The sequence below is a fragment of the Lepidochelys kempii genome, chromosome 3, assembly GCF_965140265.1.
Source record: "Lepidochelys kempii isolate rLepKem1 chromosome 3, rLepKem1.hap2, whole genome shotgun sequence".
NCBI classification, from domain to species: Eukaryota; Metazoa; Chordata; order Testudines; family Cheloniidae; genus Lepidochelys; species Lepidochelys kempii.
The window spans coordinates 97,358,987-97,503,165 of record NC_133258.1 but is presented as its reverse complement, the minus strand read 5'-3'; the positions used below and the strand labels follow the sequence as shown (position 1 = coordinate 97,503,165).

At 42.3% G+C, this 144,179-nt stretch overlaps 2 protein-coding genes across 10 annotated transcripts in view; both read left to right on the top strand.

Annotated features, from left to right (window-relative positions):
- The window catches only part of PTPRK (protein tyrosine phosphatase receptor type K), a 583,649-nt gene extending 580,292 nt beyond the window's left edge, over positions 1–3,357 (top strand). For all 9 annotated transcript variants that reach the window (XM_073337267.1, XM_073337266.1, XM_073337264.1 and 6 more), the window contains one exon: positions 1,962–3,357. In XM_073337267.1, coding sequence (XP_073193368.1) covers positions 1,962–2,015 — 54 coding nt within the window. In that variant the 3' untranslated portion in view covers positions 2,016–3,357. The remainder of the gene's footprint in view (positions 1–1,961) is intronic.
- A 27,141-nt stretch (positions 3,358–30,498) lies between these two features.
- On the top strand, positions 30,499–143,316 carry THEMIS (thymocyte selection associated). Its single transcript, XM_073335191.1, has 7 exons — positions 30,499–30,589; positions 52,448–52,606; positions 61,175–61,633; positions 62,224–63,269; positions 118,626–118,779; positions 136,264–136,425; positions 142,958–143,316. The coding sequence occupies exons 1-7, from the start codon at positions 30,499–30,501 to the stop codon at positions 142,975–142,977; spliced, it is 2,091 nt and encodes a 696-aa protein (XP_073191292.1). The 3' UTR covers positions 142,978–143,316.
- The last annotated feature ends 863 nt before the right edge of the window (positions 143,317–144,179 follow it).

Below are 144,179 nucleotides of genomic sequence, written 5' to 3'. Positions count from 1 at the left end.
GACCAGTAACTTGCCCCAGATCATTGGGTACTCCAGATCTTACACCAAAGACAACGCTGGCTGCCAAATCTATAGTAAGCTAACTAAAGATTTATTAGCTGAGAAAAAAGAATGAGAGTTATTGAGAGGTTAAAGCAGGTAAAATATATGTACAGGTGAATCACAGTTTGTAACCCCAATTGGTGGCAGTGATGTAATAAACTACCAGTTCCAAAAGTCTTTCAGGGCTACCCAGAATAACTCTGGGGATCTCCACTATGCATCTGGTACACTTCCCTGAAGAGTCCAAATGCTTCAGAGATGAAGGATCTTTCTTTGCATTCATTCTTATACCTTCTCCTCACAGAACACAAGGTAACAGAGTCTCTACCCATGTGGGCCTTTCCTTTGATGGTGCTGAGTGAGGAATGCACTTTGAGTCTCTGACCTCAGGTCATCACACACAGTGGCCATTTGCTTTGGAACTAGCTCCTTTTCTCATAAAGTCTTTCATTAGCAGTCCACAAGGCTTCTTTGATGTCTGATGAGTTATTGAGTTACAGGCGTATTTACAATGCAAACGTTTGCTATTATGACAGGACACAGATAAGTAAAAACAATTCATGTAACATCCCATTAGTTTTATGAAGTTTAAACACCAAATACACTCTTCTACAGGTAACAGTGTACTTTGATCTATACTAATACACACGTGAATCGAGCTGAGTACACTCTAGCATGACCTGGTCTGCCAGCATCATAGTTGCTTCTGTCTGCCAGTACCAAGTGGATTAAAAGATAGCTAAAATGTTAACAGCTGTAAGAGGGATATTATTGAACATATCTGGCTTACCTGTGGCCATTTTGCTAAAAGTACTATATAGACTATGTAGCGCACAAAACTGGTGCACAGATTCCAGTTCATTGTTGAGAGTGAAAGCAGGTCAGATCACATGGAAAATTACTTGTGGTACTTAAGTGCTGCTATAAAGAGAGTCCAATGTATATTCTGGTAAATTATCTGAAAACTTCTCTCTATTTTTTTAAAAGCCCCAAATCCATTGTAGTTTTAATCTGCAGTTACTGAATTTCTGTAAATGTGTTTCTCTGTGGTGTGTGTTGTGTGGGCTTTTATTCAGAACTCTTGAACGACAGCAGCAGCAGCTGTTGAGTCGTTAGTAGAAAACAAACCAGGAAAACCAATGTAGCATTGTCATCTGCCCTACATTCAACAAGATCATCAGATAACAAAAGTAAGCAGCACAATAAAACCTTTTAGATATCCTACCACTTCCTGCTAGTGGATTGTGCAACCTAAAGTAAATCATGAGACCAGGCTTGTTTCATTTAGTTTTAAAAGGTGGTAGAATATAATTAACTTCTCTTTTTTCTTTTTCTTTTTTTTTCAAATATTGACATTGAACAGCAACCTCGTTAAAAATAAATATCCGTTTTCCTAGCTGTATTTCCTGATCGCCTCCCTTAAATGCACCTTCCGATCTATTTGACTTTACATTATCTATCACAATTTCTAATGCTGTCTTGAGGCCTAATGCAGTTCACTATCACAGCTTAGTATTCCCTTGCAGTGATATTAAGATGCTATTGCTAGTTTACTGCTAAATACCATTTGACATAGAAGAAGCAGCTGTCAGTTGTACAGAGACTGAAGTTATTCACTAGAGAAACACTTTGTTAGAAAATGAAAACTACAAGTTTTATAACCAACTCAGAAGCAGAACAAATCACAGGGAAGCAAATAGCTTATTGCCATGTGTGGCCATTTCTTCCCTTCCACTGTGTCTATTAGGCTGAGATTTAAAATCAGAGCTGACATCAGACATCTAATAATTTAAAAGAAAACTCATGTGAGACTAGTATGGACTAAAATGGCACAGCAGTAGGCAGAGAATATAGGTGCTCATAGAGATCCCTGCCCTTTAATATATTAGACTGTTTCTTTAATTCTCATTTTTTTTCAGGAGCAATATCGTTTCTGCTATGATGTCGCTTTGGAGTACCTTGAATCATCTTAGTTGGAATGGATGTGACAAAGCACACCAAGTATATGAAGCTCAGTAAACTGTTTTGACAACAGTTGTTCAACCTGTGAAGAGAGATTTTAGTGAGGGGGACTTTTAAAATTTAAATGCAAAAGTATTTTTCTTATGAAGTTGTGGATCTAAATAAAAGAACTCAATCTGTTTCTATGCCTGTATACAGTATCAGCATTTAGTGTCACAAAAATAAATTTAATGAAATCCAGAGTCAGAAGAGATTTGCTCAAATTAGGACTTTTCAGTGTTTGTATATACAGCCATCTTTCAATTACAGTAGAGCCACCATCTGTTGCATGTACCAATATTTCCTAAATGGTATTATTTTTCCTTCTGACAAATCGTTGAAGTAAAACAAAACTGTGCCGATTGATCATAAAATTCATTCTTTATACATTTCAAGTGTTGCAACTCTATATAACTGGCTTATTTTGTTTTAATGTGCAATGATGGCTGGATCACAAAGTTCTTTATAGAGAAACTTCAACATAAGCCAAAGACTCAAGTGTAAATATGTCGATACGGAGAAAGCACATTGTATTTATTATTTACTTGCATTCCTTTTTTGATGGCTGAAAAAACAATCATTTTTCTTGAAGAAAGCTTTTTTTGCTGAAATCAAGTGTAAACGATTTTTGTAGTTTATTTTTTGTATGTTTTAGTGTAAGTAGAAGACACTTTTTATGCGTAGATGAAGAAACATTGGTATAGTGATTTTGTTGTGTACATGCTTGTGAATTAAATCCATGTAAACAACTCAGTTATAGAAGGTCTTTAACTACAGGACCAAAATCAAATCATTTTGTTGACGATGTATAGTTTTTCACAGTTGCATTAGTTAAATATTGATCAAAGGAATATATAAGGAAACTGCACACATTAAAATGGCCTTGCTTATGACTTGCACAATGTTGGAAGTAGTTTCTAAGCACCATTTAGTTTTAGGGGAACAAATTATTCAACAATGCTTGAAGCACAGGTCAAGAGAGGAGGACAACATATATCCTTTCAGGGTAAGAAATGTTTGTTTAGCAAATTGTAAAATTAAGTGATGTTTATTTTGATGTTTACAGACATGTAAGCTTTGGCCTCTGACAAAGCAAAATTTGAATAAATCAATGCCAGATTCTGGTTATGGTCTTGGTGTACAAAACAGCCATGAGTTTTTACTTAGTTCTTCATCCACAGTTAATAAGTCTTGACATTTTGCTAGCTAATATCGTTCCAGTCTCCAGTTGTTTTTGGAATTGACAGAAAATGGCAAGGTGCTTATAAATACTAATGTAAAGTAAGAGTGAATTAAACAACTTTTTTAAAAATACATTGATTCCATATTATTGCTCATTTTGACAACATTTCATTTATTATCATTACTAAGAAATCGTCATGTTGCTGGAGTAGTGCAATGTCAGTGGATTCCAACAGATGTCCATATTTGCTTAAAGGAAGAAAGTCACAGGGCATGCTCCCTCACCCTGAATTTATCTTAGCAAGCAGTCCCCACACACTCTTATGTAAGCCCATCACAGTGTACTTTATTTACAAGGTTGTATGCAGCTTCAGGTCCTGTCACCATATGGCTTTTCCCAAGTTTCATTGTACCCCCTAAGCAAAGGGTGAGAAGGTGGGAAGAGAGTTCTCACGTCTTAGATCTGGGGCTGCTTTGTCCTTCCAGCCCCTCCCCCTTCCTGTGTCTCCCACTTAACCATCCCCAGTTAGTGAGCTGAATCGCCTTGTTAACTGGTTAATCACCCAGCCCTAATCAATTATCGCCCAATTTGTCCCATGCCTGGGGACGCTTACAAAGAGCACAGAGTGGTGATCCAGCTCTAGGCTACTCCCACTCTCATGCTCCGGCTACTGTGTTTTTGTTTGTTTCTTACCAGGGTCTTTCCTCTCCTCCCCAGGCTCTGCCTTTCCTCTGGGGGCTGCCATCCCATCCCACAAGCAGTTCCTTTAAGCTGACTTTCTAAAATCACTGTCGGAGACTTCTCTATCTTCCACCCACAAAAGGTACCTTCCAAGAGATGGGGTATCCACCACATCTCAGTTTCTGCACTTCTGTCTTCACATCATGGGCAGTCTTTTGCAGCATCAGACTTCTCCCTTGCATTTGAAGTCTCCCCCTCTACTATATTGTCCAGAAAGAAAAGGAGTACTTGTGGCACCTTAGAGACTAACCAATTTATTTGAGCATAAGCTTTCGTGAACGACAGCTCACTTAGTCGGATGCATACTGTGGAAAATACAGAAGATGCTTTTATACACAACACCCATTTTTTTCATGGTTTGTTATCACTACAAAAGGTTCTCCCCCCCCCCCCAACTTTCCTTACAATGTGTATGATAATCAAGGTGGGCCAACCACACGATCCATTGTCTACAGCCAGGCTTTGCGATACAGCCGCATTTGCTCCAACCCCTCAGACAGAGACAAACACCTACAAGATCTCTATCAAGCATTCTTACAACTACGATACCCACCTGCGGAAGTGAAGAAACAGATTGATAGAGCCAGAAGAGTTCCCAGAAGTCACCTACTACAGGACAGGCCTAACAAAGAAAATAACAGAACGCCACTAGCCGTCACCTTCAGCCCCCAACTAAAACCCCTCCAACGCATTATCAAGGATGGACGACCCAACACGCTCACAAATCTTGGGAGACAGGCCAGTCCTTGCTTACAGACAGCCCCCCAACCTGAAACGAATACTCACCAGCAACCACATGCCACACAACAGAACCACTAACCCAGGAACCTATCCTTGCAACAAAGCCCGTTGCCAACTGTGCCCACATATCTATTCAGGGGACACCATCACAGAGCCTAATAACATCAGCTACACTATCAGAGGCTCGTTCACCTGCACATCTACCAATGTGATATATGCCATCATGTGCCAGCAATGCCCCTCTGCCATGTACATTGGTCAAACTGGACAGTCTCTATGTAAAAGAATAAATGGACACAAGTCAGATGTCAAGAATTATAACATTCATAAACCAGTCGGAGAACACTTCAATCTCTCTGGTCACGTGATTACAGACATGAAAGTTGCGATATTACAACAGAAAAACTTCAAAACCAGACTCCAGCGAGAGACTGCTGAATTGGAATTCATTTGCAAATTGGATACAATTAACTTAGGTTACCTTGCATAATGACTTAGCCACTCCCAGTTTCTATTCAAGCCTATTTCCCCTTGTTTTTTCCTACCCTCCCTCCCCCGTTCCTCAGACATTCTTGTTAAACCCTGGATTTGTGCTGGAAATGGCCCACCTTGATTATCATACACATTGTAAGGAGAGTGATCACTTTAGATAAGCTATTACCAGCAGGAGAGTGGGGTGGGGGGAGAGAAAACCTTCTGTAGTGGTAAACGCCCATTTTTTAATGGTTTGTGTGTATAAAAACATCTTCTGTATTTTCCACAGTATGCATCCGATGAAGTGAGCTGTAGTTCACGAAAGCTTATGCTCAAATAAATTGGTTAGTCTCTAAGGTGCCACAAGTACCTTTTCTTTTTGCGAATACAGACTAACACGGCTGTTACTCTGAAACCTATATTGTCCAGGTTACCCTGGATTGCAATACACTGTTGCTCTTGCTCTGGGTCTTTCAAGCCCTCAGCCTTTTTGCCTTTCTCCCCCTTCTTTGTCCTTCCTTCCAGCCCTCTCTTTTCTGTCTCCTCTTTAGCCATCCCCAGGTGATGAGCTGAATCCCCTGGTTAACTTGCTAATCACCCAGTCCTACTCAATCATCTCCCAATTTGGCCCATGTGAGGGTGCTTACAAACCGCTTAATAGATTTTTAAAATTTTTTAAAGACTTCCCACCACATCAGTACATCCCATCCCATCCATCTGCTGTAGATCTCTCAACATTCAAGCACCTGCCCATAAAAATCCTGGAAAAACAGCAAGCTTTGCAGAAGATCACCAAATCTGAACTCTTGATGACCAATGGGGAGGTCATATAATGTTTGGTGGGGCAAAAGCGATACCTAACTGAGAACCACATTTGTCACTTGCTCAACTGGAAAGCAAAATCTAATTTCCATAGAGAGGATCAGATTGCAACGGCCCTCGTCTGCAGGGGTGGCCCACATACTACAGAATGCAAGTTCTAAAGCTCTGTGTTGATGTGCACAACATCCAGTTCCATCTTCTTTCCCAACCAAAAATGCACTGGACAGTCATGCGGTAGTGTAGTTACCATGAACAAGCAATTAGTTAGCAGTGACATTTCCCATTGAAATTTAAATCTTTTGACATGGGCATGTAGTTTCTGTACACTCTTGCTGACTGGGTGACCTTGTATATAACTGATGGGTGATAAAAACTCCTCAGAAATTGTTCTCTACCAGGCCAAGGAAGAGTCACTGTTGGGGTGGCATTATCAGATGGGTGTTCCTCACCCATCAGAAATTTCTTCCTGTACTGAAGATACAAATGTAATGGAGTCCTTACGCCTGCATATTCTGAATGAGGACCATAAAACGATGTGTAATGTCGTGTCAGAACTGGCTACTGGAAGCAAATTCTGAGGGATGAATTTTCCATCATTGCACCAGCTCTTTTCCCTCCTTCCTTTTCTTACTTAGTGGCAGCAACTGCCAACTTCACTTACCAGCAGCACCAGCTCCTTCCTCCAAGGCAGAAGCTGCTACATGATCCCTTCCTTATCCCTGGACAAGACACAAGAAGAGAAGTGTGGGAGTGTGCAGCAGCTTCCCCACAGGGAGCAGAACAAGCACCTCAAGTAAATGAAGTCCTGTGGCTGAGGGAGAGGATTCTCCTCTGCCCAGAGCACGTGGGAGGAGAAAATGTTTTTGTTTTTTTTTTTTCTTGTGGCTGTGGAAGAGCTACCAGGAGCAGCAGCACAATCTGTCAGCTCATGCCCACTAGCCATCCATGGAAGTCAGGGCTCTCTCTCAGTACTGTTCTATCTGCTCCCACCTCTTGCCTCAGCATTTGTAGCTGTGAACTCTCTGGGTACTGCTCTGCTCCAGATATCCAAGCACAGCCCTCCCAGCCTACCTCTGTCAGGAAGTGAAGGCAGGATTGAGTTAAACTGCTAGTAGAGATGTAAAGTAAGAGAGAACCAGGGTGTGGCAATAAAGGATAATCAGTGGGTTGGTGTGCTATCCGTCAGAGTTAAAATGGGTGCAGTTTCTGAGCTGGCTTAATATTGCACAATGAAAACAGACCAAAGAACAACAAAAGTTATTCTTTGGTCTAACATTTAAAAAGTGATTGACCTCAATATCCTGGTCTCTAAACGATTACAGAACAAGATTTGGCTGTTCCTTTGAAGGCTTCAGTAGATCTTCCATAAAGCAGTACCAAGGTCACTCACTATCTCCCAGTTTTGGTCTGAAACCCTTATCCTGAGCTTGTGTGACCAGTCACCAGCATTTGTTACATTGGAGAGAAAGCACTCACAATAACAGTGCTCCTGAGCTAATGATGTTTGCCCACAATATTAACAAACATGAAAATAAAAGCTACTGCAGGACTTCACTTAGCTGCTGTTACAAATGGCTTACTGATTTCCAAGATAGAAGTCCTAACACGACAAAGTGAGGGGCGCAATGCTAGGTAAGTACTGTTAGAATGTCGCTAAACTCCACCATAGTGAATTGAAATGTTAAATTAAAAGAAGGAGGCAGCTTGAGAGAAATTTTTGTTACAAAATTATTACAAGACTAGGCCACCTGGACTGACAAATGACTATACAAAGGCCTTTTAAAGCCTGATTCTGCTGCTGTTTCAGAAGAAACTCTGAGATCCTGAAGTAAACATAAAAGCTACTCTCATTCTCTACTGTACTTTCCAGTGGCATACAGAAAGGTCTGCACTGAGTTAAATGATCCCAATCTCAGAAAGAAACTTGTATGGTGGTTTATTGCTCATACTTTCCTTTTGTTAAATAGACAGAACTCTAACCTTTGCAGATCTACGATAGTCAAGTATACCTGTGAAGATTTACTGATGTTTTTACTGTCTCAGATTGAATGATCTGTTAATAACTGCTTCTGTACAGTGGGATTGAAATTTTCAAAGGCAGCTAAAGGATTTAGCCAGCAACTTCCATTAATTTCAATAGGATTTTGTGTGGCAAAATCAACTAGTCTGCTTTGAAGATCTCAAACTGTAGGGCCCTATTACTGGGACAAATTTTAACCAATTTAAATGAATAATATAAAATAAAAAAAAGTTTGATCTTTTAAAATTTGCTGGATATTGATCTTATGGGTATGACCTGAGCGTGAGGGTGTGTATATTTTGAAATAATCAGTCATTGCAGTTGTCTGACAAAAATGTTACTTTCATTGCAGCAGGCTGTTTTCTCTGAGATTAATTATGTTCCCAGTACTGAGTTCTGATACCCAGAGTGTGCCGGGATTGGCTTGTGCAGTGCAAAGCACGTAAGATGTTACCTAATAATAATACACACTGACCTTGTCTTGGCCAGCCAAGAATGCATGATTTGCTGCCTTGTTGGGACAGGAAACTCAGTTTCAAAAGGCGTTTTGTAAGCCTCTGTAACTTCTATCTTCCATCTGGGTCAGACAATAGTTTATCATTTGTGAAATCAGGACTACATTTGAAACTCTATATGCTAAGAGATTTTTACCATTCCACCAAGTAAGCATAAAAAATGAAAACTATATAAAAATACTCTCCTGAATATAACAATACTGAGAACCAAAAAAGAAATAATAATTTTTGCAAGCTTTGGAATACCTTACAATTTTTCAGTTGCATGCACAAAACAGCATCTGGCAAAACACAGCACCTCCAGATTGTGATAATACATGCACATTTTTATGCCAGGTGCAAAACAGTGTGAGCTCTTTCCAGTCCATGACGGGTAGCTTGACTCTTTCTCCCGTGAATCTCATCATATAAAAAGCGGTAACTAGAACAAGATTCAATTTGATTGAACTTCTTGCCATGTTCCTAGCATTTTAAAGGAGTCTTCAACTGAAGGAAGAAATTGTTTATTCAGTCGGCAAACTTTAAAATTTCCTCCCAGTTCTACAGAGATTACTGATTCCAGCAGTATTCCCCATTTTAAGTATAGGCAACATGTCTGAAACCTTTGCTGTCTGTCTTGAGAACATAGAATATCAGGGTTGGAAGGGACCTCAGGAGGTCATCTAGTCCAACCCCCTGCTCAAAGCAGGACCAATCCCCAATTTTTTTTTTTTTGCCCCAGATCCCTAAATGGCCCCCTCAGGGATTGAATTCACCAGGCCAATGCTCAAACCACTGAGCTATCCCTCTCCCCCCTCGAAAGTAAGTTACTTTGTTATAAGTGTAGAATTAAGAGCTGCAGAAAAATTCTGAAAGAAAAGTTCTTCGTGTTAGAGATTGCAACTGTGCATATCAAGAACAATGGGTTAAATCCTGGCCCACTGACTTCAAGGGCAACAGTCCCTTTCAGTAAGATCAGGATTTCACCCAGTATCTTTGAATTGGTTGCTAATCTACATATAAATACAATATATAAATAGATAAATCCATGGGCCCAGATGAGATGTACTTGGTGTAGGCCCCAGGGTTAGGAAGATGGCTCATAGGCACCTTTCTGCTCCCCCAAGCCTGCAGTCAACCAGTTGCCAAAATGGTCCATGCTGCAAATTAGAAGCCCAAAGGCCACTTCTATATTTTCTGAAAATGTAATTCATTCTATAAATATGTATGAGTCTGTGGTGAATGTGGAGCATATAGAAAACATAAGAGATTTAGGAAGATGTTGTGCCATTGGTATCAAAGTCTTGTTTTGGGACATCACAATAACTCTGTTGCACCGAGTCACATCACTAAAGCCAAGACTGGTGCAGTTCAAACTATAAACACTGGGTTGCTATTTAGTTTCACCTTTGAAAAGACTGAAGCTTCCATCTTAGCTTGTATTTTTTAAAAAGGCAGTATTTGAACAGTAGTTCTCACAGGTCACTTCACTGACCAGCAGAAATAAATGGAGGACAGAAGTACTAGGTACAGTGTAAGTTCATTGAAGGTTTCTCCTTCAGGGAAAAAGCCTTGTTCATTTAGTGAGATGATCCTCTGTAATTGTGACTGTGAGAAAATAACTTTGCGGTTTTTGTCTGTGGCAGAGGTTTTTTATTTCTTTTCAACTTTCTCAAAACCTTTGCAGGCTTTGTTTCTACCCTAGTGAGCTGCAGAGTGCCTTCCTTTCACAAACCCCTTGAAGCACCAGCTAAGCTTGATAAAGGCCTTTTTTGATAAGACATTCCTTTAAAAAAAAAATCACATTCACAGCCTAATACAATATGTGCATTCAAATACAAGTAAACTACTGGCACGTAGATGACATAGCATGTGTAGATATGGTAAAGAACAGGTGCTTTGGGCAAGTTTCAGGGAGAGTGACTGAGCATTTCTGGAGTGGAAAGAGGTGTAGGATTTGGTTGTGCTTTTGGAGCAGTGATTTAAGAGCTTTGAGTCACAAAAAGAGAATTAAATTTGGAAATAGCAAGTCACCTGGGATGAGTAGCACCATGGGGAAAGGATCTAGCATCCAGAGTGAGGAGACCCGGGAAAGTCCTGATGTTCTGGAGATCTTAGAAGACAAGCTGGAGATCAGGAAAAGATCTGGTCAAAGACGGGTGTATGTGCGGGGGGTACTGTGGTGTATCTGAAAGATGTAAATATAAAAGCTCTTGTGCTGGATTCCCCAAGGAATGAAGAGCCAGTTATGGTTTCCAAGAATGGGTGTGATGTGCTTATATCTAGCTAAGGCTGAAGAGATGGTTTAGAGAGTTGCTGCTTTGGGAAAGGAAGAAAAGGAGAGCTTACATGAGTAATAGTAGCAACAAAGAAACAGTCTAAATGGTGTCTTGTGATGTCAGTGGTGGGGACAGGCTAATTTACAGATGAGTTTGAGATCAATTCATGACGGGGATGAATGCCACCTAATTCTGCTACATGGTAAGCGAAATTAATTGATGTCCAGGAGGTGCTCTGATAAAACAGTGGTGGGGACCATATATATAGATTTGTGATTCTTGATCAAGGAGTGGGGAGGAAGAGAGCATCAAGCTGAGGTTGAAGATGATAACTAGGATATTCATTTTCTGAGCTAGCAGTTGAGCATCTTAAAAGCAAAAAATGAAAATTTACAGGTGAGTTTCTGACACCAGATCAGAATTCAACTCCCTAATCTTGATTTGGCCCCCTATGCTCAATTCTATCCTATTCTTATTCCAGATCCAAACACTGCCTCCTAGGCTAGTCTTTAATAGACTAAGAGAAGGAAAAATAAGATTGGGAATGACTATTAAGGTAGTTGGTTTTTTTAATGGGAAGAAAGAATTTTTCCATTTTGAATGTTTTGAAATTAAAAGCAAGTTCAGTGTTTTTTAAAAAAAAAAAAAGAAAAAGAAAAAGGGGAAAAAAAGACACACCCACCTACAACTTGGAGTATTTTGGAGAATCTGACATGGATTTATGTTTTTCCCCAAGTTGGTATCTGTGCTTCACAGTCCAATATAAGCCAAACAAACTGAAAACTATAGGCAGGCAGCACTGGGAAGAGGGAATAAAAACTGACAATTATGTTGAAGATGTATACTCTCAAATATATCTTTTCCGGATTTTCAGTCAGGTAACACATTTATTTGATCATGGAAAGGCTCATGTCTGGGCACTGTGTCTTGATCTAGTTCTCTTGTTGATTAAGCTGAGTTTTGTGACAAAGCTCTGTCCTTGCCTCTGTGGGTCCCGCATTTCCTGGTGGATTTCGCTTGGCTCAGAGGCTCACTGTGACCCTCCACATAACCCTTCTTTCTCTAGAGACAAGGGTCACAGTCTACTGAGCCATTTTCATCATAAGCCAGCAAGGGAGGTGAGAAGAAGTTATCCTTCCTTGAACAGCCACTATTGTCTCCCAATCTCAATGATTAATCAGGGGGCAAAGGTGGGGGGGGAGCCTAGGCCCACCCTCTACTCCGGGCTCCAGCCTAGGGACCCTAATAGTATCAGCTATGGTAGCTTTTAGAAACATGACATACAATTCTCTGGGCTATTTCCCCCACAGCAGCCCTCACTTCCTCAAGCTCCACTTCACCCTTACCTCAGGGCCTCCTTCCTTGTGCCTGATATGGTGTGTACTACTCAGCCTCTCCCACAGCTCCTGACATGCACGCCCACCTGACTGGCTGGGAGGCCTTTAACTAGTTTCAGCCACCCCCTGATTGGCTTCAGGTGTCCCAATCAACCTAGCCTTCTCCCTGCCTTCTGGAAAGTTCTTAATTGGCCCCAGGTGTCTTAATTGACCTGGAGCAGCTGCCATTTCACTTAACCTGGTACCAGGGATTTGTTTAGCCTGGAGCTAATATATCTGTCTCCCACTACTTTTCTATAGCCATCTGGCCTTGCCCCGTCACAGTTTCTAAATCAGCCATCATTATTAGAGTTGGTAGAGGCCACAAGTGTTTAAGAAGGACAGATCCATTTAAAAACTGTGTTCAGGCTTGAATGCTTTTCAGAATAAGCCTTTTATAGGGCTGATCTGTGCAATGGCTGCCGTTGTTAGAGTTGCTTTTGTATGTGGGAGCAAGCTGAGAGCTGCAAGTACCCTTGTGGGTGTCCTTTCTGAAACAAGAGTCTCACCTTGATTGCCCCAGTAAATTCTACCCTGTTCTGGCAGTCATTTGCTATAAAGTAGTTGGGTCAAAGTTGAGCAGGTAGGCACAGGGCTGCTGTGTAGTGTGTATGTTCTGTTTCAGAATAACAGCCGTGTTAGTCTGTATTCGCAAAAAGAAAAGGAGTACTTGTGGCACCTTAGAGACTAACCAATTTATTTGAGCATAAGCTTTCATGAGCTACAGCTCACTGCATCCGATGAAGTGAGCTGTAGCTCACGAAAGTTTATGCTCAAATAAATTGGTTAGTCCCTAAGGTGCCACAAGTACTCCTTTTCTTTTTGTGTATGTTCTGTAACTTCTTTGGGAAGAAAGAATTTCATATGGCTGGCTCAAATTTAGGCTGGATTTTGGCAGGAGATGCGGTTAAAACTCCCTGTTCGCCAATCTTAAATTGGTGCCCAAACTTTTCCTTTCTGCCCCCTCCCCTACCTGTAATGGAATGTGTCTACACTCCCGTCCCCACATCTAGGAGCAGAGCCTTACCCCTGCAGCACAACTGACCAGACTTTTAACAGGCCAGTCGGTGGTGCTGACCAGAGCCGCCAGTCGAAAACCGGATACCAGGTCACCCTAGGCTGGGGCTGGGAGCAGAGACGGGGGCCGGGAGCAGGGTCGTGGCTGGGAGTGGGACGGGGCTGGGAGCAGAGCTGGAGGCAGAGCAAGACTGGGTGGTGCTCACTCCCAGGGGCTGGCTCAGGCCCCCCACGTCTCCTCTCCCTGTTGTTCCTCCACTCCCCCCACAGTTTGGGGACCACTGCATTATGCAAGATCATAATGGCATGTGTCAAGAGTAGCTTCCCTGGTGTCTGTAACTTAAAAGTTAGGATGAAGGCATCTGTGATGGGCTGTTCTCCCCACAATAGCCCTGGAGGGGTTAATGTAGGCAAGACAGGCCAATTAGTCATAGGCTGCAACTGGAGGGGAGCTAGGATGCAATGAGGCTTAATTGGACAAGAAGCTCAGCTGGGTGGAAATAGGTGGGGCTTCTATAAAGCCAAGCTGGTTGCAACAGAGGGCCTGCAGTGAGGAAGCCTGCAGTCTCACCCCCTGTTACAAGAGGGGAGAGTAGGAGTCTCTGGTAGGAGTGTAAGAAGCAATCCAGGGAAGGAGCAGTAAGGGATGGGAGAGTAAAGACTTGAGCTGCTTGTTCAAAGGTCCCTGGTTTGGAACCTGGTGAAGAGAGTGGGCCCGGATTCCCTTACCAGCCACGGCTAGAGTGGCACACTAGGGTCAGCCCATTTGGAGACTGCCACGTACACTTTAGAAGGAAACTTTGATAATGCCCCGGCCATGTGGGGGACTTCAGTGTGACTTGCCCAGAAGACTATGCCATGAAGAGGAAAGCGCTGCAGCTCCGCAAGCTTGCAAGAGGCCATGGAGCAAGTGAGTGGGACGACGGGCGGAGCAACCACAGGAAGGGGCATAAAACCATCTGGCAAGCTAATCCCCAGATGGGCCACTAGGAGGCTCCAGAGTGGTAAGACTGCAGTCCTGTCATGGCATCAAGCAAAACAACAACAGAACAAAACTGTAGAGGAGGACTGGTTTCCAGCAGATGCTCCTATGTCCACTGATTGTATCTCCGGAGGGGAAAGATGTGGGGCAGGAAGGAAGCCGGTTTCCTTCCAGCTACTTAAGCGTGTCAATAGGCTTCACAGGCAGTACATAAACAAATGTTGCTTTACTGAAGATGTGGGCGCTCTTACTGGGCATAACTACTGTGAACCATCACTATCTCAAACAGTCTGAATGGGAGTACCCAGCTTACAGCATTCTGTCTAAGGCATAGGGCAAGAAGACGCCTATCTCCAAAGAGTGCTACGAAGCATTGGCTGCAGTCAGGGCAGGATTACGGAAGAGCACTGTGCTGTGCGCCCCATGATGAGATTGGTGTGTCAGCTTTCATTTAAGAAAAAATAAATGCCCTCATGGTTGTGACGAACCCCTTGAAAATGTGACCCTATATAAATGATGCAGGAACGGTTGCCCAAGTTTGTGGGGAAAAATATGAAACAATAGCTGTGAGAACTGTGCCATTCATCCTAGACATGTTGCTGTGTCTCAACCCTGTTGCTCTGGTCACCCTCCCTATAAAACCACCGCAGTCAAAGAGAGTCAGTGGGGGATGCATCAAGGTTTCCTTCTCATGGCCCTGTTATCAGTAGGGTCCAAACATAGTCATCTGCTTGGGTGGGCAGAGGTCAAGTCTTCCCTCTGCTGGGGCAGAACGCAGCTCTCCTGAAGTGGTCCAGGAAGGTCCCAGCTGTCCAAATAGGAATGGTGGTAGGTGTCTCAGCAGACAACACTTGCATGAATCACCCCCATTACTGTGAGGGATCTCGGTACTCGAACCAGAGCCACAGGCAGTGCTCAGACTATGGCCGCCACTCAGCAGCTCACCCAAACCCGTGGAGAAGGCAGCTAGGGAAGCATTAGCTCAGAGGGTCCCGCCCACAAAGCTCCTGATTCGGGGAGACGTGCAGCCCAATTGATTGGCTGGGAAGCACTACTTAAGCCAGAAAGAGGCACAGGAAGTTGTCTGAGCAACTAGGTGAATCTCTGGCTGGCTGCTACTACAGCCCCTGCTTATTTGCCTGACTCCTGAGCCGTGCCTCCCAGCTGGTTCTTGCCCTCTTTATCCCAGACCCCCATCTGTTTGTGATTCCTGCTGTTCTGCCTCGCTCCACATCCCTGCTCCTATGCACTACCCTGGCTCTCACCCCTCCTCCCCCAGTTCCTGATTCTAACTGTTAGGCCTGACCACCCACATCCCCAACTTTCCACTTCCATCTAAGCAGGGGCATAGAATGGACCTTGGTATAAGCGACCATATGCTGGACTCAAAGTGTCACCCTCCGGCAGTGAGACATCTGGATTATTTGTTGACATAATTCTCCTGTATACAATCATGTGTATAAATATTCCTTATAGAGATGTGAAGAGTGCTGCAGACTATCATTTTTCAGACTGTAACTAGCTATTCATATAGGGCCAGATCACATGGGGTGCTCACTAGCCATGCTGAAGGTGATTGAACAGCACACAAAAGGCACTCAGCACCTTGAAGAATTGGTTGAGGGCAGGGAGAAGTGTCCAAATGCTATGCTGTATATATGAGGACATGTGCTAGGAACACATGTGGGAGTTGCCTAAGGGTCACAAATGTTCTCAGATGTCAAAGAAATGTAGATGCAACAAACTGAAAATGAGCTGAAGGGCTGGCAGAAGGACTGAACTATGAGGTTAGAGCCCCAGGATATTTCCTTACAAACCTTTTAAAACGTCAGATTTTTTAAATGTAGTTTGTGAAAAATGATGAACTGAAAGGGCTTGGGCTGGGTTCTAACATACATCTCATATTTGTGTGCTGTTCCCAACAAGAAATGGACACAATGCTTGTATGCTCATATTGTTAATCACAATACCTGAGTGAATGAGATAGTTAGCCTCTGAAAAGCTGGTTCCAGGAAGGGCAACAAACAGTGAAGCATCTTCCCTGTATTTTAAACAGGAAGTTACCAAAACATGTACTAGGGAAGTTGAAGCACATAACACAAATGGTTTGCACAAGAAAAGATCATTTTAGCCTGCCAAAGGACAAAGTATCTGCATTGTCTCACCAAACGAACCCTAAATCTGTCCCTCAGATAAAAGTTCCATCAGCCAATAAAATTGGAGAAAGTATGTGCCTTCTAGTGGTCTCCTTCTTCAAGCTCCCCAGTTTGAATCTTCAAAGGCCAAAAGTTCCTTCTGCCCCACTAGGAAACAGGCTGCATGCTAGTAGGCCATGTCTCCCTAATTGTCCATCTGGCTGTTGAGCTCTACCACAGAGCTAGCTGTGGTTCAGTAGTTTTGTGAAAGGTACTGTTTAAACGTAGAATCACCAGAAAAAAATTCATTCTTTGTCAACTATAACCCATGGAGGAACATCTAAGGCATCGCCGTATTTCTCTACACTGAATAGGAAATAACTGGTATATACGGTATTTGATATCCCTGGCCAATGTTAACTGTGACTCCTGCTATTAGCAAAAATTCTGTGCACAGTGAAGGAGAGAATAAGGTCTTCTATAGCGAGGGGGTAATTCTCTGCCTGATTTGGAGACTCCATAGTAGTCCCCAGGGCAAAAAGCCATATATATAACAAGACCAAATGTTTGACTATGGGTCTGATTCAGAATCCCTTGTGCATCTAAAACTTCCTGTTTAATTTCAGTAGAAGTCTGATCCCAAACCAGATAACTAACAGTGTGATAAATAAAGGGGGTGGAGGTAGCTCCCTTTGATGGACAGCCAGCCAGTTAGCTGTAAAATCCCACTTGGTAGCTGTTCTTTACTTGCTTTACCTGTAAAGGGTTAAAAAGTCCCCCAGGTAAAGAAAAAAAGTGGGCACCTGACCAAAAGAGCCAATGGGAAGGCTAGAACTTTTTAAAATGGGGAAAGAAACTTTCCCTTTGTCTGTTGTTCTCTGGGCTGCGGGAACACGGAGCAGAAATGCTATAAGCAAAAATGCTGTGTAAGGTTTGAACCAGGTATGAAAAAGTATTTCATACTTCCATACCTAGAAGGAATAATTTGGATAGGGAATGTTTAGTTAGACGCTATCAGGTTTATTTCTTATTTTGGCTTGTGGATCCTCTCTGTGCTAACCCTCTGATGCTTTTGTTTGCTTGTAACCTTTAAGCTGAACCCCCAAGAAAGCTAGATTGGGTACTTAAGGGAATTGCTCGTTCAAAATCTAGCAAATGCCTAAATTTCAGATGTATTTTCTTTCTTTTTGTTTTAATGAAATTTTCTTTTTTTAAGAACAGGATTGGATTTTTGGTGTTCTAAGAGGATTGTGCATGTTGTTTGATTAGCTGATAGCCACAGCTAATCTCCTTTGTTTTCTTTCTCAGCTCTTCCCCGGAGGGGGGCGTGAAAGGGCTTGAGGGTACCCCAGAGGGAAGAATTCCCAAGTGCGCCTTCCTGGGTGCAAAGGGGTTTTTTTGCGTTTGGGTGGTGGCAGCATTTACCAAGCCAAGGTCAGAGAGTAGCTGTAACCTTGGGAGTTTAATACAAGCCTGGAGTGGCAAGTATTAATTTTTAAAATCCTTGCTGGCCCCCACTTCCTGCACTCGGAGTGACAGAGTGGGGATTCAGCCTTACAAACAGTAAGTAGGCAAAAATAAACAGTGCTCATGACATACACAGCAGACCCAGAGTAAAACCTACACGTCAGTCACTGTGATAGAGTTTAGGTAGTCCCACTCAGAACCCCTCAACCTCCAATATCATGTGGAATAAAGGATTTAGAATCACCCTTCTACCTCTATTCCTCCCCATCACTAGACATTTTGGTGGTTACCAGCCATTGTCTCACACCATCTCTTCCCATAAAATGAGCTTTGCACTGTCATTTATTGCCAATCTCAGTTTTCAGCAACTTTTTTAGACTTTTTCAAAGACCTTCATCCATGTTCAACTCTCCCCCACTCTACTGCAAATACATGATAATGAATTCCACCCGTTATTTAAACCTTTGTGCTGCACCTTTCTATGAAAGAGTGGGGAAAATCTGCCCTGCAGCAGTGCAATATCTATGTCTTGCAGAAGATAGGAAATTACTACGATCAATTTAACCAACGTGTTGAAATTGTCAACAGCATTTTGTGTGGACCTTGATTCTTTAGATGAATGCCCATTTTAAGTGTTGAAATGAAACGGTATAAAGCTGCTTTTAGATTGAACTTCCTACACACACTGGAAGAAATTGCAATTAAAAGCATTCTCCAGCTTTCAAAAGCCACTTCCTAACTCAGCTAATAAGATTTTGTATGTGATGTACTGTATGTTTGGAGGAGTAACTTTTATTTATTTATTTTTGGGATGCCCGCTGATGCTAAAGAGTTGCTTGTTTTTGTAGGAATAGTTAAATGATAGGTTAGAGTTCAGTTTAAATAAGATGGACAAATGTAACAGAGTGCTACTGCTTTACACTTTATTTGCAATTCTGATTGTTTTCAGCTAACACATTGGACGTTTACAATAAATCAGTGGAGTAGATTACAAAAATAAAATCAAGGCAAATGTTATCAAAATAGATGCATTTGTTGAAATGTGCTTTTCTGTTTAGTGTAAATATTCCTGGCAATGGTGCTTGCTTAAGAATGGGTTGTTGTTTTCTCACTGTAACTTAGACATGAGCGAAGATAAGGAAAGTGACATGCAGTTTTCATTCTACTTTCGTTAAAGCTCTTTGCTGTCAAGAAAAGTCAAGCTGTTTTTCTTCCCTTCTGTAGAAAATTGTCAGTTGATAGGCAAAACTTCAAGAATAATTAGAGAAAGTACATGTGTAAATCCCATTGGGAAAATCAATCTTTCACAAGTATATTTAAATGAATTCAGTGTCCTTTCCTTTTAAGATTTTGTTGATGGCACCCAAGATCCTATGTTGCCTCTTTAAAAATAAATTACAGAGTGCAACATTCAGGAAACCACAGAGGGGGAAGTGATATTTAAAATTAATTTTTAAAAAACCCTCCAACATGTCCCCAGCTGCACTGAAGATATGACACTTATTTCAAAACACTTTTTGTAATTTGAAGACAACTTAAATTATATTTGAGCCCTAAGTAAACCTTTAATGGACCTATACTCCTCTCTCAAACTTAGTAATGTCCTTCTTTTAGACAATTGTCTTTCCATAAGAGTGGCATATATAATTTATTCTACATTTGTGACTATTTACAAAGGGCAGAAGTGTAATCTGATGGTTAAGACACTTGTCTGGGACTCAGGAAATCTGGATTTAGTTTTTGGATCTCTAACAGACTTCCTGTGTGAATATGGGCAAGTTATAATTTCTCCTTGCTTCAGTTCCCAGTATGTAAAATGGGGATAATACTTCCTTACTTCAAAGTGGTGTTGAGGATAAAATCCATTAATAATTGTGAGGTGTTCAGATACTGCAATGATGGAGGCTGTATAAATATCTAGATCGATTTTACAATATGGTGTAATTTGAACTTGGTGAAATTTTTAGATCAAAAAATGCAGATTCAGATCAATCAAAACACTTTTGCATTGGTCGATTTCAGCAAATGGTTTCAGTTGGAAATTTAAAAAAAAAAATTAGGAAATGGTTCATTTTGTTGAAATTTTCAAAACACACAAAATGCCGTAGGAGGTGGTAGTCCTTCTTATTCCCAACAGCCAAATGGAACAGCTTCAACAGGAGAGATTGCGAGACAGACCCGACCCCTCCCAGAATAGCCAATGGCCTGGTGATTAGGGCACTCACTTGTTGGTGGGGACAGGAAATTTGGATTCAAGGTTCTGCCCCAAAGCTGGGACCTGGGTATGGGTCTCCATTCATCACCTCCTGCAGTTAGTGAATGGCACCTAAGGGTACATATACACTGCAATAAAAGACCAGTGGCATGTCCGCGGCTGGCCCACTCTGCTGACTGGGGCTTGTGGGGCTCAAGCTATCACATCGCAATGTAGATGGTTGAGCTCGGACTGGAGCCTAGGATCTGATAGCTTGCGAGGAGGGAGGGTCTCGGAGCCCAAACATCTACAGTGCCACATTTAGCCCTGCAAGCCCAAGTCAGCTGTCCCAAGCTCCGAGATTTGATGCCAGGGGTGTTTTATGTCAGTGTAGTGGTACCTTAAGTCCTGTTGGAAATCTAGCTCTTTGTTTCCAAATTTTTTACTTTTTATTTTAAAAACATAAAAGGTTTAAAATGAATTTTGCTTGACCTGAAATGAATTTTTTTTAATGTTCAATTCACCCAAAATTCCAAAAAAATTTGGGTTGAGGTTGACCTGACATTTTTTTTAATTGCCAGTGACCCAAACAGTCAGTTAGTCACACAGCTCTAGATGCAGTAAGAGTAGGTATTAATACTCTGATCTGACACAGATGGAGGTCTGGGGGTTCAAATTATGAATTAGTTTATCAGGTGGTGATAATATTTGATGGGCTTATCTAATGCCTATTCTGTATAACTACTACTCCTTGGCGGGATTATCTTTGTGCTAGAAAGGCCCAGAACTACAATAATTAATAATATTTGGCATCTGCATAACTTTATCTTCAAAGTACTGCAAACATTAATCAATCCTCACAATATGCTTTTGAAGGTAGGTAAGTATCAATCCCCTTTTACAAATGGGGGGAAATTTAGGTGGGGAATTTAAGTGAGTTACCCAGGATTACACAGACTCAGTGCAATAACAGGGATTAGAAATCAGGAATTTTTGGCTCATAGCCTACTTTTCAGATCACCCCACTTTCTGCAGCATGTGGGTTTAGGTTTGCATTGTGAGAACTGCCTGCACTCTAGCCTTTCAGTTTCATTCATGTCAAATTCATACACAATTCTAAAACTATATATAATCCCAGATCATATGTTATGAATTAGTGCACTAGAGATACACTTCATAGAAATTTCTGGTTCATTTGAAGCAATCAACACGCATTAAAGAAACTGAAAAAGAGAGATTAATATTCTTCACTAGATTAAAGTAAATTAAAATAGCAATATCAGACTCCGTGTATGGTGTTTCTTAGGAACCAATGACCAGCAGGAACTATTAGCCCTCCCTTGTTAAGGACCCAGTCCAACTCCCATTAAAATCAGTGGACAGCCACTTGTTAATTTCAGCAGGAGATAGATCAGTCCCTAAAACATAGGAAATGTTCTATATCTAGGTTGTTATTGTTCAGTCAAAAATAGTTTACCAAAAAAGTTTTAAAGTATAATATATAAAAATATGCTTTGGGGGAGAACACTTCTTTCTTGACTGTCCATTAGAGTCCAACATTGGCAACCAGTGCTCTGGACTCAAGAACCATAGCTTGCAGACTTTCACCACATCCTGCTAAGCCACTTAGGTTTATTATTAAGCTAGTCTAAGCTCTCTGCTGGACCATAAGAAAATGTCAGACAACTTCAAAATGAGCTACTAAGAACATAACTGAAAATTCACATTATGGTCATGCTGCATCACAATTTTAATAGATTTAAAGGCCAAGAGGAAACATTATAATCATCTAGTGTGACCTCCAGCATAAAACAGGCCATAACATTGCACCCAGCGACTTCTGCCTCAAGCCCAGCAACTTGTGGTAGAGTTAGAGTATCTGTCTTAGAAGGACATTCATTCTTGATCTAAAGACTTCAAGTGATGGGGAATCCACCACATTCCTCGGTAAGTTCCAGTGGCTAGTTACCCTCACTTTAAAACACATGTATATTATTTTAGTATGAATTTGTCTAGCTTTAGCTCCCACTGGATTTCACTGTGCCTTTGTCTGCTAGATTAAAAAGGCCTTTACCGAACATGAAGGTGTTGAGGTCAGTGTCAGCAGAAGTTTGATGTGGAAATTGGAAGGAATATTAAAAACCATTTTTCTTTCACATACTGAAACACGGCACATAATAACTTTCCCTAATATTTAAACTACATATTATTAAAATAACATTAGAAGCAATTTACTTGTCTTGAAGCTGTTTGAGGAAAAGACGTGTTGATGACAAGTTAACTGAGCTAGTCTTGTATTTTACTGAAGTGATTTCAGTGCTTGTGAAAGGCGAGATGATAATACTGCAGAATTAATTCCCTTTATCTACAGAACAGGTGCAGCAATGAAACTAGCTTTCTCCCACTGCCTCTCTAGCATGCCTTAGCCCTGGGCTGACAGCTCAGTCTTTGTACTCTTTGTCCTTGCCCTTTCGGGCACTACCAGCAAGGCAAGGGTGCCAACTGTGAAGATGATTTTTTGTGATGTGGACATATGTCCACTAAGTACTGGATTGAGACCATCAACTTTTTTTCACAAAGGACACTGAAAAGTCATTGTTAATTGATGATGGTGACTCACTTCTGACCGAGGCTGCAAAGATCACTTTGGGGTCTGAATGAGTACTGATCCAGAGGAGAGCATCCCAACCACTGAGTCACCTACACCACTTCCTTGAAGTATGCTGGGTCCTTCTCTGGGGGTGTCTCATCAAAAACTATAAAGTTCTGCTTCAGCGACTGAGATAATAGAATCATTGAGATTAGAAATATATCTATTAGGTCACCTATTCCATCTCCCACGTTCTCTTGTACAGAATTGATACCTGTGGTGCCTTATAGTGCTTTATTTAGTCTTGGTTTAAATGTCCCAAATTGTTCAGCTGTTCCCTGGGGAGATTATTTCATAGCCCAATACATTTGTGTCAGGAAGAACTTCCTAACATTGTCTAGATTTATTCTTTCTGACAGGTGGAGTTCCCAACTTCCTCTGAAAAGAATCTATATACACACACGCTACATTTAGTCCTAACTTACTGCTTTCATGAGGACTGATTTGATTGGTAACTCAAACATAAAAAACTAAAATCATCAGCCTAAATTTCATCCCCAATCTTGGCTGTTCCTGGGCTATCCCTGCAGAGACCACTGTATCATGGATTATGGTTCTCTCTGCCCAAACACTTCATCTATATCCTTTATAACTAGAGCTAATAAACTCCTTCAGCCCTTTCGCAGTGAGCATCTCCCTTCAGAATTCCAGTGCCTGCTAAGAGCATGGGGAGGGAAGACTTCTGACACCTGGTTATGCACCTCATGCATATAACTCCTCTTCATCTTTGGTGCTGGAGAAGTATAAACAATTGTACATGTTTATCGTTATCGCTGATTGGAGAATTTGTTGGAATTTTGGAATTGTTGAAAAATTCAAACCACTGTATGAGCTACTGGAAAAATGTTTACAGACCAATTAAATAGAAATTTTGAAAATTCCAGTTTTTTTGACTAGCTGTAGTTACCATGTCTCTACTGTCTCCTTAATCATTGCTCAGCTAATTGCGACATATTTAGATCTCTCAATCTTATGCTATAAGCCACTAGTTCCCAACTGTTTCCTGGAGTAGCCTGTCTTGTGATGGGTTGATAAATGGGTGTATGACAGGGTCCACTCACTGCTAGGGGTGCCTCCTCCTGGCTGCTCTGGGGATTAGCTGCTTCCAAATCAGAGGCCCCCTTCTGCTGCTTGCTGCACATCCTGCTGCCGCTCTCTGTCTCTGCAATTCCAGGTGCTCCTTCGCAACTTGGCCCTCCGGTCAGGTCACTATACATGTTTCCTCCTTCCAGCATATCAAAGTCTTTCCTCACCAGTGGTCTCAGGCAGTCTTCCTATTCACCGCCCCATGGTGCCACTTCCTCTGTGGCTGGCAGGGGAAGCTGGGCCCACCCTCTGTGCCGGGTTCCAGCTCAGGGACCCTCTAGTCAACAGCCAAGGTCTGCTCTCTCCTGAACCTTGCTGCCTTTCTCTGAGCCTCTTCCGAACCGTCTGGCTCTCCCCACTTCTCTGGGTTTGCTAGCCTCACAACTCCCTCCTCCCAGGGAGTAACCATGGCTACTTGTTTCTATAGCCCCCAAACACACCTCCCTTCTCCCAGGGAGTAACAGCAGACTCCTTCCCTTAAGCCCCCATCTGCTATCAGCTTCCTGCCTTTAAAAAGCCAGCCCAGCTTGTTCCTGTTCAGTTTGGCTCCCTCATTCAGTCAGGGGATTACTTAAGCCACTTGATCCCCCTCAGCTGTGGCCGGTGGGGTTAATTGGCCCCCTTCTTAGCCTGCATTAACCTCTTAAAGGAAAGGATGGGGTGAAGACTCCTGTCACAGGGTCTCCTCATTCTTCTTGTCTCCTTGAATTATATCCTCCACAAGTTGAGCTGCAGACAGACTGGCTACACAGGGCATAAGCCCAACTTGAATTTTGTAGATTTATGTGTTTTGGGTTAAATGTGTGCTGGTGCATAGGACATCCAGCATGGCCCCTGTGACATTTGAAGCAATATGCCTGGCTGTAGGGGTTGAGTAAGCATGCAGGACAATCAGCATAGCCCCTGCATGCTGCGGAGGGGATCTCTGTGGTGGGTTCACATAGATTAGTGAAGAAGGCAGTGTTGGCAGGGAGCTCTGACAGTGGCACTGTCAGCCTTCACAACATTGGCATGGAGGAGCTGTGATCTCTATTCTGTCACTAGGGAATGTCTGTGTTGCAGCCCATCCTGAACTGGGAGGGAGGATTTTGCCTCTTTTCTCATAATTTACATGTACTTCACCCAATTACTCCTTATTTTCAGCACTGGAGCCTGAATGAATAGAGGAGAGATTCCCTCAAGTCAATATTCTGCTAAGCAGAGGGTCTAAACCAGTGGTCCCCAAACTTTTTTGTCCATGTCCCTCCCCTTACCCAGCCCATGTCCTCCCAGGAGCTGCAACTGGGCCCAGGCCTGTGGTTGGGCCAGGAACTGGGGCCGTGGTTGGGGCCAGAACTGAAGCTGGGGGTGGGGGCAGAGTGGAGCTGGGGGCAGAGCAGAGCTGGGTGGCACTTCCCCCCTGACTCCTATGGGGGCTGGCCTGGGCCCTGCCACATCACTGCCCCCCACTCCCCGAATGTTCCTTGGCACGCCCCACAGTTTGGGGACCACTCATCTAGCCGGAAGAATCAAGGTTCCTTCACCAGTAATTTGTGGTGATAAGGCTAAAGCACAGTTTGATGCACAGTTTGGAATGAGTGACTGTTTAGAGATGGCAAATAACTCTTTTCACGTTTCAGAGTGGTAGCCGTGTTAGTCTGTATCAGCAAAAACAATGAGGAGTCCTTGTGGCACCTTGTAGACTAACACATTTATTTGGGCATAAACTTTTGTGGACTAGAGCCCACTTCATCAGATGCATGAAGTGGAAAATACAGGAGCAGGTATAAATACATGAAAAGGTGGGAGTTGCTCCTCTGCTCTGCTCATTCACCTGCACATCTACCAATGTGATATGTGCCAGCAATGGCCCTCTGCCAGGTACATTGGCCAAACCGGACAGTCTCTATGCAAAAGAATAAATGGACACAAATCTGACATCAGGAATTATAACAGTCAAAAACCAGTAGGAGAACACTTCAGTCTCCCTGATCACTCAATAACAGACCTAAAAGTTGCAATTCTTCAACAAAAAAACTTCAAAAATGGTCTCCAACATGAAACTGCAGAACTGGAATTAATTTGCAAACTGGACACCATCACGTTAGACCTGAATAAAGACTGGGAGTGGTTGGGTCATTACAAAACCTAAACCTAATTTCCCCCCACTGTTACTCACATCATCTTGTCAAGTGTTTGAAATGGACCACTCTCATTACCACTTCAAAAGTTATTTTTCCTCCCTTGGTATCCTACTGTTAATTGAATTGTCTCGTTAGACTGACCTCACACTTGGTAAGGCAACTCCCATCTTTTCATGTATTTATACGTGCTCCTGTATTTGCCACTCCATGCATCTGATGAAGTGGGTTCTAGCCCACGAAAGCTTATGCCCAAATAAATCTGTTAGTGTCTAAGGCGCCACAAGGACTCCTCGTTGTCCTTTCACATTGCACCACACAGCAAGCTGAAAACAGCTCCCCTAGAGCTGTAGAGAGTACAGAAGGGCACCTCTACTTTACCACAATATGTGCTAGTAAGACTAGAATTCCTGTGCTAATACGTGAACTGAGGGTGGCATTGCTGATTTGGATGAATGGAAACATATCATTTTTGTTATGGTAACTGACAGTTGTACAGTAAAAGCTTTGCAATCTAACATGTTGGGGCAACGGAGGATGCCGGTTAATCGAAAATTCTGGTTAACTAAGAGTTATAACTTACCAACTGAATACCAATTTTCAAGGCATTAGAATACAGTAAAATGAATCAAGTATCAAATAGGATACGGGTACTCCCCAATCCCGTAGCAGAACTACACTGCAGGGTGGTTGCTTTCTTGAAGCACTTAGGTGTGTACAGCTAAAGTTTTCTATAGCGTAGGTTATCTTATGGTACTACCGCTCACTATGGGCAGCGCACGGCGTCTCCCCAGATCACTGAAAATGCACTTAACACTAAAACTGTACTGAACATAATTTAATCTTTCGTCGATGATTCAGAAGGCACTTCAGGGTCTTGCATCATTATCAACCTCAATTATCATTGTTGATGTAGAAGGTGTAAGAGATTGGGCTGAATCTGTACTGACCCTATGACACACCCTGGAAGCTGCTTTTTTGAAAAAATCCCTGCTATCAGCTTGCTTACTTGTTTTTTGCCTCTTTTTGCATAAAGGTAGAGTGCAGAATGGGCAACTGCAGAACCTCCTGGGCAGTGTACTCGTCCTGGTTACTAGATTGAAGATTTGTATTGGGAGATACCAGAACTGCCGGTTAATAGAGCTTTCCGGTTGATAAAGTGCCGGATAACACAGCTTTTACTGTATTTTGTTCCTGAGAGAAATGTACTTTATGCTTTACACATTGAGTTACTCAGATTTAAATGCCTTTTAAGCAATTTATAATTTTGCATAAATTGCTGTTAAGGTATTCATCATGGCGCTGCATTTCAGGAAATCTGCTCTACCGATGTCAGATGAAACTAAAAAGAAATTTAGATTAAAAAAAAAATCAAATGTAGAGCAATTTAGTGATGGTCAAAGGTGACCCTAAGGAATGAAACCTGCCAGTGAGCCACAGACCGAGTACAGCATGGACAAGTGAGGGGACGTTGCACAATGCTGCTGCAGCACCTCAGCTCTGACCTGGATTGACCCCGACCTCTAGGGGCAATGGAAGAATTCAGCCAACTTCCACACTCATTCGGTCCTCTGGAGACGATTGAATTTTATGAGCTCAATCCTGCCAGGGGCTGAGCACTCTGGCCTCGATCCAGCAAAATGCATGCTTAACATCTGAGCACACATAAATTCCCACTGAACTTGTTGGGACTACTCACAGGGAGGCAGCGTTGCCTAGTAGATAGAGCACTGGACTGGGATTCTGGGTACATGGGTTCTTTTCCCAGCTTGGCAACTGGCCTCCAGTGTGACCTTAAGCAAGTCACTTCCCCTCCCTATGCCTCAGTTCTCCATCTGTAAAATGGGGTAATGCTACCAACCTCCTTTGTAAAGAGCATTGAAATGGATGGATGAAAAACGTGCCATATTACAGCTTGGTGGTATTATTAGAAATACGTAGCGGGACTGGGACCAGATTGCTCAGCACCTTGTGAGATGGAGCCCTTTATTGTGTGTCTTCCTCACTGAACTGAAAGGTGTTTGGGAATGCAAATTATTTTTTTCCCCATGATTAATTATGTTTGCTTAATTTGTGTGTGTATGTGTGTGTGTGTTGCTGGAAGGGAATGGGGGAAGGTCTTTTTATAAAGCTAGTAAATAATTGCCTGCATCTGTTTTCTAGGTAAGACAACAATAATAGCTGTCACTACTAGAACCAAAGTCCTATTTTTCATGCCTCTACCCTGCAGTGTTACCAGCTGCTAACGGTGATCTCTCCACCTGCTCACAAAACCATCTGCTGCATTCTGTTAAGCAACCCCTTACCCATCCCCGAATCAGATCCTCATTCCTTCACCCAGTGCCTGGTGCAGATACCCTGTCCCTAAAACTGGCTCCCATGCCCCTGTGATTTGGGGCCACGAGCTGCAAACATTCCCCCTTTATAAGAGACAGCTCAGACATGTTATACACATAGAAAGCAATTTTAAAACGTCAGAAAAGCAAACGAATTAACCCCCACCCCCAGTACTGAAGCAGGTCACAATCATGCTCATCATCTGATGACATAGTGCAGTGCACCTGCATCTGTATTTCCCCTGAGTGGTCCAGCAAGGGCACCCACTCTCAGGCTTCCAGCTCCCCCGTCCTTCTCTCTTGGCTGGAGACAAACGTCTCTCCACCTTCTGACATGGGGGGGGATGTCCAGGCTGTACAGTTCCCTGCTTTCACCGTGTATTTCCCAGCAAAGACAGTCTGCCTAAGCCCACCTGCTTGCTTTCTCTTCAGAGAGTGATAGCTACAGATACAAGATAAAAAGCATTAGATAAAACAACGGAAAACCAGTTAAAGAGCCTACACACATGCTAGTAAACTTGCCAGACTCTCATCTGGGCTCTGGCAAGAACAGGCTTTCAACACTCAGAACAAGTCCCCAGTCTTATGGGGCCTCAGTAGACCTGTCTTTCCAACCCTACCCTATGGACTGGGCCCCTCCATGGACCAGGGTCCTGTCCATTTGCTGGATCAGGATGAAGGCCCTGAGTCAGCCTAAACTCGGCTTTTTCTCCAAAAGTCTTTTCTTTGTTTCTGGGTCTCTGAAGTATCCACTTTGAACTAGTATATGCACCTCTCTTCAGGAGGCTTCTAAGGCTGATAATGGAGGACCTTTATTCTCCTCCTCCTCCCAACTAGGGAAGGTACCTGCAGGTCCACAACCCATAACTGCATCTTTAATAAGTGTACCCGAAAGGTTTTAATCTGAATTCAATGAGGTTTAGTTTAACTCAGTAAAGTTTATCTTAATCCCATAAAGTTCGTTCAGGATATTGTCAGTCTGTCACAATTAAAATAGTTAGCAGCCGTGTTAGTCTGTAGCCGCAAAAAAAACCAGGAGTACTTGTTGCACCTTAGAGACTAACCAATTTTTTAGAGCATAAGCTTTCGTGGGCTCCAGCCCACTTCATCGGATGCATTGAATGGAACATATAGTAAGAAGATAGATATATATATACATACAGAGAAGGTGGAATTTGCCATATGAACTGTAAGAGGCTAATTAATTAAAGTAGGTGGCAATCCACTCCCCCACCCATCTGATTACACAGCTAGCTTGCTGCTTTATCCTGACACCATATAGATACTTAGGGAAGAACCTGTTGTCACTGTAGAGTGTGAAACAGTGTAGCAAGGAAGAGCCCTAATCCTACCATTGACTCTATGATTTTATGGACTTTATGCCTTACCCTACGTGCACTGCTATTGAAATCGATGGCACTACTCACTGTTGTTACATATAGCGGAGCCAAACTCATATATGAACAATGGCAAAGATTTTCAAAAGCGACTAGTGATTTTGGGTGCCCAATTTGAGACACCTTAAACCAGGCTGATTTTTCAGAAAGTGCGAGGCATCTACCCTCTGAAATCCAGGCCCTGTTAAGGTACGCCAAGTGAGAGCCCCAAAGTAACTAGTTGCTTTTGAAAATCTTGGCTATTCTGCATAGCTAAATTCAACTGTCATGCACAGATCCAAAGAGGCCCATATTTTTGTCTGCACCTTCCTCACGACACCACAGGAACTCTCTAAAAGCAGCAAAAGCAAAAAAACAAAACAGTTTCATTTTACATCTCCAGAGAGTTTGTGGTTTCTGAAAAGCACAAATGTAAAACTGTATTTTGTGCTCCAAAATAAATGTGATTTGTTTTTCCAGCTTCAGATATGTTTAACATTACACAAAATCCTTTCCATGTGGACAGATGACTAGTTAGTGCCTCAAGGTACCAAATCAAATAACTCCCTGTTTTAGGTTGAGTTCTGGAGAAAGACCTCCTCTTTCCTATTACATTTGGTACCAGCTGCAACCAACATAAGCAGCACTTCGTTTAGCCTAAATTGGCACATGCCCAAGCACCAGGCAGTAAAAACTTAACCATGTCATTTGATGCCCATTCTTGTGGTATTGCTCAACCTACTCTTGCCCCCCACCACCCCTTGAGCTGCCACAGTGGGAGGAAGTGGCGATCATAGTAAAGAAGAGAAGCGCCTCCCTCACCTCTCCTCCCCACGCCTCCCTCCAGCAACAGAAAGTTTCTGAGAGAAGTCCCAGACTCGGTTCCTGTGAGTACCATGGCAGGCTTCCCAGAAGTTGCTGGCCTTTAGACACCAAATGCATGTGCTGCCTTAACACAGACCATGGCATCAAACCTGACAACATTCATCCATTCCCTGGATCCAAGAACCCTCCCCAGGGTCCTCCAAATCCAATCAGGCATCTACTTCCAAGGTGAGTTGCAGACTTTTCATGGGGTGGGGTTCATGGACTCTGTGCTGTTCCCTCACTCTAGAGAGAGGAGATGCTGGGGAACGGGGGGAGGATGGGGAAGGATGATAGCAGCTTGGACCTTTCCGGGGAAAGGAGACACCCCTGTGAAAAGAGAAGTGAAGTTGTAGATGACTTTGGGAGGCTGGCTTGGCTAGGGGTACATTCAGTTACATGTAGGCATATAGGAGACGAGATTTGGAACAGGGCACTTAACACTCCTCCAGTCCTGGACCATTACTGGGAGTGCCATAAGTGCCAGGGTATACTTAATCCTGCCTCAGTGCAGGGGAATGCACCAGATGGCTTCTTGAGAACCCTTCCAGTCCAACATTTCTGTGAGTGCTTAGCGCTAATATAAAGCCTTCAACCAAAGGATCTCAAGTCACTTCACAAAGGTTAATTGATTAAGCCTCACATCTGTCTTGTGAGATAGGCAAGTAATAATACCCCTTTTTATGCACCAGAGCACTGAGGCAGGGATTAAGAGGTAGGAGTGTGCCTCTCTTGAGGCAAGAAGGAGAAAAGCCACAAACTTGGTTCTGGACCTGTAGATCCTTTAGATGTGCTATGATATAAATGTATCATTGTGATTCTGACATTAACGTCATCGTGGTGATTTTTTGCTGGGTTTCCCCCAAGTATTTGTACTAGGTATTCATGGCATTCCTACTCTTGGGGCTTGTTACTCCACAAAATCCTGATGAAAGGACTGAACTAGCTCCCAAGGGCTTGCACTGGAAGGCAAAAGTCTCGACTGCATATTCTGCATTCATTGAGTGCATGGGCTCTCTTAGGGCTTGTCTACACTGGCAACGTTAAAGCACTGCCATGGCAGCATTTTAACGTGGCTTCGTAGTCATGGCACAGCGCTGGGAGAGACCTCCCAACGCTCTAAAACACCCACCTCCACGAGGGGCGTAGCTACCAGCACTAAGAGCATGGCTACTGGTGCCCAGCGCCGGTGCACTGTCTATACTGGCTCGTTACATCGCTGAAACTTGCAACACTCAGGGGTGCGTTTTTTTCACACCCCTGAGCGAGAAAAGTGTAAAGCTGTAAAGTGCCAGTGTAGACAAGCCTTTGTCTGGAAATTCCATGAGATGAAGCAGTCAAGAATGTAACAAGTCAGAGAAGGGAATGCTTCCCTTCCCTTAGGGTTAAATTCACTGCAGCAGAGGTCCAGGAAAGTCCTTCACTCCACATCAGTCTGTTGTGTTGCAGTGCACAGGAGGGGGTGAGGGTGGAGTTGTCACAAACCCGTGTTAGCTAGGAAGAAATCTCAGATATGCCGCAGTGGAAGAGGCTTTTGGGGAATCAGCTGGAGCAGGGGTTATAATATCTGTGCGTATGCAGATCCAAAAGCCCTAAAGTCCTGCAAAGGGTGGCAAGAGATTATATGAGCAGTGGCTGGGTAGAGACTGAGCTGCAGTCTCAGAGCCTGCCTGTTGGAGTCTGATGAATTCCAACCTACCAATATGCAAGAAGTTTCCTTATTGGAGGGGAGAAGAGGGAAGGGGTGAATTTCAACTTTAGGGCAAAAAGTTCAGTTATAATCATGGTCTATTGCATGGCATCTTCTCAAACGCTCCTATTTTGACTGATCTAAAACAAAAACACAAAAGTGCTTCCTCCACCTGACAGTTTATTGGGCCTAGAAAATGGCATTCTGGGAAATTAACTCACCTAAAAGTGTCCAAGTCTTCTAAAAATATTATTTTTTCACACTCTACTATAAAATATGACCCCATTCATTGGCAGCTAAAGCTCTGCATTGAAAAATCCTTTGTCTCTGGGCTGAGAACCTGTGACTCAAGTTCCACGCTAAGATTCATTAAAATCTTGAAAAGAGGGTTTCCATTTGAGCTGGAAAACCCAGCGGAGCGGAATCTGTAAATTGAAAGCAAAGCTCCTTAAGAGGAGGAAAGTGAGTAGTGGTGGCAACTATGTAATTCACTGGAAAGTTAGCATGGTTCCTGCCTGGGCCTGCCCCTGGGGAAACCCACATGATGCGGGCTGAGGGCCATTCCATGAGGTTTTACCTTGTGGTCTTTCTAACCTCTTAGTCCCTCTGGGAGGAGAGTGTTATTAGCTGACAAGGCCACAGCCTCAAAACACCACAGACGCTGGGGAGCTGCAGAGAGTGGAAGCTGCTTCCCGACAGATGCAGAGATCTCTGCACACAAGACTAGACTTACGGTGCTGCTCTCTTTCTGGGCTCATGAACTGTGCTCCCATATTACCCAGAACTCTCCTCTCCAACAGCAGTGCAGGCGCAGGGTATAAGGAAATGCTGGGATTGGCAACACTCGCTTACATGCAGCTATCTCCTTCTTTTGGAAGAGATCACGGTGTAATAAGCAGGTGCTCCCTGACTTCTCCTTCCCACAACCCGACCCGTCTTCTGAAATACCCTGGAGCCCCCAAACTCTGGTGCTCAGGCAGGGATGACACCACAGGCTTGGAGGAAAATGGGCACCCATATTATAATAAGTGGACCTGATTCTGTAACATGCTCAGCTTCCTCAACTCCTCTGACTAAAATGGAAGTTCAGGGTGCTCTGCACCTTTAAGGTTTGAATTCACTGAATCAAAAGGTGGAAAAGACCCTCCTTGATCATCTAATCTAGTTCCTTGAAAGTGCAGGATTAATAAACTCCACTGCCCTTTTCACTTTCGAATACTCACGCCCCTCCATACCACATAGTGGAAGAGAGCCCACGGCCCAGCATGTCTATTATGCCTTATACTGCATTCTCTGAAGTGAGATGGCAGCCTTAAAGAGAGTCTGATATGTAACGGTTGTCGTACTGGTAAGCATGAGGGTAGACCACTGTATACAATGTGAATTTCCAAATGGACAACAGTTCTTTGGTTCCTCACTGGATTTTTGCCCCAGAAGTCCCCACGATCTCTCTTACTGCATTCAATTATACTAGTGATCACAGCATGGCTACTGTGGTAGATTATGGATTTATTACTAATGTTGCGAAGAACAAATGAGAGTGGGTATGTACAGATTTTAGTAGCTATGATCCTGTTGTGAAGGGGCAAGAGGCAGTTGAGTGCTGTTCAGCTTAGCTTTTCTGGGGCCTTTCATTTACTGTATTGTGGTTTTGAGGGATTCTTAGTACGTTATTCGTACTATAGCTAGAAAAAACTGATGGTCAGTAAAGGAGAGGATTCACTTCGGGCTTCTCTACATGCACTGTGCTGCAGCTGTGGGTGCTTTAGTGAAGATGCCACTACGCCAACGAGAGAGCTTCTGTCCGTGTCATGAATCCACCGCTGCGAGAGGCAGTAGCTGCGTCAATGGGAGAAGCTATACCAAGGATTAGATCGGTATAACTAGGTCACTCTGGAGTGTGGATTTTTCACACTCCTGAGCAACGCAGTTATATCGATGTAAGTTTGTAGTGTAGACCTGGCCTCAAAGAGTATGACAAGAAATCATGGGGAATATTTGAAATTCATCAACTGGGGGGAAAAATAAACCTATGAAGGAGAGTTTACAGCAGAGAGGAAAAATATTTCCAGCGGTTGGGTTTGTGTCACAGCAGCACCAGGTATATTGTCCAAAAAAGAATGTAGGATTTTCTGATGCCATTTTGAACAGCCATGTAGAATGAAATATGAAGTGAACAAGAATCATTTAAATCCAGTCCTGAGGGGCGTGCTCAAAGATGTAGCAAAGGAAGGGGCAGATTGTGGCCACGAAGCCTTCCGCTGCAGTGTGGAGGGGGTAATATGGAGACAACAGGGCTTGATTCTCCACTGCCTTTGTGCCTTTTGGAGCAGTGGATATGAAGTGCTGCTGAATAAGAATTCTCCGCTCACTCTCACTGGAGGTGGCATTCTCCATACACTTCAGCCAGCATGAAAGCACTGCACAAGTCTGGACCTGTGAATCAGCCCCAGTGTCCTTGAGGCAGACTCGATGCCCCTGGGAGTGCAGAGAGAGCAAATTGTTACTCCATCCTCTGAGAGGATGAAGCAGGTGCTTCTTGCATGTGGGAAGCCTGTTTTACTGGCTGTTGCAGAGATAGAGGGCAGGGCAAGGACTGGGAATGCATTTGTCTCTGGCCAGAAGAGGCCATTTGGAAGAGGGAAGGCTCCCAGAGGCCTCTGCTTTGCATTACCACATAACGCTGAGCACAATCTGGTCCCTAGCTTTTAGGCACAATCTTGCCAGATGGATATATGCACAGGGCTGAGCATTGACAGTATGATCAGCCCTATACAAAACTGAACATGAAAACAGCCCTTGCCTCAAACAGCTTTAGAATCACCACAATCAGGCTTAATAACAACCCTTTGATGTTACAAGTTGATTTCCATCCATCAAAACCAAGTATTTTACAAAAAAAAGGGGAAATATCTTTATCTCCAGTTTGGAGCTGGGAAAACGGAGGCTGGCTCATACAGCGTACTTCAGTTCAGTGTTTGTGCTATCATACTTCACTGCCCTAGTCTTAACTTTCAGTGCTACAAACACTGGATAGTTGAACCACTGAAGGAAATGAGAACGAAGGAGTAAGCCAATTATAATAGCAAGCCAGAGGCTATTTAGACACAAATATCTTGGTGATCAGCATGGATGAGAAAGGAACTACAGGACAGTCTGAAATACATGGCTGTTTAGTAGTTCATTTTAATATGTTATTAAAACAGTTGAACTACTGAAACTCCATTGGAAATTGATTTGATTTATTACATGTCTGTCTTTGAATATTTCAGTAAATATTGATGTTCAGTGAGCTATAATATGGCCATTGACTTTACTGATAGGATGGCAAGTAGGAGCTTTCACTTTTATGTTGAAAAATTATGTATGTTTTAATTTTGGTATAATTATTTTATGCATAATTGAATTTAATTTTTTGTGGGCTTAATTTAACCAATGTCAAGGCAGTAAAATGTGTCAGATTTTTATCCTGAAAAACATAGAGTTGTCCAGGATGGCTCCTTCCTATTTTTGATACCTAAACATGCTCCCCAATGCACCCTTAACACGCAGTGATTCTTCAACAGTATATTGGCCTTCGTCTTCCTCTAAGCGGGAGTGGGAATTTTGCAAGTTTTCTTCTAATTCTTCCATTTGTCTTTGGGCTGGATTTGCCCCCTGCTCCCTACGTGCACATGTCAGTGATGTGGGGTTTGGACTTCTCAAAACTGCAGATCTCTGGGGATTTGCCGGAGGAAAGTGACCACTTTATGGACACTCCTTGACTTCTCGCTATGACTGGCCCCAGGAACAACAGGTCTACTGCATGATCATGGTACCAGGGGCTCTCCTGATAATGGTTGCCCCCTGGAAACCTAGCAGGCGTAATTTATGCAGCTTTGCCCTATATATTTGCAGTGGGAAGAGGAATCCTGAGGGCCGGAAGCCTCATCCCCAGAGGCTTGGTTGGAACAGAATTGAGGGAGCACACCACAAATGTAATGCTACAAGTTCCACAGTCCCCTACAGCTGGGAACTGCAAGTGTAGGTTCCCTGCACTCTTGGAAGCTGTGGGGAAATGAAGTGTCTTGTGGGAGTTCCCCACACAGATACTGCACCTCTTTCCCCCCGTCCCCCATGTGTGCACACATACGGAGCTAATGCTTTTTGAGCAAGGTGCTGTGTGGTTATGAGACTGCTCAGCACTTTCAGGCTCTTTATTAGTGGTGATCCAGAAGGTTACTCCATACCCTCTTAACAGCGATATCTAGGACCCCAGTACAAAGCGAGGCATTTAAGTATCAGCCTAATTTTTTAAGCCTGTGAGTAGCTTCATTTTAAAGATTTTAGGTGATCCATAGAGCAATGCCCCCAAACATGCCTGGGCTCATCACTCCTGCTGCTTCTCCTTCATCTCTGACAGGTTTCAGAGGAACAGCCGTGTTAGTCTGTATTCGCAAAAAGAAAAGGAGTACTTGTGGCACCTTAGAGACTAACCAATTTATTTGAGCATGAGCTTTCGTGAGCTACAGCTCACTTCATCAGATGTTTACCGTGGAAACTGCAGCAGACTTTATATACACACAGAAATCATGAAACAATACCTCCTCCCACCCCACTGTCCTGCTGGTAATAGCTTATCTAAACCTGTTGATCACTTTAGATAAGCTATTACCAGCAGGACAGTGGGGTGGGAGGAGGTATTGTTTCATGATTTCTGTGTGTATATAAAGTCTGCTGCAGTTTCCACGGTAAACATCTGATGAAGTGAGCTGTAGCTCACGAAAGCTCATGCTCAAATAAATTGGTTAGTCTCTAAGGTGCCACAAGTACTCCTTTTCCTTCATCTCTGTATATACATGCCTGTTGGCTGCCTGCACATTTTCACTTTCAGTTTTGCTGCTGCTGTTCCTGGTAAACGCCCTCTTCCAGAGCCTGTGGTGCTCATGAGCTCTTCCCAGAGCCCTGCATGAGAGTGATGCAACTGACCATCAGCAAAACCGTGAAACTGACGGCATCGTGTTCTGCCAAATTCAAAACCAGCAAATAAGCAAACTGACTCAAACAGTGGAGAACTTTTATTTAAGGTCTTATTTATCTGTGAAATCTAGCAGGGGTTACTTGTAGCAATAGTAGGTAGAAAATGATCAGATGGAAATGTTATTTTTCAGGTTGATGGTAACCCTTTAAGGCAACATGGAGTGGACCAATCCTACTTGCGTTACAAATGTGAAAAGCCAAATGAATCAATGCATGAGTAGAGTTGGCCAAATATGTCAGCAATAAAATGTGGAAATAACATAAATAGGATGTCTATTCGTGGCTGTTAAAGAAATATTTTTGTTTTTTAAATATAACTCCAATGTAAACAAAGCCAGAAAAACGTTGATGAAAATAATTAAGGTTGTAGGATTTAAAGTGGGGGAGTGTGCATTTTTTAACAATGGCCTGGGCATCTACTGAGTTGAATGCTCAGTTGTATCTATGCCAAAAAAACAAAACAAAACAAAACAAAAATCCTTGCATGTTTTCAACATAAGGAAAGAAATTGCTGACATTTTCTATACAATGTTTACCCTGGCAAATTTGTTTCATTTGAGTACGTAGATAAATGACAAATTTGTCAATGGAACCTGAGATTTCTCTCCCTTGCGAGTTCACTCCTAAAAAGCTCCAAGCACTCTCAACTCCTCTTGATTCACCCTGTAGGAGGAAAAAGGTTCCAGAGGAACAGCAGAGAGTAACTATTCACTTAGCGGTGTGGATTTTCTGGTGTGATCTGTATTCACGAGACTGCTTGTAAATTTTCTCTGCCTACCATTATAAACTCTGCTCTCCCGTGTTCAGGCAGATTTTAAAGCAAATTTTGTTTACAATAAGATTCTGCAAGGAAAGCATGTTTCAGTAGTTAGGTTCTGACTGATAGTAACATCTCACATTTGTGAGTCAAATCTTGCCCACTTTGCTCATGTCATTGACTTCAATGGGAGGCTTATCCAAATAAGGTGAATAGGATTTAACCCTCGGCAGCTCCCTTCAGAAAGTTGTGAGGATCAATACAATTTAAGCTCTAGGGGCTAGAACTGTCCCCTCTTGCAGGAGAACCCACATGAGAAGATCCTGGGGGCAGAAAATCTCCTGGAGGATCTCCACAGGGAGATCCTCTCTGCATCATTCTGTGGATTGGGTGGGGGTTGGGGGTTGACCTCTTCATTCATTAAATAGGCTATAGGGCTCAATCAGGTACTCTGCCAATCTCTAGGGTCATCCATATCAAGGTCCTGAATTTCTGCAGCTGCCCTGGATTCCCTCTATTGCCAGCTATATTGTTCCAGCCAGTATGGTACTAATGGAATCCCTCCAGCTGTGGCTGCCCCTGGAACTCATAGGATGAGTGGCTGAGGCTCTGTGGAAAGGATAATAAAGGTCAGGCGTTGTTACCTTTTTCTGCTGATCTTTATTGGGCCAGAGAGGAGATTGTGCAAGGTACTTAAGCACGTGCCTAACTATGGGCTTGATCCTGCAAGGCGCCGAATGCTCTGGCCTGATCCAGCAGAGAAAAATATGCTTGATTTTAAGCAGCTCCATTAAACTCTGAGTAGTTGCATTGATGCTTATAATTAAGCAAGTGCTAAAGTGCGTTGCAGTATCCAACCACTTTATTAATGACCTTCGCACAAAAAGCAAGAGGGTGCTAATGAAATTTATTTCTGATACAAGGATGTCAGTACAGATGAGGATTGGAATATTACATGGGAAGATCTGGATGACTTTGAAGTCTGGAGTGACAGAAACGGGACGAAATTCAATAGTACAATGTGCCAGGTCATGCACTTAGGCTCTAGTAATAAAAATTTTAGCTGCAAGCTGGGGTCTCAGCAGTTTCAACTGACAGAGGAGGAGAGAGACCTGCCTATGTGGGTCAATCACACGATTATGTTGAGGCACCAATGTAATGCAGCCATTAAGAAGGCAAATGTGATCCTAGGATTTGTCAGGTGAGGCATTTCCAGTAGAGATAGAGAACTGTTAATGCCATTATACAAGGCACTGGTAGGAACTCACTGGGAATACTGTGTACAATTCTGGTCACCCATATTCAAGAAAGATTAATTTAAACGGGAACAGGTGCAGAGAACAGCTATTAGGATGATCAGGGGAATGGAGGGCCTATTTTATGAGAGGAGACTGGAAGAGCTTGCCTTGCTTAGCTTAGCAAAGAGAAAGCTCAGAGAGGATATGATTACTTGCTATAAATATATTGGGGAAGGAAATACCCCAGTAGGAGAAGGAGAGTGCAGAGTTATTTAAGCTAAAGGACAATGCTGGCCCAAAAAAAAATGGTCATGAACAAACTGGGAAGAGAAATTAGAAGGGAGGGATCAGGAAGGAATTTCCACTGCGACCCAAATGTGTTCTGGGAGGATTTTTAACCTCCTTCCTCTGAAGCATCAGGAATGGTCACAGCTGAAGATGGGCCAGAGCATTCTCTCTTTCAGGTGTTTGGCTGGCTCGTTGTTGCTCGTATGCCCACTGATTATCATATGTGGGGGCAGGAAGGAATTTCCTCCCATGTCCGGTTGACAGTGATGTTGCGTTTTTTTGCCTTCCTCTGTGGGTGAGGATCACTTGCCAGGATTATCTGGGTACATCTCATTTAATCATTTGTCTGCCATAGCGGGGGCCTTGAACAAGGGTGTGCCTCCATCCCTCCTATTCTCTGCCTGTGGCACATAATGATCTATTCTCCTGTGGGCTGTAATACTTTGGTCTCCTTTTGGTTGTCGAATTTAGCATGCAGGTGCTGGGTGGTGTTGGTGGCCTGTGACATGCAGGAAGTCAGACTAGATGATCTAGTGGTCCCTTCTGGCCTTAAACTCTGCAGCTCTACAAGCACATGGATAGTTCTATTAATTTTTAATGGGACTAGACTCATGCTTAAAGTTAGACCTTGATTCAGCAAGTCACTTTTGTGGATTCTCCCTTGGTCCACTCAGTCCTCCCCTTACCATGCTGCCCAGGTGGTCCAGAGGAAGGGAATAGGAATATTGTCATGGGGTGAATGGACTGCCCTTATGCAGTCTGTCCTGGAGGGGGGTCTCCTCCTTGCTCAGAACTGGGGAGAGAAGCAATCTCATCATATAGATGCTTTAAAAAATCAAACAATTACAACTGCTGTGGCTAAAGTTCTATTGAAAGAGCTCTCACCAAAGGCCAAGCGACATTGCTGGTAGGCAGTTGTGTAACTTTGTTGCAGAAATTCTAACTCTCAGAAGTAAAAATAACAAAAGCTCAAAAATGTTGCATTTGGAGCTGTGGTTTTGGTTGCTCTTTCCTATAACATGGGTGCAGTGTGCATCAAAGGCATGCTGCTGCATGCAAAGTGTAAGCCCTCCAAATAAAAAGAGTCATCAATCCATCAGGAAAGGAATAAATCAGAAACTGCCGAAGTGGTTTTTAGAGAATTCCATTATGATAGAAATGGCTTAAAGCACTTGGCATTTAAAATGTCACTATATGTAGAAACATAGATCTGCTTCTTTTGTTTTCTAATGGTTTGGTGCTTGCAAAATCAGCCCCTCCGCAGCCAGGGTGGTTAATAGATGGGTGCATGAATGTGTGAGGCCATCTTTACAAACAGAGCTCCTGCTGCAGCTTCGTTCAGACTGGCTGACTCAATGCAATCATTTATTAATCAGGACGCTTTAGAAAGGTCCTATCAAAGCGCACAGTGTATTGCTTTGGGAGGAGGAAATGTGCTGCATGACAGAAAGCATGACTGTAATGCACTGGAAGTGAAATTCACCACACAGGGCAGGAGCCATAGAAAACCCGGCGAAATAGTGATTTTTGCTGTGTATGGAGAACATAAGGGTGGAGTGGATGCGCCAAGGGTCTCTGCAGCACCCTCTGAATGCAGTGGTGCTGGGCTTCATGCTCTAGGTAGATGAAAATAAGCATGGAGGTTAGGAGAGAGGTGAGGTAAAATAGCTAGGAAAGACAAGATTAGCTCACATTGGGGGTTCACAGAGTTTGCAGCTCCGATTACAGCCTGGGGTGGGAGTAGAGGCTATAGAGGAGCTGCAGGGCTATTCTAGGCCTCATTGGCTAGCTTGGGGATGAATTCTGTCCTCTACCTATACTTCCCCACACAAAGATAGTTTACCTGGGCTTAGTGGGACATTGGCTGAATTTCATACTGGACATGTGACTGAGAAAAGATAATGCCTCTACTGGTGGAGATGTATGACCATGTTTACCTACTCGCTTAGCCAGAAGTATAAGACTGCTGAAAAAAGTTTATAAGCTAAAATGAAAACCTTAAAATAGATTTCAAATTAAAACTTTTTGCTAAACCCCACCAACAGACAGTCCCCATTAAGAATGGATTTTGTTTTACTGACACTGTGTAGAGATATTTTGTTCACTTTCTCCTACAGGAGCCTGTAGCAGCTTTGATGAAAACAGTGATTTGAGCTGACCATGTCACACCACAAGGCAGTCTATTGTCATTCTAGCTGAGCAGGTATTCCAGAGAGAGGGTCAGAGGCGGATTATCGATTGGTGGGACCCTGGGCCAGAGCAAGTGGGGGCCGTTCCCCACCCCTACCGCCTGCCGTCCTCCCCCCAGCCCCTGACACCCCAGTGCTTCCTGCATGCTCTGGAACAGCTGATGGCAGTGGGCAGGAGGCACTGGGAGGGAGCGGGAGGGGTTGACCAGCAGGGCCGCTGGCAGGTGGGAGTGCTGGGGGGAGGGGAAGGTGCTAGCTGTTGGTGGGTGCTAAGCATCCACTAATTTTTTTCCGTGGGTGCTCCATGCCTATGGTCAGGTGGGTAGCTAGTGCACAGTGTAATAGTAGGGGAAAGGAAATTTGGGAAACGACAGCAGGGAAAATCCCTATTCTTATAAAACATGCCAGGGAATCTTTAACATCCATGCAAAAAGGCCAAGACCGTCTCTCCTCCCTCACCTCAAACCTCCTTTCAGAGAGATCCCACACCACCAGCTGCATGGAATTCAGTTAATCAGTGGAGGCTGTTTGGAGGAGAGAGGCTGAATTTGACCCGCTAGGACTTCCAGCCTATGGGTCCAGAGATTCAATATCTGATGTTTGGGATAGTAGATTGCACTCTGTGCTGATCTTTGTAGGAGAAAGAACAAACAAACCAGAGATGTTAAGAAACCTGCTATGTACTTGACAATATGGTCCAGTAGAAATAGCCCTGAAGTGGGAATCAGGAAACCTGGGTTTTAGTCCGAGCTCTCTTACAGACCTACTGGGTGACCGTGGGCAAGTCAGGTTACCTCTTTGTGTTTCGATTTTTCTGTTTGTAAAATGCGAGTAACGATAATGGCTTCCTTCATAAAGTGCTTTGAAGTGAATAGATGAAAAAAGTGATGTAAGAACTAATTATTATTAATTGACTTAATTATGGACCTCATTCTGAGACATCATGTGTGCACAGTTCCCAGGGGAGTCGATGAACATTTCACTCTCAGAGCAGCTATGGAACTGGGTCCTAAGTGTAAGGGGACTGTTGCCCCCTTACCAACATTCGGTGGGGGTGTTTTAGTTGCTAGCTTCCAGTACAAAAAGGGGGAAGGGTCAATGGGGAATCAGGACCCTGAGACTGACAGCCTCCAGGAACAATGGGGAGAGGCCAATGCTCCAGGTCAGCCTGAATGACAGGGCGAGCAGGCTAATCAGGGAGTCAGGAAGCCAGGGAGGTCCCGTCCTCTGTGTGAGCTGGATTTGCCTGGGTCAGACAGAGTGGGGCTGAGCTAAGGAGAAAGCAAGGGCCCGAGCTGAGCTAGGGAGCAGGGCTGGGCCAGATCCAGAGAGAGCACACCCTGTCCTGGGAGCAGAGCTGCAGCCCCAAAGCCAGAGGCACAGCCCAGAGAGAGCAGACTTGCCCTGGGAGCAGAGCTGCAGCAACCAGAGCCAGAGGGGCCAGAAAAGCAGCCCAGGAAGCAGGTCAGTGCTGGGAGCAGAGTCACAGAAGCAGCCTGCAGAGCAGACCTGTCCTGGGAGCAGAGCTGTAGCAACCAGAGGCAGAGGGGCCAAAGAAGCAGCCCGGGAGCTGGAGGCAGAGCAGCAGCAGCACTGAGACCGAGTGGTGGAGCTGGGGCTGGAGCAGTCTGGAGCTGGGTGTGGTGAGCAGCTGGGGAGAGCGAGGGGGACCCTGGGCAGCGGGCCCAGCACAGGGAGACGCCTCAGCCAAGGGGCTCTGCAGGCCAGGCTTGGATCGTAACCCCGACAGGGCGGGGGCGACACTGGGAAGAAGGGTCCTACCACTTAGAGCCTGAGAGCCACCACCAGAGCAAGTGTCCAACCCACAGCATCCCTACAGCACAGCCAGGGCCTGAGAAGAAGGCCTGGGACGTACAGGGAACAGACTGTGAACTGCCCGGACATTCCAGAGACACTGTTTGTGATGTTCCCTGCCACAGAGCGGGTTGATGTGTTTCCTTTAACCTTTCTCATTATTCCTTATTCTTTTTAAAATTAATTGTTGATTAAATAACTTGCATTTGCTTTAACTTGTATGTAATGGTCAGTGGGTCAGAGAAGTGCCCAGTGCAGAGAGAGTACCCCGGAGTGGGGACACAAATGTGTAATCTCTTCCTGACACCTAGCCCCTGTCCTAGGTGACCACAGCAGGGTTGGTGGTCGAGCCCCCCAGGAATCCTGGGCCCAGCCTTGTTGGGGTTACAAGGACTCTTCCAGACAGGAGAGTGAAAGGGGAGTCCTCAAGGGCAGGGAGGCCACTGGGTAAAGGAAGTGGGAGCGAGGATTCAGATCCTTTTGCTAGCCCACTTCACCGGGGTAGTGCAGAAGCCAGGAAAGTTCCCCACAATTGCGGGACTATTCCCCCGCTTACATAAGCTAGGAGGGAAAAAAGCAGAAATGCAACTTCAATGTCAATTGTTCTAACTTATAATATAAAATATTGATCTCAATCATTCTGTCTCACTCCTCCGTGATGTGAAGGGTAAGTTGATTCATCTCATGCATGTATTGTATTTATAATTGGTGTTTTTGAGGGGAAAATAAACCCTACTGTACATATGAGAGGAAAATCATGAAAAAACCTACAATAATTTTTATTTCAGGGTATTATTTTAGGAGAGAGAGGAAAAAGCTATTTTGTTTTGGTTGCTTTGATGTGATCACAGCAGCTGCTAATATGGATTGTCATACCAGAGATGAGCATATAAAAGGATATAAATGTAGTTTTTGTTGAACAAAGAAGCAATCCAAAACGGTGGTTTCAAAGGCAACTCGTTCTTTAATTACAGCATTCAGGGCCATTGTTTGATCACTGTAAATAGGCTGCCTTATTCTAGCTTTTGCTAAGATGGTTTTGCATTGTATTCTCTCCATCTTTCTTGAGTTGAAAAGAATCAGTCTTTAAGGTTAATTGACTTAAGTTTTCAGTGTATTTTATTCTTTCTTTGTGGTTAAACACAGAGAATTGGCATGCTGACAATGAGTAATGCACGAAATATGACATTTTCCATTTTTTCCATAGGTACATAATATATTATATATGAGGCTCCATGGTGCACAGACAATCAGCTTCAGCAAGGGTTTTCTGATTCACAAAGCTACCCTGAAGGAACTCTGACAATAACACTAATCCCGCTGGTATTAATAGGAAAAGCATTTTTATTGTCTATTTGAAAACAACTTGGTTCTACTTCTCATCAGCACACATATTTGGTAAAATTAGTTGGATGACAAATCACTAGGTAACATTTTTCTTGCCTGAAATTTTACCCTTATTGTATTAGTCCACTCAAACTGCCAGGCTAGGGCTAAAATCAGGATTTAGGCCATTTAACTTGAGACAAATATGTAATTATAATCAATACTATATAGTTGTGCCCAGAAATGTATTTGTGCTTGCCAGGGTTATTTTTTGGGTCTAAACAGTGCACATTGGGCCAAATTCTGATCTTCGCTATACTTGTGTAAATCCAGAGCAACTCCACTGAAGTGCAAGGATATTCAACAGAATTACTCTGGATTTACACCAATATAACAGATCAGAATCTGGCCCACAGCATCTTATTTGCTAACATCTCCTTGTAGACTTTCACTCACAGCCATTTGTAAGGGTTACATTTGTTCACTTCAGCCATTTGCTTATTGTACTATAAGATCCATGTAATGGTGGCAATGGGATGTAAACATTGCCAAGAGATGGCTCACATACAGAGATGACCCCCTTTACACCTGTGTGTCTTGTGCTGAAGATCAGTTGTGTGGAAGAGTTGATGCCCTTAGTGCCTAGAGGGAGGATCATGAGTGGCTGGGCATATCTTATATTTTTCACATATACATCACAAATGTGTAATCTCTTCCTGAATTTTTATTTTACATTAAGGGAAAATAAGAAAGAACAATAAAATGTATCCAGGTGAGAGCACAGTATGTGTCTTTCTTTAACATGCTGCCTCTAATGGAACACAAAAGGGCAATTGTGTCCAGGAGATACCCTCTTGCTAGAAATGCAAGTTCTGTACATAACTACCATCATAATGCATAACTACATATCACTTTAAAAAATACAACACACAATCTTCCTGCCGAGTAGTCTAGAGAATGTCATTCATAGCAGTTGAGGGAAGCACTGAAGAGGTACTTGGTCCTGGAACAAGGAGACAAGGATTCATGGGGATGATGACCAGCAATAAAATGAAGAGCTTTTAGAGTGCAGGAAGTGTTTTTTTAAAAAATGCATCAACAAACCAGCTACTTTGTGACACTCTGCTACTGTGTGATGTGTTACCGTAAAGCACTTGGTTATTCCAGTCAAACCACACCAAAATAAATAAATAAATTATTAAGGCTACTGTAATGTCCATCTGGGGCTCCAGTTTTACCACACTGTGGTATGGGAGGCTCAGGTACTGGGGCCAAGCTGGAAACCTTCATTAAACAAACCAGTGGAGATCACCCACCTCATACATCTGGAGGAAAAAATTGACAGATGAACCTCATTGTTTTAAGCGTATTCCCTGTCCCCATCATGAGAGTACCACTAAGTTGGGCCTTTCACTGGGTTATGCATTTCAGCTTAGCTGAAAGAAAGCTTGCTAAGAGAAGGAGAGAGAAGAAGAAATTAATAGCAAATATATTCACAGCAATCAGACTCAGTTTGTGAACAATTATGAAACAGAAGAAAAGGCTAAAAGCCAGATTCTCTTTCATGGTCTGGAACTGAGGGGTTGGAAATTGGCTAGATCTCTCAAGCTACACTTTCTTCTAGTGGGAGTGGTAAATTAGGACCACCACTAGCTAGAGTCGTCTGGTGTCATAAATATAGAGGAAAGAGTAGCAGTTGTACTGAATTGCCTTACCTGTAAGGGGTTAAACAGTTCAAATAACCTAGCTGGCACCTGACCAGAAGGACCAATGAGGAAAGAAGATACTTTCAAATCTGGAGGGTAAGGATTTGTTTGTTGTTCTCTTTTGTTGTTCCCTCTCTGGACAGAGGGAGACGCCAAGCAGGTACAATATCTCCTGAAGATATATCTGGAATAAGAAAAGGAGTACTTGTGGCACCTTAGAGACTAACAAATTTATTTGAGCATAAGCTTTTGTGAGCTACAGCTCACTTAATCAGATGCATTCAGTGGAAAATACAGTGGGGAGATTTATATACATAGAGAACATGAAACAATGGTTGTTACCATACACACAGTAACAAGAGAGTGATCACTTAAGGTGAGCTATTACCAGCAGGAGGGGGGGGGGAGATCTTTTGTAGTGATAATCAAGGTGGGCCATTTCCAGCAGTTGACAAGAACGTCTGAGGAACAGTGGGGGGTGGAGGGGGGCAATAAACATGGGGAAATAGTTTTACTTTGTGTAATGACCCATCCACTCCCAGTCTCTATTCAAGCCTAAGTTAATTGTATCCAGTTTGCAAATTAATTCCAATTCAGCAGTCTCTTGTTGGAGTCTGTTTTTGAATTTTTTTTGTTGACAATGTATACCTTCAAATCAGCGGCACTGCTATGGGTACCCGCATGGCCCCACAGTATGCCAACATTTTTATTGCTGACTTAGAACAACGCTTCCTCAGCTCTCGTCCCCTAATGCCCCTACTCTACTTGCGCTACATTGATGACATCTTCATCATCTGGACCCATGGAAAAGAAGGCCTTGAGGAATTCCACCATGATTTCAACAATTTCCATCCCACCATCAACCTCAGCCTGGATCAGTCCACACAAGAGATTCACTTCCTGGACACTACTGTGCTAATAAGCAATGGGCACATAAACACCACCCTATACCGGAAACCTACTGACCGCTATTCCTACCTACATACCTCCAGCTTTCATCCAGACCACACCACATGATCCATTGTCTACAGCCAAGCTCTACGATACAACCGCATTTGCTCCAACCCCTCAGACAGAGACAAACGCCTACAAGATCTCTATCAAGGATTCTTACAACTACAATACCCACCTGCTGAAGTGAAGAACCAGATTGACAGAGCCAGAAGAGTACCCAGAAGTCACCTACTACAGGACAGGCCCAACAAAGAAAATAACAGAATGCCACTAGCCATCACCTTCAGCCCCCAATTAAAACCTCTCCAACGCATCAAGGATCTACAACCTATCCTGAAGGATGACCCATCTCTCTCACAGATCTTGGGAGACAGGCCAGTCCTTGCTGACAGGCAGCCCCCCAACCTGAAGCAAATACTCACCAGCAACCCCACAAGAGAACCACTAATCCCGGAAACTATCCTTGCAACAAAGCCCGTTGCCAACTGTGTCCACATATCTATTCGGGGACACCATCACAGGGCCTAATCACATCAGCCACACTATCAGAGGCTCGTTCACTTGCACATCTACCAATGTGATATATGTCATCGTGCCAGCAATGCCCCTCTGCCATGTACATTGGTCAAACTGGACAGTCTCTACGTAAAAGAATAAATGGACACAAATCAGATGTCAAGAATTATAACATTCGAAAACCAGTTGGAGAACACTTCAATCTCTTTGGTCACTCGATTACAGACCTAAAAGTGGCAATTCTTCAACAAAAAAACTTCAGAAACAGACTCTAATGAGAGACTGCTGAATTGGAATTAATTTGCAAACTGGATACAATTAACTTAGGCTTGAATAGAGACTGGGAGTGGATGGGTCATTACACAAAGTAAAACTATTTCCCCATGTTTATTGCCCCCCTCCACCCCCCACTGTTCCTCAGACGTTCTTGTCAACTGCTGGAAATGGCCCACCTTGATTATCACTACAAAAGATCTCCCCCGCCCTCCTGCTGGTAATAGCTCACCTTAAGTGATCACTCTCTTGTTACAGTGTGTATGGTAACACCCATTGTTTCATGTTGTCTGTGTATATAAATCTGCCCACTGTATTTTCCACTGAATGCGTCCGATGAAGTGAGCTGTAGCTCACGAGAGCTTATGCTCAAATAAATTTGTTAGTCTCTAAGGTGCCACAAGTACTTCTTTTCTTTTTGTGAATACAGACTAACACGGCTGCTACTCTGAAACCTACCTGGAATAATCCATCTAAACCCACAGAAATTGTAAGCAGGGCAAAGAAATGTGTTAGATTATCTTTTGTTCTGGCTTGTGAATTTTCCTATGCTACGGCGGTAGTTTTATTCCTGTTTTTGTAACTGTGAAGCTGAGCCCAGAGGGGAATCCTCTGTGTTTTAAATCTTTTTATTACCTTGTAAAGTTACCTTTCATCCTGATTTTGCAGGTATGATTCTTTTACTTTTTTCTTTATAAATAAAGGTCTTTTTTTAAGAACCTGAGTGATTCAGTGTCCTGAAGACAAAGGGTCTGGTCTGTGCTCACATTGCTAAGGCAACTGGTTGGTATATTATTCTCAAGTCTCCCCAGGAAAGGGGGTGAAGGAGTTTGGGGGGATATTTTGGAGGGATAGGTATTCTAAGTGACCCTTCCCTGAATTTTTGTGTAAATCACTTGGTGGTGGCAGCAATACCATCCAAGGACAAGGAAAGGAATTTGTGCCTTGGGGAAGTTTTTACCTAAACTGGTAGAATATAAATTTAGGGGGTCTTTCACGCAGGTCCCCACATCTGTACCTCAGAGGTCAGAGTGTGTGTGGGGGAACCCTGACATCTGTCATCAGCCCTGACTTTAGAGGGTTGTGGCTGGAGCACCACTACAGTCCAGCTATTCTCAGCTGGTAGTTGGTCTGTTGGGGGCTATTGCCAACTTACATAGTTTGGAAAAGTGGGTGCAGCAGAGAATCTAGCCCTAAAGCTTCAATGAATAAAGAAGATACAATGAACAATGTGCTCCCTTTTACTAGCGCATTCATCATAGATTCATTTTGTGGGAGAGGGTCAGAGGTGGATTATGGATTGGTGGGGTGTTGGGCCAGAGCAAGTGGGGGCCCCTCTCCACTCCTTCTGCCTGCAGTTTCCTCCTCCCCCAACACCGCAGCGCTCCTGCCGGGAAATGGGGTAAGGGCGCTGGGGCTTGCCCCGCCCCCACACCTGGCGCTCCTGCTGGGGAGAAGGGTTGGGACATGGGGGCGCCCAATTTTCCAAGGCCCCCAATTGGTCACGGACCCGTTGGTCCAGTGGCTAATGTGCAGGAGAGGATAATAGAATTCAGTGTACATAGTTCCATGTGGACTGTAATCCAGAGTCATGGAGTTTAAGGCCAGAAGGGACCATCAGATCATCTAGTCTGACCTTCTGTACACCAAAGACCAGCACCCGCACACTAAACCCAATACCCCCGAAGTGTTCTTTCATGCTGTGTCCTCTGGGATTTACCTTTTCTGATCAAAATCAGTGATGTTATTATCTGTATACTGTACTGTATATGAAGGGTGGTGAGGTTTTTTCCATGAGATAAAGAGGATTACCATTTTCACGGCTGTTTCATCTCGCTCTCTCTAACATGTGCCTATGGAGCACAGCTAAAGCAAGGAGAGCTCTGACACTTCCTCATGTGGTCATTGGAGCATCAGCCACTGTAACCCAGAGAGGTCCAGCAGGGCGTATAGTAGTAGCTGTGTTAGTCAATACGGTATTGCTAGGGATGCAAGCAGTGACAGGATTCAGTTTTTGCCGTAAGAAAGACAAATTGTTCTTTTATAGTGAATCAGGGCAGTGACTTTCCTGGTCTTATATATTTAGGGCCAGATTAACTGAGCGTGGCTCAGGGAGGCATAAACTACACCAGCTTGCGCCAGATTGTTGTTTGGGTTGCAGTAGTTTCCAAGGACCATAACCATAGATGAGGACTCCATTGTGCTAAGCCCTGTACAAACATGTAACAAAAAGACAGTCCCTGCCTGCAGAGTCTACAAGCAAAGTAGAATGGCCCTCTGCATCGCAGGGGGGGATTCACTGTGAGGAAGTCCTGGCAGCACTGCAATCCCCACCCTCTCTCGGTGCTGTGTGAGTGTAAATGTACTTCCCTGTTCTACGTGAAGAGAGAAAATACTGCTTCATCCTGCTTCTCCTTGCAGGGAGCAGAAAATCAGTCCTGCACATGCTCCCTGTGAGGAGGTATCTGAGGACTGCAATCCTGTAATCACTGGAGAAGTACAGTACAGGAGCAACCTCGCCTTGCTGCCTCTGAAGGCACCCCATAAGATGAGGATGTTACTGGGAATAGAATGGTTTCTTTCGGTATGTTTTCACTGCAAAGTTCACCCTGGCTCTTACTCAGGTGTTACCCGTAAACCGTCTCCCATCCACACCCTCTTGGCTGACTTTGGTGGTGCTTTCGTTCCAAAGCATGGCGTGGCTGGGGGTGTAGATAAGGCTCAAGCCTGCGTGAGGCTGTCAGGGTGGCTGGTAACCCATGCATTCGACAGTGAGGATGCAGGCTGAAGTAAGCAAGTGCTCTTAGTCCCCCAATGCCTTCCCATCATTCTACCCAGCCCCCCCCATATGCCCAGAAGGAAAAGACAAGGTTTCCCATATTTCACTGGGCAAGAACCATAGAATGGCTAAGCCTGCAGCAGCGCAAAGAACCATGGGATATGCCCCCAGAAGTCCTAGTGACACACTCCAGTGAAGACACCCCCTTCATACCTCGAACCCAGGTCCATGGGGGTGGGGGAAGTGTTATTTCCTCTGCTCGCCCAATATGTGCTAAAGAACGTAGGGAGAGCTCTTTTTCTGGACTCTCCTCAGCTCCTGGAAATTATTTTGGGAGACAGCTCACACCGCTTCAGTGGGCTTTCATATTCCCAGTGAGAAGTGTAGGGGAACCTTCATTTCTAAGGGAACACTGAATATAGCCTTAATTATGGAGATGCTGCCACTTCTCCAATGTATCTTATTTTAGATTGCGCTTTTATCCTCCTCTTAGGGCTCAATACTGCAATCACCTACTACCAAATGTAGTGCTTATTACCAAGAGGAGCACCATAGGTTTCAATGGGACCACTCATGGTAGTGCATGGTTTCATCACTGAGTTCTTAAACAACGACACCTTGAGACTGCAGCTTATCTATGAGTTCACTACAAAACCCTGTACTGAGTGAGAGGTGTTTATTAGCCCAGGATATGGTTATGACTTGGATTCAACCTTGAGTCACTAAGAAGAGAATGACACTGCTAATAGGTAGTATTTTTGATATAGCTGTGAAGTTGAGATGGTCCTTCCCCATATAGTGGCCACCAGGTTGATGAGTTCTGCAGGCAGTGGTAAAAATCAGAGTACAGAGATTTGTGTTCTGCACTGCTACTGAAATTTACTGTGCAGTTGTGGGTCCAGATTGTATGATATTCCTACTCTCTGACTGGCTGAGACCATTCTATTTCAATGTAAAAAGATTGAAGGGCTGATCTTTTTAGGCTCTTTTCTCTTCATAATGGTATGTTAAAATGCTATTGGGAACTACATGGACTACATGCACCGATGCAGCTGATCCAAAGTGCACTGAAGTCAAAAGAAAGCTTTCCCTTTACTTCAATAGTCTTTGTATCAGGCCCATGGAGAGGAAACTCCATTCTTTTTAATATTATGTATCCTATAGGAAATACTAGGATCCTATCCCATATAGCTTCTTGTATATACCCTATATCCCAATAGAGTAAACTTTGATCTTAGATTGATTTTGATCTTTTGGTCAGAAATTATACCGAAGGGGGAAAAAAACTAGGGAAAAAACCTGACGGCAGGGTCTGTAATATTGAGAGGGAGAATGAAAACCACGTAGTTGCAGAAGATCATGTAAGTTTCACATAACTGATTTAAATGGCTTTTAGTGTCTATGCAGAAGGAAATATTCCAAGAAAAGCAATACGGGTATTTTAAATCGTGCTTAAAACTTGTGTACCATCTTTTCTTTCCTTTTGTGTTTCCTAAGGCTCCGTTTATGAAATGTTTGGAAATGAATGCTGCCTGCCAACCGGAGAATTGATTAAAGTTACTGGGTTCAAAGTTAATAAGATCATTGCAAGCATCTGCGAGAGTAATGAAGACGACCAGTGCTCAGCCAGAATTGAATTGCCCCTGAATTTTCCAGGTACAGTATTTCATGAATATAGGTTACTGAAGTTTTATAAACCCCATTATCACCTTTATCTGTTCTATTCTTATGATGTACATGATGATGTCTGTTGAGGTACCCACTAGGATGCCAAAAAATACAGTCATAATAGATGGCACTAGATAAAAGAAACTAATTTCTACATTTTACTTTGCGGGACTCTCATGCTTGAATAAGAAATAATAATATTAAAAGTGGAGCTGGTAACACTGCTTATACCTAAGGTTGTCCAACAGAAGACTCATCATCAAACTCTGTTTTCAGTTACTTATGACTATGCCAGACTTCAACTGTTTGGGCTGAAATTTTCCATGCCAGGTGTCTTCTTGAGGCTAATATTTATTTATTTATTTTTGGCGTCTGCAAAAATGGTTCAGCCATTTCTGAGAATGAGATTAGGGGAAAATACGGTGTTTTGTCAATGTTGAAAAAAATTCTTACTACTGTTTGGTTGAGAAGTTCTGGTGTCCCCGCGCTTTGGATCAGGGACTTGAAATTTGGCAAGCGTGGCCCTTGCCTCAGGGATGGATCTTGTGTTTTTTCCCCACAGAAGCAGCACCAACATTTGGCCAAGTTAGCAGCCTCTGAAAAAGCTAAGCTCACACATGCTCAGAAGAGACTTCTTAGAGTTTGGCAGCTGCACTTCCCAAAGATTCCATCTCTGGTGACCATATTCAAGCCCTTCATAGCTCCTACATGCTCATCAGACCACACACACTCCATCCCAGGCACTCTGCAATTACTATTCCCAGTTGCTATGGGCTGTTCTAGTGCCAGGAACCAGAACTAGAGCAGAGAGGCTGTCTCTCCTGTGCTCTTAGCGCCGCCACTGAGGGGGCCCAGGCACAGTGGAGGAGGAAGCAGCCAGATTCAAATTCAGAAGGGATTGGACCTGGACCTGGGGCAAGGGGGGCAGTGGAGGAAGTAGATTAAAAATGGGACTTGGTGGAGGGGGAGGGGAGGGAATTGTAACTCGTACTGGGAGATGACAGGGGGAACACTGGGAGTGACTGTGAAACAAGGGCTGATGTGGAAACTCGGGGGTCAGTGGGAGCGGCAAGACTAAGAGACGGGATCAGGGAGCGGGCAATGAGACACACTAGGCAACTGGACTGGGAGCCAGAGCTTGAAAGTCTTGTGCTTTTTAAGTCAGTCTCATGTTTTTGGGGGGATCTGACTTGTGTTTTAAATGCATGGGGTAGTCAGTACTGGCACCGGTTGAATTCAGGGAATCAAATTTACACTTGGTGTTAGAGAGTTGCATCCTTTTACACCAGAGCTGAATTTAATCCTGGAGGGTCTAGCTCAGTGGTTTGAGCATTGGCCTGCTAAACCCAGGGTTGTGAGTTCAATCCTTGAGGCGGCCATTTAGGGATCTGGGGCAAATATTGGGGATTGGTCCTGCTTTGAGCAGGGGGTTGGACTAGATGACCCCCTGAGGTCCCTTCCAACCCTGAGATTCTATGATTGCTCTGACTCTACTCCAATCTTCAGGGAGATCTGAAAACTCATTCAACCAGTCTATTTGAGAAAGGAACTTGGGTTTAGACAGGAAAGAAAATCAATTTCCATTGGAAACATAAATCCATTATGTTGAGCCTTGTGAGACTGAACTCATATCTACTAACACCACTTTGCACGGTCACACCCTAGGTGATGGGTTGTGCTAAACTCAGCAGCGTAAAGGTAACGATGAAGCCTCTTGTTAGTCTAAGAGAGAAAACGCATTATATACCTGCATTTGGGATCTCTTCTGGTGTACACTGTACTGAAAATTTGCTTCACTGGTCTAATTTTTTTCTTCTATAAAAAAAGATTCAATTGTAAAACACCAAACAGTCCCACTCATTGCCATTATTGTCTGACTATACAATTTTTCCTTTTCTAAAATTCTGGCCTGAATGAAATTATGTTAAATGTTCTTGGCTTACTTTCCCTCACAGCACATAAAAGTCTATGCTGTATTTGAGTTACAGTTCCTTTCTAAAACTCTATCATTGGCTTATTTTGGAAGAAATATTATTTAGTTCACCAGAACTCTTGTGCTGTGCTTCTAGCAGTCTTCTGGCTCCTTGTGGAAAAGAGCAAACTTTTTGTTATGTTCTTTTCAAGTGCCATTCATTGTGAATTATCATTTGCACCCCATGAGCCTGCTTATCCTCTCTCTTTGTGCTGGTGTAAATGAGGAGCAACTCCATCCAAGTTAAGAGAATTAGACTGGTAAAAAATTGATGCATTTGAGAGAAGAATCAGGCCCACTGGCTTTAAATAATTTTTGCTCTTTTTCTTTGTGAACATTTCTGGTGTTTGTCTGCACAACTCTGTAGAACTCCTTATTTCTTTTCTGGAAAATCTGATTCCTGATAAAGGCCTAATTTGACCCTGGTATTAGCAAAAACTACTGAAAACATGAGTTCATATCTATGTTATTTTATTTTATCCTCATTCTAATCTGTCCTTTCATGGTTCAGAGGATCAGTCTATTCTTTCTGTGCTCACACACTGGACAAAAAAAATCTTATGCCGTTATGTTAGTCGCTTGAATAGCTACATCCAGCAAATATTTCTGAACTACTCTTTTCATCATGAACAACTTGGTGAAGGCTGACAGATTTCATGACACCTGAACTTGGTCCTACTGTTAATGTTTTCTTTGTGCTCTTTAGTCTGCATACGTATTTGTAGATTCTCTGACTGCTCACAAGACCTGTAATAGTTTCAGAATAGCAGCCGTGTTAGTCTGTATTCGCAATAAGAAAAGGAGGACTTGTGGCACCTTAGAGACTAACAAATTTATTTGAGCATAAGCTTCTGTGAGCTACAAATAAATTTGTTAGTCTCTAAGGTGCCACAAGTACTCCTTTTCTTTTTACGAAGACCTGTAATAGTTTCCTTTTAATAATAATCTTGATTAGCATTCTCACAAAAAGAGGTTAGCATGGTTATCCCCATTTTAGCTAAGGGCAACTGAGGTACGTAGAGATGTAACTTGCCAAAAATAACACAGTATATCAATGGCAGAGCTGGGATTAAGCCTAATTCTGGTTATTCACTTATAATAGAGAAATGCCACTGAGTTCAGTGGAGGGCCTTGGCCAATATATTTGCAAATGCATTCTAAACTTGTACTTTCCATTGCTTGTAACTTTCTCCCAGCCCCAAAAGTTCCCTTCTGGGAAATGTACATGCCTTGATTTCTGCCAAAATGTGATTATATTTAGAGAGTCTAAGTGAAGTTGATCCAGCCATTTTTTATGACATGGATGGAAAAAAAGGTCTATTGACACTTTTTTGCACTCAGCCTCAACGTCTGAAATTTAGAAACTTAACTTTATCGTATGTCTCTTTCTCATGAGGAATTGTTGCTATGTTAAGTATGAAAAACATCTGGATTGTAATTTATAATAATGTAATTTATAATGATTTTAATAAGGTTCTGGATAGCCGTGGATAACAGATTTTAAAAAAAATCCTGGTAAAAAAAATGAACAAATATATCAGAGCAAGCAAAGCATTATCAGAAATCATCAGTGCATACAATGCCAGCTAAAGAAGGATTGCTATTGTTTTCACTCTTCACACAATAATAAAAATTTTAATATTTACCTCTTATCTGTAGAGAGAGAGACATATGGAACCTTACATACTCAAACACAAGCAGGTGGTTACTAGATAACATTTAATTCACGGGCATAATCAGTATAGGAGCAACATGCACAAGTCCACATAGTTCTTTTAGCTGTCTGCTCGAGCATGCTGTTACCAAAATTAAGAAAACCATCAGAATGAAAGATAAAGATTTTTCTCCTCCCAACCCTGACGGAGCATGAACCCAAGGGGCTAATTGGATCTCTAGTTTTGTATGATTAAAGGGTATTAATTACTGATTCATATAAAACCTGCTTTTTGACATGAGGATATTCATCAGTTTCATGGTACCAAAGCTGAATTCCAAATAGCTCAGCAGTCCCAGGAAATTTAACATAGCACTAAGTTCCGTCTCAGACTGATAGAGGGGAAAGGGATCTCTTTATTTGTGGTGACGATCCTTTCCGACTCCCTATATATTGCCAAAGAATTCCCAGACAGAGATGACTTTTAATCCTAGTTTATAAAGATACTCCTGAAGAGCATAGCTTTTGCCTTTGGAATACAACATATTGAAATAGCTTGTATTTTTTTCAAAAACTTTTCATAGGAATGATATCCCTGTTCCCCTCATCCCCAACATTTACAGGGGGATAATGCCCATCTTGCTCCTGCAGCTTACTTGCCTGGAACATTGGCTGGATACTAGTGTTGTCTTTGTGACTTACTCACTCATCAGGACCACATCCCTGCAAACACGATACTTTTTGGACATACTATATGGAGATCTGCTTACTTGTAACTTCTTTAAATGCATAGCAATGGTGCTATAAATTATAGTGACCCTTATTAAACCCTTAGTTATGTCACATGCTACAGAAATTAAGGGTCAGACCTTTGAAACCCCTTTCTGCTGCTCAGACATTGCAACTAGAAAGCTACCCTAATGGGCAACTGTGGATTCGCCTTACCTAGGGGAATCCCCCTCAAGCACAGCCCTTCCTTAATGTTAAAACCAAGGTTTAATCACTGTTAACTGACCCAATGTTGAATCCCATTTTTCTTGGTCTGTACTGACAACTAAGTTGTGATCAGCATTATGTTAACTAACTCAATTACTTACAACCATGTTCAAACATAGCCCCGTTCTGTAGTGTACACAAGGTCCATATCTTAGCCATGTTTGTGCCTTCACACCAACCATGCTGGAATGAGGGCATTCTGGGAAAAACTGATAGCTTTCCCACAATGCTTCCGCCGTGGACAGAGTGTCCAGAGGAGATGTATACGCAGAGGCACAGGAGGCAGTGAACTCTGGAAAGTTTTAGTATGGCTGTGAAGAACTAGGATTGTAAAAGCCAGCCATACAGGCACTGTTAGTGACTCCGTCTCTACACTAAACCAGACAGATCCTTACCAGGCGGGTTTCTGGCAAGGGCACACTTCTGTTAGTTATCATAGGTGCTACTGGAGTATTAATCATGTTGTATGTGGATACAATCCATGCTTAGAGCCAACCATGCGCCTAACTGGTTATAAACTCAGTTACAAGCTGAAGTGTACACAGGAGCTTAGTGAAGCTCCCTTTAGAGTGAAAGGCCATAACTGCTATACGCACATTGCAACGTGAAGACTCAAGTTTGTCATAGTGAAGCAATGATCACACTGAAGTGATTCTGTGACAAAAACGAATTCACTGTTACACTAGATCTTTGGCTGAGCACCCAAGGCTGCAATTGGCTCATTACCCCCACCTTGCTGTATGAACTGACTGCTTGCTAAGATTGACTTTGGAGATTATCCACCTGGTGCTTCCGAGACGAAGGGCACAGAGAGTGGGGGGAGAACAACAGCACCTCTGGTGTGGAAGGGAGGTGTAGAATCACTCAGGAGGTGGAGAACTCATGGAAATGCACTTCCTACTGTGCCAAGCTGCATTGTGGGACACCCTGTCCCTTCTTTTTCTCCATACCGGGGACAGTGGGCATTTCATTTTAAGCATAGGATTGCAATACCTCTTGTGTGGTCCCAATGGGAAGTGAGTAGAGATTAGGGTGACCAGATGTCCCAATTTTATAGGGACAGTCCTGATATTTGGGACTTTGTGTCTTATATGGGTGCCTGTTACCCCTCACCCCCTGTCCCGATTTTTCACACTTGCTGTCTGGTCACCCTAGAAGAGATGGGCTGGGGAAGGCTCTTGCCTGAGCTTTTGGTCTGTTTGGCTGTGTTTTTTGTGGGAAGGAAAGAGCCTTGCCACCTTATTGGGGGAGGATGGCGTGATTCTGAGAGTGCACATTTGCTTGCAATTACCACTTAATTTGGACTGATGCATATTTTGCAGCCACAACCTAGGTATTTGCTTTTGAAAATTTGTCCTAGAATAACCTATTAAATGTAGTTATAGTTTCTGGGAAATTGGCGTTTTGCTATGGCTGTCCAAAAAAACCACAGGATAACTATTATTCAAGAGTCTGTATGAGGCAATGTTATCACTGCTGAATCTTGTGAAAAGATAGCTTAATCACACAGCTTAACGAAACCGCTCTGTTCAGTTCTCTAAACTGTCCACTTCATCTAGGAAAACAGTCACAAATATATAAATGTACACGTTTTTCTTGCTGTATGGACTTCTAACAAGACAGTTCCCAAGGGCATGATTAACACGAATTAATAGTGCCCCTAGGGATTAGAGAAGCACATATGCAGCCTCTGACTTGTAATACTTCAGAGTTGCAATTACCTCATGATAAACCATGCTGCTCTAGTGCCTAAATACTGGAGTCATCCATCTGGTGGCCTGTACTATTAATCATGCTACGGCACATTCTTCTCCCTTGCTTTTATAATCCAGTGGAGGGGGCGTTTTTGGTTGTTTGTTTTAATATAGATCAATAATTACTCTCTAAGTCACTGAACTGTATGAAAAAAGATAATTAGTGTGAACATTGAGGACCAAATTCGGTTTTTGTATAAGTATGTGAAACTACACTGAGAACAACAGAGTTCCAGGTCTGGATTTGTCCTATAAGGCTTAGTTTTCATGATCAGGTGTGTGGTGGGGCGATAAATCAATTTGCCTTTTGGTGAAGCAAAGAAACTGATTATTATTATTTTATCCTTCATGTAAGAATTGGTGAGGGATGCTGGAACTAGAAGTGTTCTATTTGGGCTTGGGGAGTAAAAGTATTGCTTCTAAACTAAGAGAAACATCATCTCCTCTTTGTGCTGTCCACCCTTCAAGCTGGCATAGAGCATGGCAAGTGCAGCCAATGATAGTACAGTTCCTAAGCTGACATGAATGTCTTGGGATCTATTCTCTGGACTTCACATTTCCCATGGAGCCTCAGATGGGATTTGGAGGTTGCACCCCACAACCAGTTCCACAAGGGCACAAATCTGGCTTCTAAGAGAGAATACTTCATCCGGAAGTTGACAAGATTCGTTGTTTACTCCTCACTGTAATGCCTAAGCATTTTAATTCTCTTTTTCACTTGCTGCTGGTTTTATCATGGGAGGGTTTCTTTTGTTAACATGAAGATGTTGATAAAAACATTGATTTCCTATCTTAGAGGCATGGATCAAGTTTCTCATAATCCTCTGTGATTTACACTCCAATTGTACCAGTAGCAGCAGAGTGTGATAATATTTCAGTGATCAGCAAAGAAAAAAAACCAGAGATGAAAGGGAATACTGTCATTGGATCAAATGTTGTGAAGAAAATTTTAAACCCTACTCTACCTTGGAAACATGCATGTGCTTAACTTTGAAGTCATTGACTGTGTAAAATTAAGCACTTGTGTACGTGCTGGAAGGGATGGGGCCGTAGCGTAGTGATGGTCAGAAAAGTGACACTATAAAAATGTTTTTACTCAATGTTGTTGTTTGTTTGTCTGAGTCACATCAGCTCACTTTACCGACGGGGGGGCGGGAGGGGAAGTGTTTACTCCTGCACACTCTCCAAAGCCAACAAAGCTATTGTACATGAAGCAGGATTCTATTCTATGTCACGAATCATCAACAAAACTTCAGCTACAGTCCACTTGCATAATCTTCATTCCAGGTGGAAATGCAAAAGCCTGAAAGAACATTTGGGCTATATAGCTATGTCACTAAATGACATCTCCTTTCAGTTTTGTTTGCTGCACCATTTAATGTAGAAGAATCTCCTGTGTGTTGCCGGGGTAGCGTCATTTTGTATTTCAGCTCAGCTATGCAACATTATAGAATGAGAGACTGTTTTCTCTCTCTCACTTTCTCCCATTGAGACTTTATATTTATTCTTCCCTGTTTGTTGTTTTCCTCAATCTGAAATGAAAATAATTTAGACTGAAAAATACTTCTTTGTGTATTGTGTCAAGGATACTGTTTGATTTTCACATCCGAGTTGATTTTGCAGGGTAGTCAGTTAGAAAAATTATCTTTCCCTCTGTATATTGAACTTATTTGCTTCGAAAGCTGTTAAGAATTTAATTTACACATGCACAAAGAGTGAACTCAGGAACTATGCATCACTTAAATCCCATTTAAACTCTAACATTCAGATTTAAGTGGGACTTAAGTGATGCGTAGGTCTTGTGCTGGCTGGCCTTCTGCACAGGTTTGAATGTCATCCTCAGAGAATGAATACTCAAGCTTCATGATTCTGTTTTTATAGAGACAGGTTTCAGAGTAGCAGCCGTGTTAGTCTGTATTCGCAAAAAGAAAAGGAGGACTTGTGGCACCATAGAGACTAACAAATTTGTTAGTCTCTAAGGTGCCACAAGTACTCCTTTTCTGTTTTCATAGAGCCACTTTTCTGACAATACAACCATGCTTTAAATGATAAATATTTTGTTTTGTTTTGATTTCGAGTTTTTATTGGCTTCATGGGTTCATGAACTAAAAGTTGATGTAACAGTGAATGCTTGCATATTTCCCAAGTCCCCTTGTATAATACAACATTTGTGTTCTTAGGTCTTTGTAAGATTGTGGCTGATAAAACTCCATATCTCAGCATTGAAGAAATCACAAGAAAGGTTTCTATTGGGCCAACGCGACTGGGCCATCCTTGCTTCTATTGCAATGAAGACATAAAACTGGCAAATCTCACCGTCAAACAAGGTGAGCAGATCATGTTCAACTCTGTGGAAGAGGTCAACGGGACACTGACTGTGAACTGCGGAGTGGTAAGAGATAACCAGTCTCACTCGTTTATTTTGCCATTCTCACAAGAAGGAGAGTTCTATGAATGTGAAGATGACCATATTTACACCCTGAAAGAGATTGTTGAATGGAAAATCCCAAAAAGTAGAAACCGGATTGTGAAATTTACCAATCTGTTACATACATGGGACTCCTCTAATCCACTTCCTGAAAATTTTGATGGCTGTCTGATTCTAGCACCAATCTACGAAGTACAAGGAGTGATGAAATGTAAGTAAAAATCTAAGTTAATGAGCTGTACTTCTGTGCCTTGCAGTGTGTTCTAAACTGAATGCAAACTGCTCAAAATATCTGTTACAGACAGTGCTTGTTTTGGACAGATAGAAGATGGGTATTCCATATCCATATTTGCTACTGCTGCTAGTTTAAAAATGGGGAAAGAAGGGGAAGAATTTTTCTCCATCTTCCCTCGTCCTCAAATTCAAATACTGACTCTGTATCTTTTTATTGCAATCTGCTATTATCACTTTTCCTGATACTACTATTAAATTATCTTTAGAGAGGAAACTTTTTTTTCAAGCAGATGGAGCAGATAACTAAGAGTTCTGGGTTCTATTCCCAGAAACTCTTATTGACTAACTGTGTTACCATGGGGCAATCATTTAATTTTTGGCTGTATTTAGCCATCTGTAAAATAGATATAATATTTGCATTTGTAATTGGTTTACACGGGCAAAATTGTGGACACAATGGTTGTACAACATCTTAGAGGTTTTTTTTAAGTTGTCTCTTGGAGTGTGTATATTTCATTACAACATCAGTGTGAAAACAAAAACTGACTTTTACCTTTTTCCTTTCAGTTCGAAGGGATATAGTTCATATCCTCTCTGATCTAGACATTGAAGTCATAGATGTAACAGATGGTTATGATATTAGCTCTTTCCTTCAGCCATTATCCATGGAAGATGTATTTGAAAGGACAAGCAAAGAATTTCCGATGGTTGCTGAGGTTATAGAAGGGCCCACAGGAAGACAGCAACCTTATAATTTATTATGTCCTGGGAAAGAAATTGTCATTCACAAAAAGTACCAGGCAAAAAGAATCCTTGCATCTGAGATCAGAAGTGATTCCCACAAAAGACACTTTTTAATTCCTGCCAGCTACAAAGGAAAGTTCAAGAGAAGACCTCGGGAGTTTCTAACTGCCTATGACCTGGAGATAGCAAGAAGTGACAAGGAGCAGCTTCATGTTGTAGCAACTAAAGCCTTTGATTCTCCCCATGCAGAATTGTTTTCTGTTTCTGTTGGAGACCAGTTTCTAGTTCAACAGTGCCAGACTGGTGAAGTCATATACCAGGGAAGGAAGAAAGTGATAGATGTTTTGGCCTGTGAACAAATACTAAATGAGGCCTATAAGAAAGTGCTTCTTCCTATGTATATGGAAGGTGGCTTTGTTGAAGTGATTCATGACAAGAGACAGTACCAGCTTTCAGAGCTTTGCAAAGAGTTCCGCTTGCCCTTTAATGTCAAAGTGTCTGTGAGGGATCTCTCCATTGAGGAGGATGTCTTGGCTGCTATGCCTGGACTGCAGCTTGAAGAAGAAATCACAGACTCCTACTTGCTAATCAGCAGTGCTGGTGATCCTGCAGACAGTTGGGAAATTCCTGTGTATCGTCTAAATATGTCTGTTCAGTTGCTCAGCAAACCTGTTGACGAAACTGTATCCTCCCCAACTAGGACTATTGTGGAAGAGATCAGTGAAGAACAATATTACATGGTGAGGAGATTTGAAAACCAAGCCCTACACCCACCACCCAGACCTCCCAAAAAGCCAACAACACTGGAATCAAAACCTCTTCTCACTGTGCCAGAGCGAAGTGTGTCAGATGCACTGCATGCTGTGAAGGTAGGACATTTCTTCTGTTATATATCCTTTGTCATATGTTTGAGATGCTTCACAATCTGCTTCCATTTTATGTTGGCTTATGTTTTATGTTAAACTCATTTATTGTCATGCAGCCTTTGAGATGGCAGTGAACCCCACATGATAGACAAATGAGCTGTTATACATCTTGACTAGAACTTAACATTGAGGTCTGAATCCTCCATTGGTGTAAATTGATCTGTGGCCAGTTGAAGATCTGGCCCTAGAGCTTTGGGGTTGGATAATCCTTTGTTGCACTGGTGTATAAGGGAGGGGACAATTTGGGCAATTACAGCTAAATGCTTAAAAATGGGAAATACATGTTGATTCGATACATTAAGAGAGAATTTTGTTCAGATAGAGATCACGGAATTTGTATTTGAAATTTTCACATAGACATTCTACAGAGATATTTTTGTTCTGAATATTTTGCATTGTATCCAAACAGCAAATAGATTTTTGAATGGAAAGTATTGATTTTCATAAAGCTACTGAAGTTTCAATATTTCACCAAGGCAAAGAGCACATACAAAAGTGCCCATTATAGATGGACAAATACTGGAGTATTTTTAGTAGCAGTTAACCCATAACAATTGTGCTTATCATTGGTTTTCTCCTATACGTTGAAAGAGCTATGTACAGAAAGGTGACTCGATGAGGTCTCAGCGGGGAAACAAGTACAGGGCCTGCTCAGACTATATGTGTCTCTCTAGTCAGAGCTCCCATTCCCCTCTTGCTTTCCTGTTCAAATGCAAATCCACCAAAAGGAAAAAAAGACTAATTTTACATTAATTATTAATGCAGTTGAGTCTCCAGAATGTGACTAGCTACATCTTGGTGACGATGATCTGCTTGGAACGCAAACAGGAATTGATGTGTTTACATTTTTTTTAAAAATAAGGGCCATATTTTGCCCTTTGCATCCACGTTTGGAAGGGAACATCTTTGCGCCTCTCCCCCCATTTGCTGAATGTTATTCACCTCTGTGGCAGCATTTTCTGCCTCTGTTCTTAGGACAGATCGTTTTCCATGGGCCTGAGGGTCTATGCAGAAGGAGCAAGCAGGCCTGGGGAGAAGTGGATGTGGGGGAATTGTTCTGATACCAGTCCTGTGGAATCCTTCAGGTACAAGTGTTAAATTAAGAGGATGTGCTGATTTCCTCCGTCTTCCCTCCAAGCTGGTGAAGCCCCTTCACTGACCCTTTTTTGGGGGGGGAGGGGTAAGGGGTGTAGGTTGAGTCACAGCCGGCTGCTGGCTGCAGGGAATTCCTAATAGCAAGGATCCATTAAGCCATGCTGCCAGCTAGTGGGGATATACAGAAGGCATGGGTTCCAGAATTGGTAGGGAGACCTGAGGCCTGTGTGATGTTGCAGTATGAAGTACTGGATGGGAACTCAAGAACTCTGATGAGGTTCAACGAGGACAAGTGCAGAGTCCTGCACTTAGGATGGAAGAATCCCATGCACGGCTACAGACTAGGGACCGAATGACTAGGCAGCAGTTCTGCAGAAAAGGACCAAGGGGTTACAGTGGATGAGAAGCTGGATATGAGTCAATAGTGTGCCCTTGTTGCCAAGAAGGCTAACATCATTTTGGGAGGTATAAGTAGGGGCATTGCCAGCAGATGGAGGGACGTGATTGTTCCCCTCTATTCAACATTGGTGAGGTCTCATCTGGAATACTGTGTCCAGTTTTGGGCCCCACACTACAAGAAGGATGTGGAAAAATTTGAAAGCGTCCAGCGGAGGGCAACAAAAATGATTAGGGGACTGGAACACATGACTTATGAGGAGAGGCTGAGGGAACTGGGATTGTTTAGTCTGCGGAAGAGAAGAATGAGGGGGGATTTGATAGCTGCTTTCAACTACCTGAAAGGGGGTTCCAACAAGGATGGATCTAGACTGTTCTCAGTGGTAGCAGATGACAGAATGAGGAGTAATGGTCTCAAGTTGCAGTGGGGAAGGTTTAGGTTGGATATTAGGAAAAACTTTTTCACTAGGAGGGTGGTGAAGCACTGGAATGGGTTACCTAGGGATGTGGTGGAATCTCCTTCCTTTGTGATTTTTAAGGTCAGGCTTGACAAAGCCCTGGCTGGGGTGATTTAGTTGGGGATTGGTCCTGCTTTGAGCAGGGGGTTGGACTAGATGACCTCCTGAGGTCCCTTCCAACCCAGATAACAACCCTGATATTCTATGATTCTATGAACTCTTCCCGAGGTCTATTTCATAGGCAACTGAACCACCAATCAGAAGGAGGCAGACTGCCCACTGGTACCAGTGTGTATGTGTCTGAGAACAATGAGCTGGTATCTGACTCTGGATTAGTATCGTGCAAGAGATGTTGTTTTACTGCAGCTAGGATGAGGCAGTTAGAATAACAGAGATACATTATGGTTCACTTCTACATTTGTGAGTGACTGCAACCGCAGACTTCAAATACTTGGATACAGAAACACATTTAAGCAAATGACATTTTTATGAAAGCTTGCAATAAATAAATAATAAATTATAGTCAAAATGTTAGATCTATACAGATTTGTAAATTCTCTTTTACTTGAAAGGTGAAACAAGTAGATATCCCTTATTCATAAGATCAAACCCTCAAGCTCTAATATAATAGATTTAGAGTCAAACAGAATGTATTATCTCTCCATCCTGAACAGAAAGAGGCCTTTGAGAGTACCTGGATCTGCGCTGATATTTTCCTGCTTTGGCCCATGTGATGATTATAGTTGGGGGGTGGGGGAGAAGGCTACAATTTTCTTCTGAACATACCTACTAAATCTGAAGGTTCAGAAATTTGCCCAGATGATAAATGGCCTAATCTGCATATTTTATGATTGTGCATTTTCTCATTTGCATAAATGACTACAAACCTCCAAATGAGCAGAACATAAACCCAATAAGGGTGATGCATAGAATGAACTTTAGGATCCTAGAAATTGCCTTGGTCCTAGCTGGCTCTGGCATCTCCCCAGCTGATGTTCAGCTAACTCTGGCGCCTGTTGGAGGCTCTGCCCCTGGTTGCTCTTTGTCCTGATCTGGGTGAAAGGCTGTCTTTGGGTCGGTGACCATCAGCTGGTCATGCTCTGGTTGGGCTGATAGCCCCTAGCTGGGAATTCAGCTTTAATTGCCCCTTTACCCTTGTTTCCTGACTAGAGGGAAATGGAGGAGGCTCTAACTGCACCGGCCTGCTGCTCCCTGACTGGGGTGGAATCACAGAATCACAGAAATATAGGGATGGAAGGGACCTCGAGAGGTCATCTAGTCCAGTGAAAAGAGAGGCTTAAAAGAGGCCAAAATCTATAGCTATAGGAAAATACTCTATCACTGGAAAACCATCCCTCTGCAATAGACATGGAATTATATAATAAAATAAAAAAAAGGGAAAAGAATGATAAAAATACAAGATATAGCAAATCAATATATCTGTGATAAGTGGGGACATTACTGTCAAATGTATATTGATGGCTCCAAAGGGGAAGCAACAGGTAGAGTGGGAACAGCTTTCTGTGTGCCTGCATTTGGATTCAAGAAAACCATAGGGCTAACTAACTTTATCTCTGTCTTTATGGCTGAGCTAACACTAAGTTGGGCCTACCATGTATGGCCAGTTGCCTTCCTGTCTGATTCCTTATCAGGATTGCAGGCACTATACAATGGCTAGGGTGACCAGTAGAAAGTGTGAAAATTCGGGATTGGGGTAGGGGGTAATTGGCGCATATATAAACAAAAAAGCCCCGAATATTGGGACTGTCCCTATAAAATCAGGACATCTGGTCACCCTACACAGAAATGATATACTTAATGAAATATGCTAACAAACAAATTGGTGCAATGTGATGTGACTAGTAATAGCATGGATCCAGGCACATGTAGGGATTGCTGGCAATGCGTAGGCAACCAAAGAGGCAAAAAATGCTATTGAGCATGAACAAGTTGACCTAGAGATCCCACTGAGCAAATTGAATTTACACACTTAATCAAAAATGAGATAAGGAAGGAATGGCAGGAACTTGTGTCCATGTGAAATGAAGGGGGGGGAAAGGGGGGAATCTGTGAAGTATGGCCAATAGTTGAAATGTTTACATAATCCAAGGACATGAGAGGGAGAGTGAAGTGGCTCAATTCAGAATTTTAGCAGGTCATTGTGGATTAAATAGTAATCTATTTCTAACAAACTTAAGGATGGACTAGGTAAAATATGTAAGGTCTGAGGAAAAAATAGATCATCTCCCATGGACCCGTAAAGATTGTACCAGTAAAAGGAGATATTTATATGGAAAACTCAGAAACCTTGGAGTAATAAAATTTTCTTTGCAACACCAGTACAGAATGCAAGGAAAATGGGGCCCAATTAAAAAAGCTATTCTCCAATTTTTAATCGTCCTGGGAAAGATGACAGACTTTTTCATAATCTGTCTATGAAATCCAGTGGATAGCAGTCATACACTCAGGGAGTGAGCTTGCCATGCCTCAGAACCAAAGGAGAAGGGGCCTGGCTGGGGCAGCTAGTGGAGAGAGGAAGCGGTGGCTGAGGATGGCTGGAGAGAGAAAGCTGGCTGGCAGGCAGTTGAGGAGGAGGCAGGGTGGAGGACTGCAGCTAGCCCCCAGCTGAAATGAGGCTGAACATTGAACCTGACAATGGGGGTCAGTGGGGAAAAAGAGAAAATTGTCTTGGATTATGAAGGAGAAAAAGCAAGGGATGAGGGATGGTCTCGGATCAGGAAAAATTAAAAAAAATTAGATATACCAGGATTTGAAGAATAAGGAATTCATAGAAATTAAAGAAAAAAACAGGATAAAAGTCAGCATGTTGTAATTGTCAGATCAGAGACAGAAGATGTGAAAACAGGGGAAGTTAACCCCCTGAGAATGGCAGAATGGATGAAGCGAAGTGTTGGTGTCATTCAAAGAACTAAAAGAATTGCTGGGTGGCGATCTATTGATAGAGTGTAGGCATAAAGAGCAAGCTGAAAAACTTCTAAAAACTGCAACCTTAGGGAAAATGAAAGTTACTTCTCAATGGCCTAAATTCCTGATTGAAGTAAGAGGGGTTATGTATGAAATCTGAGGATAATATCTAAAAGAGTATAGGTGAAGATAAAGTATTGTTTGCTAAATGGCTACTTAGTAAGAGAGGGAGGGAAAGGCCATCTACGACTGTACATATAACACTTAAAGGTAGGATGCTTCCCAATAGGATCCAAATGGATTATCAATCTTTCTGCGTTAAACCATATATTCCCAGTCCCCGCACCTCTGGTGAGGTGCTTTAATTGTCAAAGATTTGGATGTATGGCAGCCATTTGCAAGGGAACAACGTGGTGCAGCAAATGTGGAGGAAATAACTCCCATGACAAGTGTGTAGAAGGAACAGAACCTAAATGCAGTACTTGCGAGGGAAAACCCAGTGCAGCAATAAAGGATGTGCAGTAGCAGAACAAGCTAGAGAATTACAAAAAATGAAACCTATTCACAAAGTATCTCATGCAGAGGCAATCAAAAGATACACACTGCAGAAAATAGAAAAAAAATATGCAAGTAAGCAAAGGTTTCAGAGTAGCAGCCGTGTTAGTCTGTATTTGCAAAAAGACAAGGAGTACTAGTGGCACCTTAGAGACTAACCAATTTATTTGAGCATAAGCTTTTGTGAGCTACAGCTCACTTCATCGGATGCATTTGCAAGTAAGCAAAAAAGATGTTCGGTGCAGCAGAACACATCTCTGACCAGGGAGGAGAATATGAGAGGAATGGGAGATGATGTATTGCTTGTAAGTAAAGAGAAGTTTATAGTGTTCATTATAGAAGTAATTAATTGCACCTTGCAGGTGGAGAAAAAACCTCAAAGGTTTGAAATCACAGCAAATGCAGCAGAAAAATATGTAAAGAGAGACAACCTCTCAATAGACTGCATTAACAGGATTTTGACTGAATGCAATAAAATAGCTTAAATAACATGATCTTAATGATCCTTAGCTGGAATGTGCATGGTTTAATAGTGCATAGACCGGAATTTAAGAAAGCCATCTCTAAATTGGGGGAAAAAAGCCTAATGCAATATGTATGCAAGAAAGATGGATAATAAGTAAACTTGCATTCAATCTACGGGGGTATGATATACTCTGGAGGGATCGAGAGGCTACCAAAGGAGAGGAGGATTTAGCTACATCAAAATGGATACGCAGAAACTACGTTTTGAATATAATGCTATTAAGATTCTTATGCAGAACAAAATCATTTATATACAGATATATAATTTTTATAATCCATGTAAAAATTAGTTAATATGGAACTAGAAAAATTATGTAATGTCAAAAACTCTATGATAATTTGAAGAGACTTTAATAGTCATAATGTACTATGGTGAAGTAAGAAAACTGACTGAAATGGTAACTGTTTAGAACAATTTATTGATATACATAACTGTAATATTAAACACAGGAGCACCTACTAGATGTAATTGATTGGATGGATCCTCTTCTGTTTTGGATCTGGGAATTGCAACAAATAATATAAGCTAGTAAATGGGAAATGATCACCTCCCACACTTATTGGGTATCAAGGCTGAAGAAATGTCAAAAAACATGAAAAGAGTTTCGAACTGGAATTTTAAAAAGCTAATTGGGGCCCTTTCAAGATTAAGGATGATGAATATTTATGCAGTAGCTGTGCAATTGACAACCTAGGAGAATTCTATAACAATGTAATAAAAAGAATTACAGCAGCAGCTGATCAGGCCATCTACAAAACACCAAATTGCTGCCGACTTAGAAATTCGGTTCCCTGGTGGAATTAGGATTGCAAATAAGCAATCAAGGAAAGTAATAAGGCATCCAAGCAAACAAACATATAGTGAATACTAAAGACTTAAAGAATTATAAAAGATGTTAGGTGGTAGTGCAAAGGATTATCAGACAGACCAAAAAAGAAAGTTGGAGAAATGTATGTTAACTGAACCAAGATTCAAGGTTTTCAGAAATATATAAGCAAATTCAAAGAATGACTGGAATTGGAAGTAAAAGTCTTAAACAGTGAAGCAATGAAACTAAGGTCTCCAACTTAGGAAAGGCAGACATTTTAGGAAAAGAATTCCAAAAGGTCAGTAGTGGTATGAATCAAAGAAATAAGTTTTGTGAAAAAAATGAAGGTTTATTGAGGATTACTGTGAACTATTAAATGGCTGGAGAGAATATGCTGCTCATGTGTTAAACAAAAGTTTTAGTGTGCAGGAGCTTATTTTAGCCACTAGAAAAAGGAAAAATACAGCTTCAGATAAAGATAATATAAGGAAGGACAAGATTATGTCATGGAAATGTAACCCTTCTGCCCGTCAGAGTTGGCAGCAACAAGGGCCGGGTTCATTATCTAGGGGATCCATTCCAATAACACAATGCAAACTGGTTCGAGCCCCCACCCAGTGACCTGGGACAAATATATACCACCCCCGCTGGGCGCCTCCAAGAGGCAATACTTTCCCTCTCGCAAGCATATAGTGTGAGTGTAGCAAAAAGCCTTTTAATAACAGAGAGAAACAATGTGGCATTATGTTGTGGAAGCACCACCAACAGGATTCATAACACAACCCACGAGCAAAAAAACCCACCCCAAGCAAATTGGGGCATGCCCGTTTCCCTTTGGTTCTTGAGTCCAGCAACCTCAAATCACCCAAAGTCCCAAAAGTCCAATGACCCAAAAGTCTCTGTCCCTGGTCAGGGCAGCCCCAGAGTTTGAAAGTTTATCTGCAGAGCTTTACCTCCCAACCTGGGTGGAGATGGGACGGGGCTAAGAGGCACCTTACATGATCTGAAGCTGACCGCCCCACAGCTCCATAGGCCTTTGCTTCGCTCCGCTCTGCCAGCCGCCCCACGAACTCCTTCGTGCAGCTCCCACCGTCCCATGAACTGCTCCACCAGCCAGTCCACAAACTGCTCCGCGTCCCACCAGCAGCTCCCGCCGTCCTACAAACTGCTCCACCAGCCTGTCCACAAGGCACTCCAGCCGTCCCGCAAACTGCTCCACAATATATCTTCAGGCTCCCCCGCTACTTAACACAACGCTCAGTGATTTCAGCTCTTAGTCAGTTCAGCTCTTTGGTGAATTCAGCTTGTAGTAGGGGAGCCTCAGTGCTGGTGCACCATTAGCACAAAGTGAGCTCAGCAGCCTGCAACTAGACTCCTAATGGAATCAAAATTAGCTCTGATATTCCACAGTGGAGAGAGGAGGAAGTGCAATTAGCATGTAAGGCCCTCACCAAGGGGCCCACGCCACCAAGTATTAATACTTGTCCCCAGCCTCTCTCAATTCACAGAGTTTTAAAACCCATGACCCTTGCCTAGTGAGTGCTACTTAGTTGATGGTGAGTCCCTCCATCATAACAAAAGGCCAAGTACAGTTCCAAGCACAGTTCCCATAATCAGGGTAATAACAATTTATTCTTCCTGCCCCAATAACAGAGACACTGGGGATCCCACAGCAGCCAAAGTGACCACTTGGGCAGCTATGGCCTCATTCTAGGCGGGGTGGGTGTGCCTATGCAAATGAGATTGGCCCCTAAAGTTCTTTTCCACAACTTGCCACACCTCACCACCAGATGTCAGGGTGGAGCTCATCGTGACACTGCTTACATCAGTAACAGATTCTATGACTTTTAGAGACCTTTGTGACATTTTCTGCTTCAGCTTAGGGCAGTGGGGCCACAGCTGTCAGCCCATGAGCAGAGCTTTCAGTCACCATGGGCAGCGGGGGGACCCAGGGCTCCCAGCTGCTGGGGGCAGAGGGGAGACCTCAGAGCTCTCAGTCACTGCGAGTGTTGGGGCCCCTGGAGCTCCCAGCTGCCGTGGCTTGGGCTTAGGCTTCAGTTGTCTCATCAGTCCCCCCCTCCATTATTTTTAGTAAAAGTCAGACAGGTCACAAGCTTCCATGAATTTTTATTGTCTGCAACCTGTGACTTTTACTAAAAATAACTGTGACAAAATCTTAACCCTAAATATAAGTAATGGAATGCTCCAACACTTGTCAGAAGGAAGTCTAAAGATTCTTTTGCAGTTATATAATGATATTCTGGCGAAAAGACAGTTGCCAGTAGAATGGAAACAAGCACTGGTAATACCAGTGAGGGAACCAGGCAAGGTACGTACAGGGCCTGACACTTATAGGCCTATTACCCTCACAACATATGTGGGGGAAATCATGGAAAAAATAAATGTAAGACTTGCAGAATACTTGGAGAAAAATTATATTATAATTGAGGTACAAAGTGGCTTCAGAAGAGAAAGATGACCATATAGTCAGATTACAAAGAGAGGTACAAAAAAGCATAAGGACAAAGAACTTCATGGTAAAAGTCTTCCTGGCCTCCTCTATAAATTAGCCAAAGCTGGAATAAAAAGGAGAATGTTTTGGTGGATAAGGGACTTTTTAAGTGATAGAATCATACAAGTCATAGAGGGAACGTCAAAAATCTACAAGCTTACACATGGTTCAGAGTAGCAACTGTGTTAGTCTGTATCCGCAAAAAGAACAGGAGTACTAGTGGCACCTTAGAGACTAACAGATTTATTAGAGCATAAGCTTTCATGGGCTACAGTACACTTCATCGGATGCATAGAATGGAACTTATAGTAAGATACATATATATACAAACAGAGAAGTGGGAAGTTGCCATACAAACTGTGAGAGGCTAATTAGTTAAGATGAGCTATTATCAATAGGAGAAAAAAACTTTTGTAGTGATAATCAAGATGGCCCATTTAGACAGTTGACAAGAAGGTGTGAGGATACTTAACTTAAGGAAATAGATTCAATATGTGAAATGACCCAGCCACTCCCAGTCTCTATTCAAACCCAAGTTAATGGTATCTAGTTTGCATATTAATTCAAGCTCAGCAGTTTCTTACTGGAGTCTGTTTTTGAAGCTTTTCTGTTGCAAAATTGCCACCCTTAAATCTTTTACTGAGTGGCCAGAGAGGTTGAAGTGTTCTCCTACCAGTTTTTGACTGTTATGATTCCTGATGTCAGATTTGTGTCCATTTATTCTTTTGCGTAGAGACGGTCTGGTTTTGCCAATGTACATGGCAGAGGGGCATTGCTGGCACACGATGGCATATATCACATTGGTAGCTGTGCAGGTGAATGAGCCTCTGATGGCATGCAGCTCTCTGAGGGAGTATTATCAGTATTATTTTTTCCATTATTATGAATCACCTCCCAGAAAGCGTGCAAACAGGAATAGGTATTTTCCTTTGTGCAGATGGCTGTGCTATGTGGACTAAGCATAAAAGACTTCAAGTAGCTGTAGAAAAGACAAATGAGGCACACCAGACAATTTCCAAGTGGGGAAATTATCGAGGATTTAAATTCTCACTTGCAAAAACAAACGGAATGCTTTTATCCAGGAAGGAAATTAAGGAAAAATTGGATTTATTTCTTTATGGTGAAAAAAATCAGATAGTTCAAAAGTTTCTGTTCCTAGAAGTCATGTTTAATTTTAAAAAAATGAACCGGGAAAGTGACATAGATCATATCATATAAAACTTACTTAAAAATGTAGTTGAAAAAAACTGGAGTGCAGATAACAAGATACTGACGATAATGTATAGAGCATTGATAAGACCAGCTTTAGATTATGGATGCCAAGCTTTAGGTTCAGCCTCAAAAACAACTGTTCGAAACTTGGAACTGCTCTGCATCCAAGCTCTGTGATTGGCACATAGTGCAATGATAACAACACCAGGGTGTGTGCTGAAAGTAGCCACTGGAGAAGCAGCTATAAATCCAAGGATGAAGCTATTTAATCTAACCTTTTGGGCGAAACTAAAAGGGGAACCTGAAAATAGAAGAACATAACAGATTTATGAGGATTGGTGGGAGCTTAGTAGACAAAACTATATAGATTGCCACAGACTTCCTCATACTGTCTGTGTTAAAAAAAATGGATGGAGACATGTAAAGAAGAAAAATGGAGAGACTTAAACATTTTTAGTCATGAGAAATCAAATTACAGCTGAAAATTATTCCCATGTTTGAGGATTTGGAATTGTATGGGGGGAAAAACTGAGAGAAGGAAAAAACTACACATTATGAATGAAATTCCTGAATCTATTTATGAAAAATGGGGCTATCTTTGCCAAGTCTCTACAGATGAATCAAAAGATGACAGCACAAGTAGAGTAGGAACAGTCTTCTGTGTCCCTAGTCTTGGAATGCAGAAATCTAAAATATTATTAAATTATGTGACAATTCTGACAACTGAACTGATGGGGATAATGTTCGCACTAACATGGATAAGAGATGTACAACCAGCTGCAGCTGTAATTTTATCTGATTCCTTGTCAAGCATAATGACAATCAGAACAGGGACTTCAGAAAGCAGAAATGACGTAAGTGAAATATGTTCTTAACTACGGAATTAAGCAGGTATCTGTGTTACAATACCATGGAATACCTGGAATTCCCATTCCCATTCCTGGAATAGCCATTGGAATACCTGGAAGTGAAATGGCTGACAGCAGCAAAACATGCTCTAAAAAATGAGGGAGTGGATATTAAGATACCCTTAAGTAAACAGGGCTTTAAAAGTGTGGCCATGGAGGAGCTTGCAAAGGAATGGCAAGACCTATGGACTAAGGAAATGAAAGGATGAAGGTTCTATGACGGGTCAGCAACCTTTGGCACGTGGCCCATCAGGGTAATCCGCTGGTGGGCCGCAAGACATTGTGTTTACGTTGACCGTCCGCAGGCACGCCCCCCTGCAGCTCCCAATGGCCGCGGTTCACCGTACCCGGCCAATGGAAGTCATGCCATTGGAAGTCAGGCATGTGCTACTTTGGGGCCCATGAGAGAGTAGCTAAAACCAAGAGCCTCCTAACCATTGTGGGAGACTGCACCATTCTGCAGGGAATGTCCTAGTTTGAGCTGCTCTTCTCTCTGCTGCTGATGGGCTGGCAGCCTCATTGAAGAGCTTTCTGTCTGCATCCTACTGAAGGGTCCCTCCATTTGTACTTCAGGTGTTTGGTGATTCTGCAGAATGCAATGAAGTCCTTTTATATGGCTTTGAATCTATAGTCATTTCAAAACTGGTTGTTTTGTTCAGTCAGAGCAATATTGGATTAAAAGTCTCTTTTTTAAAAAGTTTCACTATGAATATGGTATTCTTCCTCTCTTCCTGTCCTATCCATCAAGTAGTGTTGCTGTGCTAGGCCAGAGTGATCCTTTTAATTATAATATATTGAGATCAGATGCAAAAAACTAAATAAAGGTAATATATTATTTAAGATACTAAAAGGTTTCACTGCTGTACACTCCAGAGCAGAATTTGTCTTACCATTGGAGGAATTTGCATTTCCCTTCTTCTACATATTGAGACTAGCTAGCTAACTTCTTACACGATGAAGAAGATATTTAGAGGAGTCGTGTCAAAATCGGAGTTCTTTCAGATAGTTGTTTTTTGAAGCAAAAAGCATCATATGTGCCCTTAGTACTGGAAAGTAATTGTGCATTGGATCGGAAAATTGTGGAACCAGCGTGATGGAGTATAACTGCAAAGGGGAAAGTGTGTTATGTTGTTTCCTCTAAGGCAAAGGAAAGACTCTTAGGAGCTATTTGTTGTGCCACAGCATCGCTTCTGCTTGACCGACAAGTGCCAAAGAGAGAGATTCCTAGTCTGAGTCTAGACTTTTATAGTATACACTTATATCTCCTGGATTTATGGCTCATGATTCAAAGACTGTGAATGCCATGGATCTCCTGTGATTGTCAGATGATTGCTATCTGTAGTTATAAGAAAGAGCAACACATGGCAAGTCATGCAGCTGTGTTATAATCTTCTGCCTCGGGGGAATCAGAGAGACACTTTCTCTATCGTTTTCCTTAAGGGTGGTGGGTAGATGAGATGTCACACTGTGACTTTAGCATTCTTTCTTGGCTTGTTCCTTGATACTTTCTTCTGTCAGTTTTCTCACTGAGCGCGCTCATTGTTATCCATCGGAGATCATGGGCCAGTGTAGTAGTAGCACAGTGTTCTCCCCAGTGCAGATCAGAGTTTGAGAGAAAAAAAGAGAACCGAATCACAGCTTTTCACATTGAAAACCATTGGTCTCCTTTATTCTCATGCCTTACTATCAACTTGGGCAAGTAACTATAAAACAAGTACTGTATGCCTAGTTACATGTTGTTGTTTTTTCTTGAAGCATGACTCTATATAGTGATTGTCCCAAAGTGAATTGCTTTAGTATTTCTGCTGATGGCGCAGAACCAAAATTTGTAACTATTTCTCATGGTAACCATATGGGGCATGGTATCTTGTGAGCATTACATTTACTGAGTAATTTGTCTTAGATCATTTCCAATACAGTAGTCCACAAACTATGGTCTGGGAAGCACTCGGTGATCCACAGAGAACTGGTTGGTCACATGGAACTGGATCTATTTTTTGTTTCCAGCTTCTACCTTTGGCCAAACAGAGCATTAAAAGAAAGACCTGATAGGTTTGTAAGAACAGTTGGAAAAAAGGAGGAGGGGAAGACGAGGTCTGTGTGAGATAACCTCTCTATCAAGATGTTGGCCATACTATGAAAAAAAAAGTTTGAGAACCCTTGTCCTAATGCTTAGTCTTATAACCTTCCCACATCTCCAGGACTGGTGGGAAACAAACACTGTGCAATTAGGGCCTGATCCAAAGCCCACTGAAATCATTGGAAAGTTTCCTTTAACCTCACATACTGCTCAGAAATATAGAAAATATTAACAATGATAAGTCTAGGTATCCTTAAAGAACAAAACCAAAAAGCCCACCTTCAAAACAGCAGGGAAAATATTCTAATTTTCTCAGGATGAATTTCCCTCTCCATTTTCTATTGTGGACAAAATTAGAACTGTGCACGCACAACTGCTTTCTGTCAATGGCAGAAAATTACAAGACTAGTAAATGCAGTAGGTTTTGTATATTTTATATATTTAATACAGCAGGCTGACATGGTTTCCCAAAACCCTTTGCCAGAGCTCTGGCACACTGGCAAGTAAGTGAACCAGACAAAGATTTGAATGCACCCTTCACAATTAGGACCACACACAGTGAATATGAGAAAACAAAAACTAAACTTTTCACCTGGCTGATAAATCTAGAAGGGTGTATCAGGTGAGGCCTGTGTGGTCCAGGAAGGAAGGGGTTTAAGATTTTCTAAAATTCCCTCATCCTGTTTATCTGCTACCTCTACGTAAACTGCCACCCTTCGCGAGAGATTCAAAACTGCAGTGGCTTTTTTCAAACTATCTTTCTGATTATAAGGATTCAGCACCTAGCACAATGGGGTCCTGCTCCATGACTGGGGCTTCTCAGTGATACAGTAATACAAAAAAAATGAATAATAATAATACTACACTTGGGAAACAGAAAAAGTATCATGTGACCTACTGTAAGTTACTAATCACAATTTACACAGCTCAGGTTTTAAAGAGTGAGTGTCAAATAGATGGCGAAAACTGTTCACTATTGAGCAATAGTCTTTATTTAAAAAACTAAACAAACAAAAAAATAACTCAACAAAAAATTATCAATTCTAATAAAGAGGAAATCACAACCTGCACATGGACATCCAGTGCCTAATCCTGCCATGCTTACAATTTCATGGACAGTATGTGTGGAGCACAAGTGTCTCAAGGGGCATAAAGTTGGCAGTATTGGGCTCTCAGTCAGCAGACACAGGTTAAATCTACCTGTTTCCACGGTAAACATCTGATGAAGTGAGCTGTAGCTCACGAAAGCTCATGCTCAAATAAATTGGTTAGTCTCTAAGGTGCCACAAGTACTCCTTTTCTTTTTGCGAATACAGACTAACACGGCTGTTCCTCTGAAACCTGTTAAATCTACTGTTGACCTGTTTCAGCAAGGTACTATTGCATGTGCCTAACTTGGGACTACTTATGTGCTTTAAGTTAGGTATGTCTTTACCTTGCAGAATTTAGGGCTGAGGAAGTTAATCATGGCCAATTATTTGCTCAGTGCTAGAACTGAGGAAGAGACAATGTAACTGTCCAAAGTGCAATTTAGTTGAGTTACCAATAAGCATCAGGACATGATGGTTAACTGTGATTCGATGCTAAAGTCCATTATCATCTTTCAGGAAGTTCTTGCAATGTTGAGCTGTTCCTTGAATTTTTTTTTTAATGGTCTGCGGTATTTTTTGAATCTTAAATCTAAAAAAATGAAAAGAAAAGTGATCACTTCCATTTGGCTTTGCAGTTCTATGGACAGAACTACCAAAATCTGCCATTAACATATTTCTCACATCTGTATTCACATCAGAATGAAGACTTGTCTAGAATAAAATTGATAAAATATAAGTCTGTATATTTAAGCAAATGATTTTCGCTGCAGCCCCTCCTTTCCTAACCGTTACTTTTTTCCTGCTTTCAGAGCTATTTCTCATGAATTTTGCGTCAATATAAGGTAGGTTTAATGAAGATGTTTATGCTGTGCAGCAGGAAGCTAAACTTCCTAAATAAACATTAAAATAGAAGATGTACGCAGGGCTGCTAGAAAGATATAGGTAAGGCCAGACTTTAAGAATCAATAATTCTTTGACATTAGAAATAAGGGGAAATATGCAATTCTTAAGTAGAAAAATATATGCCCATGAAAACATAGGATCTGAGTGAGTCCTGTTCCTCTCCTCTAACTTCCCTCTTGGAAAATCTACCAGCAGGACTGCGGCCCCACAGAAGTCACCCCTTTTATGGATTCTCACCTTTTGTTTTGTTTTGCAGTCTCTCCCCATCTACTGCTCGAATAACCCAAAAAGTAAGCCCTACATAATGATAGGGAGGCAAGCAGCCTCAAGTCAGTGAGATGGCCAATGCTTAGTCATCCACTAAAACTCCACTGCAGTAGTTATTACATGTGCTAGTTTAAATGAGTTTGAGAACCAAGAGAACCTGAAATCCCACCTAACAAGTGTCTGGAAATCCTCAGATGTTTGTTAAGAAAAGCTCCTCTGAATAATGAAAGCTTCTTTGTGCGCTGGCAAGAGAAGCAGCAAATTGTGGAGTACTTGTGGCACCTTAGAGACTAACCAATTTATTGGAGCATGAGCTTTCGTGAGCTACAGCTCAAAGCTCATGCTCAAATAAATTGGTTAGTCTCTAAGGTGCCACAAGTCCTCCTTTTCTTTTTGCGAATACAGACTAACACGGCTGTTACTCTGAAGCAAATTGTGGAACTCACCATGTTGCCCTCATAAACAGAATGCAATGCGGAAAGATAGGGATGTGTCTGCCATAAAGGCAGACATTACAGAATTGCCTGAAATGATATCAAGGAAATCTGAGACACACCTTTTACAGGGAATTCATAACTGATGTAGAACTCATTGGCAGAGTGAATGAAATTCAGGCAGGCATAAATGAACATTTAGATATGCTAACTGATGTCAATACCAAGCTTTATGTGGTAGAGAGAAAGCAAATTGGTTGATTTGGAGATTAAAATGGATGGCTCGGGGAACAGGGACAGAAAAAGTATCAAGATTAAAAAGGTGTCATAAGGAATAGAAAAGGGAAACCATAGAAAAATGTAGAACTCCCCAGGAAGGAAAAGGAGCACCTGCACAAGTAGCGTCTGATTCAAAGTCCACTGAAGTCACTGGAAAGTAAATATGGCTGGGAAATAGAATTTGTCTCCCACAAAATGTCTTCAATTTATGGGAAAAAAGTTGTCCCAAATCAGGACAAAAAGTAATAAGTAAATAAATAAATAAAAAGTGTTGTGACAGGAAAATTCCCCCAAAATTCTGATTTGGTAGAACCTAAAAAAAAGATTTTGGCTTGCCCATCTCCCCGCTGTTCCTGACTCTGGCAGCCCAGCTCCATGTGTAGGTGGCTGCCTGACTGTCATCATTATTGTCCTTGTCTGCATGGTAGTGCAGCTACATAATAGCTACATAATAATCGCAAGATCTGTCTTTGCTCATTTTAGGAAAGAGATGGGAGCTAAGCAGAATCACTGCAGTGCAAAACCAGACCAATATAAAAAAAAATGCTGTGGCTTCCCACTGAAGTTTTTCCTTTTCCTTTTCCTTTTCCTTGAAAACTCAAGATTACACTATCAGAACTGTGGTGGAGCATAAAAAGTCCCTAGAAGAGCTGTGATTATGTTTCAGACATATGTTTTCAGCAAAGAGAACTGACATGAGAAGATCTCCATCAGTGCAGCAGCAGGTCAAGCCCAAGAGGACCCATAAACAGAACACAAGAGAATTTCGAGAGAGAAGTCATGGGGAGGAATAGGATAAGGATAATCAGGAGAGAGAAGATACTGTCTGAGGAGCTAATCAAAGACACTCAGTTCTGAAGATTCCCAGGTTTGCTTATTAGAAAGTTGTTAGTGCATGGGTACCTTGCTATCTAGAGTAAAAACTATGGGGATTCTAAAATCAATATAGTAAGGTGTATCCACTATCAGCTGAATAGCATTAGGATGGATGAGGGAAGCCACTATAGCAGGGTGGAATATAGTATTTTTAATGTCTGTACATTGAAATTGATTGTCCTTGCACCATGGATGGACCTATAGTTTATTCCCATTTTTGATACCGTAGAATGGTAGTATTTGGTGTTACTGTCTTCATTTTATTAGTTCTACTGTAGGACATAAAATAATTCTGTTGAAAAATATTTAATATAGTTTTATCATTAATGTTAGGACTCAGGTAACAAAAAAAGTTGGAGTAGCTAGGGAAGCCTTTAGTTACATCTGTTGTGACTCGACAGGAATAGCACCAATGGAGAATGAAAGGGAACGTCACGTGGATCCCAGTCTGGCTACAATAGCCGTAGGAAGTGGATGGGTGGTAACTCCACATGACAGAGAGAGATGTGTCCTTTATGAAAGATTGGAATGGCCACTGGAGGATGGAATTTAGAGGGGAGAGGAGATAGGGATTTCGAAGAGTGCAGATCAGTCACCAGAAAACTGACACGAAAGATATTTGCTATGAAATGGTAATTGTGTAATTGGATTAGCACTAAAGGGAAGAATAGGAATGACAATTTACTGCTTGACCAGATGGGGTGACAAAACGTGCTCTAGATAAACGCCCGTCATTGTTTTACTTTAAATGTTACAAGCTCAAATTATCTGAGGGAGTGAAGAATATTTACATTTGAACTTGAGCAAATGCATCCAGAAATTACTTTTTTTAAAGAAAGAAAAGAACAGAAACTTGTTATAAAAATGAGCGTGGTTTAAAAAAGAATGTTACAGGTTTAGTAAAATTGAAAAAAGGAGAATGGCTATATTCATGTATACATTGTTACAATTTGAGCAGAAACCTGACAAGTCTCATTTAGAATAGTGACTCTGAGGAAGAGAAAGGATGGTCTTGTGGTTAATGAATGGGTCTGAAACTCAGGGGGTCTTGATTCACCACCCTGTTCTATCTTGTGACCTTGGACAAGTCACTTAATCTTTTGCCTGAGTTCCCTATCTCTGTATCCTTAATCCAACCTTTTGTCTGTCTTGGCTACTTAGAGGGCCACGCCCTGTTTTAATATATGTTACAAGAAGCTACAAGCCAAAAATTAGCCAACAAGCAACTCACAAGCCAATTAAGCCAAAAACAAGCCCAATTTCTGTGGGTTTTTTGTGGGTTTGGCATGTCTGATTTACAGTACCATCAGCTAAATTTTTGTTCCTTCATCTTGAAACTTATAGGATCCATCAGTTAGCTGTAAATTTTTCTGGATTACTGATAAAACTTCACAGATGCTTTTCAGAAAACCAGAGTAAATTTCCTCAGTTTGGCAAACTTCTTTTCAGATGATAGCATTGTAGTACAAGCTAGACATTAAAAATTTCAATGTACAATTTAGCCAGGGTCAGGAAAGGAAGTAAATGAAGAACTGTGTAGACAAGGATAGGGACTGCTGGCCATACATGTACTTCCTTTTTATAAACATATCATCTTGGGATAAGGTCTTACAGCAGTTAGTTAATGAGAGCAGGTCAAGACGACTTGGTGATAAAAAACTGACTAATAGTTTTTGTTGGAGCCAACCAAAGCATTTGGATTGTATAGCAGTGGCACTCAACCATAGCAACTCAATGCATATTGCTTGCATTGGTGGACCTGTATCAGTGCACAAATTGTGGGAAAATGTCAGAAGATCCCCAGCATAGACCAGGCCTTTGGGTCTCACACTAAAATATGGGTAGAAGGGGGAGGTGCTGCGAGGGGGAAATTGAGAACCAATGGAGCAAGGAAATCAGAAATCCATTTGTTCTTCTTCGTATCTGAAGGTCCCCCCCTTTTTGATATGGAAAAGAAGCAGTGGAATACAGGAATAGCACCCATATAAGAAGGAAATGATTTGCATTTTTTTTGTAAAAAAAAAACCAAACAAACAAGTTTTTAAAAACTTAGAATATGATGATGATTTTTAATGAAATCAGTTTTCTTTACATGCAGGACTCCATTTTGTGACTTTCCAGCTCTCAATATCTTTGACCTAAAGGAAAATTCCACCTTTTTCTTAATCTCAAGATTCCTCAGCTTGAACCAAACATAAGGGCACTGGCTTTTTTATTTAAGTTCACGTTGAAGCTAATAAAAAATGTCTAAAGTTTACTTTTTATGCCTGGCAGAGCAGTTGCCACCTTATATTTCCCAAACTTTTGGGAGGCAGAATAGAGGTTCCCAAACTTTTTTTGCTGTGCCCCTCTTCAGAGAGTCATGTCCCAGCCACAGAGGGCTTCTGTGTCCTGTGGTGTTGAGCTTGGGTCCAAGGATTGAAAGTGAGCCTACCCTGTACTCACCCCAGGCAGCGGTGGCTCCTGTCCCACAGGGCTGGGCCCAGCTCTCCGCTCAAGGCATTGTGATCTAGTGCATGAGGTTGCAGTGTTGCTCAGGTATGGCCCGGCCACCCTTCCATCACCATGACAGAGGGGAAGTGAGAAGGGTGGCCGGGCCAAACCTGAGTAGCACTGCGAGCCAGTCTTTTTTCGTTTTTTTTTTCCAGTTTATTTTGTTTTTTAACCTGGGGCTCAACCTAGCACCTGTCAGGTCCTCAAGCCCCCCAGGATAAATTTGCTGCAACTCCTCCAGTTTGGAAAACCTCGGGGGTAGAAAGCAATCTGTCTGTTGTCTGAACTGCTACCTGCAGTGTTCTAGCCATACTCTTTACTTCCCAGCTGTTCACATCCCACACAATTAACAGCCCCATCCAGGATAGAAGCATTTATCCCTGCTCCATTCCTTCACTAGCTTCTGGTGTTCAAGTTTCAAGCAGCAAGGAGACAAAGACGTAGCAAATAGGAGAAAAATAGAAAGCAGCAGCAGCAGCTTAAATGGAAGGATGTAGCTGGTATCCACAGGAAATTCAGAAATGAAATCTCCCCATGACTTTTTGAAACCACTTCTGCCAAACTTGAAAGGTTATGTATAAGTGGAAATGTTACCCTTCAAAAATGAATGGAAGTTAAACCTCAGTTACAAATGCTCTAAGTTATTCAGTAACAGTATGCTAATGGTTGAAAGCTGCTATTGTTGAGTCATAAGTGAAAAAAGCATATAAATCATGGATTTGACATCCTGTTAATTTATAACAATATTTCCTGTCAATGCAAGCACTTACTATAATTGGATCTTACTTAGTGGATAGATGTTTAATTGACTGCTCAGATACCGAAAAATACTGGTATGAAAATGTCAGCCTAAGTGCTGTTTCCAGGAAGCGAGCCGATGTTCAGTGCACCCTGAAGTAGTCCTTGACGCTCTGTGTCACTTCTGGATGTAGCCACAATACAGTGGTAGTACCACCTGGATCCAGAGTCAGGGCTGAATAAGGGAAAGCAAGAAAAGGAGAATAAGCAAAATTCCTTATCAGTGGTGGTGGTGGGGTTTCTTCACCCCCAGAACAGACTGAGTGCCACATACATAGAGAGAGAGAGCACGTGAGGACTATGACGAAGACTGTGAAGGAAGAAAATAGAAAGGAGGAGCACAGGAGGCATTAGAAAAGACAGAGCTTCCTTAAAGGCCCAGAAGCAGGAGGATAAAATATTAAAACATTTGTAAAGGAACAAAAATTATTTCTCAAAACAGTGGAGATATTAGCATATAATGCTTCAAAATACTGATAAATCATAGTGGCCAAAATGGATAGGTCATTTAGAGCAGTTTTGTGATGAAAAAGAACTTGTCAGTAAAAATGGTGGGACCGAGTAAGTTGCCTCATCTATTCCACAGGAGACGAGGCAAACAACAAACTGATGCCATCGGGCCTAACTATAGCTCAGGAGAATAGGTATGAAACAGTCAAGAAACTGTTTTATGTATATTTTACTGCGGAGCTTGAGAAGCCCCAGTAATATATCAAAGGGGAACCTTGGACATAAATTTTGATTCAATGAGGTTCAACAAAAAAGCTCAGAAAGAAACATAAAGAAGAAAACCTAAACAACTAAGAAGACTTTGAGGGCAAGCAACAATGGAGGGACATAAAAGGTCAGGCCCTCAGTGGTGACTGAGATGTGCCTGGTGCAGCTAAGGGAGGGGCTGATGTTATAAGACCTTTTGTGATCCCTCCAGGCCTGGGTGATTTGTGTGCCAGTAGGGTCTAATTGAGGGATGAACTAAGCGATGCCAGCTAACACCCCCCTGGGCCCTTACCATGACCAGGATGCAAGGACACCGGAGCCATATTATTTTTGTAGTAGTAGTGAAGATTTATATTATGCCCAAAGGCCTTCCTGTAGCCATATGACTTTTAAGGGCCCAGGACCAGGGCTTGTGTTAGTAAAAGATTAAATACAAGAGGTTCAGATCACCTTAGTTGGCTCAAAGCTATTCATATCTTCATTAAAATAGTTGTTGAAAATGTTGTTCTTAACAGATAAAATGGTGAGAAGAAAAATGATGCAGAATGAGATGCTTATGTGGTACAGAAGCATTGCTTGACCACTAGTAGGCTAAAATTAGGTTGAAGAGGAGATTATAAAGTCATTCATGCACTGCTTGCACCAAATAATGAGATGCTTTATATCGGTGTTTAATAATCCAGGAATATCTGACTAGGCTATAGGGTATATTTTCTTCTTGATCTATGCATGGTAATTGAATCTAACATTCACGGGAGTTTCATGATCACAGGTAGAATACACCTTTTGTTTTTACCTTTTGCTAAGGGCTAGCTGTGCATATATTTGACCCTTTCCCATATGTATTTTGGAGCATGAGAATATGAGGAACTTTTGCTCACTTGTGTCTCTCATAAAGAACAGGCATGCAAAGGGGAGCACACTGCATCATAAAGGGATTTAGCAGGATCACTGAGTCAGAATGCCTCCCCCATTTCCCTCTGAGTCAATGCAATTCTGCACCATTGCTTACTTTGGTTTGTGCCTAAGGGTATGTCGGTTTTTTAGAAATCGGTTTTATATATTCGAGTGTGTGTGTCCCCACAGAAAATGCTCTAAGTGCATTAAGTGCCTTAACTCGGCAGAGTGCTTCAACAGTACCGAGGCAAGCGTTGACTTCCAGAGTGTTGCACTGTGGGTAGCTATCCCACAGTTCCTGCAGTCTCTGCTGCCTATTGGAATTCTGGGTTGAGATCCCAATGCCTGATGGGGCTAAAACATTGTTGCGGGTGGTTCTGGGTACATGTCGTCAGGCCCCCGTTCCCTCCCTCCCTCTGTGAAAGAAAGGGCAGACAATCGTTTTGCGCCTTTTTTCCTGGGTTATCCGTGCAGATGCCATACCACGGCAAGCATGGAGCCCGCTCAGCTCACCGTCACCGTATGTCTCCTGGGTGCTGGCAGACGTGGTACTGCATTGCTACACAGCAGCAGCAGCCCATTGCCTTATGGCAGCAGACGGTACAGTAGGACTGGTAGCCGTCATTGTCATGTCCGAGGTGCTCCTGGTCGCCTCTGTGAGGTCGATCAGGAGTGCCTGGGCAGACATGGGCGCAATTTGGAGTGACTTGATCAGGTCATTCTCTTTAGTCCTGCAGTCAGTCCTATTGAACCATCTTATGGTGAGCAAGCAGGCAATACGGATTGCTAGCAGTCCTCTTGTACCATCTTCTGCCGAGCAGCCATGAGATGTGGATGGCATGCAGTCCTTCTGCACTGTCTGCTGCCAGCCAAAGATGTAAAAGATAGATGGAGTGTATCAAAACAAGAAATAGACCAGATTTGTTTAGTACTCATTTGCAACCCCCTCCTGCCCCCTGTCTAGGGGACTCATTCCTCTAGGTCACACTGCAGTCACTCACAGAGAAGGTGCAGCGAGGTAAATCTAGCCATGTATCAAGCAGAGGCCAGACCAACCTGCTTGTTCCAATAAGAACAATAACTTAGGTGCACCATTTCTTATTGGAACCCTCCGTGAAGTCCTGCCTGAAATACTCCTTGATGTAAAGCCACCCCCTTTGTTGATTTTAACTCCCTGTAAGCCAACCCTGTAAGCCATGTCCTCAGTCGCCTCTCCCTACGTCAGAGCAACGGCAGACAATCGTGCATCTGAGTTGAGAGTGCTTTCCAGAGCAGTCACAACGGAGCACTCTGGGATAGCTCCCGGAGGCCAATACCGTCGAATTGTGTCCACAGTACCCCAAATTCGACCCGGCAAGGCCGATTTAGGCGCTAATCCACTTGTCGGGGTGGAGTAAGGAAATCGATTTTAAGAGCCCTTTAAGTTGAAATAAAGGGCTTCATCGTGTGGACGGGTGCAGGATTACATCGATTTAACGCTGCTAAATTTGACCTAAAGTCCTAGTGTAGACCAGGGCTAAGAGGTACAGTCTAGCTCAGAGTGAGACCAGCCCTAAGTAAAGCCAGCAGAATGAGCACAGGACTAGAAAATGGAGGTGCTGTGAATATTAACTTGAGTAAAATTTTGAGTATTTGCTCTGTGGCCATTTTGAAAAGTTCTTTTTTAAAAGTTGCACAATGATTTGCTGATCAATTTCTGAACAGCAAATGAATGAATAAAAGCAAGATCTGTTCATGATTATTTTGTGAAAACTAAGGGGAATTTATTTTGTTGATAAAGTATTGATAATCCAGTCAGAGCACAGAAACAATTCCATGTGACTTCAGAAACCAATCACATGGTATGAACAGTGAATACCCAGAGCAACCAGTTTACACAATTGTTTGTGAAACAATTACAAATACCAACTAAAACTGTAAAATTAATGATGTGATTGAATAATGCAGATACAGGGTGAAAGGCTGAACACATCCACTAGAGTTAGTCAGAACAAATAATTGGATCAAGGGCATTTAGTTCTATGTGTGAAATTACCACTGCAATTAATGGGAAATCTGTGATGTAAAAGACAATATTTCTAAATATGTTTTCCTGATGGTAGAGACTACAACAACAATAATAAATAATACCTAATAACACTTACATAGGGCTTTTCATCAGTAGATCTCAAAGCACTTTACAAAGGTCATATCGTTATACGCATTCTACATTTGTGGTATTTGTTAAGAATTGATTATTTTATCAGTTTTAGGAGGTATAGACTGAACTCGTGTAGATCTTAGTTTCTCTAAAGCAGCTAAATAACTTTTTTTGTATTCACTGATTGTGGTTACATATTTATTTACAAAGTAGAGATTTTAAAAGATAACTTACTACAATGAACATATACGCTCATGACTTCCCGTTAAGGGGAGCACTCAATTTATTGGAGAGAATGCATTATAAAACAGTGCATTTGTAATTTTCAAAATTCCCAAGTCAATCTGGCTCTGCAGTGTATAAATGTAATTGCGGACAGAACTCAATTATAAGAATATGACAAAGGTCGTAAGCACTAATTTGATGGTTACAAAAAAGCATCGATTTTATCTATTTTGAAAAAGGTTTGTGCATTCCGTGCACTTACTACCTAAAATCACTTGCCTGCAATTTTATGAAAACCTAGCACATTTTAAGTATAACCACAAATAAACCTCCACTCCAATATCAAAATGTTTGTCAGATAGTCCCTGGCTTTTGTACTTGTTCTTGTTCAGCAGGCATTACAACACTGCTTCCTTTCTGAAAAGCATACTCAGTTTTATTTGCTCAACATTTCCAGCCACTCAGCTGTGAATACATTTTGATTCCTGGACTCTGGTTTAGACTGTCTGTATGCACACATTTGGGGAGGTACTGGACATACTTAGTGGGACAAATTCAGACCTGGTGTAAGCAAGCATAACTCCATTTGCTCTATTTACTGGAGATGCACCTGCTTCCACCAGGTGTTAATTTGGTCCCTTGGTTTTAATACTGGAATATGCCATAGGTGTTATATCAGTGGTGGTTTAGCATGTTTTTCAGTGACAGATGCTGTATTTACTGACAGGTACTGAGTTGTATCTACCTTTATTTCACAGTAGATCTGTGATTTCAGCCACTTGCATGTGAACATCTAGAGAGAAATTCACCCCCCTTTGCAGTGGGTCAGTATAAGGCATAAGCACCACTTTACAGTTCCCACATAGGCCTCAAAGTGGGCTCAGGGGATCTGTTCTCTTCTCCATGTACAGGAACTCCTCACTTAACGTTGTAGTTATGTTCCTGAAAAATGCAACTTTAAGTGAAACGATGTTAAGTGAATCCAATTTCCCCATAAGAATTAATGTAAATGGGGGTCGGTTAGGTTCCAGGGAATTTTTTTTTTGCCAGACAAAAGGCATTATTCACAATTTAAACAATTGTAAACAATCAATTTAATACTACAGTCATTGCTGAGTATGAAGCTTGGTTGAGGTGGTAGAGTCAGAGAGTGGAAGAGGGTGGATTGTCCAGCTGCTCCTCCTGCTGAATTTTATGAACTTGAAAAAACACATCTAGAGATTGTTGTTTTGCTTTCCTTTTTTTTTCCCTTGGTAAATTTCTTTATAGCAAGTCATTAGATGACCAACTGCCCTATCACTTTGGAGCTGTGTTCCCTGTTATGGTCGTCATCACTCAGGATTTGCAAGCCAGCTTCAATCATTTGGAAAGCTTCAGGAAGACGTTTGGCAGTCAAATTTCGATGGGTTGGTTCTTCTTCTACTTCTTGGCCCTCTTCTGCCATTGCTTTCGTCACCTCTAGTTGCATCAGATCTTCATTGGTTAGCTCTTCTCCGTGTGATTGCAGAAGTTGTGTAACATCGGCTTCTTCCACCTCATCAAAACCTGCTTTCTTGGCCAAGCCGAGGATATCTTTCTTCATAGCGGGGACAACATCTTTAAATCCTACAAGTCACTGGAGACAATGAGGCAGGCAAGGAGGCTGAAGGTGCTGTAGGCTAGGAGAAGCACATTGTGCAGCAGCAGTGGCAGCTTCCCCTACTCTGCAAGCACCAGGGGTGGGGGGCTCAACCCTTAGCCCACCCACTCCACTCCCAACCCCCCACTCTTGACACGCCTCTTCTTCCCCCACCCTCCACCTCATCCCCCTTTACTTCGCAGGCTGCTTCCTTGCTCCTCTCTCCCCTCCCTCCCTCCTGAATGCTGCAAGCCAGCTGATTGCCATGGGCAGGGGAGGGTGGGGGAGCCTGTTTGCCAAGTCCTTGCTCCTCCCCCCTCCCTCCTGCCTCCTAAACGTGGCAAGCCAGCTGATTGCTGCTGGCAGGAGGCAGGTGGGGAGGAGGGGAAAGGCGCTGATCCGCGGCATCTGCCAGGGTGGGGGACGCTGTGCAGAGGGTGGGAGCATAGGGAGGCTGCCTGCTGTGGAGAAAGCAGGCAGCATGGCTCAACTTTAAACGAGCATGTTCCCTAATTGATCAGCAATGAAATAACGTTAACCAGGACGACTTTAAGCGAGACCTTCCTGTACTGCCACTAAGGCTAAAGGATGTTAACCATGAATGCAGAAGTAAGTGTATTATACCCTTCACAGGACACAACTGCAAAGCCTATATGATTTGTATATTTTTAAATAAATAAATCCATTGACAGTACAATTTCTTTCAAGATAAGAATTGGATGAAAGAATTCAAAGATCATATGATTCTGCTGAATGCCTCAGAGCTCTTTATAGCACTGGGGAATAACTGAGAGTCACACTGGTAGATATTACATCTGTTAAGCAGATCTTCATTTTCAGCTATCCATTTGCTATTGTAGTTCCTTTTTAAACCACTGCCATGAACTGAAAGTGGTGATGTGAGGCTAATTTTTTTTTTTTCAAAAATGTGAAAAAGACTGACCTCTTGGAAGAAGTGGTGGTGCTTTCTCTTGTCCAAGAAACCTCACTTTAAAAGCAGATAATGTTTTCCTAGAAATGGAATCAAGGAAAAAGTTTGTTTATATTATTGAAATCCATATGGAGTCTATTTTGCTCTCTGCACACATGCTTGCACACAGAGTTTATTAATATTAATGAGTAGTGTGCATTTTGAGAGAACAAACTCCATAGTATGAACTGTATATTTCTTATAAAAAGACAAATAACAAGGGGTTTCTGAAGGATGCAACTTCACTTCTGGTATCACTGAATATAAACTTGAATTTAAAAATAGTTCCAGTGGCTTTTAATATATTTGTTGTGGCCAAAAAACCACAAAACTTTAATTGCATCATTTACACTGAGAAGAAATGTTTACTGGTTGCACCATTGCTATAGTTTTGATAAATCCATATTCAAAGATTTTGTGAGAAGCATACCAGGTTGTCCATATAGCTTCCATTTGGAATATTAAAGATGAATGGTTTTATCACAGTTTTACATTCTTTATCAACTCCCAAATTCTGACAACTCTCCTTGCTACATATACAGACCTGGTGTGAGCTCATGCGAAGGCCCATGGCCTTACTGAACAATGACAAATGTGCAGCTCGGAACCACTCTCGCTTCCCTGTGAGTTAGCATAGTTAAAATACATATTAGTGTTAAAAGAATGTGTTTAGTCTTTATGGATTGCTTGTAAGATGTTGCGTGTATTAATCCTACTTATAATATCTATATCCCATAGTATACTGTTCTATTGAGTGTTTGCACTGTAAACATCTGTAATTGTGCAACTCACCAAACTGGAAAAGAAGCAATAATTAATGTAAAGTGCTTGTCCTGCACACAGGATGACCCCTTGAAGGCAAATGGGGCATTGTGTAGCTTCAATGGGCAGAGACCTTGTTGACTGCGTTTCTCACTCACTCCCCAGGCAGGGGAAACCTAGGCATGAACTCATCCCATCAGCTTGGAATGTGGGGTGAAGGGGATAAGAAAATCCCTGTCAAGGGGAAACTTGATATCTTTATCCTGTCTGGACTCTGAGGGGCAAAGATTCCTAAACATAAGCAGGAGATCACCATGCTGCTTGGCATGGGTCAGCCCTAAAAGACAAATACAGCTGCTTATTATAGAAGCTTATATTATCTTTTTAAATCTAAGACTACCTCATTTGTGTGTGTAAGTTTCCTGTTTTAACCTTGTAAATAACCGCAATTCCTTTTCTTAGTTAACAAATCTTTAGTTAGTTTATTATGGGATTGGATACAGGTGTTGTCTTTGGTTTGAGATCTGAGCACAAATGACCTGAGGTAATTGACTGGTCCTTTGGGACTGGACGTAATGTGAATATTGTTGTGATTTTTAATGTAAAATGACCATCTATCACATAGTCCAGCTTGCCTGGGTGGCAAGATAGAATGGAATGCCCCAGGGGACTATCTGTGACTCCATGGTAGGAGTGTAATAGTGCTTTAGGTGTTCACACTTGTTACTAGGTTGGTGAAATCTAATCATAGAATATACAAACAGTTTGGGGATTCTGCCCTGCTTTTTGACAGTCTGCCCTGAAGTTTGCACTCACAGTCATGAACCATTCTGGAAAGCGTGATATACATTATTGCACAATTGGCTAGAGTTGGTTTCTTTCCGTTTCTCGTTTCTCTGAAGTATCTGGTATTGGATACTGCCAGAAACAGAATATTAAATATGACAGACAAAAGCTCTGATCTGGTTTAGAAATCCTGTGCTTCCTGTTTCTATGTGAACATTATGTTTTCACAATTATACATGCCATAGTCACTAGATGACATCATATGAACATGTTGCTACATCAAACTGTTGTCGCTTTTAAATTGGGGATAAAATAAATATTCCACAGCATAATTTCTCCCTGAATTTTTTTTACTTCAATTTTTAATAGCTGGCACCTTGGTGAATAATAACAGAGGGTCCATATTACATTTGTCAATGTATTAAAATAGTTTAGTTGTCACTTCATGGTACTTTCAGATCTTTTTTCCTTGATCTTTCTCTCTCATCTGAAATATGTTTGTGGGTAGATACCAATTACAGAAAAACTTACAAAAAACTACAGAGCACTGAAAAAACTGAAAGAAAATGGGCGCCTTTGTTCTTTACATCAATGCACCTGAAGTGGCCATGGCCTATAGATTGTAGTACACTTGGATAAGAATAATTTTACCTTCTGGAAGACTTTTATTGCTATTAAATTCTGCTGTATCAGTCTAGAGTTTATCAAGCTTTTCATATAAGTGCTAAGTTTAGTTAACCTTATCACAATTCCATAAGTTAAAATGCAAAAGTACCCCCAGATAAGCCTTTCTAAAGCACCTATCCCTATAGTAGTGTCTAAGCACTGTGGTTTCATTTGGAAATAATATATCATTAATATCCATGAATACCATGACTTCTCACTAATGATGGAAAAGATGACTGATTATAGCATCATTTTAAGAAATAACTATAAGAACAGAGCTAATTTGTAGATTTGGATCAAGGAAGCTATATTTTGGTTTGAAAATTCTAAGGTAGTGTTCAGATCTGGGTCCATTTTATGTGAACTAACAAAGTTCTCTTACTCAGAGAAGTCAGTTAATGTTTCTGTTGACTTCAGTGGGAGTTGAATAAATTAATATTTGCAGCTTTCAGTACAAATTTTTTTACAGCTGCTGGGTAGATGTGTTTGTTAAATGCATTTCAACTAGAAACTTGATATTAATTCACATGGGGGGGAAACGTCATCTTGAATATTTCAAACAGATTTTTTGCTGGTGAGAGATACCAAAGCCAACAAAGGGGTTTTTGTTCCTTTTAGAATGTGATTTACTTTTGAACAATGTAGTAATAATCATAGTACATACCTATCCATATTTTTCTGATAATAGGACAGACTAGACACTTAGCCCATGTATTAAAGTCTACCATGTGTACCGCAATGTAAAGTCCTGGTTCAATAAACTGATGGTATAGACAGACACCAGAATTAATCAGTTTTCCAGGAGCTTGATCTAAGTTCTTTAACCATGTTGTAAATAAACTGTGTTTCCTCAGCAAAGCCTATTCCATAAAACTACAGGAGGTAGGAATTGCTACTGACTTAATTTAGAGCAGCATGAGGCCTCTCATTAGTACAAGTGTTTTATTTTACTGTATATAATTTTCAAATGAATGCTCTTCACAAGGTTTGTTTTTTGGTGACCTCAGTAAGGCGCTTCTTATGGGAGGAAATACTGGCTCATCCTCTTCAAATAAACCAAATTACCAGTTTATAAAATCAAGGTAATTGGTTTTTACTTCCACAGCATTTAAAATGAACTCACTGAACTGCCTTGATGCACATTAGCAGGTAAAAGCACCATCCCTTCCAAAATTTCTGGAGAAGAACAGGATTAGCAATATCACAGTGAAGCTCACCAGAGGTCCCCAGGATTGTGAGGTACCTCATTACCACCTGCCCTTAGTGTGAAGGTGTCTTGTCTGTGTCTGCTGCGGATCAGCTCCCTGAAACGAAGAGCCTCTGACAGCACAAGCACTGCCTTCCAGGTCTTTTGTGAAAGGCACACACCAACCCTCAAATACTCGGAGCATTCCCTGCAGTGTCCAGCCCCTTATCCACTGAACAGTCACAGAATTCCCAGGTCTGCTGTTCCCAAAGCAACACACCATCTTGGAAGATTCAACTCTAGACCAGCACTTTGCTTAACACCACAGTACTTAGAAATATTTACAGTGAAAACAAGAATAAATTTATTATCACATATTCAAGTAAGAGTGAGTAAGAATATTGGAAACAAATGGTTAGATGTAAAACAAACCAAAACCCCACACTTTCTAGAGACTAAACTTAAATAACAGGTTAACCTCCTGTGTTAAGAAGTTTATTTCACCCAAAGTTCTTCGTAGCATTTTCAACCAGGGTTGGCTGAGACCCTGCTTTCACAAATGCAAATGCTGTCTATTTATTCCATAGGTGCAGGTTGGGTGACCAGATAGCAAGTGTGAAAAATCGGGACAAGGCGAAGGGACAATGAGGGGTAATAGGTAGCCTATATAAGACAAAGCCCCCAGCATCGGGATGGTCCTGATAATACTCGGATGTCTGGTAACCCTAGGTGCAGGATACCAGGGTGTCTTCTTTGCCTCTTAAAAATAACCCCAAAATTCATTGCCTGTTCTCTTAGACAAGATAACCTCCTGTGGCTTGTATTTTCCTGAGTGCTGCTTCCCTGCTGACTTCACATCTCTCTGTTAACACCTGACTTCATATGTAAATGGCCGGCCATTGTCTTAGCTTATGATGCTTAATTTACATCCTGACAGAGAGGTGCAGGTTTCTGACCTCCTACCTGGAGAAAAGCCTGTTGTTCACCTTTGCGGGTGACTAACGCCTTGATACAGACTTTAAAAACATATTTTCAGTATATATCCATAACTGAAAAGGAGTACTTGTGGCACCTTAGAGACTAACCAATTTATTTGAGCATAAGCTTTCGTGAGCTACAGCTCACTTCATCAGATGCATACTGTGGAAAGTGTAGAATATCTTTTTATATACACACAAAGCATGAAAAAATACCTCCTCCCACCCCACTCTCCTGCTGGTAATAGCTTATCTAAAGTGATCATTCTCCTTACAATGTGTATGATAATCAAGTTGGGCCATTTCCAACACAAATCCAGGTTTTCTCACACACACCCCCCCCCCCTCCACAAACCCACTCTCATGCTGGTAATAGCTTATCTAAAGTGACCACTCTCCTTACAATGTGTATGATAAATCAAGGTGGGCAATTTCGAGCACAAATCCAGGGTTTAACAAGAACGTCTGGGTGGTGGGGGAGAGGAAAAAACAAGGGGAAATAGGTTACCTTGCATAATGACTTAGCCACTCCCAGTCTCTATTCAAGCCTAAGTTAATTGTATCCAATTTGCAAATGAATTCCAATTCAACAGTTTCTCGCTGGAGTCTGGATTTGAAGTTTTTTTGTTGTAATATAGCAACTTTCATGTCTGTAATCGCGTGACCAGAGAGATTGAAGTGTTCTCCGACTGGTTTATGAATGTTATAATTCTTGACATCTGATTTGTGTCCATTTATTCTTTTACGTAGAGACTGTCCAGTTTGACCAATGTACCTGGCAGAGGGGCATTGCTGGCACATGATGGCATATATCACATTGGTGGATGTGCAGGTGAACGAGCCTCTGATAGTGTGGCTGATGTGATTAGGCCCTGTGATGGTGTCCCCTGAATAGATATGTGGGCACAGTTGGCAACGGGCTTTGTTGCAAGGATAGATTCCTGGGTTAGTGGTTCTGTTGTGCGGTATGTGGTTGCTGGTGAGTATTTGCTTCAGGTTGTGGGGCTGTCTGTAGGCAGGGAGTTTCTTGAGCAAATGCTGTAGTTTCTTTTGGTAACTCTCAGTGGGATCAGAGGGTAAAGGTTGAAACAGCAGACTGGACTTCTACATACAGTGCTTCCGCCGACATGCACGGGCTGAAATTGTGGAAGAGCAGCATCACTTGCCCCATAACCTCAGCCGTGCGGAACACAATGCCATCCACAGCCTAAGAAACAACTCTGACATCATAATCAAAAAGGCTGACAAAGGAGGTGCTGTTGTCATCATGAATAGGTCGGAATATGAACAAGAAGCTGCTCGGCAGCTCTCCAGCACCACTTTCTACAAGCCATTACCCTCTGATCCCACTGAGAGTTACCAAAAGAAACTACAGCATTTGCTATTTTACATTTGGGGACAATGTATACCTTCAAATCAGCGGCACTGCTACGGGTACCCTCATTGCCCCACAGTATGCCAACATTTTTATGGCTGATTTAGAACAACGCTTCCTCAGCTCTCGTCCCCTAATGCCCCTACTCTACCTGCTCTACAATGATGACATCTTCATCATCTGGACACGTGGAAAAGAAGACCTTGAGGAATTCCACCATGATTTCAACAATTTCCATCCCACCATCAACCTCAGCCTGGACCAGTCCACACAAGAGATCCACTTCCTGGACACTACAGTGCTAATAAATGATGGTCACATAAACGCCGCCCTATACCGGAAACCTACTGACCGCTATTCCTACCTACATGCCTCCAGCTTTCATCCAGACCACACCACACGATCCATGGTCTAAAGTCAAGCTCTACGATAAAACTGCATTTGCTCCAACCCCTCAGACAGAGACAAACACCTACAAGATCTCTATCAAGCATTCTTACAACTACAATACCCCTGCTGAAATGAGCCAGACTGACAGAGCCAGAAGAGTACCCACCTACTACAGGACAGGCCCAACAAAGAAAATAACAGAACGCCACTAGCCATCACCTTCAGCCCCCAACTAAAACCTCTCCAACGCATCATCAAGGATCTACAACCTATCCTGAAGGACGAACCATCACTCTCACAGATCTTGGGAGACAGGCCAGTCCTTGCTTACAGACAGCCCCCCAACCTGAAGCAAATACTCACCAACAACCATACACCACACAACAGAACCACTAACCCCAGAATCTATCCTTGCAACAAAGCCCGTTGCCAACTGTGTCCACATATCTATTCAGGGGACACCATCATAGGGCCTAATCACATCAGCCACACTATCAGAGGCTCGTTCACCTGCACATCTACCAATGTGATATATGCCATCATGTGCCAGCAATGCCCCTTGGCCATGTACATTGGTCAAACTGGTCAGTCTCTACATAAAAGAAAAAATGGACACAAATCAGATGTCAAGAATTATAACATTCAAAAACCAGTCAGAGAACACTTCAATCTCTTTGGTTACTCGATTACAGACCTAAAAGTGGCAATTCTTCAACAGAAAAACTTCGAGAGACTGTTGAATTGGAATTAATTTGCAAACTGGATACAATTAACTTAGGCTTGAATAGAGACTGGGAGTGGATGGGTCATTACACAAAGTAAAACTATTTCCCCATGTTTATTCACCCCCTCCATCCCCCACTGTTCCTCAGACGTTCTTGTCAACTGCTGGAAATGGCCCACCTTGATTATCACTACAAAAGGTTCCCCCCCACTTTCCTGCTGGTAATAGCTCACCTTAAGTGATCACTGTCTTGTTACAGTATGTATGGTAACACCCATTGTTTCATGTTCTCTATGTATATAAATCTCCCCACTGTATTTTCCACTGAATGCATCCAATGAAGTGAGCTGTATCTCATAAAAGTTTATGCTCAAATAAATTTGTTAGTCTCTAAGGTGCCACAAGTCCTCCTTTTCTTTTTGCTAATATCTGTATATACATTTCACAACAATATTAATGACCTGTGTGATGCCAGCTTTCGTTTGTGACCTCACATGGTATTCTTTGGTGACATAGACTGTACATACCAGAATCACAGCACTCCCTTGTCAGTTAGCATTAATAGGTTGTTGTATCACAATCACATCACCTTTGTCGGACTTTGGATTCACCATTATAAAGTGAATGGCGCAAATGTAATCCCTCTGCTTGGTAGACTCATAACTGGTTGCAATAATAATGCCCAAGTGCTTTGGCTCCAGGGCACCCTTGGATGCACTTATGTCATTCAGTCTTTTGATATTGGTGGTAGCATCTTGGATATGTCCTCTTTAAGAGTTTAGGGGCATGATTCCTACTGTCATTATTTGTACACTTTAAAATTTCTCAGACAGAAATTTCTACTGCAGCAAAAATTAATTAATTTTGATGACTTGGCTGAAATCGACACGAGCAGAAAATTACATCTCATTTATTGACATGATAGGTAGAGAGCAGATAGACACCAATTATATGAGCACAATGTCTGTGCCTTCCCTCTGTTGCTTGTTGCTCCCCCAAAGGAGGAGTTCCGTTCTCCATCAAGAGGCATAAGGGCTCAGTAGGTGTGCTCTTTGTGATGATAACTAATAGAGACAGCAGAGGAAATGCTTTCTTTATATGGATGATCAAATTTTTCAAGAACACTTTCCACTGAGGCAGTGGTAGATGTAGAAGCCAAAACTGCAAGTACATTTTGTGGACACTCTGCAACCTGGATAATAGTCTTTAGAGTGTCCTGTATGTCTTATCACTACGTACTCTCTGCCCAGGAATTGTACAATTGATTGTACCATGGAAGTCTTCTAGGACTATGAATAGCGTGGATATTGAATCAACAGAGGTGCTCTTAGAAGCAAGAATTAAATAAAAATAATCATGTTTCATGATCTTCCACAGCTGAAAAACTTCTCCTCCCCATGCCACCTCCTCCACTCTTTGTTGATTGCTAATGATTGCCTTGTTGGGACAGATCCTCAACTGGTGTAAATTAGCACAATTCCACTGAAGTTAAAACAGTTATGCTATTTTACACCAGCGGGGGATCTGGTTCAAAAAGTCTTATTTATATGGCAACTCTAAAGACAGGGATGTGCCATTTTTATTTGTGTGTAAAGCATGATGCACTCAAATGGTATGATTAAATAATCCCTACTAAAGTAAATGCTTTGCTTGGTGGCCCATGAGGATCAAGGAAAGTTTCCTCCTAGTATGAAAAGCCTTGTAGAAAACTAAGTATTAGGGTGTAAAAATAATAGTGGTGGGTCCCAGGGACTCAGCGGAGCATTGTGTGCTGTTCTTTTAAGAATACCATAGACAAGCTCGAGCTTGTTTCCAGTATTCCCAGATAGCCTGTTCCAAGGTCCATTTTTCTAGCGTGGCTCCCTGATGATCAAACTGTTAGGCTTGCGGGAAGGGACTTCTAAAGAGACTAGGGGTGAAATCCTCACCCCTGCTATGGCCTGGTAACACCAGACAATAGTGTCTATATGGCATAAAGGGGCCCTTAAAGTCTCTGTTCCAGCCAGGTTTTCTCCAAGAGTAGCTGAAGCACTCCTACATTATGATATGTATGTTAGTATAAATGTATACTGTTTTTGTTGTAAGAACCGGATGGAATGGCGGGGCTATATTTTCCTTTAAGGTTTGGAATTATACGGAAGAGGTCAGAATGGCAAAACTCTAGTGAGCCTGGTATGTTGCAGCAGAATTTGGTGGCCCCAGAAGACACTTCAGCAGTGGGGCTTGTGCAAGCTCTGTCTCAATCTCTCTCTGTGTTGAATTCTGACAAAAGTTTTAACAAGATGCTCCAGTTTGAAAGAGCACCCTGCTCTGGGAGTGTAACGGAAGCATTGTGAGGCTGTCTTGCAACGATTGCTTTGCAAGCTCAGGCATAGGGGGCATGCCAGAGATAGGAGTAGCATGTGAGGTGGGGCTACAGAATGCAGCACAGAATGTGGCGATTCGGAGGCAAAGCTGAAGTCCATAGGGAAGCGTGGGGAGGCTGCTGTAACTTAGACAGGCTCTCCAACGCTGGCTATTCCATCCCTCAGAAGAGACCAGTGTTGGGATGTTGCAAAGGTGGCTTAAAGCTACCAAAGCTCCCCTCCCCCTGGGCTGGGAGTTTGGTGGTGCAGCGCTGAGGATGCAGCACAGAATTTCACCGGAGGTGGTTTGACACCTTACTTGTAGAATCGTGTTCTGCAAACTGGATATATCACAGTTTCTGGGCAGTTATTTTCAGGGTAGCAATTTAAATTAGGGGAGCAGGCAACTGTCTTCTTTTCAGCTCTCAACTATTTGTCAGAGGATAAGTTCTGTTTCTCTCTCCCAGTTTTCTCTGTTGGTGTTATTTATCTTTAGGCTATGTGTACTCGACAGAGTTTTGTCTACAAAAGTTATGCCGCTTTAATTAAACCACTGTTGCCTGTCAATACTGTGCTTCTAGTGTTGCCAGAGTGCATCCATACTAGCAGCTCTCGTTTTGACACAGAGAGAAGTGCATTGTGCAACTCGTTGCAGGCTGCTTTGGGAAGGGTTTGCAATGCCTCATGGGGCAGGTGCAGTGTCACATGATGCAGGTTTCTCAGTCACATCATTCCATGGGTATCCTAGTAGATTGTCAGCCACTTTTCAACTGAAGTGGGGCGGGGCAGAGTGTGTGACAGGGTGTGTGTTTGTGGCAGGAGAGACAGACAGCGTGTGTGTTGGGGAAGCATGTGTTTTAGGGGAGAGCGTATTGGCATGCTGTCTCTTTAACTTTCGACAGCAGCTTGAGCAGTCTTCCTCTCTCCTCTCGCCAGCAGCAGCCTGCTCTGCCTGCCTGCCTGCCAGCGAGAGCAACATTACACATGAATGGTTCTGATTCCCCACAGCCGCCTCAGCTACTGCAAGCGGCATCATAGGCGGCGACTCCATGGGTGCTCCAGGGCTGGTGCATCCAGGGGGAAAAAATGAGTGGCTGCTTAGCACCCACCTGTAGCCAGCTCCTCCCTCTCCCTCCCCAGTGCCTCCCGCCCACCACGGAGGATCAGCTGATCAGTGGCGTGCAGGGGGTGCTGGGGGGGAGAGGGAGGAGCGGGGACAGGGTGTGCTTGCGGGAGGGGGTGGAACTGGGCGGAAAGAGGCAGGGCGGGGGCGGAAGAGGCGGCGTGGGGGTGGGGGCTTGGGGAAAGGGGTGGAGTAGGGGCAGGGCCTGGGCCAGAGCAGGGGTTGAGCAACCCCGGAGGAAGCTGGTGCCTGTGAGTGGCATCCTCAGCAGCTCTGTGAGCTCTCCCTGCTGAGGAATGTCAAAGCTTCCTGGAGCTTTTGAAAGAGGAGGGGCACATGCCTGCAGGGCAGCCAAATTCAAAACAGTGAGCAGAGGGTCACAGCGGGCATTGTGGGATACTGGGGGAGGCCAGTTATGTCGACATAACGAACGGCAGCGTCTGCACTGATGCTCTGTCGCTTTAACTTTGCCACAAAAAGTAAAATATGCCTTTCGGCGAGGCTCTATTTTGATGGCAAAATACCAAGTTTTGCCGCCAAAAGTAACTTTGTAGTGTGTACACCTCCACTGTTTTGTTGGCAAAAGTTGCCTTTTGCTGACAAAACTGTAGTGTAGACAAGGCCTTAGTAAAGCTGTCTTAGTAAAGTTGCCCTAACCTGGAGTCTGAGGTGGAATGATTTTGGCATACCCTGGGCCTGGCTATGATACCTCCTTAACATCTTCCTTTGCTACTCTTACACATGGTGAGTTTGTTCTTGGTCCCGATGAAATCAATTTAAGTCCATGGGGCTACTGTGTAAGTAAGTATTGATCCCCCTCAGAGAAGGTTTCAGAAGGAGGCTTACAGTGCACTGTGCAGACACTGAGGAAGAGGCAATCCCTTCCCCCAAAGAGTTTACAATAGTTGAAAGAAAGAAAGAAAGAAAGAAAGAAAGAAAGAAAGAAAAGTAGGATATGTAGTATAGCTGGTGTCACTGAAACTGAAAGCCCCTGGTCTGTAATGGCTGGCAAATGGAGAGGCTACGATTTGATCGTATTTTGATACAGTGGTTGCCATTAAATCTTGCTATCTACCAATAGTTACCTGCCTTACAATTTAGTGCTATTTTGGATACCACATTGATTTCCTGTTCTAAGGAAATGGAAAACCTGTGGCATGTGGAAAATGTTGATTATTGTAATGGAGTCCAGTGAATATGGAAAAACCTTCACTTAGGGCCACCTGCCATTATGCAACTTCTTGTCTCAAGTGATCGATCACTTTTAAATATTCTAAGGGTTTCCAGTACAAATTTGTTCAACTAAATTTCACTTCTGCTAGGTCTTTTTTTTTTTTTTTTTTTTTGCTGGTCCCTTTGGTGCTTAAGGCTTCACTCAACTGCACATATAAAAATCAAAGAGCACACTCTTCCTTATTGGCAGAATGGGTTTAATCAAATTAATTCATTGTATCTATTTTAATATGTTCTAAAAGATCTAATTTTACTAGGATTGGAAACTTTCTGAATTACAGTTTGGTTTCTAGCTCAACAGATTGAGTTAGATAGGATAGAGCATTCCTGCTTAAAAAAAATATGATTTTACTTAGACGTATAGTCTAATCTCAGATTAAGGAAATTTGCCTATATCAGAGTCATAATTAATATATGATTGTATGTAGCTAATTCATAAACAGACAGGAATAAGAGATGGGCACTAGCTGGAAGGTTCAAGGTGGCAGCTGTTCAGATCTGGGGTTTTGGTTTGGGATCATTGCTAGAATAAAAGATTGGAACATTTTGGACCAAGTTAATTTCTACAGTGGAAAGCTGTAGTGGTAAAATATTGTACTGCCATTTATTATTATAATAGTACCCAGAGTAGAGTTGCCGTGTGTCCAGTTTTAGACCAGAACACCCAGTCGAAAAGGGACTTTGGTTGCTCCAGTCAGCACTGCTGACTGGGCTGTTAAAAGTCTGGTCAGCAGTGCAGCAGGGTTGAGGCAGGCTCCCTGCCTGCCCTGGCTCCACGCAGCGCCTGGAAGCGGCCGGCATGTCCCTACAGCCCCTAGGCACAGGGGCAGCCTGGGAGCTCCGTGTGCTGCCCCTGCTCCAAGCACTGGCTCTGCAGCTCCCATTGACTGGGAACCACAGCCAATGGGAGCTGCAGGGGTAGCCCCTGCAGGTGGGGGCAGTGTGTGGAACCACCTGGCCATGCCTCTGCCTAGGAGCCAGACATGCCGGCAGCTTCTGGGAGCTGCCTGAGGTAAATGCTGCCTGGCCGGAGCCCGCACCCCTCCAACCCCCCCCCCCCCCCCCCCCGCCGTAGCCTGGTGAAAATGAGTGAGTGTGGGGGAGAGTGAGCGACCGAGGGAAGGGGGATGGCATAAGAGGGAGGCAGTGCATTGGAGAAAGGGGCGGGGCATAGAGTGGGGTAAGAGTGTTTGGTTTTCTGCAATCAGAAAGTTGGCAACCCTAACCCAGAGGCCCATCTAAGATCAAGGTCTCGTGCTAAATTCTGTACAAACACCTGGTGAGAGACAGACCCGGCTCTGATGACTTTACAGTCTAAATAGGTGAGACAGCGAAAGGGTGGAAAAGGAAACAGAGATCAAATGATTTGCCCAAGGTCACTCAGCAGGTTAATGGCTGCAACAGGATTAGATCCCAGGTTCCAATCCGTGCTGTATCCATGGGCTCAAACTATGGCCAGGTCTACAGTACAGAGTTAAGTCAACATAAGGCAAATTACGTTGACCTAGCTCTGTAAGTGTCTGCACCAAAATGTGGCTCCCACCGATGTAACTCACCCACTACACCAACTTAATAACTCCACCTCCCCGAGAGGGGTAACACTTAGGTCAACGCAGTATCAGTGTACACACTGCATTGCTTATGTTGACTGTTTCTGCTTTTCAGAAGCCATCCCACAGTGTCCCACATTGACAGTTAAATCAGTGCAAGTGATACATTGATGTAACCTACGTCAACTTAATTTTGTAGTGTAGACTTACCGTAAATGTTGGGACATGAATATTCCTCAGTCTTTGGGAAAGTTTAGATATGGATCCAAAATGCACAGCTTGTCCCTGAATCTGTCTAGAAACTGAATCCACAACAGCTACAATATAGTTAAATCATATGTTGATTAATGAGTTGGATAAATTCTGCCTGTGGAAGTGTGCATACTGCATGAGGATGCAATATGGGTCTAGTAAGCTGCTCAGTTACACGAGTAATGAGCTCAGTGTCAGTGCCTAGGTAGATTAGGTGAGGAGCATTATGCTGAAATAATCTTGTGAAATATTGTTAGTTCAGTGAATTATTGTTATTACTGGAAAATGAATCCGAATTGGTTGGAGATCTTCACTGAGAATTTCTTCACTCTATGGGGGAATTTCCACTGGTATAAAGCTGATGGTGTGCTCTCCCAGCTCCTACGCTGGAAATCCCCCTCCTCAATATAAGGGTATATATATAAGAATATATATAAGAATCCAATGCACAGCTACAGACTAGGGACCGAATGGCTAGGCAGCAGTTCTGCGGAAAAGGACCTAGGGGTGACAGTGGACGAGAAGCTGGATATGAGTCAGCAGTGTGCCCTTGTTGCCAAGAAGGCCAATGGCATTTTGGGATGTATAAGTAGGGGCATAGCGAGCAGATCGAGGGACGTGATCGTTCCCCTCTATTCGACATTGGTGAGGCCTCATCTGGAGTACTGTGTCCAGTTTTGGGCCCCACACTACAAGAAGGATGTGGATAAATTGGAGAGAGTCCAGCGAAGGGCAACAAAAATGATTAGGGGTCTAGAACACATGACTTATGAGGAGAGGCTGAGGGAGCTGGGATTGTTTAGTCTGCAGAAGAGAAGAATGAGGGGGGATTTGATAGCTGCTTTCAACTACCTGAGAGGGGGTTCCAAAGAGGATGGTTCTAGACTGTTCTCAATGGTAGCAGATGACAGAACGAGGAGTAATGGTCTCAAGTTGCAGTGGGGGAGGTTTAGGTTGGATATTAGGAAAAACTTTTTCACTAAGAGGGTGGTGAAACACTGGAATGCGTTACCTAGGGAGGTGGTAGAATCTCCTTCCTTAGAGGTTTTTAAGGTCAGGCTTGACAAAGCCCTGGCTGGGATGATTTAACTGGGAATTGGTCCTGCTTCGAGCAGGGGGTTGGACTAGATGACCTTCTGGGGTCCCTTCCAACCCTGATATTCTATGATTCTATTCTATGATTCTAAGGGCAGGGAGGGGACATAGTATAGAAAGAGATGGGATGTAAAGATGGAGCTAGGCTCAGCTGTGCCCAGTTCTTTTTTGGCATAAGGTCCCTGACACACCTTTCATCAGGTTATTAGTTAAAACTGCCCCCCCCCCAAAAAAAAAACAAAAAAACCAACTTTTAACTTGTACTACATCCATGTGGCTGAGACTCAGGGAGTTGCAACCAGTCCCCTGATAGCACCCTGAGCTCAATGAGTTTAATGGGCAGCCAAAATGAATATGTTGATAAGGGAGGAATGTAGAGGTTGAGAGAGGGTGAAATTAAAAAAAAAAAGTTGGTAATGAGAAAAGAAGCAGTTGTGCTGGCAGTAGAACCCGCGTCTCCTGATTCCAAATCCTGTCCCCTATTCACTGGATCATACTTTCTCTGTGAACAATGGAGCAGACTGGCAGGTTTTTTTTGTACGAGCAGCCAGAAGACTAGGCTCTGATGGCGGGTATTTTCATAGATCTAAATGACATACAATTGCTAATGAGGCTAAGAGCTGAACAACGGTGCCTAAGCATGCAGTCTGACTCGTGCCTCTGGAAATTACATGTCAAAATCAGATAAACTACAGGAACCTCTTGGGGCTCTGCTTTTACTCTAGTGTAGCTCTGTTGATTTCTGTGGAGCTATACCAGCCTAAATCTGGAGTAATACAGCAGAGAATCAGGCCCTTGATTTTGTTCTTTGATATCTTCCAGTTAAGTAGAGCAGTAGCCAGATAATTAGTAAAACAAAGCAGAAAGATATTGGGTGATCATAGAAAGTGCCAGTCAGATACATTTCTAATAAAAGAAATGTAAAATATATGTATATGTATGTACACACCCACATATCTTTTTTTTTTTTTTTTTGTAATTTCCAGAATCTAAGAGAAGAAAAAACTTGCTGTTTCCTGTCATATTTAGTGCACTGTTTCAGTCTGGGTCTTTATTTTTATCATTGGCAAGATGAAAGCAGCTATTTGAAGCAAAGGGTGTATAATGCTATGGAAGACAACTGAGTGTATTCATAAAATGTACTCAGCAGAGAGCCTATCGCAGTATCTTTCCTCTCTTCTGTGCTACTGCAGAGCTAAAAGTGATTGATAATAATCGTAGTTACTGTACAATTTGGCTAGGATTTTATAGTTGCAGCCATGGCATTGATCTGCAGTTGAATGAGATAATGCTTGTATGCTCCCTTTCTAACCTGCCAAGAGTGATGTACTATTTGTATCTGTAGAGTCATATAAAATGAATACTTGCTTGAATCCAGATTTTAACAGAGAGGTTTCATATAGTTATATTCCTACTCATTTCAAAGAACATACTTAATTTTTTAAGGGAAATACAGTGAGATACATTAATCTAGGTGCAATTTTAACAGTATTACTTTTACCAATATTACATGCTGCAGCATCTACTTTTTCACCCGTTTAATACTGCACAAAACTTTTGTTAAAATATGCAAAACTTTGGAAAGATGGCATTACTGATGTTGATGTGCTAATTCCTGTGAGGAAATGCCTATGAAACATTTTATAAAATAAAACATTGTCAGTCAAGTAGTCAGAAACAGCAAAAGAAACAGTAGTTTGAAATACAAGATAGTTTCTTCCTGCTTCTTGTAGCATGGATCAAAATTAACACTGTTCTAGCACAACTTGGAGCCAGGCAAGTTCAGTTTTGGGCTCAACAAACTTATTAAGATAGGTACAAACCTTCCATGTACTTTTTTCCTGTCTAGATTAGAGAGGAACAGCGGAAAGAAGATTAGGGGAAAGGTTTGCCTGAAACCAGGAAGTCTGATTGCTAGAGTTTTCTTACGCAATCAACTAAACATGCAATTCTTGTTGAAAAAACAGTACAACTTGCCATTTTTCTCTGAGGTTTTTAGGTTTCTAGAAGCCCCAAAACTCAATATGAAACCAGGGAGTTATGAAACCAGATAGATCACACACACCGGAAAGGTTTGCTGGAACCTGTGAACACTGAAGCTGACTGGTTTCACCTAGCTCTACTTGAAAATGTGAGCTCCTACCCCACATTTGGTCAGATTCTCATTTACACTAAGGCTTCTTTACACCATTCTGTCACTACAAAGGGGCCTTAAAATGAGATTCATTACTATTACAATCACATTAAGGTCCCTTTACACTGCCACAGTGGTGTAAAATGGCCTAGTGTAAATAAGAATCAGGCCCATTATAGAAATGACCATGTAGATTGGGATCCCAGCTGGCATGCTGGTAAAAAAACAAACAAACAAACAACCCTGAGTGGATAGGGAAATTCTCACCTGGGAAGAGGCATTGTGGGGAAGCTAGGAGTGCCTGAGCTACAGCTATTCTGTGCACAAAGAAATTACTTTGATTTCCAAGGTTATCAATCAAGCACCTAACATTAGCACAATCTGGGGATTCAGGTGACTCAGGAAGAAATAGCACAGATGTGGAGGCTTTCACCTCTAAATCACTGGTATGAATCTAGCTCAGGTCAGAAACATCTGAAACTCATTACTATTCCACATGCTATCTGGTGACTTGTGTGAAATGAGTTAGTAATTTCAGTCCAGTTCCTGGCAGACAAGGTATCTTCATCACAGAAACTATCTTCACATATTGACAGGTTTCAGAGGAACAGCCGTGTTAGTCTGTATTCGCAAAAAGAAAAGGAGTACTTGTGGCACCTTAGAGACTAACCAATTTATTTGAGCATGAGCTTTCGTGATCATCATCATCACATCTGATGAAGTGAGCTGTAGCTCACGAAAGCTCATGCTCAAATAAATTGGTTAGTCTCTAAGGTGCCACAAGTACTCCTTTTCTTTTATCTTCACATATGGCACTTCTGGCAGTATTATTGGCAGTCCCAGTAGAGAAGACAATTACTGCAGATGAGGGTGACCTGGGGTTATTCTTTGTGTGTGTTATTAAGCAATGGCAGGGCACCCAGAGCATTTAGGTAGGTGCTAATGTGTTGTTTTGTACATAAAAATAACTAAATTTGCAAATATGCCAGTGATTTAACAGTGAAAAGCTCTACATTCTACTTCCATTCTCCTAAGCCATATAATGAATGTTTTGAAGAAGCAAGTATATAGAGGATACTGATTTTTAAATTTTATTTATTATTTATATTTGGTAGTATCCACAAGCACTGACATCACTTTTTTGTGAGAAAATTCCGTTCCTGGCCTGAAAACTTTACAATCTAAGATTTTCACAGAGGTAAATGATCAGATTATGATTTCCAAATGCAATATTCCAGGACTTGAGTATCTGATATATTATTTGGCTTTGTCAGTGTTACACTAGTCGATGATGATGATGTTTAGTTAGTTCCAACACTGCGCTCTGCCCTGGAAAGCTTACAGTCTAAGGTCCTGATCTGGCCAGCTCTTATGCACATGCTATTGAGTAGTTCCATTGGCTTCCCACAGTAGTAAAGAAAAGCACAAACACAACTGTTGGCAGGATCAGGGCTTCAGGCTCTAATCCTGCAAACCTGCAGGCTTGTTTGTCCTAATCATATTGCTCAGTGCTGGGAAAAATTTCACTCACTGTGTGACACTGGTCAACCTAAGCCCCACTGTAGACTAAGGTAGGTGGATAGAAGAATTCTTCTGTTGACCTAGCTACTACCTCTTGGAGAGATGGATTACTAACATTAATGGAAAACCCTGTTCAGTTGATGTAGGAAACATCTACACTACAGCTTTACGGTGGTATCCACAGTAGCATAGACACACCCTTATGCATGTGCATTACTTTACTCCCACGAGTTAGTCCTCTTGGCTTGAGTGGGGGCTAATCACATGTGTAGAGTTTAACATGGAGATAAGTGTTTGTAAGGTCAGCGCCTGAAAGATAGACACAGAGAAGAAGGGATTCATAGGAAATCCAGAGGTGGGGATGATTTAGAGGGTTTTTTTTTTCTTTTCCACAATAATTTTTTAAAAAACCTTACTTCTAATGGGCATAGTGGAATGAAAATATCTATATACACATATATCTGTATGGGAAGGCAAATAAATATAGAGATTCAATTGTTACAAAAAGAACAGTGTGACTACGCTAGAAATATATTTTACTAATAAAATGACCCATTCCTCCCGCTCCTCTCCCCCTTTGCCCGGCTGTTCCATTCCTCACTGTGGCCTGGAGAGCAGATGATTTTGAAAAACCAAGGGCCAGATTCTGAACTCCAGGTAAGCTGGAGTAACTCCAGAATAACTCCCCTGACCTGTGGGGGATTACTGCAAATTTATTCTGGTGTACCTGAGACCAGAATCTGGTCTAAAGTATTTAATTCCTACCATTGTGGTGTCCTGCTGCTTTACTGAGGCTGCTGTCTGCCACACACAGCACTTTCTATCATTCAGTAAGAGCAAGCACAGTGTGGGCTCTGAAGCTGGACTAGCATCTTAATGTTAGTAAGGACAGCACGGCGATAAGGACTTGAAAACAATTTATTTTTAAAATCTTGCTTCCTCTTTCTCCCCCCAAGTCACAGGTAGAGGAAGTTGTATAGGATGTGTGAGGGCTCTGGAGGAACCAGCACAAGGTGTGAAGAGGATGGAGTGTGGAGTAGATCTGAGGATCTGAGAGGAAACAGCTGGAACGGTGAGGGGCAGGTTGGGGGATCTGATCAGAGGTTCCAGCTCAGTAAGGCAGCAGCAAAAAGACTGGGCAAAGAAAGTAATCAGTTATGAGGCTTAGGAGGGCAGGAGAAGCTGGCTAGGGATATGGTATCAAAGTCACTTTCCCACGCACCAAACAGGAAGTTCACATTCACTTTGGCTGAATTCAATGGGAAATGTGCAGGCTCAGCACCTCTGGCAGTAAGTCAATGTGATGTGCAGGGCCGGATTTACATCTTGTGTGCCCGCAGACACAGCATCTTCAGTGACTCCTTGCCTAGAGCTGACCTTCGTGTTTTCCATAAAAAATGAAACTTTGAACCCACGTTTAGGTTTTAGGCACCCCTGGAACGCTGGCACCCCAAGGCACCTGCCTACTGTGCCTAATTGGAAATCTGGCCATGGTGATGTGGCAGAATGAGCACTGAGTTGGAAGCCGGGAACCCCCAAATTTGAATCCTGCTGCCACTGACTCACTGTTGGAGGCCTTGCAGAACAATCTGTTTCAGTTCACTGGGCATCTGTAAGATGAAGACCTAGTATTTACCCACTTAACCCCCAGGAGTGTTGTGAAGATTAATTGGTTTCAGTCTTACAGTGTGTTGAACATATGAAGTGCTATATAAATGCTAAGTATCTGAAAAATCAGCTTAGATGTCTCAAGATGAGTGCCTGATCTTGATTAAAACAAATGTTGGTGGGTGCACAGTTTGTGTTATGGTAAAGGCATGCTCAGGTACATTCTCTGCTTTGCTGTGATGTTGCTACAGGATACAATGAGTATTTCTCCAAACTGCAGGGGATGTTTGAACAATTCAGTACTATTAAGCTATACAATATAATTTTAAAGGATCCATTTGGATTTGTACAAATAATGCCAAAGTTTTAACTCTGATTGTCCTGAGTCTTTTAAATACAATGTCATCACAACCCAAGTCACTCAGGGCTACCCTAGATCACTTTCTGTTCTGTTGTGACAAACATAAGGCCCAGGAAAAAATGGCAGGAGTGAGGAGCAGATGTCCCTTTTATCACACTGCCATCCATAGATTTTTTTACCCTTTGGAGGCAGAGTTTCATTTCAAAAGGCACCAAGTTCTACTCAGCACCATTTCGGAACAGACCCTGAAAACAGGGGCTCCATTCCCACTCGGAAGTGTAATGAAATGGGTAAATACATTCCTTGAGCAGTGAATGAGTCCAGAGACGGGTGCTGGAATTCTGAGCTAGCAATGGATTCTGCAGGAACTTTGGAACTGTGCACACTTGCATGTTTTTTATTGATGCAACATATTTCATGACAAAAATCTGTTGAATATTTACCCCCGTGGTCCCCAAAATTTTTACAGTCGTGCCCTCCCCATCTTTGTCCACCGCCTCCCCCAGGAGCTGAGGCCAGGAATAGGCCCACAGCTTGGAGGGGGGGGGGGGGAGCGGGGGCAGGGGAGCTAGGACAGAGGCAAATGGGCCAAGGCTGGGTCTGGGGCCGGAAATGGAGCCGCAGCTGGGGGCCAAGGGTGGGGACAGGGATGCAGCCAGACTGGGAGCAGAGCCATGGCCAGGAGGCTGCAGCCTGGGGTGGGGCTGGGGCTGTCAAGCCCAGGCCGGGAGTGGAGTCATGGCCAGGGGCTGGGGCTGATGCTGGGGCCAGGAGCCGAGCTTGGAGCAGAGCAGGGCTGGGTGGCACTCCTTCCTCACTCCCCGTGGGGGCTGGCCTCCCCCACTCCTGAATGTTCAAGGCACACCCCACAGTTTGGGGACCTCTGATTTATCCTTCCTGTGGAAATGATCCGTGAAGGGCAAAAGTATTTAAATATGTACTTAAAACCCTTGTGAAATTTCACTGAAAAAGCCTTACTGTGCATGAGCAATAGCCTCTTTTTAAAGGTTATTCTATTGGATGGTTTCCTTCTTCCTCTCACACTCCCACATCCCTCCCCACCAAAATGTATTATATCTTGGTCTGCTCAGTTTCCAGACATCAGTTTTTCATTGTTCACCATTGCACCAAATCACAGCTGTATCTGGTGAAGAACATCGCCCCCTCCATTTCAAACTTCAACAATTGTTTTTATTGTGCTTTGGGGAGGGCAGGAAGGATTTGGGGCAGAAAAACATCTCTGTTAGAATGAGACCCTTTATGGCACGTTTTTGCCTGTGGTGAATTTTGCCGCCGAGTTATAAGCCGTTGAAATAAGAAGTTTAAAAAGGAAACGCTTAACTGGAGTTTTTTGAATGCATCGCATAAGACAGGGAAGAGAGCCATCTAGTGGCTTCTTAACATTCCTTCCTTCCTGTGTTTCCCCTTTTGGTAAAGATATTAGTTTCCTCTGTTCTTAAAGGAGTGCCTTTTTCCTGTGCCAGTTATTCTTTTTCAGATAACAAATGAGCATATTTACGCAAGTTCACAGATTTTTTAACCCACCTCGTCACTCTGCTTATTGTGAGAAACTCTGAATGTTCAACATTCCTCTCCATTTCTCAAAGGGCTTGTCTCAGTTACATTCACTTTTTTTGTTTTATTTTTGTAGCAATGGGAATAACCATAATATTGTCTTCTGGGTCTCTCTTGTTACTGGAAACAATTTGCAGTCAAGGCCTGAATAAGGTTATACCAGATCTACTGTTGCCTGGTGGAAATTTGTTGCTTTATTTATTTTTAACTCTAAGAAAATGCTTAGTGTTTTCTGTCCATAACCCATTATGACTTTGTATTGCATTCCATTTTTATTTCCTGCAACACTCCACTTGTCCTGGTCCTGGGCTTCTACTGAAAATAAGTGTGAAATTGATCATGGTTTTATGGCATGGATATGTGTGACAGTATATTGTAATAGAGGTTAGAGGGAGAATTTGAACTCAAGTTGCCATATGTGAAAGCCCAGAACTTTAACCAAATGGGCCATCTAACTTTTGGAGTGAAGTGGCTGAGAGTCTATCATAACTTTGCTCCTGTCTCTCCAGGCTCTCAGCTTTGACCTTTTGTTGAACCTCCTCTTTAGGCCTATATTCAACTATAATTTATAATTTGCAAGTTCTGCAGGCAAATAAGAACTCTGAAGTTCTGCTCTTTTGTATGTTTATGAGAAACCTGTTTATTGTCCATGGCCTTTCTGAAGAATCTTTTAAGTAGCTTTGTTCCTTTTTCAGGCTGCCCAAAGAACTTTTGAAATAAAGGCTTGTTGTCATGTGTTAGAATTTGTGTGTTTAGGGAGACAGTTACAATTCTTGACTACAAAATCAGGGCCTCTTGTCAGTATCCATAACTGTAGATACACTCTGCCCTTGAAAAAATTATGTTAGCATGCAAGATAACTTGGCTTGCCGATGGATCATTCAAGAAGGCTGCCTTGGGATACAAGTCACAATCAAAAGGTAATTGTTTCTTTCCAAATGGAATAAATCAGTCCTGATCTTCTGCTGTTATATTTCAAGTTTCCTATGAGCTCTCACCATTTCCAATTGTGTTATCCCCTTTATTTGAATCTGTCCTTTTGCCAGGTGTCACTTTTAAACACTCCGTTCCCTTATTCCTTGGCATGCAGTAAGCTAAATTTTGTTATTATGTATGCTGGTGTAAATCTGGAGCAATTCAGTTGAAACAAATGGAATTACTCCAAATTTGCAGCCCTTGTCAATGGGATTAGAATTTGGTCTGGTGGATCAGTATGGTATTTTGATTTGATTCTGATATCACTTACGCTGGTTTTAACATTGGTGTGAGATCAGAATCAAGACCTATGGCTCTACACTATAGCTATAAGAGAAATGTGGTGGCTGGAGTGAAATGATCCCTGTATAGTTTAATTCTAGAAAGGGCTCTGAGGATTGTGAAAGGCCCTGTATAAGAAAACAAAACAAAAAGATAATTCTTTATCTAAGTTAGACTGCTCTTTTTCTTTAAAAATACTTTCCTAAATACTGAAAACTAAGTTCAAAAGTGTAGGCTTACTTTCAGTCAGGTTTAGGCTTAGCTATGGGTACACTGCTGTACTTATCTGTTGCAGAATCTTTCTTTGCTGCTTGTGTCAATAAACTGCTACTTCTGTTTGAAAAGAGTGAGGTGCCTGTGGATTTCAAAATAATTTCCCACAGTGTTATGGTATTGGTATGTGTTTACTACCGAAAAGGGTATCTGCAGCAATTAAGTGTTTTACAGATGGATGTATAGTATTGTATATACCAAAGCGAAGAAATATCTCTATAGTTTTAGCCTGAGTTTCTGAAGACAGTATAATGTGCCATTCCAAGTCTTTAAAGATTACAGTAAAAGATTTATGATCTATATCTTATAGCATGTGTGACTCATAATAAACATCCTCCAAAGGTGTAGTGCCATGTCCAGCAGTGATTGCTCCAATAAATGGGTCTCCCTCTGCAATACAGTCCTTTGTAACCATATAACAGCTTTACTTTCTGTCTGGAAAGGCACAGTTTTGTCAAAATGTTTTATGCCACTACATCACTCTCAACATTTCCAGAAAGCACGGCAGTTGTTGGTTTCATATTTACTCCCACGTTTTAATATGACACAGCATCATAGCTTTTCTCCTTTTTATTCCGAGCCTACTTAGAATCATAGAATGTCAGGGTAGGAAGGGACCTCAGGAGGTCATCTAGTCCAACGCCCTGCTCAAAGCAGGACCAGTCCCCAATGATTGCCCCAGATCCCTAAATGGCCCCCTCAAGGATTGAACTCACAACCCTGGGTTTAGCAGGCCAATGCTCAAACCACTGAGCTATTCATTGTTGAGACTTAAAATAAATGAATACATAAATAAATAATAAAACCAGTAGCTTATTCTGGATATAAATGGGAAAATTTCATAAACGTTGCAATGCATCAAATTACAGAATTCTTATCACACTTATTTAGAGAGCATCCCCTCCTTACTGTAGCCACATTTGGGAGGTTTTTGTACTTGTTTCAGTGGTCACAGCTATTATTTTTGGAACTGTCTCTCTTGCTTAGTCTTTCAATATAAGAACACTCGGGTTATCTGCAGAGCCATTTTTCTGGGTGTCATATAACTGTAGCTATAGATTCCAGTGAAGAACCCTGCTGTCTCAAGTGTGTGAGATCTATCGAGTGTCTACAATAGTTTTTGGGTGGTTTCTTTCACAAGAGTTCAGGGGTCCTATGCCCGGCATAACATTACTGCCCATCTCTGCTGATGGCAGCTTTGGGTGGGAATGGCCTAAATAGGCCAGGAAAGGTAGTCTTGTGGTCGAAGCACAGGCTGGAGTGAAGAAATCTTGGTTCTTTTCCCAGTTCTGCCACACACTTCCTGTGTGACACCGAAGTACTATAGTTTCCCCAGGTGTAAAATCAGGGTGGTAATATATGCCCACATCACAGGGATATCAAGATGTTTTATTCATTACTGATTTTAAAGCACAATCAGTGCCTTGTGTTAAAGACACAGCATTCTGAATATTATTTATTATTATTTATTCAATATTGTTCAGTAGAATAGTAAATGTTTCTGTATGGCTGGGTAAGCGAGTGTGCACATGCACACTGTGTGCTAAGCTCAGTATGCAGTTGTCAGGTAAAATTTGCTTTGGTCACTTTTAGCCTCCTTTATTATTTCAATGTCTTATATTTTATGCCTTACAGATAAGTTCTGTGCAGATTTACAACTTCTGAAGAATGCTGCAGCCTCAGTTTGTACTAAAATGATGCATCCCCAGTACTTTGATCCTTGCATTCGCCCCCAAAGACATTTTGTATTTGCTTTACTATAACCCACCTTACTTCCTGAGGCATTACGTAGTTACCTTACCTTTATGGCTTTGTACCTTTTCTTCTAAAGGTTGAGTCGTAGTAGAGGTTTTTTGGGCAATTCTTAACTACTGAGGTAAATTTTTCTGGTCACAAGCTTTTAGTTGTTATAATGGTCAGATATGAAATTCCCTCTATTTACTGGTCTGTGATCCTTTTTAACAAATTTCCATGGTCCAAATCCTGAAGATTTTAACTCAGTCCTTCCTGTGGCAGAATGCTCACTGAAGACAATTGGCAATTCGTGGCTCGGTTGAAGTCCAATGGCAGAGCTCCCATTGACTTCAGTAGAACCAAGAGTTCATCTAATTGGAATTCTTCTTCAGAGGTGTCTGAGTAATACTGAATTAGAACAACAGGATTTGACCCTAGATGTTTAGTTTTCAGAGTAACAGCCGTGTTAGTCTGTGTTAGTCTGTATTCGCAAAAAGAAAAGGAGTACTTGTGGCACCTTAGAGACTAACCAATTTATTTGAGCATAAGATGAAGTGAGCTGTAGCTCATGAAAGCTTATGCTCAAATAAATTGGTTAGTCTCTAAGGTGCCACAAGTACTCCTTTTCTTTTAGATGTTTAGTGTAGTTATAAGGTGTATTTTTAAGTATTCTGTAAATCTACTACATGTGTATATTACAATGAGGGATGCTAGTGTGCTACAGATTTCAATCTAAACTGAAGTGAAAATCTAATTTGTGTAACCTGGTTTATTCTTAAATGTCTGAGCTCTGTCTATTTTAATGTATTTGCAAAGTGCCTTGGGGAACCATTGCAAAGAAGTGGCTCTAAAAGAGTGGTACAGTAGATTGATAAGATTATTGCAAGTGTTAATCATATGCTTCAGAATTGTGGGATTTCCCCTTGCATGGCTATTTTTGATGTCTAGACTTGTTTTCAGGTTATTTTGGACAACACAAAATAAAGACTATGAGTGTAACACATTGTGTTAATTACTAGGATTAACATATAAAAAATGAAATCTAAATAGAAAAGAATAAAAGACAAAGATATTTTAAAAATATGTTCTTATTATTCCTGTTAGTTACATAGTATGTTCTCAGGTTTTTCTTAATTTTGTAAACCCCGAGGAAAAGATTGGTTAAAACTTATTTCTGTGCTGAAATGTCCCCAACCATCTGGGCTCTGAGGACAACCTGCGCGTAAATTGATCTCCACTTATTTTTTTTCCTTTATCATTCACCGTTAATGTAAACTATGCATTTATGGAGGCTGTGACAAGTTTATTGAAAGTTTTGTACATTTCTGTTTTGAAATGTGTTAATTTTTGTCCTGGCTAAAATTTGGACATTTCTTAAAACTTTTATTAATATGGTCAGGACAGACTGGTGTCACGTTGGTGATACATGTAGGTCTGGTGCAATACAAAGGAGGAAGAAGAGATCTCATGTTTGAAGAAGGGGCCCATAGTTTGCTGGTGTGAAATGGCAGAGCTCTGTTAACTTCACTGGAGCTATGCCACTATCCACTAGCGGAGAATATAGCTCAGTGATTACAGTATATGTTTCACTGTTTTTTTCTTCATTGCTGTTAAGTATTTCTTCTGACAATTCTGTCCTCTTTGTAATGTGTTCAGCTGTATTTCTCTTTCCACAAATCCCTGAGATCCTTGTGAATTTTACCACTGCTACAAGCTTTGCTTGATATCATAGTTCTTTCACAATCATGAACTGTACTGCATAACATTGTACAAGTTGTACTACACAACCTTGTATAGAATCTTGTGATGCAGTGAACCCCTGCTGATGTATCTTCTAGTGCAGGGGTGGCCAACCTGAGCCTGAGAAGGAGCCAGAATTTACCAATGTACATTGCCAAAAAGCCACAGTAATAAGTCAGCAGGCCCCCATCAGCTCCCCACCACCCACTGCCAGCATCTCCCGCCCACTGGCAGCCACACCGATCAGCGCCTCCCTCTCCCTCCCTGCACCTCCTGATCAGCTATTTTGTGGCATGCAGGAGGCTTGGGGGGGAGGGGGAAGAGGAGGAGGAGGAGCGAGGGCACGGCAAGCTCAGAGGAGGGGGTGGGAAGGGGTGGAGTGAGGGCAGGGCCCATGGCAGAGCCAGGCGTTAAGCAGTGAGCACCCCCAGGCACATTGGAAAGTTGGCACCTGTAGCTCTAGCCCTGGAGTCGGTGCCTGGACAAGGAGCCTCATATTAATGTCTGAAGAGCCGCGTGTGGCCATAGGTTGGCCACCCCTGTTCTAGTGTTTGTTTCAGAAAATACAACTATAGGTAAGCCCAAGAAAGTGTTAACTGTTTTTTATCTCTCATTATATGCTCTGATATTACAATATTTTCATTGTTGTTGCAGTTAGGATTAATTTTACCCATATGTGTGGTACAAGATTGATCTGATGCAGAAGGGCTACACTTCTTGCACAAGTAGATAGATTTTGATCATTAGCTCTTATTCACTAGTCTGCATCTCAGCTGTTCTGTTTTGAATTGATTGGCATTTCAGTTATACATATTTATACTTTATAAAATGGTGACTGTGGTTAGGCAGAACTTACATGCAATTACAAAGTAAATACATTACAGTTATGGTTTTGATAACTTATTCATATTATCAAGTTATCAAAACCATAACTGTAATGTATTTACACTAGAATTGCATGTAAGTACTGCCTAACCACAGTCACCATTCTATAAGTATTAATATATATAATTAAAATGCCAGACGTTTGTGTGTGTGTGTGGTATTTGTCATGTACTGTATCATAAAACTCATTGAATTAATTAGCAATACAGTAAGAACAACTGACTAAAAAGAAAGATATTTGAAAAGAAACAGATAAGGAAATCTCTCTCTCTCAGACACACACACATGAGAGAGAGAAAGGCTATGAAATATGTCTTAAAGGTAATTTTCTGTACCTAGAATATCTTCTCATTCTAGTCATGTTACTTTGTGGAATACATGCCTCCAAGGCGAGCATTGCAGTTATTTATAACTTACTTTAACGAACAGTAGATTCATGTTCTAAATCCACAGAAATGACCTCAAGTATGACTGATGCGCTCCCTTGTCACATTTGTGAAAAGTATCTAGTTTGGACTAACAATGCAGACAAGAAATCAATCATGCTGTTCTATGTAATTTCAGAATCTCTATGTAGACACCACTAAGAAACCGTGCTCAGACCAAGCTACTGCTGTTTCAGAATTACAAGTTAGTTGTCAGAATGATTTAGTGCACTGGGAGAATGAGGACGACGTGACTGGGACAGCAACATTACTGGACACCAGTGTGATTAAAGGTCAGTTAAGCTTTATGATTTGAGTTATTAATATAACAGCACTGAACCTCAGCCCTGATAAATGCTTGACGTGCGGAAGTATTTTGCATGATTCAGTTGGAACCTGTGGATCAGTCAAAGGAGACAAAATGTGAACCTCTCTTTTCTTCCTGAATAAATGCCATAAGGCAAACTCTCAGCAGCAGCATGGTATTAAACTCAGTTTGACACTGCAGCATGAATATTCAGTGGTTCTCAGGAGCAGGCCTGCGTGGAGAAGATGCTGCATTCATTTACAGTCAATCTTTTTAAAAGACTGATGATTCAGCCCTTGTCAAGGTTCCTCCCCCACTCTGAACTCTAAGGTACAGATGTGGGGACCTGCATGAAAAACCTCCTAAGCTTATCTTTACCAGCTTAGGTCAAAACTTCCCCAAGGTACAAAATATTCCACCCTTTGTCCTTGGATTGGCCGCTACCACCACCAAACTAATACTGGTTACTGGGGAAAAGCTGTTTGGACGCGTCTTTCCCCCCAAAATACTTCCCAAAACCTTGCACCCCACTTCCTGGACAAGGTTTGGTAAAAAGCCTCACCAATTTGCCTAGGTGACTACAGACCCAGACCCTTGGATCTTAAGAACAATGAACAATCCTCCCAACACTTGCACCCCCCCTTTCCTGGGAAATGTTAGATAAAAAGCCTCACCAATTTGCATAGGTGACCACAGACCCAAACCCTTGGATCTGAGAACAATGAAAAAGCATTCAGTTTTCTTACAAGAAGACTTTTAATAAAAATAGAAGTAAATAGAAATAAAGAAATCCCCCCTGTAAAATCAGGATGGTAGATACCTTACAGGGTAATTAGATTCAAAAACATAGAGAACCCCTCTAGGCAAAACCTTAAGTTACAAAAAAGATACACAGACAGAAATAGTTATTCTGTTCAGCACAGTTCTTTTCTCAGCCATTTAAAGAAATCATAATCTAACACGTACCTACCTAGATTACTTACTAAAAGTTCTAAGACTCCATTCCTGCTCTATCCCCGGCAAAGACAGAATATAGACAGACACACAGACCCTTTGTTTCTTTCCCTCCTCCCAGCTTTTGAAAGTATCTTGTCTCCTCATTGGTCATTTTGGTCAGGTGCCAGCGAGGTTACCTTTAGCTTCTTAACCGTTTACAGGTGAGAGGAGCTTTCCCCTGGCCAGGAGGGATTTCAAAGGGGTTTACCCTTCCCTTTATATTTATGACAGCCCTGTTGGCAAAGCTGAACGAGTGAGTTGTGTAAAAATATTAAGATGTCTCAAGTCACATTTTTAAATTTCTAAGAAAAAATTGAACTGAGAAAATTAATTGGCTTTTATTTATTTATACTTTTTATGTACTGTGTGCTAGGATTTCCTCTATATTTTCACCATCTGTTTTGGAGTTCTATTTTTTTTCTTTCAGAGCATGTTAAAGCTGAAAAGCTACATGACATGGGGCCTGATCCAAAACCTATGACGTCAATGGAATAACTGCCATTGATTTCAATAGGGTTTGGATCAGGCTCATGGCCCATCTTAATGGTCCACCCATCATATCTATCTGATAATGGGACTTCCACATGTAGTGTGTGCAGGACTGGGCCCTGGATGTCTATCTGCATGCAATCAGTTGAGTGGTTTCTGCTAGTAATATAAAAACATCACATAAAGATTTTCTTTATTGCCTTGTCATTGAATGTGTGTGACTCCCAACTATGAAATTCAGGACATTACTTTGAAAACCTTGCATATTGCAACTCCTCCAAAAATAACATAGTGTTCATAAAAAGGGATTCATTATTAATGCTCTGAAAGTAATTTGTTTGAGGGGAGAATTTCAAAGGCACAAGGGGCACCTAACTCCTGTTGAAAGATAATAGGAGTTTGTCACCTAGCTCCCATTTGTGCTGTCACAGTCCAGGGCAGCTGCACCTCTTTCCCCCTGAAGGTCCAGCAACGGCACTTTCTCTAGGCTTCCAGCTCCTCAGCCATCACCTCTCTTGGATGGAGACCCACGTCTCTCTCCTTCCTGATTGGGATATTTCTAGGCTGCACAGTTCCCTGTCTACACTGCGAATTCCTCAGCAAAATCAGACTGCCTAAGCAGGCCTTCTTTGTCTTCTCAGAGGCTATAAACAGTACAATTGCCCATAGGTATAAGTTACCACACAGCTTTCTCAACAAGCACATTTATTCTTAAGGGAAAAGCACTACAGAGAAAACATATTGAAAACAATAAAAGAACATACACACATGCTAATAACCTTACCAGAGATCCTCCCGCATTCCAGCAAGAGCTCTGGCTGGTGAACAGTCCTCCTTCAAACCCTGGCGAGGGTTTTTCTGAGGTTACCAGTCTGTAACCGTTTTGGCTCAGAACAAGCACTTAAGAATCGATGAATTGCTCCTTTATGCTGTTTGATCCTGGGAGCAGGTAATTCATAGACAAAGGTCCCCTCCCAGGGCAAAGCTTCAAAAGATCATATATGGGGGAGGGGGGTGAGGCGGCATTTGCATTCCCCACCTCCCATGTATTTCCTAGGAAACCTACTCAACTAACAGTTAATTCTTATCTTTGCCCATTGATTAAAAGAGTCCTTTGAAGCTCATAACACTTCCCCAGGTTTAGGTTAGTCATGTCTCCTAGACAAGATACATAGAAACATTTGCATTTTAATACAATGAGCTCCTAAAATACTTAACCTTAATTTTGATATGGTTTAACTTAATTCAATAAGGTTTATCCAGGATATTGCAGGAAATTGACATGCCTGTCACATGTGCCTTTGAAAATCTCCCCCACATTGGTATTTTTTGTCGAGTGAATGTGTTTGGTGGCTGCAAAAGAGGAAGGTTCCAGATTGTCAGGTCTGGAAAATTAAGTCCTCTGTTTAGTCCCCACAACAGATATAATTAGTAATGAGCAATCTTATTCCAAAGGGACCACTTTCAGGGCTTTAGAGTCTGACCCTGAAAACCATTACTCGTGCTAGCAGTCACATTGAAGTCAGACTACCCACATGTGTAAGGACTATCACGGGGAGTCTATACATAGTAAAGGGGCTCCTGTACTGTGGCAGGTCAGGCTGTTATAACTTATCCTGAGGACTGGCCAGGACCTAGAGGGCCTTGGGATTTGGAGATCACAAAAATGGTTTGAAGCTGACTTAGCACTCCTTTAGGCATAACAATAACCAATGGGTGGAACCTGATGCCAGACAAATTCAAATTAGAGTAAGGCAACATTTTTAACATTGAGGGTGATTAACCATTGGAACAAACTATCGGGGAAAGTGATGGATTCTCCATCTTTTGATGCCTTCCGATCAAGGCTGGATGCCTTTCTTAAAGATATGTTTTAGCCAAACTCAAGTAATTGGGCTCAATACAGGAGTAAATGGATTAAATTTCATGGCCTGTGTTATACATGAGGTCAGACTAGATGATCTAATGGTTCTTTCTGGCCTTACATTGACTGAATCTTTACCAGTCCTGTGTCGAAAACAGCTTGACTAGACCACAGAAGCTAATTCAGGATAATGGAACAGTTAGAAAATATGTCTAAGACCAGTAACATGCACATGTTCCTGTGGGTTCTGAGTAGGAGAAACTATATTGCAAGGTCTTTCTCTCTTGCCTTGACAAATGCAGTCAGACCTGCTCAAATCCATTCAGAACGTTGTTGCAAAGATCATTTTCCTCGCCCATCACACTGACCCCGTCACCGCTCTCTTTGATTTCCCTCTACTGGCTCCCCCTTCTCTATGGCATCAAACATAAGCTGCTTGTATTATGCTCAAGGCCCTTCGCCTTCAGTACCTGCCTTACCTATCATCTCTCATTTGCTATCACTTTGCTGATTCCCACCTCTGATAGGCCCATGATGTTAGCCTCCACTGCCTACTTGTTAAACAAGCACCTTTGTGCTTTCTCCCATTCTGCCCCTCATGCTTGGGAGGAGCTCCTGTAAACATCTGCAAAGCTACCTCGTTATCCACCCTCAAAAATTGCCTTTGCCGTGATGCCTACAAAACTCTGAATAACAGTTAGGCTGCTGGTGTACTGAGATCTCTGCCTGTCATGTTGACTAATATCAACTGATTGTACTTCCCATCTATGTGTTGCTTCTTGTCTTGTTCTTACGTGGTAAACTCCTTGGTGTGGGGGCCATCTTTTTGTTCTGTGTTCGTACAGCGCCTAGGACAATAGGGCTCAACGGTAATGCAAGTACTAATGATGTAGGGATTTCATGATGGTCTGGGCAAGGATTTTATTGATCATTTTAGCAAAGCATAACAGAAGTTGCAAGTCATACATTTTAAAAAAATCACCTTTATTGAACACCCCATGGTACAAAATGAAAACCAGGGCAAAATTTGCAAAAATTCATTCTAGTGCCTCGTAATAGGCATGTCCATGCAAACTCTCACAAAGCTGTTGTTACTGTTCCCAATGTTTTTCTAACCCTGCCAGTGTGCCTTTCCTATTTTGAGTCACTGGATTGGGTCCCAGGAGTGGCCCCCTCTTTCATTTGTTTGATAACCTCTTGCATAACTTGGCATTCCGGTGAGTGCTGTTAAGATGGGACTGGAGCTCCTCTAGGGTGACCAGACAGCAAGTGTGAAAAATTGGGACGGTGGTGGGCGCTAATAGGAGCCCATATAAGAAAAAGATCCAAAAATCAGAAATGTCCCAATAAAATCGGGACATCTGGTCACCCTAATCTCCTCTCCCCAGTGGGCAAGGAAGTCCAGGACCTCAGCATGGGACCATGTGAAAGCAAGGTGCATGGCTGCTATGACTGGTGTGTGGTAGTGTGGTATATGACACCAGGTGTGTATACTTTCCACAAGCTGTAATTGCAAAGAGACACATCTGGCTGCATGACAGCATTTAAAGGAGGAGGTGATGTCTTATCAAGATGTCCCTGAAGCTGTAGCGGGCACACAGGTAAACAGACAGGCTGATCCAGCTGTAGGGCAGAGCAGCGTGGGATGGCAATGGGAGAACTGCCAGAGGTGGACCATTGTGAATTGAAATGGGAATTTGACCACACCTACTGTGTTCTGGAAAAACTCATCCTGCATGCCAGCAAACTCATTTCCAAGGAGGGTTCATTAAAGCAGGGAATGAGAAATAAAATCCTTTGTCTCTGAACACAAGGCAGTTTTCCCCCGAAACACTCAAATTAACTCAAAACAACATGCAAATGTAGTCAAGTCTTATGTAACTAGAGCAAAACATACATCTGATATGGAGCATATCACCCTCTAAATGAGACATAGCTGAAAGGCACATCCCTAGGAAATACCAAGGTAAGAATGCAGTTTCCCAGCTAGAGTGATTCGTCACTTCAGACAATGAGACACAACCATATGTGGAATAAATTTGTATTATGGAGGCTATGTGCCACATATGGCAGATAATCTGAATTTACTATGGCAACATTTTTTAAGAAGATAACAAGTTCTTTTTGTCTTCAGGCCTTTTACTAAAAGTCAGATCTAGATCTATCTGCACCTGGTCTGTGAGTGATCATACTATATTAACAGTTTGTTTACGTTTGGGGGTTACTGGTGTACTATGGACAGGGGGTGAATAACAGATCACCTCGTGTATGCACAAATTTTGATCTGACACTAATATATACAATCCAAAAGAAGGATTCCTAAAAGAGAAGGAAGGATGCTCTCGTGGCTATGGCACTGAAATGGGAATCAGGAGACCTGGGATTAATTCTTGGGTCTGCCACAGATTTCCTAGGTAATCTTGTGCAAATCACTTAATCTCTCTGTGGGAAAATATGTAAAGTGTGGGTAATAATGCTTCCTTTCTCTCTCACTTTTGTGTGCCTTGTCTGTTTAGATAGTCCCTGCCCTGAAAAGTAAGCAATCTCTCACTGTGTCTGTAGAGTGCTTACCACAATGGGTCCTTGGTCTCGGCTGGGACCTCTAGATGCTACTGTAATACAAATAGAATAATAGAAATGGAGGGGTGAAAAAGACCAAGAGAGGTCCTGAAGTCCAGTTCTCTGTGCTGAGGCAGGACCAAGTAAACCTAGACCATCCCTGACAGGGGTTTGTGTAACATTTGCTTAAACCTCCAGTGATGGGGATTCCTCAGCCTCCTTTGGAAGCCTATTCCAGAGCTTAACGATTCTTGTAGTTAGTAAGATTTTTCTAAAATCAAACCTAATTCTCCCTTGCTGCAGATTAAGCTCATTATTACTTGTCCTGCCTTCAGTGGACATGGAGAACAACTGATCATCATCTTCTTTGTAACTGCCTTTAACATATTTGAAGATGGTTATCAGGTCCTGCCTCAGTTGTCTTTTCTCAAGACTAAACTGTCCATTTTTTTAACCGTTCCTGCTAGGTCAAGTTTTCTAAATCTTGTATTGTTTTTGTTGCTCTCCTCTGGATTGTCTCTAATTTGTCTGCATCTTTCTTAATATGTGGCACCCAGAATTGGACACAGTATGATAGGCACTGACTCCAGGGGTGCTCCAGAAAAATATGTCTAAGACCACATATGTCTAACATAATAATAACATAATCTAAAATATGTCAAACATGCACATGTTCCTTGTGGGTTCTGAGTGGGAGAAACTGTCTTGTTTGACTAATTTTTAAACTTCTACTGGTGATTTCAATCCACTCCTACAAACAGCTAAACTGTTTCATATTCTAATAAGGGCATGAAATCTGTGCTGTCAGAGAAGCCCATCATGAGCAGAATTCTTGCTTTGTTTCCACAGTCTATGGCTCATAGAATATTTCCTTTTTTTAAAAAAGGTCCATATGATTCCTGATGTATCAAAGAATATATAGATCTGAAGAAAAATGTGAATTTATATCTTTGGGTTTTAAGGCCTCCGTTTTGTTTCCTTGTAAACTTCATGTTAATAAAGATGGGATTTTTAAAAAATTATTATTTCAGTGAAGCTACAGCTTTTTACTTCCGCACCATTTGCTTCTAAAATGAACTTGGTACTGAAGGTTGAGGTATTTTGTTCTCTTATACATGAGTTTCACTGAGTTTGAACTCACTAGAAATACCAGCAATATTTACAATAAAAAAAATTCTAGTCAGAAAATATCCATCTGAATTTCTTTGTTTACCCTTAAAATTAATCCTTTAAATGGATTTTCTAAAAAGTTACCTAATCTTCTTGCTAGTAGTTTAGAATTCTAGAATTGTTACATTCCTTCTTCAGAAACTTCTGTTTGTTGATGATTCGATACCTTGACCACATCCTCTGCTCTTGCATTTGACTAAGACAAGAGTAGAAGATCAAAATTGACATTAAGCCCTGAAGCCCTCCTTGCTCCTGTGATCCATTTTTTTCTATTTCTAAATCTTTCTTCCTTTTTTGTTATAATTACAACTTTTTTCTTGTGTGTGGGGCTTGATCTCAATATTTATTATTGTATGATGCATCTTGAAATGATAAATAAAGGACCAAGGAAAGAAATCATAGAATCATAGGACTCGAAGGTACCTCAAAAGGTCATCTAGTCCAGTCCCCTGCACTCATGGCAGGACTAAGTATTATCTAGACCATCCCTGACAGGTGTTTGTCTAACCTGCTCTTAAATATCTCCAATGATGGAGATTCCACAACCTGCCCGGGCAATTTATTTCAATTTTTAACCACTCTGACAGAAGTTTTTCCTAATGTCGACCCTAAATGTCCTTTGCTGAAATTTAAGCCCATTGCTTCTTGTCCTGTCCTCAGAGGTTAAGAAAAATAATTTTTCTCCCTCCTCCTTGTAACAATCTTGATAAGTATCTGCATTAATGCACTGGTCAGATTTAGTCTACAGTGCACCTGACTAATCTCTCATGACCAAATACTGACCCTCTGTATTGCAGGAATAACCTGTTCTGTACTCCTACACATTTTCATTAATTATTATATATTTATTATGTCTTAGAGTAGCAGCCAGAAGTCCCAGTCAGGGGATTGGGAGTAGAGCTGGTGGGAATTTTTTGACAAAACAGTTTTTTGTCTGCAAGTACTGATCTATCAAAACCAAAATGTTCATTGGGATAAGTTTCTCAGGTCCAGGGTAGATTTTGCTCCTCAAAGTGAGAGAATCAAAATTTAGTCCCTGTTGCAATGAATATTCAAATTGTTTATTCTAAGTGAAACAACACTAACAGGAGCAACTAAGTAAAACCCACCCTAGAATAGCCAAGTGGTTCGGCCACTCGCTTGTGATATGGGAGTCCTGGGTTCAAGTCCCTGCTCCAAATCAGGCAGAGTAGGGGGTTTGAACCTGCGGCTTTCACAGCAGGATTGAGTGCCCTGACCACCAGGCTGGGGTGGGTCTTTCTGTTTCTCTTTCATTTTAAAAGGTCTCAGCCTTGTCCTGAAGCAAAAATGGGAAACAATTCAAAATGCTGAAAATTTTCATGAAATGGGATAGCTGTTTCCTGCCCAGCTGTACCTGGGAGTGGTTACAGGGAAGGAGATTTTTAGTTTGCTGACGACTTCATTTCAGAGTTGTCTGGGGCTACATGGCCTCTTTAAAGATCTCCATGGCTGAGTGTACCTCTGATGAGGTGGGCAGACTCTGCACAGGTACAATACTTCCCCTCAGTGCTCAATTTGTAATGAAAGAGGTTCCGGGGCTCAAACAATTTGTTTCTCTTCATAACTGATGCAGCAAGCCCAGAGGTGCCGAGGCTATGAACGCCCAAGCCTAGAGGTGCCAGTGGTCAGCCCTGGCACAAATTAAGCCCTGCTTCCCCTACTGTGCCCCAAAGGCTTTGGGGAAACAAGGCCACAGATTCTGCCCGTTGGGTAGCAGGTGGGGTCAGATTGTTATGCACCGTCCTCAAGAATCCTCATATGCTCTGTGGCAGGAGCCAAGTTGGGCCCCCTTTTCACTGTCTTCGTTGAAGACAATAGCACTGATTTCAACAGGACCAGGATCAGACCAGTGGTGCTGCTGCATCCCCTGGCTTGAAGTAGTAATAACAAACACCAAATACCTGGTTTCCATGGTTTCCATCATCAGCACCCCCACAATAAAAATTGTTCCAGCGCCCCTGGATCAGACTCTAAATCACATAAGCACAAGACATTTTTAACAATGTAACTGTTACTAGCAGTGACAGAACAATTTAAACCTTGAAATATCTGTTTCTTACCGGTCAGAAGTGTTGATATATTAAAGAATGGATGGAAGATTTATTGTACCAAAAAGAAACAATGGTACAGCAAACAGAAATTCAGGACAGAAAGATTATAATTATAATTAATAAGGTAGAATTACTGAAAGTGAAGTAACAGAAAAAGAGACACAACCAGGGCATAGTAGCTACTCAAAATAAAAAAGAGAAACAGCGAACGTATTCAGCAGCTAAACCTTTCAGCAAAACATACAATTTAAAATTCAACTTTTATTACTAATGTTTTATTTGATTCCAGCACATTGTAAACATTAATCTTTCATGTATTTAACCTATATAATAGTCGCTGTATGTTTTAACATGTCAAAAATGCTATTTTAAAAGATACTGGGTATCCTCTGCTGGTGTCTATTGTGGTGGCTTCACTGAACCAGTGAAGCTCTCTTGATTTATATCAGCGGAGGATACGGCCCATTGTTGTGAAATGTGATTTGTATAGGGCCAGATTCTGATATACCTTAGTCATTGATCTCCATGGAGCACCTCAATGATCAAGGTAGCTGTGAGCATGAGTAAGAGTACCAGAATCTGCCTCACAGTAAATAAAACACAACTGGGCATAAATACACACCTGAGTTTGCTCACAACACTTGCTCTTCAGCTTTGTATGTAACATCTAGCGAGGTGTGCTCTCATAAATAAATACGCACTCGTGTCTCATTTAGATCACAACAGGGTTTGAATTATTGAGTGATCATTTACAGCTATATTGTTCTGTTCAGCATAAGGCCAAAGATGGAGTGCTCTCTGTGTGCCTGGATGCAAAGTGATGAAACATAACTCTAGCTCTGGAGTATCATCTTGCAATTACACAATTGTATTACAAAGTATTATTTTTAGGGCCAGCCTGATGAGGCTGCCAGCTGTGCAGTGGGCATCCTCAAAGGGAGCCGAGTTTGGGATTTGACTATGCTGGCTTTCACGGCTGGGCTGGAAGGAGATTTGAGCGCTGTGGATATAGGAACCTCATGTTGCTCTCTAGACTTCCATGGCCTGTCTTATGGAGGAGGTCAGACTAGATGATCATAATGGTCTCTTCTGGCCTTAAAAGCTACCAAGAAGCCAGTAACACCAGTAAGGGGAGCTGGGGTAAGGCCCCCCCCCAGGTTTTTAGACTCTTAGACTTTTAAACTCGTTCTAAATTCCATAGGCTGTGGCATCAAGGGGGCCATCACTCAACTACTTTTAAGCAGTGGTCCTGTACTAAATCAGCGTGGCTACTGCTGGAGTGTCATTCCAGTTGTGTGGTTGCAATCTTCCTGGAATTTGACCCAGACACCCCTTGGTACAGACAGAAGGGTGGCCGAACCAAATTTCAGCCCATTCCATTGTGACCTGGCACCCAGGGTAGCAACGCCACTCAAATTTGGCCCAACCTTGCCTCTGTTCAGATGGAAGGATGGCTGTGCCAAATGGTATTATAACCTGGGGCACGTGGAGTCTGTTCTTGTATGGTGGAGAGTGCAGGGGAGTCTGCCGAGAAGGTGACTTCTGGTGGCACTTTCTGATGGACTGTGTGGGTAAGAGAGAGGGAAGACTTCCTGGCCAGGGGAGACCCAGGATCTATGTGGGAGGAAGGAGTGGGGAATGAACAGGGACCAGACTGGAGTCCCTGCTGGGGGAAGGTGGGAGCTGGAAGTTGCCCCCTCCCCCAAAGAAATATCTAAATTGGTGCCGCTGGAGGGATCAGAGAAGGACTTCAGAAGAAATTAAATCCAGCCTACCTCTCTGCAAAGAGAGTGTCCATAGCCATTAACAAGTGGGTTAGGGTGGAGAGTTTCAGAGCTTTGAGTTTTGGGGAGCATGCCCTTCAACCCTTAGGAAAGGAATGTAATTAAAAAATTCATATAGCTGTTATGTAAATTTAGTGTTGAGGTTAATAGATTTCCAAGCAAGGAGTTAAGTTGCATTGATTTTACTGCTTGGGATTCTCTTGAGATCATTCGTTTTCTCTGTCTCATTTTCTAATACTTAATTGAAGTGTAAATACATATATTTCAAAACATGTACCACTCCAGTTTGGGATTAAAGGATACTTCCAATGAAGTCTTACTGACATTAATCCCTTGGGATGTGTTTTGGGTTAGTGCCATTAATTTCCTTTCTCCCTGACGTGTCTGACTTAGATGTTATGATTTTGTTTATAAGCATGCATTTTGGGGAGAGAAAAAACAGAGCAATATCAATTCTGAGCTCTTCTGTGGTTTAATTCCATATTAACAAGTCCAGTGAGCACAAACAATATTTCTCCGTCTGACCCCCAAGGATTACTTTATTCCTTGCAGTGCTTGTTTCATTCTTTAGCTTATTTTCACCGATAAGAGATGCCCCCAGTTGAAAATGAATTACAAATGTAGAAATGTATATGAAGAAAATGATGGCTGCATCACTTCTGTGTCTGAACTCTGCATTCAGTTACTGGCTTCTCTGCTCCCCAGGCTGCCAAGGTCTGGAAACACTGCTAGTTTGTTCAGTCCCAGAGAGAGGCAGGTGGAATTGTTTTTCACATTGCTCAATCGTGACTGATTAAGGAATATTGATGGGAGCTAAGGGAGTCCTGTTTATTTCTTCTTGAGTAGAAGTAGGGTGGACTCAAGGGTAGATTGGGGGGATCTTTGTCTGAGTCCCATTTAGGAACCTGTGGAATGTGAATAGCTGCAGAATGGCATTGGAATATGTGACTGAACGACAGACAGAAGTGTTTCATGATAAGTCTGGAAGCTGAGGAGCAATATCTGCCTCATGGGATAGCTGTTTGCTGAGTTTTGCACAACCTCTGTGAGAGCAAGAGAGAGCGCCTCATTGATGAGGCCAGAGGTAGACAGGCTTTCTGGACACTGCCAACCGCTAGAGGGACACAGGGTCAGGGATACATTGTGCTCCTAGATTGACGTCAGAGTGTCAATGTGAAAAATGCATAAAACTTTGTGTAGGGTTTACATGATGCTTTGGGTAATTATTTTATGTTAATCTGTGTGGCAATTATGTTGTATCAAAGTCTTGCTGATTCTTTCTTCATAACATCTCCAAGAAACAGTTTTTCTTATCAATCCACCCAGCTAAAACTTTAATTTAAGATGTTATCATCTCACATCTTCATGACTGCAACGTCCATCTCTCAGGCCTTGACAAATGCAGTCAGACCCTATTCAGATCCATTCAGAATGTTGCTGCAAAGATCATTTTCCTCGACCATCTCACTGACCCTGTCACCCCCCTCTTTGATTTCTCTCCACTGGCTCCCCCCACCCCCGTTGCTATGGCACCAAACATAAGATGCTTGTCTTATGCTGAAGGCCCTTCACCTTCAGTACCAGCCCTGCCTATCATCTCTCATTTGCTATCATGTTGCTGATTCCCAGCTCTGATAGGCCCCTAATGCTAGCCTCTACTGCCCACTTGTAAAACAAGTACCTTTGTGCTTTCTCCCATTCTTCCCCTCATGCTTGGGAGGAACTCCTGTAAACATCTGCAAAGCTATCTCATTATTCACCTTCAATAATTGCCTTTGCCATTATGCCTAAAAAGCTCTGAACAACAGTTAGGCTGCAGGTGTGCTGCGATCTCTGCCTATCATGCTGACTAATATCAACTGATTGTACTTCCCTTCGGTCTGTATCTATGTGTTGTTTCTTGTCTTGTACTTAGATTGTAAACTCCTTGGTGCGGGGGCCATCTTTTTATTCTGTGTTTGTACAGCACCTAGCACAATGGGGCTCAACGGTAATGCAAATACTAGTGATGCTGTATGTAGGGATTTCATGGTGGTCTGGGCAAGGATTTTATGAATTGATTTAACAAAGAATAACAGAAGTTGCAAGTCATGCATTTAAAAAAAATCACCTTTATTGAACACCCCATGATGCAAAATGAAAACCAGGGCAAAATTTGCAAAAATTCATTCCAGTGCCTTATAATAGGCATAGTTCATGCAAGCTCTCACAGAGCTCTTGTTACTGTCCCCGAAATCTTTCTAACCCTGCCAGTGTGCCTTTCCTATTTTGAGTCACTGGATCGGGTCCCAGGAATGGCCCCTTCTTTCATTTGCTTGATAACCTCTTGTGTAACTTGGCATTCTGGTGAGTGCTGTTAAGACGGGACTGGATCTCCTCTCCCCAGTGGGCAAGGAAGTCCAGGACCTCAGCATGAGACCATGTGAAAGCGTGGGGCATGGCTGCTATGACTGGTGAGGTATGTGGCACCAGGTGTGTGTACTTTCCACAAGCTGGAATTGCAAAGAGACACATCTGGCTGCATGACAGCATTTAAAGGAGGAGGTGATGTCTTATCAAGATGTCCCTGAAGCTGTAGCGGGCACACAGGTAAACAGACAGGCTGATCCAGCTGTAGGGCAGAGCAGCGTGGGATGGCAATGGGAGAACTGCCAGAGGTGGACCATTGTGAACTGAAATGGGAATTTGATCACACCAACTGTGTTCTGGAAAAACTCATCCTGCATGCCAGCAAACTCATTTCCAAGGAGGGTTCATTAAAGCAGGGAATGAGAAATAAAATCCTCTGTCTCTGAACACAAGGCAGTTTTCCCCCGAAACACTCAAATTAACTCAAAACAACATGCAAATGTAGTCAAGTCTTACGTAACTGGAGCAAAACATACATCTGATATGGAGCATATCACCCTCTAAATGAGACATAGCTGAAGGGCACATCCCTAGGAAATACCAAGGTAAGAATGCAGTTTCCCAGCTAGAGTGATTCGTCACTTCCATGAGACACAACCATATGTGGAATAAATTTGTATTATGGAGGCTACGTGCCACACATGGCAGATAATCTGAATTTACTATGGCAACATTTTTTAAGAAGGTAACAAGTTCTTTTTGTCTTCAGGCCTTTTACTAACAGTCAGATCTAGATCTATCTGCACTCGGTCTGTGAGTGATCATACTATATTAACAGTTTGTTTACATTTGAGGGTTACTGGTGTACTATGGACAGGGGGTGAATAACAGATCACCTCGTGTATGCACAAATTTTGATCTGACACTAATATATACAATCCAAAAGAAGGATTCCTAAAAGAGAAGGAAGGATGCTCTCGTGGCTATGGCACTGAAATGGGAGACCTGGGATTAATTCTTGGGTCTGCCACAGATTTCCTAGGTAATCTTGTGCAAATCACTTAATCTCTCTGTGGGAAAATATGTAAAGTGTGGGTAATAATGTTTCCTTTCTCTCACACTTTTGTGTGCCTTGTCTGTTTAGATAGTCCCTGCCCTGAAAAGTATGCAATCTCTCACTAAAAGAAAAGGAGTACTTCTGGCACCTTAGAGACTAACCAATTTATTTGAGCCTAAGCTTTCGTGAGCTACAGCTCACTTCATCGGATGCATGTAGATCACGAAAGCTTACACTCAAATAAATTGGTTAGTCTCTAAGGTGCCGCAAGTACTCCTTTTCTTTTTGCGAATACAGACTAACACGGCTGTTACTCTGAAACCAATCTCTCACTGTGTCTGTAGAGTGCTTACCACAATGGGTCCTTGGTCTTGATTGGGGGCCTCTAGATGCTGCTGTAATACAAATAGAATAATAGAAATGGAGGGGTGAAAAAGACCAAGAGAGGTCCTGAAGTCCAGCTCCCTGTGCTGAGGCAAGGCCAAGTAACCCTAGACCATCCCTAACAGGGGTTTGTGTAACATTTGCTAAAACCTCCAGTGATGGGCATTCCTCAGCCTCCTTTGGAAACCTATTCCAGAGATTAACCATCCTTCCAGTTAGTAAGATTTTCCTAAAATCAAACCTAATTCTCCCTTGCTGCAGATTAAGCTCATTATTACTTGTCCTGCCTTCAATGGACATGGAGAACAACTGATCATCATCTTCTTTGTAACTGCCTTTAACATATTTGAAGATGGTTATACTGTCCTGCCTCAGTTGTCTTTTCTCAAGACTAAACTGCCCATTTTTTTAACCGTTCCTGCTAGGTCAGGTTTTCTTAATCTTGCATAGTTTTTTTTTCTCTCATCTGGATTCATAGAATCATAAAATATTAGATGTGGAAGAGACCTCAGGAAGTCATCAAGTCCAACCCCTGTGCAAAGCAGGATCAACCCCAACTAAATCATCCCAGCCAGGGCTTTGTCAAGCCTGACCTTAAAAACTTCTAAGGATGGAGATTCCACCATCTCCCTAGGTAACGTACTCCAGTGCTTCACCACCCTCCTAGTGAAATAGTGTTTCCTAATATCCAGCCTAGACCTCCCCCACTGCAACTTGAGACCATTACTCCTTGTTCTGTCATCTGCCATCACTGAGAACAGCAGAGCTCCATCCTCTTTGGAACCCCTCTTCAAGTAGTTGAAGGCTGCTATCAAATCCCCCTGACTCTTCTCTTCTGCAGAATAATCAAGCCCAGTTCCCTCAGCCTCTCCTCATAAGTCATGTGCCCCAGCCCCCTCATCATTTTTGTTGCCCTCTGCTGGACTCTCTCCAATTTGTCCACATCCTTTCTGTAGTGTGGGGCCCAAAACTGGACATAATACTCCAGATGTGGGCTCACTAGTGCCAAATAGAAGGGAATAGTCGCTTCCCTGATCTGCTGGCAAGGCTCCTACTAATGCAGCCCAATATGCCGTTAGCCTTCTTGGCAACAAGGGCACGCTGCTGACTCATATCCAGCTTCTCACCCACTGTAATCCCCAAGTCCTTTTCTACAGAACTGCCACTTAGCCAGTCGGTCCCCAGCCTGTAGCAGTGCATGGGATTCTTCCATCCTAAGTGCAGGACTCTGCACTTATCCTTGTTGAACCTTATCAGATTTCTTTTGGCCCAATCCTCCAACTTGCCTAGGTCACTCTGGACTTTATACCTACCCTCCAGCGTATCTACCTTTCCCCCGCAGCTTAGTGCCATCTACGAACTTGTTGAGGGTGCAATCTATCCCATCGTCCAGATCATTAATAAAGATGTCATTAATAAAGATGTTCATCCAATCCATACTTTTTTTAACTTGCTGTGAAGAATACTGTGGGATACCATATGAAAAGCTTTGCTAAAGTCAAGATATATCACATCTACCACTTTCCCCATATCCACAGAGCCAGTTACCTCTCTTTGTCTGTATTTTTCTTAGAGTGTGGCACCCAGAACTGGACACAGTATGATAGGCATCAACTCCATGGATGCTCCACGGCTGGAGCACCCACCGCAAAAATTAGCGGGTGCTTAGCACCTTCTGGCAGCCAAGCTCCCCTCCTCCCCCCAGCTTCTCACGCCTGCTAGCGGCCCCACCGATCAACTCCTTCCACTCCCCCCGAGTATCTCCTACCTGCCACGGACAGGGCATGCTCGTGGGAGGGGGAGGGAAGAGGCAGGATGGAGGTGGGAGCCTGGGGGAAGGGGTGGACTGAGGGCAGGCCTGGGGTGGAGGGGGAGGAGTCGAGCATCCCCTGGGTAGAGAGGAAGTCAGTGTCTATGCACAGTACTTCAGCTGAGGCCTCATCTGTGCCAAGCAGACTGAGGCAATTTATGTCCCATCTTACATACGTACCTGTTAATAAACCCCAGAATGATAGTAGCCTTATTCGCAGCTGCATCACATTGTTGAGATCTTTTTCAGTAGTGCTCCCACTTAGACAGTGATTTTGTAGTTGTGCATTTGATTTTTCCTTCCTCGGGGTAGTACTTTGCACTTGTCTTTATTGAATTGCATCTTGTTGATTTTAGACCAATTCTCTAATTTGTCAAGGTCCTTTTGAATTCTAATCCTGTCCTCCAAAGTGCTAGTGACCCCTCCCATCTTGGTGTCATCCACAAACTTTATGAGCATACCCTCCATTATCCAAGTCATTAGTGAAAATACTGAATGGCGCCAGACCTCACTAGATAGGCCCTCCGTGTTTTACAGTGAACCATTGATGATAACCCTTTGAGTATGGTCTTTCAACCCGTTGTGCACCCACCCTTATAGAAATTTCATCTAGATTGCATTTCATTAGTCTGCTTATAAAAATGTCATACGGGACTGTGTCAAAATCCTTACTAAAATCATGGTATATCACATCTACTGCTCCCCGCATCCACGAGGCCAGTAACCCTGTCAAAGAAGGAAATTAGATTGGTTTGGTATGATCTGTTCTTGACATGAAGAAGGAAGGAGAAGAGAAAAGAGGAGTAAAAGCAGTGAAAAAATGGTTAAAAACAAGGAGATAATTCTGAAGAATGGGGATCATATAAATACAGTGATCAACAGACTCCCGTGTCACCTCCTTACAGATATTTTATGTTTTCTTTCTTTGTTATTTAGGTCCAATAAACAATATGCTTCTGACGTATGGAACAGAAAAGGAACTGGAGGAGAAGCACACCTATGAATATGTGGATGAAAACGTAATTGAAAACATAAGGAAAAAATTCCAAGAAAGCACAGTTCATCATAAAACGTATCCCCTGAAGAAGAAGAGGGAAGGTGGGTGTGTCATTCGATCACTTACGAATGTTAACAAATGCGTGCCACTGTTTTCAGATCTAATGGCAGTCTTCACTCTTCATGAATTTGGGAATTGTCTGTGAAAGTGTCCAAGTCTCTACAGTAGCCTTTTCTGAGGAACAGGGGCAGAGCAGGGGAGACACCAATAGTACAATTCATGACTCACTGTCATTGTTGAGAATGACACCTTGTTAAATAGACACTGAGTCATTCGAGCTGAGTGAAATTTTTTGCACAATAGTTTATTCACCAAAAAATGCAGTTTCATTCGACCAAAAAGTATTTGCAAATTTGACACAGATGCGCTGAATAGTTTTGGACAAAAAATATTTGTCCAGTGGTGGTGCTGCTGCCCCGCCTCCTTTAGAAGAGGATGCCCTGGGATGTAGGGCAGTCTGGAGGTGGGTGTCTGCACTGCAACAAGGGATGTAATTTGCAGCTTGTGTAGATGTACCCACACTAGCTTTTAATTTAGGAAGCTTGCTAAAAATAATAGCAAGTATGTGGCAGCCATGAGCTAGCAATGCACGTATATACCGGGGGAGGGGGAACAGGGGCAGGCGGCCTTGTCCAGCCTGCACTGAAGCCTATGCTGCCACATCCTCGCTGATCTTTATAGCAAGCTAGTTAGGGTTCAGCTATGTCTGCACAAGCTACAAATTGCAGCCCTGCCTCAGTGCAGATGTGGCCATAACCCTCTCCAGTTGAAACTGTACCACTTTGTATAAACTATTTGAATAGTCATTGGCTCAGAGGAAGAGCCAGTGACCCTAGCGCTTGGTAGTCAGAGCACTCAGCTGGGATGTGAGAGATCCAAGTTTAAGTCCCTGTGCTAATAACTGTTTAATCACTTCTACAAAGTGGAACAGCTTCAATGGAGAGATTGAGAGCCTGCCCCAGAACGTCCCCTAGCCCAGCGGTCAGGGCACTCTCCTGTGGTATAGGAGATCCAAGTTCAAATCCCTTCTGCATATCAGGCAGAGCGGGGAATTGAACCCAGGTCTTCCCCCAGCCCAGGTGACTGTCCTAATCACTAAAGGTATATCTACACAGCAGCTGGGAGGTATGTGATTCCAAGCTAGGGTAGCCCAACACATGCTAGCTCTGCTCAAGTTAGTGCACTAAAAATAGCAGTGTAGCTGTGGTGCCGGCTTAGGCTAGCCACCTGAGTGTGATTCTGCCCAACCCCCCGGTACATACTTGGACAGCTAGCCTGAGCAGCCACCATGGCCATGCTGCTATTTTTAGCACCCTACGTGGAGCAGAGCTAGCATGTGTCTGTCAACCCACCCTGGGAATCACATCTCCCAGCTGCTGAGTAGACATACGCTAAAGGACTAATGGTTATAAGGGAACTAGCTCTTCCTCCATCAGCTGTTTTGTCACTCTAGCCCTTCATATGCTTTGCTTTCTATTTTAAAAATGCCCAAAGACAAAAAGTTTCATTCAGCCTAAAATGAAATTTTTGTCAACTCACAAATTTGCTGAAATTTTCCAGCATTTTTGTTCCATTTTTCAGAACTGCCAGTGAAGCAAAAACCCAGTTCTTCACTCTGCTCTAAGTGTAATACATAACTAAGCTTTTTAAAAAGAGGTAAACTTTTAGGCCCTGATTTTAATTTACACTAAGGCTACTTTCTGCTGCTCTGGCTGTGGGAAGGAGACTTAAAGCAGGAGTAAACAAGAATCAGGTTCTTACTGCTTAATAACCCCAAATTGTCAGTTCCAACTTAGCACAAATTGCATTTATATTGGTAAGTAGGGGTGGAGCTGGTGGAAGAGGTGACTGAGCTCCTCAGCTTTCCCATGCTCTAACAACAACTCCTGATTTTCCCCTCTCTAGGTTCCCTCTTAATCTCTCTTCCTGCCAAATCCTCCTCTTAACTCAGTGCAGGATCCAAAGACTAATTTTCAGTGAGGATCCTAGGTAGTGAAATTTCTCCCATGCCTGGGGAGGTGAACAGGATGCCCTAGTAGTCTACTCCTCCCTATAGCTGACGTTTGTGTGTTGCAGCTTGTATCAATTCCCTTGTCTCAAGAGTGGTTTCCAGTCCTTTGCAGGCAGCACATGTGGTGCAGCTGTGGATCCTCGTCTTCCCCTCCTCACGCTTGTGGCCAGTGTTCACAGAAGCAAATCCTCTTCTTCCTGTATGCAGGCATTGTGGGATCTGTAGCAACAGATCATGTTCTCTTCCATCTCCAAACCTCATTGCAGCAATGCCTCGAGGAGGACCAGCAGTGGGGGTTCTGCAGCCTGGCTTCTCTTCCCTCTCATTAACTGAGATGAGGCATTTCTAATTCAGATGGGGGCAGCTGATTTAAATTCATGCTGCTTCCCCTCTCCCCTGTGCCTATGCTGAGAAAGAAATTTTCATGGAGCATGAGAGAAGGAGAGCCAGGAAGCAGCAAGAGCATAGAGATTGGAGTCCGCTGCATGCCCAGCAACCACAGCAGATCACACCCAGAAGGGTGGGGAAAAAACAAGCAGCTGGCATAGAAGGAAGGGGGAGAGACTGAGGACAACATTGTAGTCCAGATCTACACTAGCCAGGGAATTAGTGCCCAGCTAGCCCAAACAGGGTCAGTAATGATTCTGGCTAATGTGGCTGCACTGTCATGTAGACAGGGCCTAACTGGACACTGTAAACAGGGCTTACACTGGAAAAGAAAATTTTTCCATTTGACTTTTTACCCACAGGTAACCAGGCAGAATGCAGCTTCAAGAGACAAACATCTGCCTGAGGGCTCAGCCTCTAATTATGCCAGCCTCTAATTATTACTGTTGAGGCATCAGATCCTTCAAACCTTTATTCACCTGCCCTTTAAACTCCCTGTTAACAGAGAAAAGGCTGCACTTTATTACTCCTCTTGTTTTAAGGCTTTAGCAAAATATGCAAGAAAAGACCTTTGCTGTCTCTAGGGATATTGCTATCAGAGTCTTGGATTATGAAACAGTCCCACAAATTATTTTATTCAGTGATTGAAGGAGCTGCCACCCGCTCTAAGATCATTAGATAACCAAAGGACATGTTGATTTTCATCCAATCTTTTGGTCTCCTTCTGACATTCAGAAATCCTCCATTAAGGTTTATATTAAACATTTCTGCCAAGGTTCTCTGTGTGCACATTTGTGTGTGCATTGGGAAATGTGGATTTGATTTGTGCATGTCAATCCAAGCTTTGGTGAGTTTAAAAACAAACCTGGAAGACTTCTGGTGAGCCAGCAGGGACAGCATAAGAGGCTGCTTTTGAAAAAGTCTCATAAAGTCAGGTCAATGGGCCATTCAAAACATAGATGAATTTGCTGCTTTGGCCTGATTGAGAACATCTCTTATAAGCTTTTTAAGGGGAAAAGATTTACAAGAATCAATGGTCTGCTGCATCTCTGCCAAAGGTTTAATTATCTGTCATATTGGTTACACCACAGGACTGCTTCCCATTAATTTATACCATTCATTTAATTCTTCCTTTCTATTATTTAAACATGTACAGACAGTCAAACTCAAATTCATTGGTGCAAATTATGTTATAACAGAATTGTTAGAAAATATTTTAAGATATTAAAAATAAAAGCAAACCCCAATAATTTAACCCTTGTCTGAGCTTCAACCCTCAAAGAACGGATTTTAAATCAGTGTTTATAATCAGTTATTTAGTCGAGTACAGAGACTCCAACCAAGATTAAAGCTCCATTGTACCAGGCACTATACCAACACATAGTAAAAACCGCTCCTTGTCCCAAAGAGCTTACAATCCAAACAGACACGATAAAGAGTGAGAGGGGAAATGGAGGCAAAGATACTTACCCAAGGTCACTGGCAGATCTGGGAACAGAACCCAGGTCTTGTCACTCCCAGGCTACTGCACTGTCTACTAGACCACACTGCCTTTCTATCTTTTGTACTAATTTCAATAGACTTTCTCTGGGCTTTCATATCCTTTTGTTCTTACACAAAGTGAAGTTAACTATTTATTTTGTTGCTTCACTGAACCTGGACCAAATGATAAAGGTCAAAATTTTCAGACTCAGGTACCTTAAACTCAGGCATCTAAATCCATATTTAGGCATTCAGAACTCCTGCTTAAGTCATTGGGAGTTGTGGGTTCCTAGCATCTTTGAAAAATCCAATCACTTTTATTTAGATTCTTAAATATGGATTTGGGTGCCTAGTTTTAGTCAGCCAAATTTGAAAACTTTTGCCATTTGGTATTTTCTCTACTCTCCGATGAGAAGACTGAAGCTTTTAAATGAGAGAATAATGAATGGTGAATGTAGGAGGAAAAATGAACAGGGAGTGATTGGGGTACTCGCATAGGAGTTGGGAGACACAGGTTCAGTTCCCTGGTCTGCCACCAGCTTCCTGTGTGAACTTGGCAAGTTGCTTTACTTCTCTCTTTCTCAATTCCTTATCTGTAAAGAGAGAATGATAGTGTAGTCCTATTTCAGGGGTGTTGTGAGGACAAACGTATTAAAGATTGTGGGTGTCACCCCAGTATTCACATCCTACACACTGATGTAATCATCTTTGAACAAAATATGCTGTGTGAGGTATTATTTGAAAATTAATAACTCGCTGATCTATTAATATTCTTGTGTAATATATGTACACAGTGGGTATTAAGAGTTATAAATCTATGCTGGAATTATAACTAAAGTGTGTGTAAACCAGGTATGTCGGGGGACTTGTTAAACAGGTCTATGGTAAACAAAGGAATGTGTTCACCTCAATTTACATATAAGCAGTAAACAGACCCATCAAGCTAACAAGGGATGGAGGTAAATGTTATGTTAACAAGTGCGGGAGAAGACAGAATGGCGTATACACCCAGCCGGAGAGAGAAGCTTGGTCTGGGTTTTATTTTTCAGAAGAATCCATATAAAAGGTTTACCAGTCTATAAAGATGATAAGGGGTAGGGGATGCTTGAACCAGTGATCAGATATCATTGTAAAAAGTATATATCAATACTACTGGAAGAATTATGAATACTCACACATTTTAAAATGTGTGGCCAAACAACGGAAGGAATAGTTCCCACCCAGACAGGAGGGGAAACAGCTATCTACCTGTTTTCTATGTTAATTAAGCATGGTGGAATCAAAACAATGGAATCCCCATTACATACAGGGGGATAGGAAGCCCACAGGAAGGAAAGAACAGCATGAGGTCACCCTGCCTCTTGAAACAAGTTCATTGAACTTTGAAAGATAAAAGCAAGGGCAGAAGCCATTTTTGGCATCCATCACAAGACAGACATGAGGAAACAGAGCTCTTGCAAGCTGAGAAAGATGGGTCCTTCAACAAAGGGGGAGTTGAAGTTTCTGGAACTGAATATAGGTGAGAAACTTGCTAAGGTAAAGATCTTGCACTTAGGATGACAAGGAAAGCCTTGTACTTTTGTGGAAGGTCCTGACTGTGGGAAAGTCAGCCATGTTGGGGAAAAAGAATGAGTGGTGAGAGAAACCAGCTTGAACAAAGCCTGTATCTTGCTAGATTAAGTTTTAGAATTTTAGAAGCATATTTTGGTTTGTTTTACTTGTAACTCTTTTAATATTCATTCCTTATATGTGAACTCACTTAATCCTATGTATATTTTGTTAATACATTTCTTTCATTTTTACCATAAACCAACTCAGTGCTGTGTTTAAAAGGAACTGTGTGTTCACCCCAGTTAAATTAAGCTGTGATGTGCTTTTGTGTTTTTAGAGGAATGAACAAACCATATAATTTCTCTGAGCTATCCAGGAGAGGGCTGGACAGTGAAAAACACACAGTATGGGAATGTGTTGGGATCACCGTGCAAGTAGTAATCAAGGCTGGTGGAAGCTCGAGTGGGGCTGTAGACCGGCTGCTGGGGTCAGAACTGTTAAACCAGTGCTGTCTGGCACACAGTCACTCGGCGTGACCTACATGCTGGTAGACTAGCCCTGAGCAGCCCAGGTTAAGAGCTACAACAGCAAAGCATTGTGAGGCACCCCAGGTTACAGGACAGGTGGTGATACAACCCCTCACTGGTCTGGATTGCACCCCGGTGCACAGTGACAGTGGGACACTCAGATAAATAAAATAAAAACAGATGGACAAAGAGGTGAAGTGACTCACATCATGCAACTGGTCCGTGGCAGAGCAGAGGATGGTGAAATCCTGGCCCTGTTGAAATCGGTGAGTGCTTTGTCATTGACTTCAACAGAGCCAAGATTTCATCCAAGGTCTGTTGACTCCCACTCCTTTGCTTTAATCACCAGCCCACGCAAAAGCTGAGTTTGCATTTTTCTTAGTTCAGTAGAAGCAACAGGGTTTTTTCTCCTCAGTGACTGATCTGCTCCCCATCTGTTTTAAGCTAAATATCATTCAGGTACTGTTGCTTGCTAACTCTTCATTGACACACAACTGTTCACACAACACAACACTCATGCACCCGCACATTCATTCACTGTGTCATTTTAAAACCAATATAAAAGATTTCCGTTTCAATTTCAGCCATTCATTTTCTTTTTTTGTTTGTTTTCAGAAACCTCTAAAATGGAATAATACTGAAATTAACCCGAAATGACTGGAAAACTGCATATATTATGTAATAAGATCATCCACAACTACAAGAACAAACGAATCACGAAAGAAACACCGTCTTCCTTCTGTCTCATGAAAAGCTCTCAAGGCTGCAATTCAACTACACCAAGCCCCTGAGAAACTAAACTACTTTCACAATCATAAATAAAAAGTCATGCACGGTACTGGTTCCCCTAGTAAATATTTATTCACAAATTCATATAATTATGCCAATTAGGATACAATTTTGCCTTCTCAGTGCACCCAAAACACCCATTGATTTCCTAGGCCACTGTATGGCACTTGCTCCAGGCCAATTCCTTATTCTAAAGTGTGCTATAATTGTAAATGTTTTGGGGAGAGAGGGTAAAGTAATTCCTCATTTAATTAAACACTTGCAAATGTTCCGGGTTGAGTTTCAGGTGTGGTGTACTCAAAATTACCAAGGGACAGATTCTGCCACCCTTTCTGGTGCTGCGTAGTACCTTACTGTACAGGTAGTACCTTTGCTTCACAAGTAATCCCACTGAAATCAATGCAAGTGCTCACAGAGTAAAATACTACCCAGTGGGAGTAAGGGTGGCTGAACCTGGAACAAAGTAAATCAGAGTATTTTGGGTTAGATTGTGTCCATATGAGGGATAGGAAGGGCTGATCTTCTGGGCTCGGAGTAGGAGCCACTAAGAATCATAGCCTCTTTGTTCAGGAAGAGACAGTTGCTCAGTCTGGGAGTTATTTGCTGAAAACAGAACAAGGAAGCATGGGGAGGGGTGAGAGCAGGTGGAGTCATGTCTCCGTCCTCCCTGTGCGTTGTGAGCAGGGAGCACGCTGCACTTTTAAAAAGTTATGTAGCAAATTATTCTCCCATCCACACCCAAGCACAACTGGGCCAGTGCATCTCCACACAGCCTTTCAATGGGCTGTGCCAAACAGGAGCCATTAGGTCTTGATTAACGCTCTATCTGTTACATATAAATGGGTAACTGCCTGTAACAAAGAATATCCCAAGACAAGTGAGGTCACGGGAAAAAGAGCATACCAGATTCTTCATATTTTTTAAAAATTTGCTTTAAAATGTTTTCCTTTTTAAAAATATTTTTGAAAAATGAAAAATAAGTGCTTAGACAGTTCCATGAGAGGTGAAGGGTTTGCTGGATGCAAAACCTACCTGATAAGCATCTGAG

Coding starts and splice junctions, on each gene's coding strand:
- THEMIS (XM_073335191.1), top strand. CDS start 30,499: ATGGCATCAAACCTGACAACATTCATCCATTCCCTGGATCCAAGAACC. Junction 30,590..52,447: donor ATCAGGCATCTACTTCCAAG/GTGAGTTGCAGA, acceptor GTGTTTCCTAAG/GCTCCGTTTATGAAATGTTT. Junction 63,270..118,625: donor ATGCACTGCATGCTGTGAAG/GTAGGACATTTC, acceptor ATGTAATTTCAG/AATCTCTATGTAGACACCAC.